The 144,179-nt window shown below is 42.5% G+C and overlaps 1 protein-coding gene and 1 long non-coding RNA gene across 2 annotated transcripts; one reads left to right on the forward strand and one right to left on the reverse strand.

Annotated features, from left to right (window-relative positions):
• The first annotated feature begins 21,103 nt into the window (after positions 1–21,103).
• Positions 21,104–30,709, forward strand: LOC141129800 (uncharacterized). Its single transcript, XR_012241871.1, has 3 exons — positions 21,104–21,911; positions 29,147–29,289; positions 29,370–30,709. It is a non-coding gene; the product is annotated as an uncharacterized lncRNA (long non-coding RNA).
• A 23,429-nt stretch (positions 30,710–54,138) lies between these two features.
• SHISA2 (shisa family member 2) lies at positions 54,139–114,538 on the reverse strand. Its single transcript, XM_073613414.1, has 2 exons — positions 113,890–114,538; positions 54,139–62,101 (listed from the first exon to the last, which is right to left on the reverse strand). The coding sequence occupies exons 1-2, from the start codon at positions 114,191–114,193 to the stop codon at positions 61,545–61,547; spliced, it is 861 nt and encodes a 286-aa protein (XP_073469515.1). The 5' UTR covers positions 114,194–114,538; the 3' UTR covers positions 54,139–61,544.
• Positions 114,539–144,179: the final 29,641 nt, after the last annotated feature.

Below are 144,179 nucleotides of genomic sequence, written 5' to 3' on the forward strand. Positions count from 1 at the left end.
TGAACCCTACGGGCTAAGACTGGGATGCCATTAAAGTTCATGAGCGTGCAAAGGCAGGCGTCCCAATACTTTTGGTAATATAGTATATATACTAGGGAGAGCAGTGGTCTTCGGCCTTCAGAGACAGTAGTGCTAATGATTGGCTGGGATGAACCAGCAAAGCTGCAAAGCGTCCTTTTGAACATTTTTAGAATGTTACCAACAACAAAAAAATCTTTGAACATTGATAGCAGTCACAGATACATAAAACACATTATATTACAGATCTGGAATTGTATCATGAAAAAAATGTAACGCATTCAGCTCTGTCTAGACAGTATGGCAGGTCTTGCTGGAAATGTAATGCCCTCGTGCCCTTTGGCCCTGGTTACAGTAGCTAGCATGGTATGTATTCTGTTCTGTGAATTGTTCACTACAAATTAACTAGCAGGCCTTTTCACCCCAGCAACAATTTGTCGCTTAACAAAACTTGACTTGTCTCTCCAGCAGCTAAGCGGTCATCTGGTCCTTATACAGACGTTTGCAGCAAAAAGATTCAACAAATAACTGTTTGCAGCATAAATAAAATGTATTTTCCTGTTATCCAACATGTTCCCACCGATTTCTCATAACTACTTGGCACAGTTTCAAGCTATGACCTAAAATCGTATAGCGTGACAATGCTTGGCCATATTGAAAAGAACAGTTTAAAAGGGTCCTGACTTTTTTATATATACAAAAGACAGAAAACGCATACAACTCTGCATTGGAACAGTACATTACAAATACTGGAATATAAAATATGGAATAAAAAAAAAAAAAGAAAAATACTTGAAAAATAAAATGCACAAATCTAATTGGAACACACGTCTTCACACTAAATAAAAGTCATAGCTATCAATGTAAAGAGCTCTATGAATGGAGGAGGCAAAGTTTTCTTTTATTGGCCCATCCTTCATTCTTATACAGCTTCTGTGAATGGAGGAGGGTGGCGGGAAGGGTGGACCTATTCGGCACCCTATGATAGGTCCAGCAACCGTATTAAATCCTGCAGGACTGGAAGAACTCTGCTGTAAGGGTGTGGTGGAGGGATAGAAGATGGAACATTTCAACTAGGACAGCCGCCCACCATCACAAGGGACACTTCCCATTAGATATAAGTAATGTACCTTGTGCTGATTTTTTGGAAAAACATCTTTTAACTAAACTTAAATATAAACCTCCTTGCAAAAATGGTCACACTCCTGCTAATATTTTAAATTTTTTGATGCCTAGGACTGCTAGAGACCTCATTAACCTTTTTCCATCCAGCCTATTGTAAAATGATGGCTGGGTGGGAGCACTGTTGTTCTGGGAGCCGGCGTGATCTGTCACCCCCCCCCCCCCCCCCCCCCCCCGTGGACACGGCCGATGACAGATCACTGTACCGGGCCGCTGCTGGTACCATGTGATCGTTGTTGCCAATCACAGCAGAACACATGAGAGTTGAACACAATGAAAGGCTTTGTTATATGCCTTTCATTGTGTACTATTGTGATTAACTCTGCAATCAGTCACAGTCATCACATGGTACAGACAGGACCAATCACAACCCATCTGTACCATATGAATAGCTGTGGCTAATAACAATAGTAAACACTGAATGAGTGGGTTTTCAGTCGGAAAAAATGGTTGCTTACAACTGTAAAATGCGCAGTTATAAGCAATCATAGTGTGCAAAAAAAAGAAAAATTCTCATCACTTCCTCAGAGTAGTACAGTGTTACTGGGGTAACACTATATTGCTCTGATCACTGTATGTAAAAAAAAAGGAATAAAATGTAATAAAAAATAAAATAATATCCAAAAAATTTAAATTTTTTCTACATACTGTCACCAGCCAGTGTCCCTATGATATTGCTGTAATCACCGCCACACCATACGATATTGCTGTAAAGCACTAGTGACAGTATGTAAAAAAGTACAAAAACATTTTTTTTAACCACTTGCCGACAAGGAGCAGTCATTATACTGTGGCAGGTGGTTTAGTTCCCACGAATCGCTGTACCGGTACGTTGGCTCCTTTAAAAGCTATAGTGGGCGCACGTGCGCCCGCTGCACGACGGGGAAGCTAATGCACGTGGCCGGTGGCTGCAATGTCCGCCGGCCATCCGTGATCGCTCCACAGAGAGCCATAACGGGGATCTGTCAATGTAAACAAACAGATCCCCGTTCTGACAGGGAAGTACAGAGTGATTGTTCCTAGTGATTAGGAACAGCGATCTCTCTGTACTCCCAGTCAGTTCCCTCCCCCCACAGTTAGAAATACCTTCTAGGAAACACATATAACCCCTTGATCACCAATAGTGTTAACCCCTTCCCTGCCAGTGTCATTTATACAGTAATCGGTGCATATTTATAGCACTGATCGCTGTATAAATGTCACTGGTCCCAAAAAAGTGTCAAAAGTGTCCAAACTGTCCACCGCAATGTCGCAGTCCTGCTAAAAAAAACGCTGATCACCGCCATTACTAGTAAAAAAAAAATTATAATAGTAAATTATAAATTATAATAATAATAAATGCCATAAATCTATCACCCAATTTTGTAGACGCTATAACTTTTACGCAAACCAATCAATATATGCTTATTGCGATTTTTTTTTTTTACCAAAAATATGTAGAAGAATACATATTGGCCTAAACTGATTTTTTTTTTTTTTTGGGAAAGAGATCAAAATGGGAAAGAGCGTTTCTACTTTCACATTTACTTGACAAATTATCTAGATCAAATAGGCATCAGGAAAGGAATTACAAAATTTTATCGAGATGATATAGATGTCCGGTAGATATGCCTAAAATAAATAGGGAAAATGAAGAGGTATGTTGGAGATGTCTAAATGCAGGAGGTACAACGTCACATATATGGTATTATTGCCTGGGGGTCCAGACATTTTGGTCAAAAATCTATAATATATATTATGCTATTACAAAAGTAAATGCACAACCAGATATATTAGTCTCAGTTTTGTCGATGATCCCCGGATCTATGAAGGCTAAGAAAAGATGTCTTAGGACACAAAAAATTGCCATGCCTCTTACTAAATACCTTGGACTGTCTACTTTCCAAAAATGGGTTATTTGGGGGATGTCTGTACTGTCCTAGCATTTTTGTGCCTAAAGAAATGAGATAGGCATTCAGTACATCAGGATTGATTTTTAGATATAAATACCATAGTTTGTGGATGGAATAACTTTCCTACAAACTAAAGAATATACACTGATTTGGGTCATTTTCACCAAAGAAATGTAGCAGTATACCATTTGGCCTAAATTTATCAAGAAAGATTTTTTGATCTTTTTTTGTTTATTTTGCAAAACAGCAGTGATTAAATACCATTGAAAGAAAGCTCTATTTGTGTGAAAAAAAATGATAAAAATTTCATATGGGTACAGCGTTGCATGACCGTGCAATTGTCATTCAAAGTGCAACAGCGCTGAAAGCTGAGAATTGGCCTGGGCAGGAAGGGGGTAAAAGTGCCCAGTAGGCAAGTGCTTAAAGCTTACCAAATGTGTAAGTTGTAAGCATGAAAAAACCTCTGGAACTTGAGTTATTGTGGGGAACACTAGGCTGTTAGCTGAAAAGAATTATATCAACCAGCCCAATTGTCATTCAAACTGTGACAGCGCTGAAAGCTGAAAATTGGCCTGGGCAGGAAGGAGGTGAAAGTGTCCGGTATTGAAGTGGTTAACAGTTGTTTCTGGGATTGTAGGTTTTTTTTTTAATCACATTGGGATTATGTTATGTGCAGATAATGTGCCACAGAGTTTCCTTCTAACGTCTTTTATATTTTGGTTTAGTGACCTTTTAACTTTCAAATTTGGTTCCAGAAAACAATGATATCTGGGATCTGATTAGTAATAATGGGCAGAGTGTTTTGCTTTTCCTTCTCTGTATATTTTATACATGAAATCATGAACAGTTACCAGAAGCACAAGAAACTAAATAGGAAAATGAATTTTGTGAAATAACACTGAATCTGTTTTTTTGAAATGAACACCAGCAGGCTGACAGTGTGATACGGATCTGTGTTTGGAGAGGTCAAATATTCAGTAGTTTGAGTGACGGGATGTTCTCAGGGGCCGCCTCATCAGCAAGCACATTCATGTGCCCAGTGCCTTTCTAGCACTGCCTACATATTGTCTTAGACATTGGCATTTTAATCTGGATATGCAGAACAAGACATGCTGTGGGGAGATGTTTAATTGGCTCCCAGCAGAGCCCAGGCTGCTTCAATTGCTTGTTTTTTCCCCTCTTAAATTGGTGCCATTTTCACATCATATTCATGCCCTCTGGTAGTTTAAATACAAAACTACATTGCATTTTTTTTGTCTCTCACAAAGTAATTAGGAACGAAGGTCACACTGTCCTATTTTTGTTAGAAATGGTTCATTTTCTAGCCCGATGTGCACAATCGATTGACATTTCTGGGTTTTAGCTTTTCTTTTCTTACTCAGAACTTTTTTTGGCGGATTTGTCAGTCATGTGGATCAGTACTGCATAATAAAGCCACAGTGCCAGCTGTAAAAGGTGGTGTACACAAATACAGAGGGACCTGGTCAATGAGGGATATCATGGAATAAGGAATCATTTATGACTATGGAAGCTTCCACTGGGACCAATCCACAAGCTATGAATATACCTGTATTTTGTTGCAGCAACTATAGGAAAACTAATACTGGCTGTGTGTGAGCACAATGGAATCTTGAAAGTGGGATCAGGACAAAAATTAACAGAAAATAATGATAGGGCTGTGTGATTTTCCATTATTATTGAAGAGAAATCATAGACTTGTATATGGACAGCTCATCAAAACATCCTCCCAAAACCAGGAGCTAATGGACACTAGTGGCGGCTGGTGCTCAAAATTGAAAAAAACATCAACTGCAGCCTCACTGTGCCATCAATTGCAGCCACTGTTAGGTTCAACTTTTAAACAAGTTGCTTAAGTTTATATTGCTTTGCTTCTATAAGAATAATGACACGGAGTCAGGTATGTCTGTATCACAGTTCTGAGCAAAAAAAAGGACTGCTCCCTTTACTTCTTTTATAGGCAGTTCCAAAAGCAGTAATCTTATCGGCATTACCAAATGAGGTTAAGGTACAAAGAGTTTCTCATCAGCGAACATGTAATGATTATTCAGCAGTTCCAAATTCCATCTAGATACAGATTGATAGAACAATTGATACGTACACAGGTAAGAAAGGAGCACAAACAATTTAAATAGAACAATTGATACCTACACAGGTAAGAAAAAACAGAAACAATTAAAGTGGAACTCTAAGTCATTATTTCAACCCTATCAATTTCCCCCTTTGACATCATCCTCTCCTTCCCCCTGGGTCCTCATGAATAAGTTCTAGTCAGTTTTTCCCCAGAGTCCTTTCCCTGACCGCGAGTTGTCAGAGGGGTAGAACCCATCCCCCTAGGTATTACCAACATCTTAAAATTCAAGAAGAGGAGTTTTATAGGAGTAGGGTGATGTCAATACACATTTATCAGTATACCCTGTCTATTCTCCTAATTTTCCTATTTATTTTCCTCTATACACATATATTCGTGATTGTAAGTGATATTAATATTAGAATAATAATTACCATTGGACTTAACAACCAGTGAAAGGTATTGGTTGCTGTAGAAGACATTCCACTAAATATATCCCACCAATGTGGTGCAGTATCCTGTTGTATCTGTGAGGAAAGATGTACTAGTTTACCTTTGTCAATAATAATTTGCTACTTTAGGATCATCTATAGCCCATTCGAAAGTTGTTGTTTCCTCTACTTCAAGTACATTAATACCAGGAGTCCATGCATATATTTGTAAAACAACAATCTTCAACAAAAAATCTGTAAGTAGATATTTCATCGTGTTGTTTTCTCGGGTTGTTTCTTGCAATGTGATGCGTGTATCCAGGTAGGTTTTCCTTCCAGCTTTACTGAGGTGGCTGTGGTCAAGAGTACTTGGTAAGGACCTTCAAACCTGGGTTCCAATGTCTTTCTGGTGTGTTTCTTCACATATACATAATCCCCTGGTAGCAGAGTATGTGTACCTGTTATTGAATTAGGGTCTGGAAGAGAAGAATACACACTTTTGTGGATCTTAGTTAGACGTTGTTGTAATTGTATCACATATGTAGTCAAACTATCACATTGCAATTGCATACTCTGTGGAAAGTATAAACCCAATCTAGGTGCATTCCCAAAAAGTATCTCATATGGGGATAATCCTGTCTTTCCTGTTGGAGTGTACCTTATAGAGAACAAAGCCAAAGGCAGGCATTCTGGCCAAGGCTTGTTTAACTCTTGCATGGCTTTTTGTATTTTTAACTTTATTGTCCCATTTACTCTCTCCACTGATCCTGAACTCTGTGGGTGGTAAGGGGTGTGAAAACTTTGTTGAACCCCTAACATGGTCATCACATTCTGCATGATTTCTCCTGTAAAGTGTGTCCCCCTATCTGATTCTATGGTTTCAGGAAGACCAAACCTAGGTATTAACTCAGTGATCAGTTTCTTAGCTGTGGCTTTAGCTGTAGCCGATTTTACTGGATAACTTTCGGGCCAACCTGAGAATAAATCGATACACACGAGGACAAATTCAAAAGGGCCGCTCTTAGGCATTTGTATGTAATCAATTTGCAGTCTCTGGAAGGGGTATTGGGCCCGGACCTGGTGTTTTCGTGGGGTTTTTACTCTCTGTCCTGGGTTATTCAGGAGACAGATTTGGCAGGCTGCACAGTAGTTTCTTGCAGTGCTACTGAATCCAGGGGCGAGCCATCCTTGGTTCACAATCCTATACATGGAATTGGAACTGACGTGTGTGGGTAGGTGAACTGCCGCTGCCATTTCTGGGTACAGAGAGGCAGGCAGGCATATTTTGCCTCCTTCCCTCCATACATTGTCAAGGTCTGGTGCTGCTCCCATCCTGACCCACTTATCTTTCTCGCTCTCCCCTGCTTGCTCCTGTAATTTACTCAGCTGCTGCCATGTTGGTTCTGGGATACTCACCTCTACCGCTGCTAAGGTCTCAGGGCTTCCTTCCCCTAGAGCTGCCTGTTTTGCAGTCAAATCTGCAAATGCATTTCCTTTTGCCTCAATTGTTTTTGCGCTCGTGTGTGCCGCTATCTTCATAATGGCTACTCGTTTAACCTTTTGAAGATTGTTCAGGACTCTCTTAATCCCTTCTCCATGTTTTACAGGTGTACCTGCTGCTGTCAGATAACCTCTAGCCCTCCATATGTGGCCATAATCGTGCGCTACACCATAAGCGTAGGCAGAGTCAGTGTAAATATTCCCTTCTCGTTCTTTTAAGTATTCTAGGGCTTGTTCTAAAGCTTTTAATTCTGCTTCCTGTGCTGACATGTGGGCTGGTAAGGCCTGTGCTTCAATCACCTGTGTATCAGTCACTACGGCATAACCTGTGTGATATTTACCCTTGTCATCAGCAAACCTACTGCCATCTATGTACAAAGTGTGCTCAGCATTTAAAATTGGTGTATCTGTAACGTGTGGGAATCCCATTGTCTCCTGTTCCATGAGCTGAAAACAATCGTGCTCATCTACTTGTTTAAACAAAAGAGTGTCAGGTACCTCATTTCCTTTCTCACTAGTACTATTATTCCCCCTTGCCAAATCTGGTGACTGAAGAGGCAAAAAGGTGGCCAAATTTAAGGTTGTACAGCGCTGAAAAGTAACATTTGGAGGTAAGAGTAAAGTACACTGTAATCTTAATTGCCTAGCCATTGAAATGTGTTTGGGCTGTACCTGAGACAAGATTGCATGTATGTCATGTGTGGTATGCACTACGACTGGATTGTCTAGAACAATCTCTGATGACTTATCTATGATAATTGACACTGCAGCTACCGCCCGTACACAGGACGGTGAACCTCTAGATACTGGATCTAATGCTGCTGAAAAGTAAGCGACTGGTCTTTGTTTTACATGTGCCTGTGTCAGAACACCTGTGGCGTGTCCAGTGATCTCAGCAATGTACAGATTAAATATCTTGGTGTAATCTGGTATACCAATAGCCGGGGCAGAAATCAACAACTTTTTCAAAGTGATAAACGACTCATAAGCTACTTCTGTAAGCACATACGGTACAATTTTCAAACAATCGTATAATGGCTGCATCAAAGCGCTAGCATGTGGTATCCACTGTCTACAATATGACACGATACCTAAAAACATACGCAATTGTTTGAAATTCCGTGGGGGTAACATTCCCTTTATCACTTGAACCCTCTCCTCAGTGAGATGTCTCGTACCCTGTGATATACAATGTCCCAAAAAGATAACTTTTTCCTTGCTGTCCCAAAAAGATAACTGTTTCACACTTGCAACTTTTTCTTATTAACCTTGCAACCTTTTTCTGCCAAAAATCGCAACAAATTAAGGGTGGTGTGCAGGCTTTCAGTCTCTCACTTATCTGTGGAATTAATCCTTCCATAAACTGTCTATTGAAGGCTCAGATCGTGACTGGCAGCTCTAAATCCATTCCCTCATCTGCCATCATACTTTCTATAGATAAGTAAAAGTCTGATACAGTCTGTCCTGGCATTTGTTTCATGGGTGATATTGACCCCCCCTCTTGTTGTTTTGCCTGACAAAAAGCTTCTAATCTAGCAATAAAAGGGGCCCTTGAGTCTATGTGTCTGACGTGTGTCCTGTCTCTAAATTGCCATCCCCCTCAGCTTGGTCTGCAGGTCGGTCATAAACTGGTTAAACAGGGTCAGAGTCATTTTATGTCTGCATAGATCCTCCCCATCCTGCCAGGTCGCTTCATGTGTATTCATTAACTGTGTCACAAATCTACAAAAAGCAGCTGGCTTTGCTACCGGGTCTGGGGCGCTCTGTATTAATGCCATAAGGGTGTCTGCCGACCATGGTGCCCAAGTCCTTATTTGCATTCTACGAGTGACAGTAGGCGGGGCATTTGGATGGGCTGCTTGTCCAAATTCTGGATTGTTTACCTGAACAATGCGTGTATCAGTGCGTACGGGAGCTACAGTTTCTGGATGAGGTTTTTGTGCCCCACAATGCACACATTCTACTGCCCATTCTGGGTTTTGTGCTCCACAATCCTGACAAACCCATCCTCTCCCCTCAAGTACCGGATATATCTTGTGTGGTTTGCGTTCTACGTCAGTGTATGGGGGTGGGATGGCTGAGCTGGGAGCCTCGACATTTTTTGTTCTTCTATTTTTCATATCCCAACCATCACAATCAGGATTATACTTCCACCCCTCTTCTTTCGCTCTATTTGAGACCTTAATTAAGCATTGAACCTGACGCATCCATTGCTTCTCTAACACCTCTCCTTGTCTGTCTCTTTTTATTTCACTCCATACATCCGGGTCTAAGCCCGCTGCTCCTTTCACCTTAAATTTACGAAGGACATCCTTTAAGTCCTGTGCTTCGGTTTTCCCATAAATGTTCTTAATTATCTGTGGCACCGTATAGTGCGCCACAATTCCCTGACGGGGTTTTGTGTTCCTCTGGCCCATTCTAACAGTCCTGCCTAGGTAGCGTGTGGGACACTTAGTGTACAATATAATGCGGCTACAACATATACAAGAATGAATAATTACTTTATATGCTAGCCCAATAGCAAACCAGCTAAGTTACACTAGTTCCTCGTTGCCTTCCTCCTAGGGTGCTAGAATTCTAGAAACCTCTCCGGAATGAGATTTCTGAAACCGAATTACTTTATATGCTAGCCCAATAATAAATAATTACTTTATATGCTAGCCCAATAACAAACCAGAATGCGGCTACAACATATACAAAAATGCGGCTACAACATATACAAGCATTCCTTTAAGTGGCCAGGTATCCGACTAGATCTCGGGACTTTGTTGAGACCTTATTCCCTCCCCGTATCTGGGAATCCCTCTCATACACTCTTATCCCTGCTTTATGGAGCAGACAGGGCTTATACTCTCAACCCGTCTATGGTTTATGAGTTAGATGTGAGGTTAAGCATAAGCGTCAGACCCCCAAGCTCACAAGCCCTCAGGTTCCCAATCGTGTGAGGTAAGGCGCATTCCGTTGCTTAGTTCGGCAATCCCCTTCTAACTCATACCATCCTTGACAAGGCTCATTCACTTTCTCAACAAGACAGACAAGACAAACACAGATAACAAAACAAACAAATAATTCCAGCAATATAAACTAAAATATCCAGTAATTCTAGACTCACCACTACAGAGGCTGGTGTTTTAAAACCAGGAGAACCGTAACTGACAGAACGGATAGGCACAAATCAGGGGAGCACAGAATATAAGAAAAATAAAGCTTTTTCTTACCTGCGCAGGTTTTTTTTTTTGATCTGTGGTTCCCGGAATGCCTGTCTTTTTGTTCCGTCAGCCGCGTTCGTCCACCTCTTGTAGTATCATCGGTGAGTCCCTGTTTCGGGCGCCAAAATGTTAGGTTCAACTTTTAAACAAGTTGCTTAAGTTTATATTGCTTTGCCAAATTATTGCTTCTATAAGAATAATGACACGGAGTCAGGTATGTCTGTATCACAGTTCTGAGCAAAAAAAAAGGACTGCTCCCTTTACTTCTTTTATAGGCAGTTCCAAAAGCAGTAATCTTATCGGCATTACCAAATGAGGTTAAGGTACAAAGAGTTTCTCATCAGCGAACATGTAATGATTATTCAGCAGTTCCAAATTCCATCTAGATACAGATTGATAGAACAATTGATACGTACACAGGTAAGAAAGGAGCACAAACAATTTAAATAGAACAATTGATACGTACACAGGTAAGAAAAAACAGAAACAATTAAAGTGGAACTCTAAGTCATTATTTCAACCCTATCACCACTGTGCCCATAAAATGCAGCCACTGTGCCACATAAAATGCAGCCACCATGCCCATCAAATGCAGCCACTGTGCCCATCATATGCAGCCTTTATGCCCATCATATGCAGCCTGTGCCCATCATACAGCCTCTGCGCCCATCATATGCAGCCTCTGTGCCCATAATATGCAGCCTCTGTGCCCATCATATGCAGCCTCTGTGCCCATCATATGCAGCCTGTGCCCATCATATGCAGCCTCTGTGCCCATCATATGCAGTCACTGTGACCCCCCCACTCGCCGTCATCAATTGCAGCTTCACTGTGCCATCAATTGCAGCCACTGTGCCCATAAAATGCAGCCACTGTGCCCCAAAAATGCAGCCTCTGTGCCCATCATATACAGCCTGTGCCCATCATACAGCCTCTGTGCCCATCATATGCAGCCTGTGTCCATCATATGCAGCGAGCTGTGGGACATGCAGCGGGTCAGGCGATGGCTCCTGCATCCTCCATGCTTCTCAGTCCTCCCGCATGTCTCTTCTTCCGTTCCGTTAGGTGTCCAATCAGAGCACCTGTGCCTTCAGCCAATCAGGTTATGGGTATTAGATCCACGCCTCCTGATTGGCTGAGAGGCAGTTCAGTATTAATTTGCTTTAATTTGCTTTTCTAACATACCTGGGTGGACTGCGAGCGCAATGCTTTGCACTCCAAGTCCACCTTTTTTGAAGCCTATTAGAGCCTGTGGCTCTAATCAGGCGCTACTAAAAAAACAGCCCCGCCGCTGGAATTCAGGTGCCCAGCATCTGAAAAGGGGCCGACACCTGAATAGGGGGTGGCTACAGCGGCTATGGATAGATTCCATTCTACACAAAGAGGGGTGGTGTGACAGAGGGGGCGGTGCCCTGCGCCCTTAATGGATGCACCGCCACTGATGGACACCCAGTATTAACATGCGAACATAACATGCATTAAAAGGACAACTTCATTTTTAGTAAGTTATCATTTATAGCCCATCTGCTGGTAAAACATGTACCCCCTTCCACCCCCTCTCAGGTATTCTGGTGTTTCCTTTCAATATGAACTTGCTTACTCTCTTAAGTCTGCCATTCATATACCTTGTTGGCATCATTTCCAGGTGCTGGGGACCAGTAATTCAGCTCCACAGATGTGCCCATGCCAGCCAGGCCAGGCAGGTCCTCTCATGCTGACGTCATCAATACAGTCTATCTTCTTGATCCTGAGAGGACCTTGATGCTGGATCGCCAAAAGAAAGAAAACATTTTATTATCACTGCAAGCGTGGTAGGAGGAGAGGTGTGGGGCAGCCTAGAGAGAAGCTTTCAATTTTCCCACAACTCCCCGAGTGACAGCCACCTAGAAAATACTTACAGTTATCCCCACTCCCACATTCTTCACTGGAGGACCCTGCCCAGTGCTGCCCAGCCTTTGCAGAAACAAGTCTTTGTTAGATGTGGAAATACAGGGCAATTTAGGTAACAGCGATCACAGGTCAATTAGTTTCAGTATAAATCACACAAATAGGAAACATGAAGGGAACACAAAGACACTGAATTTCAAAAGAGCCAACTTCCCTAAACTATAAACCTTGCTAAAAGGCATAAATTGGGATAAAATATTAGGAACAAAGAATATGGAGGAGAGATGGGTTTGCTTTAAGAGCATATTAAATAAGGGCATTAGCCAATGTATCCCATTGGGTAATAAATTTAAAAGAGCGAACAAAAATCCTGGATGGCTTAACTCCAATGTAAAAATGCATATAAAAGCAAAGGAGAAGGCCTTCAAAAAATACAAGGTTGAGGGATCATCCTCAGCATTCAGACTTTATAAAGAATGCAATAAGAAATGTAAGGGTGCAATTAGGACGGCTAAGATAGAACATGAAAGACACATAGCGGAGGAGAGCAAAAAAAATCCCAAGAAATTCTTTAAGTATGTACAGTAAACAGTAAAAAAGGGAGGACAGACCATATTGGCCCCATAAAGAATGAGGAAGGACATCTGGTTACAAAGGATGGGGAGATGGCAAAGGTATTGAATTTATTCTTCTCCTCAGTCTTCACGAGTGAATCGGGGGGCTTCAGTAACCAAAACTGCAGTGTTTATCCTCATGACACAACACAGGAAGCACCTCCATGGTTAACAGAGGACGGAATTAAAATTAGACTTGAGAAACTTAACATTAATAAATCACCGGGACCAGATGGCTTGCATCCGAGGGTACTTAGGGAACTCAGTCAGGTGATTGCCAGACCGTTGTTCCTAATTTTTACAGACAGTCTATTGACTGGAATGGTACCAGCTGATTGGAGAAAAGCCAATGTAGCACCAATATTTAAAAAGGGCCCAAAAAACATCCCTGGGAATTACAGACCAGTTAGCCTAACATCAATAGTATGTAAACTCTTGGAGGGGATGATAAGGGACTATATACAAGATTTTAGTAATAAGAACGATATCATTAGCAGTAATCAGCATGGATTCATGAAGAATCGTTCTTGGCAAACCAATCTATTAACCTTCTATGAGGAGGTGAGTTGCCATCTAGATAAAGGAAGGCCCGTAGACGTGGTGTATCTGGATTTTGCAAAAGCATTTGACACAGTTCCCCATAAACGTTTACTGTACAAAATAAGGTCCGTTGGCATGGACCATAGGGTGAGTACATGGATTGAAAACTGGCTACAAGGGCGTGTTCAGAGGGTGGTGATAAATGGGGAGTACTCAGAATGGTCAGGGGTGGGTAGTGGGGTTCCCCAGGGTTCTGTGCTGGGACCAATCCTATTTAATTTGTTTATAAACGACCTGGAAGATGGGATAAACAGTTCAATCTCTGTATTTGCAGACGATACTAAGCTAAGCAGGGCAATAACTTCTCCGCAGGATGTGGAAACCTTGCAAAAAGACCTGAACAAATTAATGTGGTGGGGACTACATGGCAAATGAGGTTCAATGTAGAAAAATGTAAAATAATGCATTTGGGTGGCAAAAATATGAATGCAATCTATACACTGGGGGGAGAACCTCTGGGGGAATCTAGGATGGAAAAGGACCTGGGGGTCCTAGTAGATGATAGGCTCAGCAATGGCATGCAATGCCAAGCTGCTGCTAATAAAGCAAACAGAATATTGGCATGCATTAAAAGGGGGATCAACTCCAGAGATAAAACAATAATTCTCCCGCTCTACAAGACTCTGGTCCGGCCGCACCTGGAGTATGCTATCCAGTTCTGGGCACCAGTCCTCAGGAGGGATGTACTGGAAATGGAGCGAGTACAAAGAAGGGCAACAAAGCTAATAAAGGGTCTGGAGGATCTTAGTTATGAGGAAAGGTTGCGAGCGCTGAACTTATTCTCTCTGGAGAAGAGACGCTTGAGAGGGGATATGATTTCAATTTACAAATACTGTACTGGTGACCCCACAATAGGGATAAAACTTTTTCGCAGAAGAGAGTTTAACAAGACTCGTGGCCACTCATTACAATTAGAAGAAAAGAGGTTTAACCTTAAACTACGTAGAGGGTTCTTTACTGTAAGAGCGGCAAGGATGTGGAATTCCCTTCCACAGACGGTGGTCTCAGCGGGGAGCATTGATAGCTTCAAGAAACTATTAGATAATCACCTGAATGACCGCAACATACAGGGATATACAATGTAATACTGACACATAATCACACACATAGGTTGGACTTGATGGACTTGAGTCTTTTTTCAACCTCACCTACTATGTATGTAACTATGTCATGCCCAGTGTCTATGTCACATGTGTGCCGCTCAGCCCTCTATGCTATGGCTGGTCAGTACCGATCACTAGGGATGGGAGAACGGTTCGGGCCGAGCATAAGTTCGGGCCGAACTTTGGTTGTTCGGATGTTCTGCGAACACCAAACAATATGCGGTGTTCGGGGCAAATTTGAAAGCCGCCGGAACACTGTTAAAGTCTACAGGCTTATATGCAAGTTATTGTTATAAAAAGTGTTTGGGGACCCGGGTACTGCCTCAGGGGACATGTACCAATGGGAAATATTTTTTTAAAAACTGTAGTTTTTTTGAGAGCAGTGATTTTTTTAATGCTTAAAGTGAAACAATAAAAATGAAATATTCCTTTAAATATCGTGCTGGGGGGTGTCTATAGTATGCTTGTAGAGTGGCACATTTTTCCCGTGTTTAGAACAGTACCACAGCAAAATGACATTTCTAAAGGAAAAATTGTCATTTAAAACTGATCGCGGCTTTAATGAATTGTCGGGTCTCGGCAATATAGATAAAAATCATTGAAAAAAAGAGCATGGGATCCCCCCCCCAGTCCATTACCAGGCCCTTTGGGTCTGGTATGAATATTAAGGGGAACCCCGAACCAGAATTAAAAAAAAAAATTGCATGGGGGTCCCCCTAAAATCCATACCAGGCCCTTCAGGTCTGGTATGGATTTTAAGGGGAACCCTGTGTCAAAATTTTTAAAAAATGGCGTAGGGGTCCCCCTCAAAATCTATACCAGACCCTTATCCAAGCACGCAACCTGGCAGGCCGCAGGAAAAGAGGGGGGACGAGAGAGCGCCCCCCCCTGAACTGTACCAGGCCACATGCCCTCAACATAGGGAGGGTGCTTTGGGGTAGCCCCCAAAGCACCTTGTCGCCATGTTGATGGGGACAAGGGCCTAATCCCCACAACCCTTGCCTGGTGGTTGTGGGGGTATGCTAGCGGGGGGGGACCCCCAGATCCAGGCCTCCCCCCTGTGTGAAATGGTAATGGGGTACAAATGTACCCCTACCATTTCACAAAATAAAGTGTCAAAATGGTAAAAAAGACAATAGTCGGTTTTTGACAATCCCTTTATTAATAATGTCTTCTTCTTTCCCCTGATTCTTCCTCCATCTTCTTCTGGTCTTCCTTCGGTTTTCTCCTTCTCCCTCCATCTTCTTCTTCCGCCGCTTCTTGCTCCATCTTCCTCCGGTCTTCTGCTTCTTCCTCCGGTCTTCTCCGTCTTCCTCTGGCTTCTTCTTCCCCGCTTCCTCCTCCGGACGATCCGCCTCAATGGGAGGCTCCCGCAGTGTGACGCTTCTGTGCTTGTGACAGTTCTTATATAACTGAGGGTGGGGCCATCCGTTGACCCCGCCCCCCTCTGACGCCACAGGGACTTCCCTCTGGCTTTCCCGTGGCGTCAGAGGGGGGTGGGGTCGCCCATTTACGTAAACATAGGGAACTTTTTTTATATGTGAATAAACTTAATTTGTTTATATAAAGTGTTTTTTTATGACTTCTGGCACCGCTATAATACCACAAAATACCCTGTTGTTCCATATACATGGACACTACCTTTGCAAATATGCTGGGGCAGCACATAGCCTGAGTTAGGGTTAGGGAATTAGGAAAGATTTATGTCTCTGAATGTTGGACTTTGTAATGCCTTTTACACTTTTTCAAGTAAAGTTTTGTTCCCATCTGAAGTTATTCAAAGGGGTATAATGCATGTAACTGACACCATTGCATGTTACAGGTCACTGAGGTACTTGGGGTATAACTTTGCTTCTGAGGAATGGTAGTGGAAAATGCTGGGCAGGTGGATGTGGACAAGGCTCAGCATGTCCCTCCTAAATGCAAGTTACGGAGAAGGTGTACATTGTCACAGGGACCTCAGAGTTGACTGGAGAACAGTTGTAGTGCAAGTGTACACATTGTACATTCATCTTTAATTGTAGAGGCCTGCCTTGGGGTTGAGTATTCCCCTATGGTGGTCTCAGCCTTGTCCCAGGGCATTGATGAAAACCGCACGGTACCACATGTATAGTAAAGTAAACCTGTCACAGGGGCCTAGCGTAGCCCAGAAGAACCCACGCTGGAGAAGGCCTCTCATGTGACCCTTGCTTGGCACCCAACAAGGAGGGAAACATGGAGGATGTGTTGACCACCCTTTCACCCTGACCAGCCCACATGGGTATGTATGCATGGGAGGTAGGAACCTTAGATTGTAAGCTTCTGGAGGGCAGGGGCTGACGTAAATGTACAATATACTGTATGTAAAGTGCTGCATAAATTGTCACGCTATATAAATACCTGTAGAAGAGACATTTGCATGTAGTAAAATACTGATGGATAGTTAGAATATCCATTTTAAACACAAACATCAGTTTGTTTTGCTTTTTAATGCAGATAAATCACAGACTTCTTTCCCATTGGTTGGATATGCCCATCTTATATTATTTTATTTATTTATTCTTTTATATGGAGTTTTCTGCTTCCAACCTTACAAAGAACAATGTCAGTGATCTAAGTCACCTCTGTATTAGTGTGTATTTCTGGATGTCTTTCCCTTCCCATCCATAACATGTAATCTGTCTTTTCCCGAGTCCCTGTACAGCCTCAAAGTCCTTATCTCTTTGTTTAGTTGTTCTTTTGTCAGGCTAATCCAGGCCATTCTGTCTACTCCTGTTATCTGGCTGGCTTTTCTATCTAATAGTTTGTTTTTCCTTTAATTCCCAAATCTTCCCAACCTCCATTTTTTAATTGTGTTCTTATCCCGGTTTTATGAATGGCTCAGTCTAGAAAAGGAAGTTACCTGAGGACAGACTTCAAACAAAATTTACTTAGGCAACCTAATACAACAATGTGGTGCTGAATAGGTAAATACAGAGAAATCAGAGAAGGGGCATGTGCTCGGGTTTGGTTTACATTTGATGACATTGTAAAAAACTCTTTTCAAGCAATTGTTTTAGAACTGTCAGTCTTCTTTCTCTATTCAACCAACTCTATGTCATGGCCTTCCGCATATAATATGACTGTTTCATCCTTAAGTTTAAAGTGACACTGTACTGTGGTTTTAAAAAAAAAATCTATTCATGTAATATCTTTAACTCAAAAAGGACCAACAATTTTTCTCGGTCCTTTTTCTCCTCCAAGACAGATAAGAATTACATCTCTTTTACTGCATACATCATACTGTACATTTACATACTTGCAATTTGCTCCCCCATTTTTTTGATCTATTGCTGGCCTGCTATAGCCACCGGCAGGGATCTAACTAAAAAACCCAATAGGCTGCTTGTACTGAAGTGGATCGATAGATCCACTTCAGTACAACCAGCTTGCCTATTGATGGATCAAAATTTGTGCAGTTCCTGCTAAAATGGTTGAATTTCCATCTGCCTATGGCCGGCTTAATTTTCACCAGTGCTGCTACAACAGGGCCTGACTGCTCTGTCTTGATCAAAGACTCACTGAGCAGAATTATATATCCTTTGGCACAGAAGATAGTTTACATATGCGTATTTTGAATATGCATTAAACTGCTTGCCTAGAGTTTTAGTGACACTAAATTATATCCTTATTCTCCCAAAAAAATTCATACTACTACAGAGACTACTTAAAGTGATTGTAAAGCCACTGTGTTCTCCTCATAGAAACCCCTAGTGTTCAATAAGGTTATGTGCCCAGTGTCTGTGTTTAAAAAAAAATAATGCTTTATTTCAGAGCGCTGCTCGGGGCACACCTGGCTGCCCACCGCACAGAGGAGGATGGAGGAGACAGCAGATGATGGAGGCACGTAAACTGAACACGGTGTCAGGGTTCAGCAGCCATGATAAACCGTGGTCAGTTTACTAGTGGGAGGGCAGAACCAGGCAAGATCAGCAAGGTATTTTAGATGATACAAAGGGCCAAATTATACAGCACAAGCACTGGGCTGTTATTCATGCTTTAAAGCAGGGGTAGGCAACCTCAACACGCCAGCAAATCGCCAGCACACTGCAAATCCCATCTTGCCTCTGCCTCTAGGAGTCATGCCTGTGATTGTCAGGGTCTTGCAATGTCTCATGGGACTTGTAGTTTCGAAACAGCTGGAGGCCCGATATTGCCTACCCCTGCTTTAAAGCAACAGGATCCATTTTTTTGTTATTTTTTTTTTTTTTAGGGTAACGACCACTTTAATGGCTGTGTAATCTATTTTTCATGAAAATACAGGTACTCCTCACTCACCAGGTTCCATTCCAGCTACCAGGTCGAATTGTTCGTTGAACGAGAAGTAATCAATATTTTAAGCATTCTTAACTACTACACTGTACTGTATTCTAAAAAAAGGTCTAAAGACAAAACTCCAACTCCAATAACGTGGTTTTACTTTGCATAAGTACAGAAAAATAAACAATACATACAAAAATATAAACAATAAAAATACTGTACTGTACAGGATACAATGATGTACAGTGCCCAAAAAGTAAACGTATACAGTAGACATTTAGAGTAACATTTTAGTCATCAAATCCTTCAAAGAGTGAAAGTGCTTCAGAGTCATCAGTGTCATCATTAAAATTACCAGCAGGGTCATCAGTGTCATCATTGGAGTTACCAGCAGGGTCCACAGTGTCATCATTGGAGTTACCAGCAGGGTCCACAGTGTCATCATTGGAGTTACCAGCAGGGTCATCAGGAGTTGTAGATGAGGGAGAAGATGACAAGGAAATGATAGAACTGGTAGGGGTAGCTTGCAAGAAGAATTCTATTAAGGTTCTTTGTAATTTTCTTTTTTCTCATCATAAATTTCACAATAACATTGCATAAGTTCCTTCATCTGGCGTTCAACTTTAGAGAATCTTTCAACATTGGGGTCCATACTCTCTAATTGTAATAAAGCTGCAGTCACTTTTGAGAACATGCCAGCTAACACCCTGACTGTGAACTTCTTTTGTACTTCTTCCATTGTTTCCTCCTTTTCTTCCTCTTCCTGTTCTAAGTGCTGCTGTGCTTCCAACTCTGTTAAATCTTCATTACTTAGCTCTTACTCAACAAATTCCACTAATTATTTAATATATGTCACTTCAACATCTAAGTCAAGCATCTTAGCAAGTTGCACATGTTTTTGATTTATAACTTCAACATTTGTTTCATCAAACCCTTCGCTATTGTTCACAAAACATTTCAAGCATTTTTTCCATATACCCTCCATACACTTTCCTGTTACTCCCTCCCAAGCTGATGCATTGATTTTTATGCAGTGTAAAATGTTGTAAGCTTTCCAAAAATCACGAAGGGTAACTTCATCATTTTCAGTTGCTGCGACAGCTTTGGTGCTTTGGTGTGCAAATAGTAGGCCTTGAATGTTGCTACTGATCCATGGGTTATAGGATAGCAGTTGTGTTTTTAGGCAGATACACTACCTTTAAGTCTGGGTGTAGGTCATCAAGATGCTGGGGATGGCCTGGGGCATTATCAAGCAGAAGGATAATTTTAAAGGGAACACCCTTTTGCTGACAATAATGCTTGACCGAGGGTATGAAACAATTGATGAACCAGTCATCAAATAAAGCTTGAGTCATCCATGCTTTTTTATTTGCACAATAATAAACTGGCAGTGTGTGTTAACTAACCTGCTTCAATGCACATGGGTTCTGTGAATGATAGATGCAAGAGGCTTTAACTTGAACCCAGCAACATTTCCTCCCAACAACAACGTGACCCTGTCTTTAAAAGCCTTAAAACCGGCATTGTTTTATCTTCTTTGTGTATGTAGAACCTTTTGGGCATTTTTTCAAAAAAGTCCAGTTTCATTGACATTAAATATCTGCTCTGGACAGTAGCCACCTTTTTCTGTGCTTTTATCCCATTCAACCACAAATTTTTCAGCTGCTTCCACATCTGCACTTGCAGCTTTCTCATACTCCAAATATGGAGGTTGAATCTCCCACAAAACCTTTGAAAACATCTATGGCGCATGCTGTAAATGTTTCAGTCGATTCTCCTTTGTGCACTTTCAAATTCTCAAAAATACCGCATGCTTTGATTTGAATCAATAAAAAACTAATTGGCATTCTTTTTCTATTTGGTCGTCAATCCATAACGCCAGCAATTTCTCCATTTCATGAATGAGGCCTTTCCGCTGCCTAGTTATTATGGCTTGATATCCTGTCGTTGCTTTTACTGCCTCTCTCATTCTATCCTTATCATTTAGGATTGTTGAAATGGTAGAATGTGCAAGTTCTAATTCACTTGCTATTTCTTTAACTTTCTTGCCAGCCTTATAGTCCTTAAAGTGTTTGTTAAGTCAAATATGTAAAGCACTGCCAGACCCTCTATTAGAACCTGGCATAGCACACTGCAATAGTCTTTTATAAAAACGAGCATTGTAAATACTGATTTAGAACGATGTTCAGGCCAGTCACATGACTCGTGGCCACTGTATACATCCGATGGATGGCTTCTGCAGGAGGGGCCGAGATCTTCCTCTGACGTCAGCTGGGGAGATCACATGGCCACTCAGCCTCTCCTGCAGTAGCCCTGGAAACCGACTGAGAGTCAGGTGACCGGCCTGAAGATCGCACTAAATCAGTATTTACAATGCTTGTTTTTATAAAAGACTAATGCGGTGTGCTATGCCAGGATATAATAGAGGGGCTGGCAGTGAGCATTTAAAATTTTTAATTTTACTAATATCGGCTGGGAAGGTGGAGACAGAGACACACAGACACCAGCTGACAGGCAGGAAGGAGGGGGTGAGGGGGAGAGAGGAGAGCAGAGAGCACAACTGCATATGACACAGGGACGCAAACTGATCAGCCGTGGTTATCGTGGTCAGTACAGAGAGGGGACACAGGAAGTGGCAGGTTCAGGGAGGTTTTTTAGTTTAGATGGGGGCAGATTACACAGCACAAGCACTGTGCTGTTTAATCTGCTTTAAGGGACCAGGAAATCTATTTCTTTTTTTTGGTTTAACAAACACTTTAATGATCTTCATTTCATATCTATAGCTTTTCTTTTTTTCTGAGCACTTTCTGCAGCTGCAAGCACGCTTTTTTTTTTTTTTTTGACACGGTGTGAGCAATACCTGTACAGTACGAGCACACATTGCATTACTGTACATAAAGACATAAAACAATAAAGTATAAAACATAAGACATAAAACAGTACAGTATAAAGAACGCTGGAACGGGCATTTAGGAGAACCGAGTACAGTAAAGTACATACCTGTAAAACAACAGGCCAGGAGTGAGAACGAGGCTGATGCAGAGTGATGACATAACGTCCTGCACGGGTTGGGAGAGCTGGTCGTAAGTCCGAGTACTCGTTAAACAGGTAAGTCATTAAACGAGGAGTATCTGTATTACTTACTATGTTTTTCTACCTCCTTGTAACGTCCTTTGTGAGCTCCTGGACCTCTAACCAACCCCCCACCCCCACCCCACACACACGCTCACTCTTTCGTTTGTTTGGAACTAACAGTGCACATGTTCTATGCACACCAACAATCCATAAAGCTGGCCATACATGGGTCAGTTGCATAGGTGTGCGCAGCCTATTGCATTAGGGTGTGCACCCCAAAGCTCCAACACATATGCCTTTACCGGCCTCTTCCCCACTCTCCATCTTGAAACAATGGGAGGAAGGGGGAGCCAGGGAGCACACAGGGGGACCCGGGCAACAGAAGGAAGAGGAACAGGGAAAGGAGGGATGGCGGGGGGTGGCATATATTGGTACAGATCCCTCCTGTATTTTCCTCCTGTGGCAGCTGAATGTTGATGAGAGGGAGAGGAGGAGAAGCCTACTTTCAGCTACTGCAGGAGGAAAATACAGATCGGTTCCACTAAACTCCACCCCAGCCACCTCTCCTGTCCAGGTTCTGAGGGTCAGCAAGGAAGAATTGTGGTTTACCTGTAACCTGCCAGTCATTGGCGGTTGCCAACCACAGGATTAGGGTGTGCCCAGGCACACCTGGCACACCCCTTGCTCACGCCTATGGTCAGTTGTTTTCAATCAATTAGCAATCCCTCCCGCTGTGTCAATGTATTTTGACAGAGGGTACACTCCCCGCCATCAGAACACACAGATCAGCTCTGCAGTCTATTGCCTGCAGCGCTAAACAAGCGGAAATTTACAGGACGGTAGAACAGAAGTCAATTGGTGGATTGATTTCTGTTCAAACAGACTGGCCACTAATGAATCAGAATGTGTCTGGTCCCTGCCGAGCTGGCAGAATTTTGATCCATGTATGGCAAACTTTAGTCATAAGTCCCTAGTCTATCTTAGAAATGAGAGAGAACAAACGTAGCCACCTAGGAAGTCGGATCACAGCAGCAAAAAAAAGGAATCTGGGGATTTTGGAGGAGGTGGAGAGCAATTAACATATTTTTTGGAGTTAAGAATACAACCTAAATAGATTTTTTTTTTTTAAACTGGCGTTCAGTGTGGCTTTAACTATAGTCAAGAAGAATTATGGAAACATGTATAGTTTGTAAAAAGAGTGTATCACTATTTTATGGATGATCTCTCTTTACAGATTTTTTTCATAAACTTTCTTTAAAAATTCCACCGTCTTGAACATAAAGCAAAGAGATAGAAAACATTATCCTGGCCAAAACATCACTCACGCTAATACCCCTCTTCTACATACATGCTGATATATGATAAAAGCTGGAACCTTTCCCAATCTTTATGGTTACTAAATGTATTTGCATGGTGACTCTCTGTCTTAGGAATCTCTGATGAAGCCTCTCTTGTCTGTCTGCTCTGAAATGCCCTTCTTTGATTATTAGGCTGAGCTCACAATGGACGACATAGATGGTTATATTGTGCAAAAGGCAAAACATTTTTAAAAGTACCCTCGGTTAATCAAGAAAAACACCCTGTTTAGTCTTTCTCTCCTTATCTCTACATATACTGAATATAGGTGAACTGTATGGACTATGCTGTACTCGCTGTTGTGCAGTTATCTTCCAATGCCTACAAAAGTGCTCATATAAAAACACCATTCAAAAAAGGTTTATTTAAAGGCAGCAAAGGCAGCACAAAATCTTTCATGCAAATAAATTCTTCAATAGCTACAAAGGATATAAATTCAAAACATCACATGGATTTGCACACTCAGTTATTATCTTGTAAAAGTAGCAGTGACATTATCACTGTACATAGCCCCTGCAGAGAACAGAGATGTGGGAGGAGCCCAGAAGGCCCCACCCACTACAGTCTGCCTGTCTGTAGAAAACTAAAGGAGGGGGCGGAGACAAGACCAGTCACCCAGCACAAAGAGGGAGAGCAGCAGTGACTGGTCCTTATTACAGGAAGCTCCTGCATCAAGGGAAAGTTTCACAATAGATTACTGTACAGATCTGGAAGAAATACACAAAGCACACCAAGATTCGAGAAAAAATACACATGACTCCTTAGACAATATTTGTTTATCCCAGAATTCAGCTTTAACCACTTCAATATGCATTCAGTGCATTTATACACCCTTCCTGCCCAGACCAATTTTCAGCTTTCAGCGCTCTCACACTTTGAATGATAATTACTCATTCATGCTACATTGTATCCAAACAAAATTTTTATCATTGTGTTCTCACAAACAGAGCTTTCTTTTGGTGGTATTTAATCACCGTTGGGTTTTTTTATTTTTTGCAATGTAAGCAATAAAAAGAGAGAACATTCTGAAAAAAAAACTTTTTTTTAGTTTCTATCTAAAAATGTTGCAAAGAAATCATTTTCTTCATACAGTTGGGCAAAAATTTATACTGCTACATATCTTTAGTAAAAATAACCCAAATTAGTGTATATTATTTGGTTTCTGTGAAAGTTATAGAGTCTACAAGCTATGGTGCAAATCATTGAAAATTGATCACATCTGATCACATCTGATGTACTGACGGCCTATCTCATTTCTTGAGACCCTAACAAGCCAGGAAAGTACAAATACCCCCCAAATGACCCCTTTTTGGAAAGTAGACATTCCAAGGTATTTAGTAAGAGACATGGTGAATTTTTTGAAGTTGTAATTTTTTCCCACAATTCTTGGGAAAATGAAGAATTTTTTTTTTGTATAAAATTGTCATAATAACAAGTTAGTTCTCTCACACAGCACATGCATACTTACAATGACACACCAAAATACATTCTGCTGTTCCTCCTGAGTGTAGCGATACCACATGTGTTAGACTTTTACACAGCCTGGCCACATACAGAGGCCCAACATGCAAGTAGCACCTCCAGGCTTTCTAGGAGCAGAAATTACACATCTCATTTGATGACAATCTATCACACTTTTGAAGGCCCTGGAGCACCAGGACAATTGACAACTTCTAACACACAGCATGTACATAGCAAAAATGACACCCAAAAATACATTCTGCTATGCCTCCTGAGTATAGTGATACCACATGTGTAAGACTTTTACATAGCCTGGCCACATACAGAGGCCGAAAATTGAAGTAGCACCTTCAGGTGTTCTACAACAATAAATTACCCATCTCATTTCTCAACCACCTATTACACTTTTGAAGACCCTGGAGCACCAGAACAATTGAAACGCCCACAAAATGACCCCATTTTGGAAAGCTAACACCCCAACGTATAATCTATGAGGTATAATGGGTCTTTTGAACGGTTCATTTTTTTCCAGAAGTTTTTGGAAAATGTGGAAAAAAAATGAAAACGCATTTTTTTTTACACAAAGTTGTCCATTTATAAGATACTTCTAACACACAGCATGTACGAAGCAAAAATGACACCCCAAAATACATTCTGCTACTCCTCCTGAGTATGGCGATACCAGATGTGTGAGACTTTTACATAGCCTGGCCATATACAGAGGCCCAACATTGAAGTAGCACCTTCAGGTGTTCTACAAGAATAAATTACACATCTCATTTCTCAAACACCTATTACACTTTTGAAGACCCTAGAGCACCAGGACAATGGAAACACCCACAAAATGACCCCATTTTGGAAAGCTAACACCCCAACATATAATCTATGAGACATAATGAGTCTTTTGAACGGTTTATTTTTTTCCAGAAGTTTTTGGAAAATGTGGAAAAAAAATGAAAACGCATTTTTTTTACACAAAGTTGTCCATTTATAAGATATTTCTAACACATAGCATGTTCATAGCAAAAATGAAACCCCAGGCTGGTGGTGTAATGGTGTGGGGGATATTTTCTTGGCACACTTTGGGCCCCTTAGTACCAATTAAGCATTGATTAAACACCACGGCCTGCCTGAGTATTGTTGCTGACCATGCCCATCCCTTTATGACTACAATGTACCCATCTTCTGATGGTTACTTCCAGCAGGATAATAATGCACCATGTCACAAAGCTCAAATCATCTCACCACTGGTTTCTTGAACATGACAATGAGGTCACTGTACTCCAATGGCCTCCACAGTCACCATATCTCAATCCAATAGAGCACCTTTGGGATGTGGAGGAATGGGAGATTCGCATCATGGATGTGTAGCCAATAAATCTGCAACTGCGTGATGCTATCATGTCAATATGGACCAAAATCTCTGAGGAATGTTTCCAACATGTTGTTGAATCTATGGTATGAAGAATTAAAGGAGTTCTGAAGGCAAAAGGGGGTCAAACCCAGTACTAGCAAGGTGTACACAATAAAGTGGCCGTTGAGTGTATTTTCTATGTTAAAAGAGAAGCTTGGTATTTTTTTTTTTTTTAGACTATGTGGATGCAGCATCGTTCCAGATGCTGCATCTATCCCCAATTAGCTCTAAGACTGAAAACTGAGCACTCTAATGGGCCGTACACATGATCAGATTTTCCGATGGCAAATGTTCGATGTGAGCATGTTTTCGGAAATTCCGACTGTGTGTATGCTCTATCGGACATTTGCTGACGGAATTTCGGACAACAACTGTTTGAGAGCAGGTTCTCAAATTTTCCGCCAAAAAACGTTGTTGTCGGAAATTCCGAGCATGTGTACACAAGTCCGAGGCACAAAATTCCACGCATGCTCTGAATCAAGCACAAGACGGAAGCGCTCGGTCTGGTAAAACTACCATTCGTAATGGAGATAGCACATTCGTCATGCTGCAAATTTTGAAATATTTCAATGCAGCGCATTCTCTTCTTCTTTAAAATGCTAGAATAATGAAATTGCTTTGCTGCTGATATTCACACACAGTTCTGACAAACTGATTTCTTTATTATTTCTCGTGATCTCCTGAATATTTTTTTTTTTTTCGCCAGATCTCCAGAATAATGTTTTTATTTTATTTTTTAGAATGATCTACTTTTTTTTATCAAGATCTCCTGATTTTGTTTTTTTTTTTTTTTCTAGTGATCTCCATAATATTTTTTGTCGTTTTGTGTGTCAAGTTACCAAAACACCATTATTATCTTGTATTTTTTAACCTCAAAGAGGTTGGTTGGTGTTGGTGTCCCTTGTTAATTTGACATTGTATTTTTGAAATGTACCTACCTACTCACAAACAAACTGTCCTTTTTGAAGTAAAACATATAACCAAGGATTTGTAAAAAAAAAATTATTAGGGGTCATAACAAAATAAAGAAGAAGGCAACACTGGATAAACTGTTGAAATTGGCAAAGCCTTTGTACCCCAGGGCAGACATTAATTATTTGACAGGCCAAATTGGTAACCTGAGGAGTCCATTTAATAGGGAGCACAATGCGGTCCAGGACTCCGAGAGATCGGGAGCAGCAGCAGATGACATATATGTCCCTAGGCTGTGGTCTTACCACAGCCTGCGTCTTTTGCCAGACCAGACCGAACCCAGGCCATCGCTCTCAAGACTTCCTTGTATGCTTCCTTCCAGGCTGTGGCTGTGGTGTTGGAGTTGTGGCAGGAGGTGGAGGAAGAGTATGGTCCAACTCACATACGTAACTTTTCTTGGTGAGTTCGCCCCTCATCCCCTTATTTAGGACCTGAAATATGAGCTCCTCACTGATGAGGCATTGGCCCACCTCCATTTCCTGCATCTTACTGGCCGTCATACACGCAAAGGCCTCACTGGACATTAGAGGTGTTTGTGAGGACCGCAGTAGCCTGCTGAATCAAACCAAGCGCTGACTCCTCCACGTTCCTCCCCTTCCTGGGCCTTTTTGTTGGAAGGTGGAGGGGAGGAACCTGGGATTCGGTCAGGCTACTGGGCATGGCATGACACTTTCCCTGGCCACCTCCTGGCTGCCACTTTCCCTGGCCACCTCCAGGCTGCCACTTTCCCTGGCCACCTCCTGGCTGCCACTTTCCCCCGCCACCTCTTGGTTGAGACTTTCCACAGCCTCCTCCTGGCTGAGACTTTCCTGTGCAAGAAAATGGGACATAGTTTTAGTTTTTTGGTCATCAATCACACACAATTTAGAGCTCATCACTGTTGCAAATTGAATGTTAACAAATAGAAAAGACTATCCTTCTGACCCCAGCATTTTTCATTCTTGTCCCAATCATTTTTTAATACTACTGTCTATTGATACTGTATGTAAACCACTTTGTTAAATCAGAAATTAGTGCTCAATAATAACATCTAGTTAACATAATTAATTTTTGGTCAAGAAATATGTTGAACAATGCTATACCTGACTCAAGCTGGGCTCCTCCACATCTTCCTGGGTGGAAGGCCCAGGTTGGACTTTGGAAGCCTCAGCTGAGGTGGAAGGAAGAGTATAAGGAAGGGTTGATAGTGATTGCCTGATTTCAGTCTGGTCTGACAAAAACCGCAGTCTGTCGTAGTACCAGAGCCTGGGGACATAAACGTCATCTGCTGCTGCTCCTGATCTCATGGAATCCTGGACTCTCTTGTGCTCCCTATTATACGTGCTCCTCAGGCCACCAATTTTGCACTTCAAATACAGTAGGTGATGTCTGCCGTGGGAATCACCGGCTTCACCAATTCCAACAGTTGATCAAGCGCTGCCTTCCTCTTTAGTTTGTTATTATAAAATGGGTGTTTCACTTGCCACAGACAGGGCAGCTCCCTGTACTTATCAATGAAGTTGGGGAGGAAGTCATGATCATGAATTAATCCATATTCTCTGCAAGACACAACACAAGGCAAACCCTAATGTCAGTCTAAACTCTCCTAATCTTGTCCCAATATAGGCCTCAATCTATAAGCAGTATAGGCCACTGATGCCCCAAGTTAAAATGGTACCTTCGTTTGCATGATCGGCGCTTACTAACTCCATCCTCCACTCACAGATCGTACGTATGACGCATGCTTTATATACACTGCACATGCGTGAAACTCTGCCCCTGACCTTCTTTCTAGTATATTCCCCACCCCTTCTCTTTCGGCGCAGTGGGAGAGCACATGGCGGAAAGACACGCAGGTGCTCCAGTGGATACTAGGGGTGTATCCAGGTGTGAAACTTTACCAAAAAAGGTAAGGATTACAGCTTTAGGAAAGGGAAAAAAATGGGAAAGGGAAAAAAATCATGTCTCCAACTTGGAACTCAGCCAAAACAGACAAATGTACGACACTTCCAAGCAATGTTTCATATTCCTATTTCTTGCCTCAAATAGCTGTGTGCTAAGTATACCTTTTTTTATATTCACATAGAGAAAAGATTATCTGAGGACACCAAGGGACATCTGAGGACACCAAGAACACCACACCTCCTAAAGAAGGGGAAATCCCCACACCACAACCTGAGGATGTAGATTCCGAGGTACATGAATTGGGTGAAATGGTAACCACAACAGGTGAGTGTCTGAGACCACAGCTTCAGGTAATAGATGGATGCCTGCATATTTATAATACATGGTGTTTTTTTTTATTTTAGGTGATGTGGATGTTGTGGAAGAAGAAACTAATTTTACCAGTGCAAGTGCACAGATCCTCATTGGGGAGATCATGGTGTGCAATCGGGATTTAGAGAAGATAAAGGAAAACATCAATGATGTTCAACAAAAAATGAAGAACATCATTGATGTTTTAGGCAGAATCTAAAACACACAAAAATTTACCGTTTTGTCCTGGAAATTGTTCTTTTAAATCAAGTTTTAAAGTAATTTGAAAGCCAAATTTTGAAGATGCACACAGTGTGTCAACATGTGCTATCTGCCATCACGGGATATCAATGTACGCGTTTTGTGGGTGCAACCCCTTCCTCACAACTCAAGTATGTGAGAAGAAGGGGTTGCACCCCCGAAACACGTCCATTGATCCCCCATGATAGGAGCTTGCATATGTTGACATTAGGCTTGGAATCAGGAGTGAAATCCACATTTGACTCCCAATTTGTGTGCATCTTCAAAATGTGGCTTTTACAGGGGTGACATTACCCCATCTGATGAAGGCAAGATCAACACAGTTTAGACATACTAATGTCTGATATTGCCTTCACTTTTTCAAAGTTGAACTTTGTAAGTTCCTGAGTTGTGTATGTTTTTATGGTTTGAAACATGTCTCTTTAACCAAAAAAAGGATATTTCTACTGTCAAACCTAAAAATGTTATACACCAAAGATGTTGCTTTGTTCAAAAACCCTTTTCTAACACACATGTGAATGTGCACGGAGTAAAATGTTTTATACTCAACAATGTGTGGCTTCTTCTTTCAATGCTCAATACCAGTTTTTGGAGTAAGTTGGTGTTTACAGTGCCAATGGGGGTGATTTACTTGCAGTGCACTTGTAGTGCAAAGTGGATTTTCCTTTAGTAAATAACCCCCACAGTGCTCTAAAATTTGCCACAATCACGCCATTTCAGGGAATCAAAACAATTAATTCATAGTGGTGAAAAGGATGATTATTTTTATCATTAATGCATTACATACATTAACAACAAAAACAAAGTGTGTGTGTAGCAGACCCACAACATAATAATTAGCTGAAGAAGAGATTGTCACCAAATAAATTACGTTTGCACTATTAAAGTAAATGGCCAAAAACAAAAGCCAATTGGAGAACCTAGGAGACAGCTAAAAGAAACACAAATGAGTAAGTAAATCAAATGAAATATTAGTTCAGTTTATAATAAAAAAAAAATAAAAAAATGTTTCACACATTCGCTGGCAGATTAATGGCCCCCCTACCCACAAAGTACTCAAGATAATTTTGTCTCACTTCGCGGGCTCTTTGGGAAGTGGCAAGCCAGGACGGCCAGTTTCAAGTGCCGTCAAATTACTATTTGGTAATCCAGCCTCAGCCCCAACTGAGACCACATAGTTTATAGCATTTTTGCGGAGAAAATGTGTAGACTGCAGCAGGCAAGCACAATATGGTTCAGTTTATATTTCACCATGTGGATTGGTGTCAGAAATAGGCGGAAACTGGCTGGCCATTATTCCGAAAGCATTCTCCACCACTCTTCTGGCTCTGGCCAGCCGGTAGTTAAAAACCCTCTGGTCCGGAGTGAGGGTCTCCATCGGAAATGGCCTCATGAGATGGTCACCTAGCCCAAACGCTTCATCAGCGATGAACACAAACAGGCGGCAAGCCCAAGCCACCATTCTGGAGCCGTCTGGGCGATGACTCCACCATCCGTCATCTGTCCATTGTTCCCCACGTCCACATACAAAAACTCGTATGTCGCCGACAACACTGCCAACAACACAATACTATTAAACCCCTTATAATTATAATAGTATGACCCCGAGTTGGGGGGTGGGGCGATGCAGACGTATTTCCCATCGATTGACCCTCCGCAGTTTGGGAAGTCCCACTGCTGAGCAAACTGGGATGCCACAGTCTGCCATTCCTGTGGGTTTGAAGGAAACTGTGGAGTCAAACAAGCAAAAAAAAAAATAGTAAAGTACTTTTGCACATAAACATTGCAAGCAGATTAGACACAAACATTCTTGGCCAACATAAGTATAACATTTATTGAAATTAGTATTTTAACACAAAAGTATAAGGTCCACTTATCAGGTTCCTCACCCCCTCTGATGGCCCATTGTAAAAAGTTTATGGTGGGGGGGGGGATGTTTTGGACAGGTAACCCTCTGTACTTCATTGCGAGCTGAATGCATAAATAATGTGTTTTACTTTGGTCAGACCCTCCTTACTTACACTATTGGCAGCCCACTGGACAGGTAAGAAGTGTCATATTCCAAAAATATCAATACACACTGTACAAATTGAAGCACATTTAACATTCTGCAATTACCTATCAAGATAATAGGAGAATAAAACTTTCAACAGTACAATTTGAAAGTATTCAGGCAGGCCCTTGCACTACATGCTTTGGTGAATTCATCCATAAATCTGACCACAAAAGAGGTAGGTATAGTGTGCATGGGTTTGGCAAAGTCAGCAGATTGGTATCAGCTGACTTAGCGGTTGAAGGGGGGGGGGGGGTTCCAAAGAGTTTTGTCCCCCCCCCAAAAAAACCTCTTGCACTCTGCCTGAATTTAAGGACAAAAATAACATTTGTACACATTTTAGGGGGTGTTTAGGGTAAGCACTACAATGGAGCTGACAAAATACATTGTTAATGACTAGGCTAGGTGTGTATGGGCCCAGGATAGCATGTCAGGGAGGTAAGTGAAGGCAAATATGCATGAAGGACAAAAAAGGAGCATTAAAAGCTTCCAGCATGCATGAGGACAAAGAGGACATTCACAGCATATTACAATCATGGTAATTAGGGAATGATGAAATAAATACAATACATTAGCAAACATTAAATACATAGAAAGTGATGTTAAAGGATAAAACTTACTCTAATATAGTCCTTCTGCAGGACCTCTATGATGGCAGAACAGGTCTCTGGAATAATGATTCCCAGAGCCTGGGGGGAGATGCCTGTTGAGAACTTGATGTCCTGCAGACTTCTCCCCATTGCCAAGTACCGCAAGGTGGCGACGAGCCTCTGCTCGGGAGTGATGGCTTGCCACATGCAGGTGTCCTGCTTGGTAATATAAGGGGACAGCAAAGCCAACATACGGTGAAAAACGGGGTCCGTCATCCAGAGATAATTCCTGAAATCATCAGGATTATTCTCACGGATCTGCGGCAACAAAGGCATGTGCGAGAATTGGTCACGCTGGAGCAACCAATTCTTCGTCCATGAACTCCTACTCACCCTGGAGTATGGACTGGGCTTGGGTCAAAGTAAGAACCCCAACACCAAGCCCCCGCACAGCACGAACTCTACGACGAGTACGTACCCGCAACATGGCTAGAAAATGGTCGGCTGGTCAGAACGATCTAACAGAACGCACTGAGAATCAGAAAAAGCCTGATAAGAACAATCTGAAAATCAGAAATGAGCGGACAAGAACGCACTGAAAAACAGATATGAACTGACAACACGCACTGAAAAACAGATACGAAACCACAAGCACAAACTGAAGAGCAGTAACGAACTGAAAAGCACAAGGCTGAAAAGCGCGAATCGTCTCTCACCAAACTTCTACTAACACGAGATTAGCAGAAAGAGCCCAAAGGGTGGCGCACTTGGTATTGAACTTCCTTTTTCTAGTGCCGTCGTACGTGTTGTACGTCAGCGCGTTCTTGCCGATCAGAGTTTCCAAAAACATTTGTGTGACCGTGTGTATGCAAGACAAGTTTGAGCCAACATCCGTTGGAAAAAAATCCACGGTTTTGTTGTCGGAATGTCCGAGTGTGTACATAGCATAAGACCACTCAGCTTTCAGATGCTTGGAGAGTTCTAGCTCTGACTCATAGGAGGTGTATTGGAGCAGTGAAGAGATACCACTGGTTTCACCCAGAGAGCAAGAATCATTCTCAACAGCATGCTGACAGGGGACAGCCTTTTCTGTTTAGACTGTGACTGCTTTGTAAAAAAAAAAGAACTACAAGACATTGTACGCATTTTGTTTGGATGCACATGGAATTTAGCTGATTTAAAATGAAAGTTCATTTGGGCTTTAATGATAAATGATAATTAAAAAAAAAAAATTATATACACTGAGCAAAATTATAAACGCAACACAAATCTGTCTAAATCTGTGTTATTGAACACTTCTCCTTTGCCGAGGTAATCTATCCACCTCACAGGTGTGACATATCAAGATGCTGATTAGACAGCATTATTATTGCACAGGTGTGCCTTAGGCTGGCCACAATAAAAGGCCACTCTAAAATGTGCAGTTTTATCACACAGCACAATGCCACAGATGTCGCAATTTTTGAGGGAGTGTGCAATTGGCATGCTGACTGCAGGAATGCCCACCAGAGCTGTTACCCGTGAATTGAATGTTCATTTCTCTACCATAAGCCGTCTCCAAAGGCGTTTCAGAGAATTTGGCAGTAGATCCAACCGGTCTCAGACCACCTGTAACCACACCAGCCCAGGACCTCCACATCCAGCATCTTCACCTCCAAGATCGTCTGAGACCAGCCACCTGGACAGCTGCTACAACATTCGGTTTGCATAACCAAAGAATTTCTGTACAAACTGTCAGAAACCATCTCAGGGAAGCTCATCTACATGCTTGTTGTCCTCATTGGGGTCTCCACCTGACTGCAGTTCGTCATCGTAACCGACTTGAGTGGGTAAATGCCCACATTCGATGGCATCTGGCACTTTGGAGAGGTGTTCTCTTCACGGATGAATCACTGTACAAGGCAGATGGCAGACAGCGTGTATGGCGTCGTGTGGGTGAGCGGTTTTCTGATGTCAACGTTGTAGATCAAGTGGCCCGTTGTGGCGGTGGGGTTATGGTATGGGCAGGCATATGCTATGAACAACGAACACAGATGCATTTTATTGATGGCATTTTGAATACACAGAGATATCGTGAGCAGATCCTGAGGCCAATTGTTGTGCCATTTATCCACGACCATCACCTCATGTTGCAGCATGATAATGCACGGCCCCATGTTGCAAGGATCTGAAATACAATCCCTGGAAGCTGAAAACATCCCAGTTCTTGCATGGCCAGCATACTCACCGGACATGTCACTCATTGAGCATGTTTGGGATGCTCTGGATCGGCGTATACGACAGCGTGTTCCAGTTCCTGCCAATATCCAGCAACTTTGCACAGCCATTAAAGAGGAATGGGCCAACATTCCACGGGCCACAATCAACAACCTGATCAACTCTATGTGAAGGAGATGTGCTGCACTGCGTGAGGCAAATGGTAGTCACACTAGATACTGACTGGTTTTCGGACCCTCCCAACCCCCCCAATACAGTAAAACTGCACATTTTATTGTGGCCAGCCTAAGGCACACCTGTGCAATAATCATGCTGTCTAATCAGTATCTCGATATGCCACACCTGTGAGGTGGATGGATTATCTCGGCAAAGGAGAAGTGCTCACTAACACAAATCTAGATAGATTTGTGAACAATATTTGAGAGAAATAGGCCTTTTGTGTACAATAGAAAAAGTTATAGATATTTGCGTTCAGCTCATCATAAATAGGGGCAAACACAAAAGTGTTGCTTTTATAATTTTGCTCAGTATAGTTACTATATATTGTGCCATGTCAGAAATGTGAAATTCCTGCAGAAGGAACCACCTTTAAAGTGATACTAAAATCTTGGGTTTTTTTTGTTTAAATATTATTATTATTATTATTATTATTATTATACAATATTTATATAGCGCCAACAGTTTACGTAGCGCTTTACAACTTGAGGGTAGACAGTACAAATACAATACAATTTGATACAGTAGGAATCAGAGGGCCCTGCTCACTTAGAGCTTACAATCTAAGAGGGAAGGTTAAGAGATACAAGAGGTAATAGCTGTGGGTGATGTGCTGATTGAGAAGATAAATGTACAGTTGTTAGGTGGGGGCCAGATAGGCTTCTCTGAAGAGATGAGTTTTCAGGGATCGTCTGAAAGTGGATAAGGTAGGAGAAAATCGGACGGATTGGGGAAGAGCATTCCAGAGGATGGGGGAGGCTCTGGAGAAGTCCTGAAGGCGAGCATGGGATGAGGTGACAAGGGAGTTTGAGAGCAGGAGGTCTTGGGAGGAGCGAAGAGAACGATTAGGTTGGTATTTTGTGACTAGGTTAGAGATGTAGCTAGGGGCCAGGTTGTGGATGGCTTTGTAAGTTATAGTTAGTATCTTGAATTTAATTCGGTGACTGAGTGGCAGCCAATGGAGGGATTGGCAGAGGGGTGTAGCAGACGCTGAGCGGTTTGTGTGGTGGATGAGCCTGGCCGCAGCGTTCATGATGGACTGAAGTGGGGATAGCCTATTTAGAGGTAAACCAATGAGGAGGGAGTTGCAGTAGTCAAGGCGGGAGATGACCAGGGAGTGGATTAGAAGCTTTGTGGTGTCATTGGTTAGGAAGGGGCGTATCTTGGAGATGTTGCGAAGACAGAGGCGGCAAGCTTTGGATAGTGATAGAATGTGGGGTCGAAAGGTTAGTTCAGAGTCCAGGATTACACATAGGACCTTGGTGTGGGGAGATGGGTTGATAGTTGAGCCGTTGATCTTGACAGGGAGATCAGGGGAAGTGGCACCTGAGGGAGGAAATATCATGAGCTCGGTTTTGGATAGGTTGAGTTTGAGAAAGTGATGTGACATCCAGGCTGATATGTCTGCTAATAAGTTGGTAATGCGTGAGGAGACAGATGGAGAGAGCTGGGGGGTGGAGAGATAGATTTGGGTGTCATCAGCGTAGAGATGATATTTAAAGCCGTGGGAGGCAATCAATTGACCCAGGGAGGTGGTGTAGATTGAGAAAAGGAGAGGTCCGAGAACAGAACCTTGGGGGACCCCGACGGAAAAAGGAAGAGGAGAAGAGGAAGTAGAGTTGTAAGTGACACTGAAGGAGCGGTGGGATAGGTAGGATGAGAACCAGCGAAGAGTACAGTCACGGAGACCAAAGGAGTGGAGTTTTTTGAGGAGGAGGGGGTGGTCCACTGTGTCAAAGGCAGCAGAGAGGTCCAGGAGAAGTAGTACAGAATAGTGTCCATTGGCTTTAGCCATTAGTAGGTCATTTGAGAGTTTAAGGAGAGCAGTTTCCGTGGAGTGTTGAGGGCGAAAACCGGACTGAAGGGGATCAAGAAGTTTATTCATGGTCAGATGGTCGCTTAATCGGTTGTAGACCAGTCTTTCAAGAAGTTTGGAGGAGAAGGAGAGTAAGGAGATGGGACGTAAGTTGTTGAGATTGGTGGGATCTAGTGAGGGCTTTTTTAGTATGGGGGTGACTAGCGCATGTTTTAGAGAGTTTGGGAAGATGCCACAAGAGAGGGAGAGGTTGAAAATGTGAACAAACATGTTATACTTTCCTGCTCTGTGTAATGGTTTTGCACAGAGCAGCCCAGATCCTCCTCTTCTTGGGTCCCTCACCGACACTCCTGGCCCCTAACTCTTGTTGAGCGCCCCCACAGCCAGCAGTTTGCTATGCCGAGCCGCTGCTCTGTGTGTCCATTCATACACGCAGACATGGCTCGGTCCCGCCCCCTCTCTCTCCTCCTTGGCTCACTGACTTTGATTGACAGCAGCGGGAGCCAATGGCTCAGCCAATCAGGAGGGACAGTCCTGGACAGCTGAGTCTCTTATCATTGCTGGATTGGGACGGGGCTCAGGTAAATATAAGAGCCCTTGCACACTGGGGCGGTTTGCAGGCGCTATTGCGCTAATAATAGCGCCTGCAAACCGCCCCGAAAGTGCCGCTGCTTTCATTCCAGTGTGAAAGCCCCGAGGGTTTGCACACTGGAGCGATGCGCTGGCAGGACGGTAAAAAAAGTCCTGCCAGCAGCATCTTCGGAGCGGTGTGTATACCGCTCCTTTACCGCTCCTGCCCATTGAAATCAATGGGACGGCGCGGCTATACCGCCGGCAAAGCGCCTCTGCAGAGGCGCTTTGCGGTGGTATTTAACCCTTTCTCGGCCGCTAGCCGCCCCAGTGTGCAAGGGCTCTTAGGTGGGCAGAAGGGGCTGCTGCACACTGAAGGTTTTTATCTTAATGCATTTGGGATAACACCTTTTTTAAATGCATTTAATGTTGCCATTAACATAGTATAACTTTAAAAAATGGTTAAAATTGCTTTTCACCTTTTTTATGTGCTGTTTTCTTGCTTAAAAATCTTTACATGCCCTCCCTGCTTTGTAATGTTTAGGAGAGGGCTGTGGAGTAATGTTTACCACAGGGGCGGACTGGTAACTCATGGGGCCCTCGGACAATAGGAGATTATGGGGCCCCCGGGCAATAGGAGATTATGGGGCCCCCAGGCAATCAGAGATTATGGGGCCACACAGTATACACACACACAGTATACAATCACACAGTATACACATACATGTACACACAGTATACACAGACAGATGTAAAAAAAAACACAGATTTATACATACTGTCCCTGGTTTTACTGAGGCTGGCAACTCCGATGGGGCCCCCTAGTGGCCCAGGGCCCTCGGGCAGTGCCCGAGTGGCTCAATGGTCAGTCCGCCCCTGGTTTACCATAATTAACCCTGTCTGTACTGTGTTTGCAGTTTTTCATTATCAGCTGCAAACTATATTTAAACACTGTCTGCTCTAAAGGCTTAAACATTTAGAAACTGCCCTCCTGCATTGTATATTAATGGGGGATAGCTCAGTCTCTGTGGGGACAAAGACACTGTGGGGTTGATTTACTAAAACTGGAGAGTGCAAAATCTGGTGCAGCTCTGAATGGTAGTCAATAAGGTAGTCAATAATCTTCAACTTCAATTGAGCTTTGACAAAAAAAAAACCTGGAAGCTGATTGGATTCTATGCAAAGCTGCACAACATTTTGTACTCTCCAGTTTTAGTAAATCAACCCATGTGAGACTGTCCAGAAATTCTTAGAATCAGCCATGACACCCTCTCCTTGGAAACATCTAAAAGGTAAGAAATAAAAAAAAAACATTTTTAGGTATGCTATGGATGAATGTGAATGGGAACGCATGTTTTTTTTTTTTTTTCAAATTTGACTGCAAAAGTGGAAATACGCTTTAAGTAAAATACCTGACATTAAACACATTAAACTGCACAAACCTGTATCCAACAATAAAGCAGAGTCTTGGTAACAAACACGGCACTACCTAACGTGTCTCACACATATGGAGGGACAGTTAAGTACAGATACATCTCCCGCACACAGACATATTCTGTTCAGATTCATGAACTTGCCCAGTTTTCTGTCTGCTGGAAGGGCAGCCAGAATAAACAGGCTTCCCGGTGAGCTCACTCGGATTGATGGGTTTATACTGAATATGTGTTCTCTCTCTTCCTCTGTGACACCGAGATTTATGGCCTTAAAGGTAGACGAGTCAACATTGATTTTCAGCAGACACTCCGAACATTGCTTATTTCTTCTCGCCTGGCTGCAGCTGCATGCTGAGAAATAAGCGGGTGGAATAGAAGTGGAGGAAGTTATTGTATTATTGTTTATAGATATAATGAGCTCTACAGTGCCCAGGGGTAACACAAATAAGTGGCTGCGCACTATTAAAGAAGGAAAAAAAAATTTTCAGTAAGGGCAATTTGAGCTCTAATGGTAAAGTTTACCCAAAGCAATTCTAATTTATATTTAGAATTTTTACAGCATTGGTGTTTGTTATGTTGATAACTACACCAATCAGCCATAATTTTTATGATCACCCACTTAATATTGAGTAGGCCCCCCTTTTGCTGCCAAAACAGCCCTGACCCGTCGAGGTATGGACATCACTAGACCTCTCAAGGTATGCTGTGCTATCTGGCATTAAGCCGTCACAGCAGATTCTGTAAGTTGCGATGTGGAGCCTTCATATATCAGAATTGTTTTTCCAGCACATCCTACAGATGCTTGATTGAATTGAGATCTGGAGAATGTGGAGTTTGTTGTTGTGTTCCTCAAATCATTCTTGAACCATTATTGGTGCCAGTGGAAGGAATAGTGCCCCAATGTTGGTGTCGATGGGAGGAATGGTGCCCCACCATTGGTATCATTGGATAGAACAGTGCCCCAAGGCCCAGATAAATGCAAGCAAAGCCTGTATCCAGCCCTCAGACTGCAGTTTGAAGACCACTGCTTTAAGGTAATAATTAAAATATACGTAAACCCAATAACTAACATTTCTTATAGGATTTGAATAAAATTTTTAATATTTTATAGTATACATAAAGGAAAAAAGTTTTTTTTTTTAGAGTTTTGGATGGAGTGGAGAGGCACTAGAACACCTATTAGGTTTTTATTACTTGCCAATGTCTTTTTTTAATGCTAATCATAACTAGGGATGGGCTGTCTGTTCAGGTCGAACATGAGTTCGACTCGAACATTGGCTGTTTGCCCTTTCGCCAAATAGCGAACAATTTGGGGTGTTTGCGGCAAATTCGAAAGCCGCAGAACACCCTTTAAAAGTCTATGGGAGAAATCAAAAGTGCTAATTTTAAAGGTTAATATGCAAGTTATTGTCATAAAAAGTGTTTGGGGACCTGAGTCCTGCCCCAGTGGACATGTATCAATGCAAAAAAAGTTTTAAAAACTGACGTTTTTTCGGGAGCAGTGATTTTAATAATAATAATAATTTTTAATAATAAATTTCGTACTTGGGGGGTGTCTATAGTATGCCTGTAAAGTGGAGCATGTTTCCCATGTTTACAACAGTCCGAGAGCAAAATGACATTTCTAAAGGAAAAAAAAAGTAATTTAAAAGTACTAGCGTTAGCGCTGGCTGCTATAATGAATTGTGTACTCATAAAAGTCATTGAAAAAAATGTGAATGTCCGGATAGAGCATTGGGGATATCAGATATCATGATATCCCCAATGCTCTATCCGGACATTCACATGTTTGCAGCGCCAATTGAGGATTGATCGCCTTTTACTTACATTGTGTATACACCAAAGTGGCACACCCACAGGTGTCCCTTCTTCTTAACTGGAACTAATATTTATATATGAATTAAGGTGCCGCCCGTCCCTCTCCTCAGCCTCCCTCTATGTTTGGGATTTCCCGTCGTGTGACCCCTCGTAAGGCGCGCATGAGCGGTAGGCTCACCTCTTGCTGACCGTGCCGACCATTGAGAGACGTTGAGACCGTGTAAGGGATTTCTTTTCATACAGAGACCACCGAATATGGCCTAACACACCGTGATTGTTTACAAAATCCTCTGAAGAAGACCTGTTGGGGTCGAAACGCGTCAGTATTCAAATACAAGATTTATGTATCACCTCTCACCATGGTGTTTGATTATGGTGTATTATTATTGTATACCGTCATGTTAGTGACGTTGTTTTTACTTATCATATATGTACCAAAGCTCATGTTTTGACTATATATATTTTAGGCAGCAACTTTTTGATACCTTGTTACAAACAAAAATAAAGAATTTCAATTACACAATTTTTTGATATACATTTTTATCTTTTGCTGCCTAGAAAACCCCCCATGCAGGACAATCTTCTTTTTTGATATTCTCATACGGGGTGTGCAGCCATTTTTGTCTTCTCTCCTATGAGTGTCTTCCATTTAATTTCTATTAAAAATCCATACCAGACCCTTATCCGAGCATGCAACCTGGCAGGCCGCAGGAAAAGAGGGGGAAGAAGAAGCCGGAGGAAGATGCGGATGAGAAGACTGAAGGAAGAAGCAGAGGATCGGAGGAAGAAGAGGAAGAAGCAGAGGAAGAAGCGGGGGAAGAGCAAGATGGAGGAAGAAAACTGAATGAAGACCAGAAGAAGATGGAAGAAGAAGCGGGAAAAGAAGAAGACATTAATAAAGGAATTGCCAAAAACCGTCTCTTGTCTTTTTTTTAATTTTTGACACTTTTTTTGTGAAATGGTACCCCATTACCATTTCACATAGGGGGGGTGGGATCTGGGGGTCCCCTTGTTAAAGGGAGCTTCCAGATTCCAATAAGTCCCCCACCTACATACCCCCACAACCACCGGGCAAGGGTTGTGGGAATGAGGCCCTTGTCCCCATCAACATGGGGACATCCTCCCCATGTTGAGGGCATGTGGCCTGGTACGATTCAGGAGGGTGGGCGCTCTCCCGCCCCCCCTCTTTTCCTGTGGCCTGCCAGGTTGCGTGCTCGGATAAGGGTCTGGTATGGATTTTTAGGGGGACCCCATGCCATTTATGTTTTTTTTTAATTTTGGCGTGGGGTTCCCCTTAAAATTTATACCAGACCTGAAGGGTCTGGTATGGATTTTGAGGGGGACCCCCACGCAATTTTTTTTTTAAATTTTAGCGCGGGGTTCCCCTTAATATCCATACCAGACCTGAAGGGCCTGGTATGGAATTTGGGGGGACCCCATGCATTTTTTTTATATTTTGGTTCGGGGTTCCCCTTAATATTCATACCAGACCCAATGGGCCTGGTAATGCACTGTGGGGGAATCCCAGGCCGTTTTTTTCAATGACTTTTATGAGTATTGCAGAGACCTGACAATTCATTATAGCAGTCAGCGCTACCACTAGTACTTTTAAATGACTTTTTTTTCCTTTAGAAATGTGATTTTGCTCTCGGACTGGACACGGAAAACAAGCGCCACTTTACAGGCATACTATAGACCACCGCCAGGTATGAAATTTAAAGGAATATTTCACTTTTATTGTTTCACTTAAAGCATTATTAAAATCATTACTCCCGAAAAAACTGCCGTTTTTTAAACTTTTTTTTACATTGATACATGTCCCCTGGGGCAGGATCCGGGTACCCAAACACTTTTTATGACAATGACTTGCATATTAACCCTTAAAATTAGCACTTTTGATTATTCATGTTCATGTCCCATAGACTTTAACGGTGTTCGCATGTTCAAACTAATTTTTTGCCTGTTCGCATGTTCTGCTGCGAACCGAACCGGTGGGGTGTTCGGCCCATCCCTAATCATAACCTTTGAGAAGATGACTGCCACTATGTTTTCTTGTTCCTCCCGACTTCCTATCCTCTCCTTCTCTTTACCACATTTCTACCTTCTTCTTCTTTCCCTGGTTTTTCCCCTCACTCTTGCCTCTCCCTGTCCTTTTATATCAGGGGTCTCCAAACGGTGGCCCAAGGACCAGATATGGCCTTGTGCTAGCCTTTATCTGGCTCTTGAAGCACTATTCCTCCCACTGATATGAGGCACTATTCCTCTCACTGACACCAACAATGAGGCACATCTTCCACCGATACCAATGACGGAATACTATTCCTGCTACTAATAGGCCCGCTACTCCTCCACCTATTGACCACCACCAACCCTGAGGCTATGATTATTTTCACTGATGCTGGGCATGCTGGGTGACATTTTCTGCCCCTGCTGACCACAATTCAGCCCTCCTGAAGTCTGAAAGACAATAAACTGGCCCTTTGTTTGAAAAGTTGGAGACCCCTGTTCTATATCTCGTTACTTTTTAACAATCGCAATATGTTTATTACTACGATTGTAAAACTGAAAAACTGAATATAGACATATTTGAACTAACTAATGTGTTGTCTTACAAATACACATACTGATGCCAGCTTGAATACATACCCTGTTTCCCCTAAAATAAGACCTAGCGTGATTGTCGGCGATGGCTTCAATATAAGCCCTACCCCCCAAATAAGCCCTAGTTAAAGTCCTTGTAGGTCTTATTTTAAGGGTAGGGCTTATTTTCGGGGAAACAGGGTAGGGCTTATTTGGAGGGTAGGGCTTATATTGCAGCCATCACCGACAATAACGCTAGGTCTTATTTTAGGGGAAACAGGGTATCAGTTCATCTCCTAGTAAAGTTTTAGGTTGTAAAAATAACATTTCCGTTCCATTCAAAAAGGAGGAGAACACAGAATTTCATACAGAGAGGTCCACTGGTGGGAATTTAAACTAATGGTCAATGTGTGCCAAGCACAAAGAGCCAAAACTTTAGCCATGGTGCTGTAAATATCTCTTTAGGTCATCCTATAGGTTTGTTACTTCCAACATCCCAACCATAACTGGGTCATCCATAAGGCAACCTATATCCCATGAATGTCCTAGAATCCCAGCTACAACTTTCATGCTCCTGCAGTAAACCAGGGGGATAGTGCAATTGGTCAAAGATGTGCACCCACTTGTGACTTCACAAGGATTCACAAGGATGCTTTTGTAGGCAATATCTGATGGAGCAGCAATGCCATTACAGACAATGCAAGAGTGGCTTCACTGTGTGTATTGCCATTCTTTGATGAAGAAATGGGAGGTCCAAAGCTGCTACCTTCGTTAGGGCTCTGATTCCAACTCCTCCTCACTGGTAGTTATGCCAACCGGTTTAATCCCTTGTTTGCTAGTATTTTTTCATAGTAATACATATTATGAACCTAGCATGACCCGGATGATGTTACTTCAAAGCATAACGTCAACCCAGCTGTGTCAAATCCATGTAAGACCAAGGTCCCAAATGGAAGATCTCTCTGTGAAGGTGATGCATGATAGGACACTATTGAGTAAAGCAAAACTGAGAAGTCCCATTATCTCCACAAAGGGAAGGCAAGCATTACAGAATCAGTAAAAACTGGCTAGCCAGGATGTTTTATTGCAAAGAATGTATTCCTATAGACATTAGCAATGGCTGGTATTGCTTTATAAACTTTGTTACAGCTGGAAACCAGAACCCTTCACAAACTGCGTTGAGCTAAATATTCTTATTATAAAACCCACATTATAGAACATTGCCACATGTAGTTACTCAGCTGTCCAACTTGTCAATATTTGTACAAAATCTGAAGCATCCACCATGGTTCAGTCTCTCTCCCTCTGCTCTCACCGTCTGCCTGGATTTCTCATCACAGAGACTCTTCTACAGTTTATGGGTGTGTTAAAAGATGGGTGCTGATTTAAAAGAATGTTCTATGGTGTGGCATCATTCCTATACTGCACATAATGAGACATACAAAATTACACACATGCAAAGTGAATTTTAAACTCCCTATAGGTTTGATAAAAAAACAAAGAGCTAATGTGTAAATTACAGTAACGTTTATCAACAACACAGAATTTATCTTTTAGTGTTCTGGTTACAATTATTATTATTATACAGGATTTATATAGCATCAACAGTTTGCGTAGCACTTTACAAAATAGAGGCAGACAGTACAATTACAATACAATTCAACACAGGGGGAATCAGAGGGCCCTGCTCATTACAAAATAAGGGGGGGGGGGGGGTCAAGTGATACAAAATTTAATAACTGTGGGGGTTGAGCTGATAGAGAAAGTAAAAGTACCATTGTTAGGTGGAGACGGGATAGGCTTCTCTTAAGAGAAGGGTTTACAGGGATCACCTAAAAGTGGACAGAGTAGGAGACAGTCAGACAGATTGGGGTATGGATTTCCAGAGAATGGGAATGGTTTGGGAGAAGTCCTGAAGGCAAGCATGGGAGGAGGTGACATAGAAAATAGAGAGCAGGTGGTCTTGGGAGGAATGAAGAGAATGGTTTAATTGGTATTTTGAGACAAGGTTAGTGATGTAGCTGGGGGTCAAGTTGTGGATGGCTTTGTAAGTTATTTTTAGTATTTTGAATTTTATTTCTTTGGGTGAGCAGAAGCCAATGGAGGGATTGGCAGAGAGGAGTAGAAAACACTGAATGGCTGGTAAGGTGAATGAGCCTGGTAGCAGCATTCATGATGAACTGAATGGGGGATAGCTCATTTAAATGTAAGCCAATGAGTAGGGAGTTATAGTAGTCAAGGTGAGAAATAACCAGGGAGTGAATTAGAAGCTTTTTGGTGTCATTGGTTAAGAAGGGGCAAATGTTGCGGAGGTTGAGGTGGCAAGATTTGGCACTGCATGGTGGACGGTGAATCTGGCAGAGGTTGGAGAGTTGTGTAGTGTATTGCCAGCCTCACTCTACTTTTTGAAAAAAAAAAAAAAAGAGAGATCTGTACTAGCTATGGTTGCGGAATCTGCACCAGTGTTTTCAACCTTGGAGCTTAAGAGATCTTCTGTACAATGATCCACTGATGGGAAAAGGAGATATGTTATCTTCATTAATCTGAAGGTTTGCTTACATTTGAAATTTGGTGAATTTAATATCCTATGGGAGCGGTGTTGCACGAGTTGTGGTGATGGGAGGATCATTTTACAACCTTGGTTTCCTGGATGACTTGCCATACTTTTTATCACTCACCTTTCCTGGTTTTGATTCTAAGGACATTGTGGCTGTTACAAAGAGTCTATACCCAAGGACATTATTGAACTGTATTTAATTTTAGCGCTGCTAATGCGGGTATTTCCTTTGGAAGTTCTAGCATCTTTATTATAACGTTTATTTGATAGCAGCAGCTATTGAGTCTTTTACCTTTTTTGAGTTATCTATGAACGCTGAGGAAAAGAGGATATGTGTGTTTGTTTACGGTTCACTTTCTTATACTTATAAAGATTTGGACAGTGAATCAATGTGAGGCTGAAAGCAGAGTTCAGGGTCCAGGATACCACATAGCACCCTGGCATGCGGGCATGGACTGATAGTTGTGCCATCAAGCTTGATAGAGAAGTCAGGGGAGGGGGCATATATAGGAGACAATATTATGAGCTTGGTTTTAAATAATTGGAGTTTGAGGAAGTGGTCTGACATCCAGACTGATATGCCTGTCAGTAAATTAGTAAAACATGTGGAGACTGATGGTATAAGATGAGGAGTAGAAAGATAAATGTGGGTGTCAGCAGCATTGAAATGGTATTAAAAGCCATTGGGAGTCTATCAGCTGAGCCAGGGAGGACGTGTAGATTGTGAATAGGAGCATTCCAAGAACAGAACCTAGGGGGACCCAGATGGAGAAAGGAAGAGGAGAGGAGGAGGAAGAATTGTTCGTGACTCTGAAAGTGCGGTGGAATAAGAAGGATGATAACCAATGAGGAGTACAGTCATAGAGTAGGAAGGTCAAAGAGTAAAACTGCAAAAAAGTGACCATTAGTTTTAGTCGCTGGAAGGGCAAAATTCAGACTAAAGGGAATCAAGAAGGTTATTCTCAGTGAGGTGGTAGACCAGGTATTTAATAAGTTTGGAGGTAAAGGGGAGAAATTTGATGGGTCATAGGTTGTTAAGATTTTTGGCATCCGGCATTTTAAGAATGGGGGTGACCAGTGCATGTTTTAGAGAATTGGAAAAGATGATGAGAGATGAGAGGTTCAAGTTGTGAGTTATTCAGTGTAGGATAAAGCCAGAGGGCGACCATAGTATTTGTGAGGAAACAGGGTCCAGGGGACAGGTGGTTAGGTGAGCATTAGAAAAAGGTTTAACGACCTCGTCTATAGTAGCAGAGATAAATGAGGGAGATATTGTGGAGTCACTATATACTAATATCAAACAAACTGATGCAGTGGCAGTAGTGGCATAGGCATTTAAAAATAATTCTGAGTTCAAATTAAAACAGAGAAAATTCATTTTGGAAGGATAAGAATGGCCATGGGAAACAACTACTTTTGGTATAAACATGAATATTACAAACAAGTAAAAGGGGTGGGAATGGGAAATAAATAAGCTCCAAATGTAGCCAATATATTCCTTAACAAATGGGAAAAAGAGTAAAACTTTGTTAAAAGCTGGCCACAGATGTCGCTATTCAAAAGATTTATAGATGACATCTTAATAGTATGGAAAGAGGACCAGGAGGAACTAAGAGAGTTCATTAAACATTTAGGGGCTAACAAATACGGAATAAAATTTACAGTTAATGCACATGAACAAACTATCAATTCCTTGATCTAGAGATTTTAAAAAATGGGAGGCACTTAAACACCAGGACACACTTTAAGGACACCAACAGAAATGGATACATTTCTTACAGTAGCTGCCACCATCCACAATGGAAGAAAGCCATACCAAGGGGGCAATTCATCAGAATAAGGCGTAATTGTAACCGTATTGAGGATTATCGCACACAAACAGATATACTAATAGAAAGATTTGTTGACAACGGATATAGGAGGGAGGAGGTGGAGCATACCAGAAATAAGATAGGACTCCTAGATAGGGATGACATGCTTAAGGAAAAATTAAGAAGTGCACAAGACCTTTTATTACAGGATTCAATATGAAATATAAAACACTGGAGGGAATTATAAAAAAGAACTGGCCAATTATATGTGGAGACCCACATTTAGGAAAGATTCTACCTTTCAAAACAAAATGTATCTACACAAGAGCTAGGAGAATCAGGGATGGCATTGTTAAAAATGTACCAGACCCACCCAAAAAGATGGTCACATTCTTTGATCAAAAAGTTTTTTTCAGATGTGGTAAATGCAAGCCCTGCAGAACAACTAAAAAAGGAGTCCCGCAACAAAGGACCAATCTGACAATACAATGCAAAAATATAAAATAAATAAACTTATCACACGCTGCAGCACACATGTAACCTACATACTGAAGTGCAGTTGTGGCCTCCAGTATGTGGGAAGAACAACAAGAAAGCTCTCCGTTAGAGTAGGGGAACACATAACAAATATCAAGAAAGGGTTCAAACATCACAGTGTTTCTAACCACTTTAGAATAAAACATAATAAAGACCCCCAACATCTCAAATTCTATGCCATTGACAGAATAGAACCACATTGGATAAATAATAACTTGAGAAGGAAGGTTTCACGTAATGAAACTTATTGGATATTTAAATTGAATTCTATGAAACCGAATGGGTTAAACGTAGAATTAGATGTAAACTGTTTAATTGAAGATTTTTAATAGGTTGAAGTAGATTATTCCCACTTTATTCCTATTTTTATTTTATTTTATTTTTAACTTTATGTTTATTCTTATTTCTATTTTTATTTTTATTTTTATTTTTTATTTTTATTTTATTATTTTTTCAATTTTTTTCTCTTTTTTTCTATTTTTATTTTTATTATTTTCATTTTCATTTTATTTTCATTTTTATTCTTATTTATTTATTTTTATCATTATTTTGTTTTCCATACAAATTTTAAACAAGTATGTTTTTCTATCTATCAAATGCAATATATATATATATATATATATATATATATATATATATATATTTTTTTTTATAGTGCATATACATCTATATTGGTATTTTTTTAACTGATTTCATAACGTGTAGAATTGCAATGATGAGATAACCGTCTATCCAGGAGTTCCAGTAGAGCCTGTTTAGAACTAATATACAATAACATTTCAGGTTTGACCACTTCAATTAAACAAAACACTTAGGATAGAAAGGAAAACTGATACCAGCAAGTAAATTGACGGAAAACACACTTCCAGTAAACAAAATGGTGCAAGATACAATTCCGGTCCGCAATATAGCTGATTGGTCAAATAATTAGCAAGTAAGGGTAAAAAAAAAACATTAGCAAGATGGCAAAACCAGCTTTCTGATGACGCATTATTTAAGCAAAACACGTTGAGGCTGGTTGTGCGATACTGACGTCATTTCCTGCCGAATGTACGGCACTGAAAAGGAGGCCTGAACCACACGCCGCCTCCTAGTAGGATACAGCCATTATAGGCAAACACTGGAAGGCTGGAGAGACAGTGCCAGTCTAAGGCACACATACATGTGAGTGCAATCTTTTATATGACCTTTTTAACTATTAAAGTATGGAATGTTGCGCAATGATGGCCCTTTTTTTCTTTTGAGAAGTGTATTAATTGGAGGATCATAAGAAAATAATCTGGGATCTGGTGGAGACATATCTACTTACCTATATGGAGGATTAAAGAAAGGCAATACACAGGCTTTTTATAACTGCTTTTTGGTAAGCACATAAATTGGAAGGCGGTGGTCAATCACAACACGATTGGTTTGGAAATCACCATTTGTTCAGCATGGTGGATCAACTTATTTGGACTTTATTGTTTTGTTCATATTTTTATATATGTTTGTTTGTATCAGGGGATTTCCCACGTTCAGCACGGTAGATCAACTTATTTGGACTTTATAGTTTGTTTCATATTATTTTATATATGTTTGATTGTATCAGGGGATTTCCCACATTTGTATACTAAGATTTTGATGGATAATCATCTGCACATTAATACATTGTTTGATATATGCATTTAAAGGGCTAGCGCAGCTACACAAAAGGGTTTTTTTTGCAGAAATTGAGTGTACCTGTGGACATGATGTGTTAGGTGGGGGAGATATCTGTACAGATGAGATCTCATCATAAATTGTATCAATCTTATTTTTTAAGTGATTGGCAATCTCCTAGGCAGTGAGTGAGTTAGTGGGTGGAGTCAGTGGAGGACGAAGTAGAGAGTTATAGGTAGAAAAGTGTTGAGAGGGACTGAATGAGAGGATTTTATTGAGAGCTACAAAAACAAGGTCTGCTTGGTAATGTGTAGGCAGAAATGTTATTTTTGGAGGACCGATTTATATTGGCTGATATAAAGAGCATAGGTATGTTTTTTGAGACTTTTAGTTTTGTCTTTTTGCCAAGGTTGTAGCGGCCAGGGCCTGATTCTGTGTACATGTGTGTTAATAAGGGGGGCAAGTGTGTCCAGGGAGGAAAGATAAACTGTTGTAGACACAAGGTTGGGGCAGGACAGGGATGAGATATTGTCATAGAGGTGGTCAATAGCAGAATAGAGAAGAGAAGGGGTAGAGTGGTGAAGGGTATGGGTAACTGTTAGGCGGTTGGAAGGAGAGGAGGTGGAAGACAAGGAGAGAGTGTAAACTTATAAGGTGGTGATCAGAGAGAGGAAAAACATTGTTGGAGAGGTTGCATGGAGTTCATAGGTAGGAAAATAGGAGAATACAATGTCAAGGGTGTTGCTAAAAGAGTGAGTAGAAGCATGTATCCATTGCTTGAGGTCAAAGGAGGAGATTAAACTGAGTAGTTTAGGAGTAGCAGGAGTTTTTGTTTCAGGGCTGCGGAAATTAACGATTAATTCCTCGATTAATCATTAAGTTTTTTGAACGATCAAAATTCTTTTGATCGGTACTCACCTCTCCGCCGGCAAGACAAAGGTATAATGAGCTAGTATTCATGGTTGGTAGTATGTACAGTATTTTTCAATTCTATATCCCAAACACTGGATTCTAACATGAACCCTTCAGTAAACTGTAAGCGTAGCAAGATATTTGGTAACATGTGTGACTTTTTCAGACAATAGAATATTATAATTACATTAAAATATCTGGAATATTTTAGTTCCCAAGCTATAGCTATAACCAAGTCAACAGTTATAATAGCTTGTAATTCCTTCCATTTTGCAAAATGTGGGATTTATATAGACTTGGAAGAAGTGTGTTTGCAAAAAAGAAAACACAGAGATATAAGGGGATTGAAATGAAATATGTACGGTATTTGTCCCATATCTTAAAGTGAACCTGTGTTTTTCTCATGCAGAGAAAAGCAGCAGGTTTAGTTTAAAGGGTAACTCTACTTTTGTGGGAAAAAAATAGCAAATAAAAAGAAATAAAATAGCATATACTGTATAATTGCAACACAGTAATAGTGTAACTGAATGTTATTCCAAATTTAATTTCCTTTTCAAATCTGTAAAATGCAATATAGCAACCTGGGGGTGTTCTGTACACAGAAATGTAATTTCCTGCTTGTGTGATTGGTTAATGGTTTACTGATTTTCCCAGAAGTCTACACTAAGACACAATCAGATTATTCCCCTGGAGCAAAACTATCATTTTTGGTGAGCTACTCTCAAAGGGATACAGACCCTGCATCTTTCCTCATTACAGCCCTGCAAGTGCAAGTTTTTTGGGGTTACTCTTTAATGATAGCCGAAACAATTATGCACAGAACTGAGGACTCTCTCCCCATGTGGTAGCATTGGGTGTCTAAGCAGCCAATCAGCAAGCACTAACACTGCCATGTGGGAGAAAGGGAATTTTTTTTTGCTTCCATGGGCCTGTTCATAAAATGTTTGAGGGTATTTTTGAACAATTCATGAATAAGAAATAAAGAGTGTACACTATTAAAGTTTAGCTGCAGAAGGTAAATATTACCTATTCCGAAATCCACAAAAGAAAGACAACATAGAGAATAGGTTTGGCAGGGAAAAGAGAGGCTTCAAAGGTGAGTATAAACATCCTCGGCCAAGAAAGCCCCATTGAACTTTGCAACATTTACATTTTTGGCATCCCAAAATATTTGATGAAGACTGTTTGTGCCAAAGAGCTCCATTACCAATGTAAAAATAGCAGAAGAGAAAATGGACATCCTGGCAAGTTCCATTATTTATCTGAACATTGTTACATAACTAACTTAGTAGTTTAAATTGAGCCATGGGTAAAATACAAGCTTTTACCTGCAGTCCGGAAAGAACCAGATGTACCAATTGAAAAGTAAAAAGGCAACTTAAGTGCTTTTCGAAGTGTCAACACTGCCAGGCCAGAGGAGGTGATTTCTGGAATTAAAAATCAGCAAACACATCAACGGCTCTTTTAATATTATATGTTGGAGGTAATGTGTATTCAAAACCCCACAACAAAAATGTAATATATCGCAGGTTACCAATCTTAAGATCTGGTGGCTGCATTCATTTTTTTTCCCAGGCTTTGTTTCCTTTATTTTCATTTGGTCATCCAGCCAGTAACATACCTCTTTTCCTAGTTTAATCTTACTATCCTGTATAAATGGAGAAGCAGTGCTATCAACCTAGGACCAGTGGCGTCTCAAGCTTTCATATTTAAGGGGGGGGGGGGGGGCACATAGGGGGACAGGGACAGAAGTAGGGGGCAACTATAAAATGCAATTTTACATATATATATATATATATATATATATATATATGTATATATATATATATATATATATATATATATATATATATATATATATATATATATATATATCCTGGGGCCCTTTACTACGATCCCACAATGGCCCTTTCACATGTTCTGCAGTGAGCTCCCTTCCTACTGTATTGGGCCCCCTCCCCCAGGGTGGCAGAAAACAAGAGATATATGTCACCAGCATACCAAGAAAATATAAGGGTCCAAAGCAGTGGGAGAACTATCAGGGTTGCGAAGGTTGTCTTGCCTCCGGGCCCTGGTGTTCTGCCACTGTGGGGTTCCCCAGCCTCCTCTTGCTGTCCTGCTCCTGCTATTGACTGCTCTGGTCTGGCATCTCTTGGAATTTACAGGCTGGTTCTCCTGTCCTAAGGATGGGAGAAATCAGTCTGTTTTTTCAGTAACTGAGAGTCCTGGTGGAGTCCTTCCTGCAACTCGCTCTTCTCCCTGCCAATGAGGATGTAGGGGAAGGAGCAGATCGGGGGGGCCGTGGTTGTGTGAGCGCTCGCATTATGCAGTCTCAGCAAGCAGAGGGAGGGGGAGGAATCACCCACAGGAGCTGACTGGAGACGCTCTCCCTCTTAGACATTGCCTTTTTGTAAAAAAAAAAAAATTTTTTTTTTTAATTGGAGGGGCACATGGTGGGGCACAGCATAATGTTGGGGGGTCAAGGCCCCCTCTGCCCCCCTAGGGACGCCATTGCTTAGGACCACAAGTGATTTTAGGACTACAGAACACCTCCCCTCCTCTCATTTCCAATATATATAGTTGGCCTGCATGCAGAATGCATTATTTGTTTACATATCAGGAAAAACAGTGCAGCACACATACAGCTCAGTACACCGTCCATATATGTCAGTAAATGCCTGAGAACTTGTGAATGTGTGAGGAGCAATGCCTCATGGGACATGTAGTTTTGGGCAGGAAATGTGTGGCTCTAAAGGCAGAAGTTTTTTTTACTTTGCTATAGGGGCACTCTATACTATATAAGAAAAAGGAATGCTCCTGCGCTTAAGAAATAACTGTGTAGCTGGTTAAAATCATGAGTCTTTGCTAGTCAAACCACCACGTCAGCTGTGCTGTCCACAGGTCAGGGGAAACCCAAAAAGAAACTCTAAAAGAAAAAAAGAACAGAGGGTACACCAGCCTAGCGCATTACCTTTGCGACACTTTAATATTGCAAGAAGTTAAATACATACTCACAAACGAGTGATAAAATCAAGCAAATGTTCCACCCAGCAAGATCTGCTAGCCAGTAACAGTTGTGGGATGTAGAGTCCAAAGAAAGCTGATGTGTTTCGAGGGGTGTCCCCTCTTCTACAGAGCTCAGAGAATTTTTTTTGAAGGAAAACATGGTTTTTGTATGGCCAGCATAAGTAACAGCAGGTGCAGGGAGCTTTTATCAAGCCACGTGCCTATGACAAGGGAGTCTGTCATACATAATATATTACAGTTCTGTCTGAAAATCTGCAAAATAGTCTTTATTTTTTTTTCTTTAAATAAAAAATTAGATCTCTGAGTCTGATGATATTTACCAAAATTCAACCTCTAATAGTATATACAGTATATCTCTTCTGTCTGTTATTCTCAGAGTGGATTAGAGATTTTGCTCCCTAACCATATAGTTGGTTATTTATATTTACCACTGCATAGAGATATTTAAGAATAAATTGCCTTTTATTTTAAACTTTACATATTAACTAAATTATACATGACACTTTTGTTAAGGTTATTATCCGATTAAGCGATTAATCGAAACAATAATCGGCCAACTAATTGATTATGAAAATATTAGTTAGTTGCAGCCCTAGTTTTATCAAATGGGTTACCTTCCAATAATGCCTAACACAGATATGAGAATTTAAATCTGACCATTTTTTTTACTAACTTTTAGGAATAGGAGGGTGACGTGTTTAGTAGGACTTCCCAATCTCTCCACAAAATTTGAGATTACCTCATTATCCTAACACTAGGTACCACAGTACATAGTGCTTATGTACGGTGTTATTATTTTGTTACACTGTAAAGTTAAGACTCAAAAAAAAAAAATATATATATATATATATATATATATATATATATATATATATATATATATAAAATATAAAACATAATAAAAATGTAATAATATTAGATTCCTCTCTGTCACTGGTTAAGAAAAATTGAGTATATTTACAGTAAAAAAAAATTATCAAAATATATTTTAAATAATCAGAAATCAAAGTACATAAATCACACCATATAACATTTATTAAAAAAAGAAACACTTTCTAAGTGCCCTTTTCAGAAGAATTATGGCAAAACATGTCTTTTTTTTCTTTTACATTATTATACAATACACACAGAAATTGTGCAAAACACCACATCTCAAATTTAATTGTTTTTAAAACTTATTTTCACCCAAAACATGGAAAATAACTTTTACAAATTTAATTTATGTTCATTTTTTACAGTATACAATATACAAATGATTGCTCTCTGAATTTGCCTTATCAGAGCTGATCTATAGCAGGTAAATGCAGTGGGTGCGTTGTGTGACAATAAAAAGAAAAAATGGGTGTTTCAAAATGTATCCCGGTTAACAAAAATAGGCAGGAATATACAAATCTAAAGTTATAGTTTTTGATGTCAAAGTTGTAACATTGAGCTCTTGTATGCGAAAAGCAATGTGTGCAACACTGTAACCCAAAGCAAAGCAATCAACAAGTATTTTTTTATTATTTTGCCTGCGTGAGAGGCAAAGGTGACTTGACTGCTGTAATTCTTACACATCATCATTGGCCTGTGTGCTATCCTAATAAATAAAGCTGAAAACATGGGCTATAAAACCTGGAACTATGAAAGGACAATGAAATCCACATGTCATACAGCTAAAGAGGCATGTAGGTAAAATGATATATTACACTTTATTCTGTATTTAAACTGCACCTTTAGTTATTGAAATGCTCAGCACAGAAAACACATACTAAGGATGAAAAATAATAGTTGAAGCTGCTAAACATCTGTGTTACCTAGGTGAGCGTTAACACCGCTGATGGTGATTTGTTTCTCTCTAGTTCAGAGCAATACAGAATGCATGTGCTTCCTTAGGTCAGCTTCACAAAGTGGATCGGATAGAGGGGTCTGCTTGGTGAAATCACACGCTAGACAATCCATGTTCCCAAGCAGTAAATGGAACCCATTGTAAATGTTCCATGGCTGCACAAACATTAACACCAACAGTAATGATGACAAAGGGCCTGGATTCATCTTGCTGCAATATCACATAAGGAGTGCTAAATAGTGCTAGAGGCATGCTAAAATGACATTCAATAATACTGCATGAAAGGCCACTTTAGCATGCCTTAAGGACATTTTAAGGTGCATTAAATAATGTTGCAGTGCAATGAATCTGGGCCAGTTATGAGACATTACAGGTCACTGCAATACTTTGTTAAAAACTTTGGATTAAGCTGCTTTTTTGTCTCATTGCCCACCTTAGATGGCTTCTGCAGTCCACATAGACATCCATTCTCATTTGATGTCTGTGTGCGTCTATGTGTCACTTAAGCAGAGAAGAGATATAATAGTGGCATTAGTAGACATCCAACCTATGTCCAAATTCTATGAACAGAATAATCTAGGGTGTTCTATAAAAAACGGAGAAAATGAAAAGCAGATACTAAAAATTCAACTGTCCCTGTGTTAAGCAGAAACTGGACAAGAGGACCTGGCTGGTTGTAGGGAACTGACAGAACATTTGCTTGTAGAATGGCCTCATCTTTTTTTTTTTTAATAATTTGGGAATTGATTTGTCCATGTCTCATATATAGGCCTTATTCACAAGGTTGTAAACATTTTACTGATGTTATTATGTTATTACACATGTGTTTTCTAGCAGAAAAGTTCATGCGTAATGATCACTAAAACACTTGCGTATAGATGCGTAAAGACACATATGTATACATAATTAGCTTTTATGATATATTATTTCCTCCTTGCTTAGACTTAATTCATGCTCTAAATTCATGTATATGTGAGTTCAGACATGTAGCGTATAAACTACGTGTTCTAAGACACGGATTTTTGTATTCCTTGTTATGGATGTGAAAGCAACTCATGTTTACGCACCTGTGTGAATGGCTTTATTGTAAACAATGGGGCTACGTTCAGATCTGTAATCAAAAAGCACCTGTATATGCGTTTTTTTATGACCGTGTAAATGAAGCCTAAAGCCCTGTGTCGGGAGACATTGGCCGGTTAAAAAAAAAAATGGCTGATATTCGGCCTATGTGTATGTCACCCTGTTTGGTTGGCTGGCTTCTGTCGGACAAGCATGCTGGGAAAACCAGCAGCCGAATGACTCCCCAATCAGCACTCTTAGCCAATGGCGGAGAACGCAGAGTGAAGTGTTCTAGCGGGGGGCCGTCCCACTGTCAGAACACAATAGCTCAGAGGGTGGGGGAGATTGCTGTACTGACTTTGGATAGTTAGTACAGCCACTCTGACCGGAGCTGACATTTTTTTTTGTTCAACACTGATGGACAAGATGTTTTTAAATACTTCTATCATATAAACCTCTTCTTGGCAGCTGCTTTAGTTGCAATACTTTGGGATTGATTTTCTACAATATAGGCTGTTCACTTAGATAACTTAGTTTAGTAAATAAGGTTAAGCTGACTTTTATAATCAAAATGTGTGTAAGAAAAAATCCCTTTTTTTTTTTTTTTTTAAGTACACATGACTGTGTACAGCTGTCAGTACAAGTGAGTGGCAATGCTTTTGGAAACATGGATGGCTTCTGCATGCATGTACAGTGTATTTTCCCAATGGCACCCGTAGCTCCCCAGGTGGGGATCTTAAACTTAGGAGCTCCCAGCTAACAAATGTCCTTGTGTCCAAGGTGTTAACGTACCTGCATTATGTTGCTTGTAAATGTACAATATATTAAGGAAGCACAAATGAATGGGCTGCCAGTGCACCACACTGCCCAAAAACAGAAAAATGCTATTTTTTCCAAGTGCATCAGTGCGTTATCAGGTGTTATAACGAGCTTCTGAGGTGCATTGAGGTACCATTGAATATAAATGGCACCAAAACAAACTAACGTGTATTAAGTGAGTTGCTGCACACGCAGTGCAACCCACAGGTGTGAGTGGGCCTATAGTATATAAAGCCCAGTAATTCAGATGTGCAACTTGTCATGAACTGCTGAATGTGGGAACAAAAAATATCGAACAGGAGAAGAAAAAAAAAAAAAGGTAATTCCTGTATATTTGGGCCAACAAGCAGTTTTACTACGACTGTCACAGCATGGGTAATATAACATGCTGAATGCAAATGATAAAGAGACAAGCTGCATGGAAATGAGGTAGTCATCAACAAGGGGTTAATCTTGGGCTGCTAAGGGCAGGGGAGAAATACATGAAGTTGAAGACCCAATCTGTTTTTAAACATAACCAAATGCACCTGGAGGCATCAAGGTTGATGTCAGATGTACTACACGGTGCATAATATGTCTATACTTTACCGTATCAACTCAGCAGGGGAATCAATGAGAATTTCCCTATTGCATGAGCAACATTTTTTTAAATAATATAGTGTTTTTGGATTTGTATCATAATTTAATCTTAAATTTCTATGCCAAGAAGATGGTGAGTATGTACTAAAGCCTAAATTCATGTATTATTTCAGACCTGAGACAATACATAGTTACATAGTAGATAAGGTTGAATAAAGACAATAGTCCATCCAGTTCAACCTGTGTAGGTGTATGTGTGTCAGTGTCTATAATTATTTCCCATATCCCTGTACGTTGTGCTCTTTAAAGCGGAGTTCCACCCAAAAATGGAACTTCCGCTTTAAGTGCTGGTGACCCCCTGACATGCCACATTTGGCATGTCATTTTTTGGGGGGGAGAGCGGGTACCCTGTTTTTACAGGCACCCAGCTCCCACTTCCTCCCCTGGTGCACCGGCATCGGAAGGAAGATCACCTCTCCCTCCCTGCAATCTTCTGGGACACGTCACAGGTCCCAGAAGATTGCCCGGCCATTCACAGTGCACGCCCAGTTGTGAAGACACAGCTGGGCGCCCACAGTTAGAATGCCGGCACCTCGGAGAGGAGGGGGAGAGGAGCGGGGCTTCGTGCACACGCATCGCTGGACCGTGGGACAGGTGAGTGTCTGATTATTAAAAGTCAACAGTCACTTTTTGTAGCTGCTGACTTTTAAATGGGTGGAACTCCGCTTTAAGATGCACATCCAAGAGTCTTTTAAAAATCTCCATACTCCCCGCTGCTGCCAATTTTGGAAGAGCGTTCCACATCCTTATTACCCTGACAGTGAAATATGTGTTATTTACTTTGGTCATATAATATATGTCTTGTTTTAATGACACTTTTTTTCAACTGTATTTACAATTTTACTATGTTATGAAATAAAACTTTTAAAAATTTTATTAGATTTATTCAGTAAGGTATAAGGTATCAGAAATGATGGAGGGTAGCTTGCTGCACTTGCACATTTTCAGCAAACCTGTTTACATTTTTGCCTATGTATTTTAAACTTTTTACTAATTTTGTAAAAAAATTAGCATTTTACTTTTTTGTTATATGTGTTGGTATCACAACTGAGAGCTTTAGTTATAAACTTGAAAAAAAAAAACCTGTAGTATTAAAAAATATATATTTTACATAGTGGTGACAATGTGGCTGCTTTCTGCACCATTTAACTATAAAACAATAATATTACAATGCACATATTTTCACTCAATCCATCAGCTACATTCATCTTCTGTAGAAATCCTGAGGCTTTCAAGAGCACATGTCACTTACACATAGTGGCGGCAACCATTTTTTGTGCTAAACCAATACTCATGAATAAACAGCATATCAATACATGGAGCCAGTGACACCTCTGAAGAACGAAAATGTGTATAACTAACAGAGCACCTCAGTTATGTGGCTGGTTACCAGTTTTGGATTTTTATATTCACTGGTTTTATCCTTGTCTGCAAACCCAATTTAAAACCCAACAGATCAAGCTCCACCCACCTCCACACAAAGCACACCCCGCTGTAACATTATTCCCCAGTTTAAGGCAAAGCCTCACCCTTTGTCCTAGGAACATAAGGTTATCATTGGGTTTCCTTGGCTGTTGGTCATTATGGGCACTTGTTCCAATGGAACACAAACAGTTAATACCGTGAATTATTCTTTTAGCCCATAAAATGAATGTCTCCATTGTGCATAAATAACCATGAACTTTAAAAGGAGAACTCCAGAGCCCTAAAAAAATGCATGATAATGACAAATCCACCAGAATTCTCACTTTTATTTAATTGCTTCAGCCCAAACACAATGCCCAGTGAAGGCATCACACTACCCTCATGGCTTACCCATCCAACAGAATAAATGGGAGGATTTCAGCTGCAACTGAATGACACTAATGCTGGCTATGTACGCATAGATTCCTTTCTCGTTCTGCCCACGGACTTACCAAGAGAAATTTAATAGATTCTTCCATCCAAGTGGTTGTATGAATTGTGGCTGCTGGCTATTGTATTCAAGCAGCCATGACACCCATGGCAGCTTGAACACCTGAAAAGTGACTTCTCTGATTTTTCTTTCGAAATTTGCCAAGCCAACAGGGCCACCCACAGCTCATTGGCGGGAACTGGCTGAAATTAGTGCCATGTATGGTCAGCTTTAGTGAACCATGTGATATACAGAGTCTACGAGCATCCGCTAGTTTGATAAACAATGTTACTGATGTAGCAGAAGACATGCTCACAAAGCAGCTAATTGTAAATCAGCACAATGACTGTGAACCTTTCAATAAAATTAATCGATATTACAATAAAAACAAATATCAAGCACAGCTCAATTAACATATTCATTATTCTATAACAACGAAGCTGGCAAATGTTGGTCTTCTCCTCTTTTAAAGAAAGAAAAAAAAATAACCGCTACAGCTGACCTCCTTTTTAGAAAAGCTAGTTGCCTGGCTGTTATGGTGACCTCCTGGATCCAGTTACTCTGAGTCACCGACTAGAAGGCACATACAGATTAGGAAAGTCAGACTGAAGTTAAAACTCCTTATCTGCATACTTTTTACAGGTAAATGAGTCAAAACCCTTATACACACGGGCCAAATGTCGGGCGACATTGGCTGGTTCAGTAATTAATAATTGGTCGACATTCGGCCCACGTGTATGGCAGCTGGTCTGACAGAAGCCAGACGTTCAGCCGGCTTCTGTCGGACAAGCATGCTGGAAAACCAGCAGCCAACTGGCTCCTGATCAGCGCTCTCAGCCAATGGCTAAGAACGCTGACCAGAGTGTTCTGGCAGGGCCGTCCCCCTGTCAGAACACAATAGCACAGCAGGGGATATCCCTGTACTAACATCAGATTGTTAATTAGGCCTACATAAAGCTTTAAGTCTAAAGCCTGTGTGATTGCACTGTGTTTATGTCTGATTGTCTGCATGATTGTCTATGATAAATATACATTGTTTGCACCATAATTAATACACATTAAAAAATACAACCTGCTATAGCAGAAAATAATAAGGGTGTGCTCAATAAAGGAGTAATTTTTACACTGGCCCATCGCTTCCAGTTAGTTTTGGAGGAAACTTTTTGGGAAGTACTATTGTCTTGATCTATTGGACTGGTGTTTGAACACCACAATCCTGTCTGCATGGGGTGTGTATTTTCTCCCCATGTTTGCATGGATTTCTGCTAGTGCTTCTGTCACCACCCCACCCCACCCCAAAATATGTTTTTCTGTGGCTCGTCAAACTACCGCTAGGCTGCATGCATATGATTTCCCATATGCTGCTCAGGTGGTTGAAATCAACACTGTTTTACTGAACCAGACCAAAAATTACTTCTTTGGTAAATCACATCCTTAACCAGGTTTTGGCTGAACCTGGATTTCCAAGTCCAGAAAAACGTGGATTAAAGGGAGTCTTTTACAAAAAACAATACTTATGTGGGAACCCTGAGATGAAAGCTACTTTTTTTATTAACTGCTGTATTCTATATTACTTCCAGGACTATATATTCATTCGCATTGAATAGGTCCAGATTCATTCCACTGGAGTTAGTGTATGTGAGAATGCTTTCATCAGGGGCTTTCCACACAGGTATCCTCATTTGTGACAGATTCCCTTTAATGGCTCAGGCATGTTAATTAAAAATATATTCCCACTTCAACCTGGAAAAAAAAGGTCTATGCACATTCGTAAAAACTTTTTGTCGCTTTTTGTTTCACCATGCATTTTACAATAAAGCTATTTGAAGTCTCTTTTCATTCCAACAGTCTTTGTGTTCCTGTAAAATGCACCGTTTCCTGTGGTTCTCATTTAGCCACCAAGCAGAGACCCTGATAAAGTCTTCATTTTTAGTCCATTAAATAAGACTCAGCTTAAACAGTCACTGCTGGGTACATCATCTGTTCTGGATTGGTGTGAGGAGGGTATGGTGACTGCATTGGTCTGTAGCCACCTTGAAGTCCATCCATAAAAGGTGGAACGGGAGTCATGGGGACAGAGTCATGAGGTACAGCGTAGCCAACAAACTGGGGGTGAAGATATTGGCCTTGGTGAGGGACAAGCTGTGTGGCTTGTTGACAGTTCAACACTGAGTAGTTGGTGGGCATATTTACATAGACGTTATTCATGGCTCCTTCTGGCAAGCAGCAGTTGGTTTGTGATCTAGTGGGAGGTGCCCTGGCACCAGAGTTGGCACTGGAGCTAGAACTGGTGGCTGTACTGGACTGGCGGGAAGAAGAGCCACGTGAAGTGCTGGCACTGGAAATCATCGGGATTGTCTCCATGAGCCGATTCCCACCTGGCGCTCGGCTTTGCTGGGGCTCCTGCTTCGGCCGCAGACAGCGGCAACAACACACGGCTACTAGAGACCCCAGTATGATGAAGGCAACAAAGACGGATCCGACAATTAGAAATGGTACGTAGATGGGCACTGCAAGAATGAAAAAAAAATCCAGAGTTATTACTGGGTAATCATGTTGAGTTTACCAGCCAATCATTGAGATGCTATAGATTACTATGCGCTGTACTTTTATTACTGTATAATGTCCAACTTGACATAAAAACACACACATATTGGTATCCACTTCCAAAATAAATAATGAATAGAACGGTTGCACACCAGAGTAAATAACACTTTTCAATAAGTAGTACTGTGTGCTAAATATGTCACAATATAAGACTCGGTATCAGATTTCGTACTAGATATTAAAGTGCAACGCCAAGTTTTCTAAAAATAAAAAAATAATAAAATTTAGTAGCTTAGCATGTTAAAAAATAAATAGCTCTTGGTTACACCATAGTTACATAGTAAGTGAGGTCGAAAAAAGACACAAGTCCATCAAGTCCAACCTATGTGTGCGATTATATGTCAGTATTACATTGTATAACCCTCTATGTTGCGGTCATTCTGGTGCTTATCTAATAGTTTCTTGAAACTATCAATGCCCCCACTGAGACCACCGCCTGTGGAAGAGAATTCCACATCCTTACAGTAAATAACCCTCTATGTAGTTTAAGGTTAAACCTCTTTTCTTCTAATTTTAATAAATGGCCACGAGTCTTGTTAAACTCCCTTCCGCAAAAAAGTTTTATCCCTATTGTGGGGTCACCAGTACGGTATTTGTATATTGAAATCATATCCTCTCTCAAGCGTCTCACCACTCAACCTAATTCCAGTGCTGTCCCCTGAATACACAAGTCCCCCTGATCCAGCATGACTTTGTCATCCAGCCGACTTCCGGTGAATCCTGGGGGGTGTCAACATACATGGGATCACAGGACTCTGGAACAGCATGGTGCTCACATGTCATCAAACGAATGCCACGCAATCTAGGAGGACGGTCCTCCCACTATAATTGCTGGAGGGGAATAGGAAAGCCCCTGTAAAGTCACCAAACTGGCCAGAAGGCTGTACCAAAGGGAGCTCGGTAATGGCAGCCTTCTTATTTCTCTTGGTACAGGTTGGGTTAATCCAACCTGTGACTTAAAGCGGGGGTCCACCTATCTATCGTTTTTTTTTTTTTGAGTTCATTCACAAACTTTTCTTCTCAGCATTACATACTCACATATTGTGTGTAATATGTCCGCCCGTGTCAGATTTCGTCGGAAAGAATTTATTTATTTATTTTATTTATTTCAGGTACTTATATAGCGCTGTCAATTTACGCAGCGATTTACATATACATTGTACATTCACATCAGTCCCTACCCTCAAGGAGCTTACAATCTAAGGTCCCTAACTCACATTCATACATACTAGGGACAATTTAGACAGGATCCAATTAACCTACCAGCATGTCTTTGGAGTGTGGGAGGAAACCGGAGTACCCGGAGGAAACCCACGCAGGCACAGGGAGAACATGCAAACTCCAAGCAGGTAGTGTTGTGGTTGGGATTCGAACCAGTGACCCTTCTTACTGCTAGGCGAGAGTGCTACCACTACACCACTGTAAAGAATAACTTATATTATTCACTGCAGGCGGTTTCCATCTTCATTGTGGGCATTTGAAGCCCACAAGCATTTATTTCCTGGATGTGGTGAATGCTGTGCTCCCAGCATTCACCGCTCATTCCCGCACATGCTCAGTGGCATCCTGGGAAGCCTGAGACTAGCTCCTAGGAGTCTGGGAGAGGCTAGAAACACGCCTACTCCCACGGGAGGAGAACCAGGAAGTGCAAAGAAGAATAGAAAAATAAAAGGTAATTACGGCAATTTCAATTTTTTTAAATGGCATGTCAGCATCTAGGCAAGGAAGAGAATACATACAGATATTGTTCAAAATTTGGGTGGAACTCCGCTTTAAGACATAATAGAACAATTACATTTCAGTAACATATGTGCATTGCTGCTCTATGGTGCCATTTTTTCTTTGCTGTAGAGAAGCAGCCATAACCTCACTTGTGCTTAGCTAATTGAGAAAGCTCCAATTGCAAATCCCAAAATGAAAGCAACATGCCCAAACACAGGCCGTAATTAGAACAGGGGATTGTACGTTCTGGACAGGTGGAAACCGAAGCAATTTTTTCATTAGTACACGGCAGTTCATGTGACACAGGAAAGGCAATGAATCAAATAACAGGAAAACAATCTTAATGATAACAAGAATGTTTCCACTCCTATTTCAACGTGTGAATGATAATTGTGAAGTCTGGGCAGTCTGTACTGATGTGTCCCTATTGTACAGAGCAGGATTGCCTGTTTTTGAAGCTTAACCCTGACTGACAGCAATAGGATTTATCCAGGGAAATCAGGCCTGAGCGCCATACTGCATATGGAATACGACACCCCATACTGATATTTAATACCACATCCAATATCTGGAATCCCACTAATGCTCAATTTGGCTAGCATGTATAATACAAGGATTACATACACAGTATTCCATCCGTTTTGTTTCATAAGAATTACACATGCACTACAATGTATGTCTGAGTTAATATATTCTATGTATAATGACATCTGGCTTCATGTGAAAGTCCATAAAAAAAACTGTCTGTATTGCTTTTGTTAACTAATGAGATATTCCCTTTCATTTTCTCTCCTGTTCTACTAGAGAAAAATCTGATTGGCTCTAACAGGTAACATAAGCATATCTTCTTTAGGATACTTTTATTAACTTTCAAATTTTATTAAGTTGTATTGAGGGAAATGTCCAAAAATCTTGCAGCCTAAAGGCTGGGCAGTTGTACACCTACTGAAAATTATTAATTTTCCTAAATATTTACCCAACTGAAGAGAAAAAAAAAACAAAAAAACTTGAATTTACTTGTTGCATATATTTTGTACAATGTAATTATATATGCACTATATACATAAAACTACAAACTGCCTTGTTTTCAGCCTGTATACATCCCTATCCCTGTCCCTACTATGTCATAATTACAGATGAGCAAAACATTAAGCAAAGTAATTTTGTGTGCGGGTATGACACACACAGTCTCCAACACACTGGGGGTTATTTACGAAAGGCAAATCCACTTTGCACTACAAGTGCAAACTACAAGTGCAAAGTGCACTTGAAATTGCACTGAAAGTGCACTTGGAAGTGCAGTCGCTGTAAATCTGAGGGGTAGATTTGAAATAAGGTTTAGCTGTGCTGATTTTATTATCCAATCATGTGCAAGCTAAAATGCTGTTTTCTTATTTTCCTTGCATGTCCCCCTCTACAGCGAATGAACTTCCAGGTGCACTTTCAGTGCACTTTCAAGTGCAATTTGCACTTGTAGTTTGCACTTGTAGTGCAAAGTGGTTTTGCCTTTAGTAAATAACCCCCTATACAGCTTCTGTTGGTAATTTAACCTACTAAGTACCTTTATGTAAAAAAAAACAAAAAAACAACCTACCATATACAGTATCTCAAAAAAGTGAGCACACCCCTCACATTTTTGTAAATATTTTATTATATCTTTTCATGTGACAACACTGAAGAAATGATACTTTGCTATAATGTACAGTAGTGAGTGTACAGCTTGTATAACAGTGTAAATCTTCTTATAGCCTAGGCCATCTTTATGTAGTAATAATTCTTTTTTTCAGATCCTCAGAGTTCTTTGCCATGAGGTGCCATGTTGAACTTCCAGTGACCAGTATGAGAGAGTGAGAGCGATCACACCAAATTTAACACACCTGCTCCCCATTCACCTGAGACCTTGTAACACTAACGAGTCACATGACATCGGGGAGGGAAAATGGCTAATGGGGCCCAATTTGGACATTTTCACTTAGGGGTGTACATTTGTTGCCAGCGGTTTAGACAGTAATGACTGTGTGTTGAGTTATTTTGAGGGGACAGCAAATTTACACTGTTATATAAGCTGTACACTCACTACTTTACATTGTAGCAAAGTGTTATTTCTTCAGTGTTGTCACATGAAAAGATATAATAAAATATTTACAAAAATGTAAGGGGTGTACTCACTTTCGTGAGATACTGTATTTTAATATTTCTAACATCATTCCTAAGCCCTGTACACACGAGCCGAATGACGCACGGCATTGGCCGGTTCAATAGAAACTGGCCGACACTCGGCCCGTGTGTACTGCAGCCGCTCTGACAGAAGCCGGCCGTTAGGCATGACCGAAAAAGGTCTGCCAACCGGCTCCCTGTCAGGGCTCTCAGCGGTTCAGCCTGCTGGGTTAAAGGAAAAAAAAAACTAGCAGTGTTTACTAGGCTTAACTGTCTATAACATGAACTGTAATGTATTGCGTTCAGTTATCCATGCATTGAAAACATAATAGCTGTTTCGTGGTCGATACACTTGGCGATCTGATAGAATGATCAAACTTGCAATTCAATTTTTTATCAAAAAACATTGTCAAAAATAATCGAAGACATACAATGTTGATTTTATATGGCCTCAAAGAAAACCAAAATTGTCTTGATTGAAGCCAGAGGAAAAACCTGGATTGTTGACTCAATCATCACTGCTCACTGAATCCTTCAAGTTACAAAGTGATCCAGCATGCAATACAGATAAAAAACACTTACATCCTCAGACCTGTCCTCAGAGGGGCTGCCACTAGACAACTAGATATATTCTCAAGAACCAAACCAGGGAGACATCAACCTGTTCTCAAATGTGCCACTAAAGTGCCAAATCCTGCCTCTATACACAACCACAGCAGCTCATACGTGGTTAATTAACTTTCTACTCTTCTCTATAAAAAAAGTGAAGGATCTGGTGCCACAGAAGGTTTTCCAATAAGGTAGAAAATGTATCGCCCACTATAGAGATAAGAAATAATCCACCAATAGGAAACAGCAATCAAATCACTTGTGATCATCGGGTCATTTATGAGCAACCTATAGGTGAAAGGATAGTCCAATAAAAACACTGCAGCTCTGGGAGGAAATCCAGAAGGCATGAACTGTTAACAAGGAAGCAGGTGAGGCTACAGACCCATCTGCAGAGAATATCTTCTGGCCAGCTAGCAGTTTTCCCCAAAAACTTGGAATGGGCACAGATGGCCATGTTTGTAATCTGTCTACATGGTCATCTTATCTGTGGAACTGTAAACAAAACTGGGTATGAAGAGGTGAGCAACAGTAGTCTAGATTGTATTTCACAAAATGTAACAGCCACTTCTGCCATTGTCCTGCCCAAGTATCACCTGCAATCTAACCATAAAAACAATCCTTGGCAGAGGCTTCATAGCCATGGGAACCGAAACCTATGGGTACTTGTACATAAATCAAAACATTATATCGTCAGCACACCATTGATCTTCAAAATCGTATCCAAAAAAGAGCAACCACATGACAGCATGTGAGAGAAGTCCTACAAGGCCCCAAAACACCACAATTTGTTGATGTGATGTGAACACCACTTTTATATATATTTTTGTGTGCCATTTTGAAGATCCACGGTGTGCTGGTGATATAGGTTTTGTCTTGTTTTGATATCAGTTTGCAGTGGGTTGTTACTACAGCATCCACTTGCTTCAAGCAATTCTGGGAATGTGTGCGATGGGAATATTCTATTTGGTTGTCCATGAACACAAACAACTGTTATTAAGTCCCTGAGCTGGAGAACTAATGACACATTTTATACACATAGAATATCATTTCAGTGTTTGATCATTGATAATGGAACAGTCTGATGCCCTTTTATACAGATACTGTCATTAATGCCGCTTGAATCTATGTAAAGTTACATAGTTAGTCATCCAGTCTTATATACACAATCCTATACCCACAGCTGATCCAGAGAAAGGCAAAAAAAACCCAGCAAAAAAAAAAACCCAGCAAAGCATGATCCAATTTGCTCCACCAGGGAAAAAAATTCCTTCCTGATCCCCCGAGAAGCAACCAGATATTCCCTGGATCAACTTTACCTTTAAATGTTAGTATCCAGTTATATTATGTACATTTAGGAACAAATCCAGGCCTTTCCCTCATTACAGATCTATTTCTCTTTCATTTACAAAATTTCCTGCATCAGAATAAACATCACAAGGTTTCTTGCCTGGAAATCCTGCCAGTAACATTACTTCCTTCTTCAGCTGGCCATTGGGCTGCCATCAGGTTTGTAGGAGGCATGTGAAGACCTAGCAGACTGTCCAACAGCTGACCTCAGAAGTGTGCATGGCAGGCTAACAATGCTAAGCCACTGCCTTGCAATTAACAGCAGAGTTGTTAAGTCTTCCTTGGGTACTTCTGAAACCGCAGATAAATTGTTGTCACTGGTAGGATCTCCTGGCAGTCATAATTGATGCTGACATACATCAGCAAACTGAATTCTGATTGACTATGCTCTTATGAATTAAGAACTCTGATTACAGACACTAGTTTAAAAAAGGCACTGCTGTCACCTCTGCCTCGATTCCCCTGTCAATTGAAGTACGCAAAGTATCGTAGGCTATACGAACTCTTTTCACCCTCCAGATGTTTTACGCTAAAAAACTGATTATCCTATCATAGAAGAGTTCTACTGCCCCAACTTTGGCATCCTGGAAATCTCTGGTTAACAAGGCAGTACCTTTTTATAAAGACACTTACCCGAGTAGAGGGGCTTTGGCCAAATTTGACAAGGTTTGGGGGGGGGTTGGATGGCATCTGTGGACACGGTTTTAGATTAAATTAAAAATAGATACAGTTAATGGTCCTTGGTATGGGATAGAAAGACAGGAGGAGGGTGTTTCTGGGGTTATGGGTGATTACTGACTGAACTCATGTTAAAGACAGGTTTTATTTGGTTTTTAAATTCTCTTGATGGGGCGGGTGACCGAAATGCTGGCATTATCCTGTATGGTTGACCAAGGTGTCATCGAGCTAGTTGACTTTATACTGAGGTTTAAAGAATGTACATATCTGTCTCCGCAAGTGCTGTATCATTTTTGCTTTTATTTCTATTTTTTGTGTGTTTTGTTGTTGTAAACTGATTAATTTTTTTTACTGTGACTGGTTGTTGGTTTCCGCAACATGCGGTTTGATGTTGTATGTATTTACTATAAAACTCAATAAAGAGTAATTTACAAAAAAAAAAAAGGCATTGTTCTCTTCAAAATGGTCTCTGCAAACAGAACAGTCAAGCATTTGCATAATTAACAACATAGCTGGTGATGGCGCCTTACATGTGAGATTGGAATTATTGTAGCTGCCCCTTTAGACAAGTGAAATAATCACTCCTGCAAACACATGAACTATAAGTAAAGGTGTTGGCGCTAACAATCATCAAAAATAAAGTGAATCAAATATATTAGCATATGCTATACATAATATACATGTAAAGCCTCATGTACACCGCTGCTGGTAAACAGATGTTTAGGAGCAGTTGGGCAATTTTTTCAGCTGCCCCTGAACTCTCATCTATGTTATCTTATCAGTACATGTACACAGGGTCATTTATAGTAGTTTCTAGGCAGTTGAGTTTAGAAGCATTTTTTGGAAAGCAAAAAAAACGCATTCAGGGCGAATGTTCAGAGGCATTTGAAACGCCTGTATAAGCTTGTAAACGTGTGTTAACGCGGTAATTCGCATTTAGCCGCATTTCGTTTACAGGCATTATTAATTTTTGACTATTTAAAAAAAAAAAAAACACTCTAAAACGCGGCTAAACGCGGTATGTAAACGTGGCAAAACGGACGGTTTTAAATGTCAGTTACTATCTGTCAAGTTAAATCGTTCAGGTGAGCTGGTAAAAACGTCCCGTGTACACAAAGCCTAAAATGCAAACTGAGAAGTCCAATGTGACAATACCCAACACCAAATACAAAACTTTTTTAAAACATAGAATAAAAGTGCTTCTAAATGGACGTGTCTTCAAAACCGCTTCACCACAAGTGCTCATGAGGTAGATGGCAACTCACCAAAGGTGTTTCACCTCTTTTTACAGTAGGTCAAAATGCACTTTTGGAAAAAGCTGATGGATTCCTGGGTTTGCACCACTCCACTCTCAGGCCTCATGCACACTGGCGTTTAAAATAACGTTATAAAAACGGCAGTAGTTTTGCAGTGAGTTTCTCAACGTTTTTTACAATAGCATTTTTTAGCGTTAGCTTTTTTTAGCTTTTTTTAGCTTTTTTTTTTTTCCTCAATGGATCAAAAACACCCAAAAAACGCTGGTGAGCAGCTTTTCTGAGAGTTTATCAGCGTTTTTTGACAATAGAGTTTTTATACAGCTGAAAAACTCCTCTCAGAACCCACTAGTTTGGGGATTTTTTTAAAGCCAAAAAACGCCCCAGCCAAAAACTGCTGATAACAGCTTATGTGTGCATGGACACATAAAATAACATGATGGGGAGTTTATTGACTATAGAAAAAAATGTCTGAAGCCAAAAACCGCTGCTGTAAAAACGTCCAAAAACGTCCAGTGTGCATGAGGCCTCAAACTCCCTCCGGACAAGGCTGGGGATATGGGAACAGACTCCACCAGGGACACAAAGAAGAGCTTTATGGTGTAGTATGGTGAAATCAACATTTCCACTCCTAGTGCCTGCAAGATGCCCAAAAGAATGATTGTGTTTGCAAAAATGCCTTTATTTAGTCACCAAGCACTGTCATGTATCTTATAGCATATACCTGTACAGAGACAAGAAGTGTGTCACCAGTCATCGTTACATGCCCTACACGCCTACTGCAGATACAAAATAGGTGATTTTCAGTATTGGCTGAAATTATTCTCTGAGTCACTGTAGCCAGACCATTCATTTCAGCAAAAACTCTTCCTATAAGATATTTTCCTGTAAAAGCTTCCTAGGTGTAGATATCCAAAAGCCCCGAGACTGCTGCCGGGGGCCATCATCTTAAATGTGATGTCAGCAACCCCCACAGACTCACAGCTGTCACTCAAGTGACAAGGTATAATATTCCCCTTTGCCCACTGTAGCTATATACAATTTTATGTAAGGAGGAGGTTCCATGGAAGGGGTAAAGGAGCTGGGCCAGCACAGAGAGTAATAAGACAATCCCAGGAGAGGAAAAGACTATGATGTGCAAGGAGAGGGGAGGGGCTGTGGTAGGGATTTGACTCTTCCAATTTTCTTGCAAGTCAAAAGGCACATTACAAGAGAATAAAAATAATCCATTGAAAAGTTAAGCATCTAAAATTCTTGATTTTGCAGTGCTTTACCTGTAGTTTGTAAAATTGGTGACTGGTCTCTTGCTAGTTTTGACACAACATCCTCTCTAACCACAGCTGTATTAAAATTATTACCCAAAAGCCACTGTAACATAATGGTCACTAGGTCTCATAATCAACTGTCTCTTATTGTTCAGTAGTGAGTGAAATAATCTATTACAAAGGAGTTTTCATCTTCAAGTTGTTAAAGTGGATCTTTATTTAAAAAAAAAAAGTGGTCCAATTGCCCCATGTCACATTAACCCCTTCCGTTCCAACCCCGGCATCCCTTTAGAGTCTTTATGCCCATAGTGGGGGTTGGACTGCCCAAACACATGACCACTGTGATTGGCTGTCACAGTGCTGGAGGGAAGACCTGTGACAACTGGGATCCCTATGCTGCAACCATATCCCAAGGTGGCAACAGTGCTGGAGGGAAAACCTGGTTCTGTGTAATCAGGGGGCCAGCTGAAAGAACCAGAAAGAGACAGCCAGCTCCCAATGATGTAGAAACGACAATGGCAGTGAAAACTCAGGCGTGTGGCAGCAAGATGGGGGAGTTTAGAAGAAGAATGCTGGATTCGCAGGGTAGAATTCGTCTTTACTCCCTTTCAGTAAAATAAGTCATTAGAAATATATACCAGACCGGTAACAAGTCAAAAGAGATGCTAAATTCCAAAAAAACGGCACTTCTTATGACGCTCTGAGAGGTGAGACGAATATTAAATGTGGCTTTTGTACAACTATTTAGGTGTGAGAAGCATTCTTTCCTCTTCAAAGTGTTTTGGATGAAGTTTACTATGAGCAGGTGTCCATCAAATCACTCACCAAGAGGTCCCCGCAGAGAGCAGAAATGTTTGAACACTCGGCACAACTGCTGTAACTTCCCGAACATTTGTTAAAATGTGTGACACAATGGCAGTGAATGTGGGTGGTGGTGGTGGGGAGTTTACAACCTTTTTAGGGCTTTTCACATTAGTTGCACGGTCATATATTTTGCTGTATTTTCCAGCATAGTCAAACTGAATGGGGCATATTCACATCTGCACACTCCCTGGAATAAAAAGAAAATGTTTTCTGCAACAAAACCTTACCTCTATTAACCATATACCACCCATCTACCACAGCTTTCATTCAGTGCTGCACCCAGAAACATCAGTGCAGCACTGGATGAAAGATGCAAGGGTCTGTCAGAAGTCCAGAAACTCATTGACCTTATATACACACACACTAATTACAAGCAAACAGATCACAGGTGAGGAAGGTTACCTTTAATAGCCATTCAAACTCCTTTGTGTCAACTTGTGTGTATGTTATCAGGCCAAAATCACCAGGGTATGTAAACTTTTGATCAGGGTCATTTGGGTAGTTTCTGTTGTGACTATGATTTAAAAAGAGTAAACGCAGTTGATTGATAATAAATGGCTTCAGCCAAACACTAACCATGAGTGAAAGAAAAGATTTTGTGTTATCATTCATATTCTCTAAAAAATGGCCAAGAAATCATAAATTCTGCCAGGGTAAACTTATGAGCACAACTGTATATGATTTCAGTTAATTCTTGTCCTGAGGTTCAGGCTCATGTCTCAAAGAAAGTATAAAAAGCATACATACTCACAGGATAAAAGTGTGTATGTTAATGACTGAACAATATACTGACATATAATCACACACATAGTTTGGACTTGATGGACTTGTGTCTTTTTTCGACCTCACCTACTATGTAACTATGTAACAAAGGAGACTTTTTGGAGCAGGAAAGTTTTTCTAATGTCAGACACAGCTTGAATTTTGGCCAATTTTTCCTGAGTTGGCCGAAATTCGAGCTAATGGTGGCCCTGTCGGCACCACTGGGCTAGATGAGCTTTGGCTTGAAAAATTGAAGTAGCTAGGTGGAAAATTGTTGGCTGAGATATGACTTCATCCAGTTGGCAGGGGAGATTCCTCCGTCCTTGATGTTTAGCAAGAATGGAGAAACAGTTCGATTTCTTTTGTTCAGCTTGGGGGGGCTGAATGAGGGAAATCGATGTGTATATGGCGAGCCTTACCCCTGACAGTCATAGCCCATCTATGGCCAGCTGACCATACTGATTAGCTACTGGGGTTGCAGTTCTCATTGTCCGCTTTTAACATATTCACTCCTGTGCAGGTTACCTAGTTTTACAACAATGAATTTGCCGTGTAAAACTAGGTTATTGATGGGTTTTATAGATAACTATCTATTAGTGTCTGTGTAAATTCGAAGAACGTCCTGTTTGAAACCAAGATTCTGAAGAGTCAGCAGGCGGCTGACTGCACATAAAAAGGCCACTCTCATTACTGTGATAATCCCCTGTGCTTCTCCATGTCTGCATCCCCCTTCATCACCTCAGAGGTTAGACCAAAGAAAGAAATGCTCAAATTGCCGGCTGCCAGTCTGATAATTGGTGTGTGCTGCTGTGCTTTAAGGATAATGCTGTCAGGTTCCAAGCACTTCATCAAACATTCCTTAAATTCTCCAATTTGTAGTGTTGATTTTTCTAAAAACCCAGTACAGACAGGGCTGGTACACACATTGGGCCTCACTGGTGATTAACCTTTTCATTGTTATTGCTGGAAAAGTACAGCCATACCTGCCTATAACTACACCATATCACTCTAAGATCAGATTGAAGGACATCTTTAGCACAAGGTGTGTAGTCAAAGGACACGGTTTTCTTCATACTAGTGTCCGAAAAAAAGCAATATGACCATTTAGAGCAGTGGTCTCCAAACTGTGGCCCGGGGCCTTTGCTTGCCTTTATCCGGCCCTTTAGGCACTATTTCTCCTTCTGACACCAACAATGGGGGCATAATTCTTGCCACTGACACAAACAATGAAGCACTATTTCTCCCACTGATACCAATAATGGGCACCCTTCCACCCAACTGACATCAATGATGGGGCACTATCTCTCCCACTGACACCACTGATGGGACACTATTCCTCCCACCGATACCAATGATGGAGCACCATTTCTTCCACGGATACCAATGATGGGGCACTATTTCTACCACTCATACCAATGATGGGCACTATTCCTCCCACGTACACCAACAATGGAACACTAATACCCCACCAATAACAATGATGGGGGCACCCTTCTAACAAATAATTAAAAATAAATAAAACACCAGGTTGGGTACCGTAGGATCACGAGTGCTTGATCAATGCGCTGCCCAGCACTAATAGGTATGCCGACCCACCGATTTAGGTGGCGCCTATCCCGTCAACTCCTGAACATGAAGGAGAAGATACCCAGAGGAGTTTAAAAGGGAGGAGGAGAATAAAGGCAAACAGTGGTCTTACCTATAATTATGAACTTTATTTTATATCAAAAATTGGACAGATACAGTAATGCAGACTGCGCAATACAGGTTAAAACATAGGACAACGTTGCCGTAAAAAGCACACACCCAGGTTCACATGCAGATCACAATCGTGAATTATAATGAAGTGCAGGCAATACTGTTGGGTAGATATAGATAAGTGTGTGGGGGTTCAGTTCTAGTGACATAGCATGAAATCTCAGTGTTGTTAGCCTAGATATGGCTGTACAGATACACTGTGGACGTTTGCTCTCAAATAGATATCTGAGATCCACCCCTCAAATTTACTCACCCTTCTGCCCACTGACACCAACAATGGGGTGTTAATCCTCCCACTAAAGATGGGGCAATGTTTACTCCCACTGGCCACAGTCCGGCCCCCCTAAAGTCTGAAGGACAATAAACTGGCCCCTTCTTTAGAAAGTTTGGAGACCCCTGTTTTAGAGGTTGAATGAATGGTTAAGTGCACATTGGCAGGCAGTGTATGTCAGGGCAAACAAAATAAATAAAAAATACATCTCTGCAATACATGCACATTTCTCTATGTTTTATTCCTTTAAAAACACTGCAAGAACATAAACATATCTGTTGATCTATTAGAAATGAGTGTTCTCCTTTAACCTTAGAACATAGTGCTTTTGCTGTCCTGAAATCCTAAGCAGTGTTGTCAGTCTTGCCTGCTGGACTACAGAACTTTACCTATCCCTGCCCCTCTCTGTCCTACATTAATTTCTTTCCCAGCAAAACAATGCTACTGCCTTGACTCCCATGTGCCTGCTCACATACTGAACATAGGAAAAGGGCTCTTGGAAGATGTAGTTCTGGGGAACATGCTTATGTCAATATGAATTGGCTTCCCCTGCAAGACTTTTATATGCTTGGTGGTGATGTCACAAATGATTGGACATGATTCTATCTCCTTGAAACACTTTACTTGAAGCCTCATCAACAATATCAACAATGTGTGATACACGCTCAACGGGATTCCTAGCTGTGTACATTGACTGGTGGAGAGGATAGAGGTAGTGTGGCAGAGTGGCCTATATTCCACCTGTAGGTGGGGCCAGCTGTTTGGTACCCAAAGTGGAGTAAATGCACACGGAGGCCAAGGAGTACAGCACAATGTATTAACGAAAAGGGGGTTATTTACGAAAGGCAAATCCACTTTGCACTGAAAGTGCACTTGGAAGTGCAGTCGCTCTAAATCTAAGGGGTAGATCTGAAATGAGTGGACGCTCTGCTGATTTTATCATCCAATCATGTGCAAGCTAAAATGCTGTTTTTTATTTTCCTTTCCTTTTCCCCCTCGGATCTACAGTGACTTTACTTCCAAGTGCACTTGCAGTGCAAAGTGGATTTTCCTTTATTAAATAACCCCCAATGTTCCAACAAGTTGGCAATAGGGCCTAAGTAACACGGCCAAATCCAGCACAGCAGTACTTTACGGAAGGACTTGCAAAACACGGTCTCGATATTACAGAAGACACTCTAAGGAGACTTACAATGCCTGGCAGCAGGAATGAAGGAAGTGAATAATAGGTGGTGTGGTAGCAGAAGCAACTGAAAGGCAGACGGGGTTCCTGGCTGGTGGCTCAAATATGTGGTCCCTACTTTGTCCATCCTCAACTGAAACCTCTCCATGTGCTAGTCACACTGTCCCTTCACCAGCGGGTTACTGTTCCTGACCTAGCCACTTCACAAAGGCTCACCAACTGCAGGGGGACAGTGCTATTCATTAGCACTGCCCTCAATAAATATGGCCGCAGAGTTCATTCAGTGCAGCAGCATCCAATCGAACTGTGCCCCCCCCAGATGATAATACAAACTATTAAAGTTGTGAATGGGTGCTGGAAAAATAATAGCAAGCCAAAATTGAATGAAACATAAAGTCCATAAATAAATGTGATTGTCCCACAACACAGGAAATGGGGGTACTCCAGGGGATGGTGGTATTCCGATGGTTGTCAGAAGTCACCTTGCATATAAACCGACCTCTCAGCAGGACAAGCCAATATAGCAGAATATAACAGGGAGACTCTTACCAGATCCCGTGGATTCCCATGTCAGCAACAGGGAATCGCATGCGCAGTGTGTCACCAAGGACGTGGACTGGACGGTCTGGACGCTCTGATCCTCTGGGTTGCGGTCTGCGTGGATGTTGAAGACCCCTAGGTCGGGCCCATACGCCACTCTCCATGTTGCCCACTTGTTTTTATTTACCGTGATCATGTTTTTATGTATATACGGTTGTTTTTTTCAAATAAAAATGCCCTTTTTATCTGCATTATGTGGAGGCACATCTTTTTTCCTCTTCCCATCCATGAAATGAGGTTTAGTGCCTTCAACTGTTCCACCAACATCTTTTTGGTCCTCCTGATCCACCCTTTGGCCGTCCATTGTGAGGATTCATCTCGTTGTCCCTGGAGATCCACGCAGACCGCAACCCAGAGGATCGGAGCGTCCAGACCGTCCAGTCCACGTCCTTGGTGACACACTGCGCATGCGATTCCCTGTCGCTGACATGGGAATCCATGGGATCTGGTAAGTCTCCCTGTTATATTCTGCTATATTGGCTTGTCCTGCTGAGAGGTCGGTTTATATGCAAGGTGACTTCTGACAACCATCGGAATACCACCATCCCCTGGAGTACCCCCATTTCCTGTGTTGTGGGACATTCACATTTATTTATGGACTTTATGTTTCATTCACATTTGGCTTGCTATTATTTTTCCAGCACCCATTCACAACTTTAATAGTTTGTATTATTTATTTTCACTCATGCGTTGCATTTTTTCATATGTTAGTTCATTGTTTTTGTCAGACTGTATGCAGCAGCTCCCGTTAGTTACACCAGTTAGCGCGGTGTTTCTCATTTATCTAGGCCCCCCCAGATGATGCCTATGGAGGTCTCAGAGGAACAAAAGCACACAGCCAAGATTATTAGAGAACATGCTGTGCAGTAAGCATATACTAAGAATAATAATGAAAGTTACTTTCATTAAAATAACTTTTATCACACAGTTCACAATCAGGTTACAACTGTAAAATAACAGCAGGAATCTGATTAATGGCTTTGAGCAGTGGCGGCCCATCCATACGGGGTACAGGGGCGCCACCCCCCTAATCTGTGCGCCTGGCTCCTAATCTACATGCAGGGCGCCAGACGCATGGATTGCAATGGGGTTTTTTTTTTTCGAAGCACATGATTAGAGCACTGCACCCGAGCTCATCCACTTGTGTGACAATAGCGAAAGTAATATTCGCCCCTCTCCTGCTTGCCTGGAGGGGCAGAGCAGAGAGCAGTGACTGATAGATCAGTGGTCATGTGATCGCTCAGTTCTCTGTCTTAGAGCCTGCAGGGGACATTTGTCAAATCATCATATGTACGGATGAGAATAATCTGCTAATGTATGCACAGCTTTAAGTCCAGTTCCTGCTCTAGTCCCTGTTATAATATACTAAGTAATCTGTATGGGTTGTTTGGACACCTGAACTTAAAAATTTAATAAGGCAATCTACGACGACTTTACCTCCGCGACTACGGGACACAAAAAAAAAGGCTATTCTGTTCCTGGGCACCCTGGTTGAAAAAGGCTGCTCGAACAGATTAAATGATAAGTGACCAACTAGTAGAAAAGACAAATTCTGCCCATATTAGATATCAACTCAAGCAAAGGCTATTATCATTTTAACATGGTTCGTGCTACTGTCAGCGTTAGTATTTTTAGTAGGTGTGACCTTGGCCTAAATCTACAATGAGTGGATGGTCTTATCACGACAGCTCCAGTGGTCCCTATACTACCAATATCCATAATTTTTACCATCTCATTGGGCTGTGCAAAGAACTTTGTAAACAAAGCTAAAGTATAATCAAATGTAAAACCAGTGCTATTCATTAGCACTGCCCTCAATAAATATGGCCGCAGAGTTCATTCAGTGCAGCAGCATCCAATCGAACTGTGCCCCCCCCCAGATGATAATACAAACTATTAAAGTTGTGAATGGGTGCTGGAAAAATAATAGCAAGCCAAAATTGAATGAAACATAAAGTCCATAAATAAATGTGATTGTCCCACAACACAGGAAATGGGGGTACTCCAGGGGATGGTGGTATTCCGATGGTTGTAAGAAGTCACCTTGCATATAAACCGACCTCTCAGCAGGACAAGCCAATATAGCAGAATATAACAGGGAGACTCTTACCAGATCCCGTGGATTCCCATGTCAGCAACAGGGAATCGCATGCGCAGTGTGTCACCAAGGACGTGGACTGGACGGTCTGGACGCTCTGATCCTCTGGGTTGCGGTCTGCGTGGATGTTGAAGACCCCTAGGTCGAAACACGTCGGGCCCATACGCCACTCTCCATGTTGCCCACTTGTTTTTATTTACCGTGATCATGTTTTTATGTATATACGGTTGTTTTTTTCAAATAAAAATGCCCTTTTTATCTGCATTATGTGGAGGCACATCTTTTTTCTCTTCCCATCCATGAAATGAGGTTTAGTGCCTTCAACTGTTCCACCAACATCTTTTTGGTCCTCCTGATCCACGCTTTGGCCGTCCATTGTGAGGATTCATCTCGTTGTCCCTGGAGATCCACGCAGACCGCAACCCAGAGGATCGGAGCGTCCAGACCGTCCAGTCCACGTCCTTGGTGACACACTGCGCATGCGATTCCCTGTCGCTGACATGGGAATCCACGGGATCTGGTAAGAGTCTCCCTGTTATATTCTGCTATATTGGCTTGTCCTGCTGAGAGGTCGGTTTATATGCAAGGTGACTTCTGACAACCATCGGAATACCACCATTCCCTGGAGTACCCCCATTTCCTGTGTTGTGGGACATTCACATTTATTTATGGACTTTATGTTTCATTCACATTTGGCTTGCTATTATTTTTCCAGCACCCATTCACAACTTTAATAGTTTGTATTATTTATTTTCACTCATGCGCTGCATTTTTTCATATGTTAGTTCATTGTTTTTGTCAGACTGTATGCAGCAGCTCCCGTTAGTTACACCAGTTAGCGCGGTGTTTCTCATTTATCTAGGCCCCCCCAGATGATGCCTATGGAGGTCTCAGAGGAACAAAAGCACACAGCCAAGATTATTAGAGAACATGCTGTGCAGTAAGCATATACTAAGAATAATAATGAAAGTTACTTTCATTAAAATAACTTTTATCACACAGTTCACAATCAGGTTACAACTGTAAAATAACAGCAGGAATCTGATTAATGGCTTTGAGCAGTGGCGGCCCATCCATACGGGGTACAGGGGCGCCACCCCCCTAATCTGTGCGCCTGGCTCCTAATCTACATGCAGGGCGCCAGACGCATGGATTGCAATGGGGTTTTTTTTTTCGAAGCACATGATTAGAGCACTGCACCCGAGCTCATCCACTTGTGTGACAATAGCGAAAGTAATATTCGCCCCTCTCCTGCTTGCCTGGAGGGGCAGAGCAGAGAGCAGTGACTGATAGATCAGTGGTCATGTGATCGCTCAGTTCTCTGTCTTAGAGCCTGCAGGGGACATTTGTCAAATCATCATATGTACGGATGAGAATAATCTGCTAATGTATGCACAGCTTTAAGTCCAGTTCCTGCTCTAGTCCCTGTTATAATATACTAAGTAATCTGTATGGGTTGTTTGGACACCTGAACTTAAAAAAGTTAATAAGGCAATCTACGACGACTTTACCTCCGCGACTACGGGACACAAAAAAAAAGGCTATTCTGTTCCTGGGCACCCTGGTTGAAAAAGGCTGCTCGAACAGATTAAATGATAAGTGACCAACTAGTAGAAAAGACAAATTCTGCCCATATTAGATATCAACTCAAGCAAAGGCTATTATCATTTTAACATGGTTCGTGCTACTGTCAGCGTTAGTATTTTTAGTAGGTGTGACCTTGGCCTAAATCTACAATGAGTGGATGGTCTTATCACGACAGCTCCAGTGGTCCCTATACTACCAATATCCATAATTTTTACCATCTCATTGGGCTGTGCAAAGAACTTTGTAAACAAAGCTAAAGTATAATCAAATGTAAAACCAATGTGTTAGAAATTGAAAAGCTTACCCTTCTCTATAAGCTGTTTTCCAAGAAATTACTAGAACAAGCTTGTCTTGCATGCCCTGTACAAGTACAATGATAGGACATTCTACAAAACAAATGGTCAACTCAGAAAATTGAGCCTTGTTCTACAACCTTATTACATGCAGGGCTGGTGCTACCACTAGGCAAACTAGGCAGCCGCCTAGGGCGCACTGCTGCCTAGGGCGCCCGGGCGCTGGTTTCCTTACTCTCTGTCTCCGCACTATGCAAGTTTTCTGTGCTGTATTATAAATACCTCTGTAACAATGTTATAACCTCTAGGAGGGATCCAGGGAATGCCTCTGCTGCATGTAACTCAGGCAGCCGCTCCGCTCTGTAGTGCCATTACAGAGGAGCAGCACTGACATGTCCCAGCGGAACAGAGGCAAACAACCCCTGCATGCCTCTGTGATCAGTGACCTGTCTGTCTCTGGTCAATCAAGTGACCCCCCTCCTGCACTGGTATAGGGTGTCTGTCCATACATTGGCTCATATGGATGGGTGATGTAATGCTGCCAGGGCCTATTCTTTAACTATGGAGGCCTCCTCCTCCTCCAGAAACAGGACGACCTTCCCAGCTGTCATCTGTGCCCAGCTGCTGAGGAGTGGAGGCCTCCACACAGAAGCACACAATGCATGCCTTACAGCAGGGGTCCCCAACTGCTGGCGCCCTCTGATGTGGCCTGCTACCCCCTGCTCTGGGATGGTGGGTCAGCAAGCGCAGATCGCGGGTTCCCCACCCACAATCCCAGAGCATCAGTGTGAAGAACGGAGTCGGCACTAGAGGAAGCAGAGCCGATGTTTCCTGTATAGCACCGCCTCCTGTCACATGAGCAGGACAAAGGGAGTGGAGTCATGGGGCAGTTCCGGGGGGGGGACAAAATGAGGTTTCTCTTAGGGTGTCGAAAATCCTTGCACCAGCCCTGATTACAGGATTAGGCATGTGCTGTCTTTAGTTGATGGAATGTTTTACACAAACTGCAACGAGAGTCACCAAGGAATTGTAAAAACAGATCAAAGTCTATGGTGACCAGGCACAGATGCCCAAGTACTAACTGCCATTCAGTCTGCATTACTTGTTAATGACATCACAAATCTGCTGTCACCCACACACTACCACTCATTTCCCATTTCTCCCTGGGAGAAGCTTGCAATTGATATTGTGGCTTCACAGAGGCACATGAGGACTGCCGATTTGCTATAACATTAAAGTGGAAGAAAAGCCTAACACTAACTATTGTTAACAATGTTCCCTATCCCTTTTCCTGCCTATCCTGTATACCCTGTGTAGAAAAAAAACCCAAAACAACGGAATACAGGCAGTCTCGGGGTTACAAACAAGATCGGATCTGTAGGTTTGTTCTTAAGTTGAATCTGTTTGTAAGTCGGAACAGGTACATTTATTTTTTAAGTGTAGCTTCAGCCAAAAGAACTATTTTTAAACTTTTTGGATAACACAGGGAAGGGTTATCACCCCTGTGACATTTGTTTTGCTGTCTGTGCCCCTGTTCAGAGTATTTCACCTCACTTTCTGTCCCAATGACAATTGGATTTTGAGAATTTTGGGTTGTTGTGGAAACAAGGATTGGTGATAAAGCTTCAGTGAAGACACCTTTATCCCATAATAACTCTTACAGGAGTGAATTTCCCTTTCTAGGGGCAGATTTCCTCTTACTTCCTGTTGTCTCCCTCCGTAAGTAGGAGCCGTATAACTAGGGGACCGCCTGTATTTACTTTTTTTTTATAATCTGGTCCAGTCTGGTCACATATTCCCACAGCTCCGGCTCCCCTTGGTAAGGGAGCGCTCAACAATGGCTGGGAATTTTAAGGAGCTGTGACTTCACCCATAGGCTTCCATGGCCCAGCTGTTGTTGACGCTCCCCCTTCTCCACTGCAGCAGCCACTTCCTGACACAGGGGATTAAAAGGTAACATTTCTTTCCACAGTCTTCAGCAGGGAAGGGAAGGTGACCCAAAAGAAAGTAGTGTCTGACTATGAAGCTCAATTTGTTTCATCTGAGTTTGAATCCTTCCTGAGAAAATGTAGAACAGTGCATAATGCCGCGTACACACGGTCGGACTTTTCGTCTACAAAAGTCCAACGGACGCCGACGGACTAATGCTGGCTGGTAATCCGATCGTGTGTGGGCTTCTCCGGACTTTCAGCAGACTTTTTCAGCCTCAAATCCGACGGACTTTAGATTTGAAACATGCTTCAAATCTTTACGTCGTAACTACGACGGACCCCGAAATCCGCTCGTCTGTGTGCTAGTCCGACGGACAAAAACCCATGCTAGGGCAGCTATTGGCTACTGGCTATGAACTTCCTTATTTTAGTCCGGTGTACGTCATCACGTACGAATCCGTCGGACTTTTGTGTGGTCGTGTGTAGGCAAGTCCGTTCGTTAGAAAGTCTGCTGCAAGTCCGCCGAAAGTCCGCCGGAAGTCTGTCGGACAGGCTGTCGGACTTTTGTAGACGAAAAGTCCGACCGTGTGTACGCGGCATAAGAATTCCTTGTTTTTTTTATCCCCAAACAAATGGAGAGATCAAACAGAAGCCTTAAAGCAATAGTAAATTGTGTAAAAGAAAAAAGAAAACAAAAATGACAAAATGGTACCCTAAGCAGGTTCATGTCAATGTTCTATGCACACGGATCCCTACAGCGGCACACCGTCACCACTGACAGCCAATCCATCTTCACCAGCTCTTCCTTCCAGGCTCTGGCCATTTGAAAGGCTGAGCTGCAATGACATTGCTCCTGCGAGTGGGAGTCAAGGACATGGCATGTTAGGAATGTTAGGAGAAGTTTACTGTACCTACAGGTAAGCCTTATTAGGGAGTTTAATTCCACTTTAAAGAAGCTCTTCAGACTGCAAATCTTACAGGGAAATCTTTTATAAAAAAACTGAAAGTTTTTATTAGAGTTCTTACAAGTCTACAGAGTGACTAGATATACAGCTACACAAGTACCACCAGCTTACCTATAACATGGCAGACAAATGCAGGCTAAACTACACGTTGTAGCAGGGTGGATGTAAATCATAATGTACACTACAAACTGTATGATTAAATCGGCTCTGATATCGCTGTTTTACTAACCTGACAGCTTATTTTTCTACATAGGAAACCTTCATTTTGTTTGCAATTATTAAATATTCTAACTACCAGCAAGAATAAGTCCTTACATTTAAAGAGCACCTGTCATTTCAGTTCCATCATGGCAGCGTCTGTTAGTGGGCATCCACTCACCTGCTGCTGCCATGTCCCTCACCTTGTTGTGTCACTGCCGCATCACCAGCCGTCCCATTAAAGTGAATGGGACTGTTGGTGAGTCAACAGCGGGTCAGAGGTGGAGCCACTGCGGGACAGAGATGACAGTCGCTCTTTAAAAATTATGATTTAAATCAAGCCTTTTTACTAGTGATATAAATCATGATTTAAATCGACTTGGTTTAAATCAAATGCACCCTGCGTTGTAGACATACAACTCCCAAAAAAGTCCAGTGCCTCTGAAATCATCAGATGTTTTTTTCCCTGCATTTAGAGGCAGGGACATTTAAAGGTAGAAACGTTAAAAACGTCCAGTGTGCATGAGGCCTAAGATGCAAAGTACGTTTTTGTAATTTTATTCTTTGCATTGTTTTCTGTGTTTTTCCATGCTGAGATTCATACCTCTGGCCTGTAGATGTCACGGTATTAGAGGTGTAAAATTTTGGGAAATTTTGAAGCCACGGGAAAAAAATCTTTTTTTTTGTTTTTTTTTTTAGAAAAAAAAGGAAATTTTTGGAAAATATTTTTAAAGATTTAGTGTGGAGTAGTTTATTTTTACAAATTGAAAGTTGTTTTGTTACACTAGGAATGTAAAATGCAGTGTATATAAAAGTAGAATTTTTCATTACATTATGGAAAAACAAGGACTGTAATGCTGCGTACACACAATCGGACATTCCGACAACAAAATCCTTGATTTATTTCCGACGGATGTTGGCTCAAACTTGTCTTGCATACACACAGTCACACAAATGTTGTCAGAAATTCCGATCGCCAAGAATGCGGTGACATACAACACGTATGACGAGCCAAGAAAAATTCAGTTTTTGCTGCTCTTCTGCTTGATTCTGAGCATGCGTGGAATTTTGTGTGTCGGAATTGTGCACACACCATCGAAATTTAGGACAACGGATTTTGTTTTCGGAAAATTTGAGATCCAAATGTCCGATGGAGCCTACACACGGTCGGAATTTCCGACAACAAGCTCACATCAAACATTTGTTGTCGGAAATTCCGACCGTGTGTACACGGCATATATGTTAAAGTGATATGAAAGTCTTGTTTTTATTTCTTTAAAAATAATACTGCTCTGTGCTGCAGTGGTTTTGCACAGAGCAGCCCAGATTCTCCTCTTCTCGGGTCCCTCTTTGGCGCTCCTGGTCCCTCCCTCCTGTTGAGTGCTCCCACAGCAAGCAGCTTGCTATGGGGGCACCCGAGCCATGGCTCTGTGTCCGTGGTTTGGCCCACTGGCTAACTGGTCTCACCTCATTGGCTAACTGACTATGATTGACAGCAGCGGCGACCAATCAGGAGGGAGAGTCCCAGACGGCCAAGGCGCTCGTGCACATCGATTGATCAAGATGGGGCCCAGGTAAGTATTAGGGGGGCTGCTGCACACAGAAGGTTTTTTTTTTATCTCAATGAATAGAATGCATTAAGATAAAAAACCTTCTGCCTTTACAACCACTTTAAGAACATTTCACCCATACATGAGAATGGGTAACCACCCCCCTTTCCCTCATAATAATTTAAAAGCTGCCAATATGCATTTTCAATTATTAACAATGTTGATCCAAAAGCCTATATTGCTCTTGCAAGAGCTTGATCAATTTGCTCCTGATTGTCAGGTGTGATGTTATCTATAAATAAAGGGATTGTGTATTTTTGGGAGACAGTGGTTTGTAACAATTCCCTACTTAAAGAGGAACTGCAGTCTGCTCACATACTTTGTAATAAAAACATCTTTGCCATTCTGAAACTTCCCTCCGACCACTTTGCATATTATTTTATATATACTGTGATTCTGTACTTGCCAAACATGCTGCAGAAATCTCCCTCCACTAAGTCTGGCTGCAGCCATTTTAACTGTGGGAAGCTGAAGCTGCTGCCTGTTAACTTCCTGGATTTTCACAGACACACAGAGGCACACCTCCAGCTCTGCAGCTCTCATTGGCCCTCTTATGACTTATCCCCCTCCTTCCTGGCAAACTCTCACAAGAGAAAGAGAAGCAGAGCTGTGCATGATGTCACAAGCCCTTGCAGTGAGATGGTGGTGTGCCAGTTAGGCACTGTGACTCACAGGTTTCGTAGTTGACTCTGCTGAGCCTGGAGGAATGAACAGCTGCCTCTAATCCTGGAGCTCCTAGGGGCAGGTGGTGATCCAAATAGATGCAGAATCAATGGACAGAGCCGGCAATGACCGTCGCACCCGCAAATGACAGCTGCCATCAGGGAGCCAGAAGCGGGCAGAAGCATTCCACTATGGAGACAGTACTGCGTGGGCAACCAATGAGGACGTTCATCGATCCGGGAAGTATCTATTTCGTTATCGGATCATTTAGGCGAGTAGTACCGATACTCGCTCAAATGCCTGGTATCGGCATCGATGTATCCCTACTTGTAGCATTTGGAAAAGAATATTTCTTCTCACAAAATTTGCAAATTGCAGCTTTTCTCTCAGCAGAAATTGCAGTGTGGAAATGTTTCCAAACTTTAGATGTTGATCTCACCATTTTACCGAGAGGAGGAAAAGACAAAACAATTTACTGACCAGACTATAGGTAAGCCTTATGCTGTGATGGTGGAGAACATTAATAGAAACCATTTAAAGGTTAAAAATATAACTAATTTATCAGACAAATTTATCCTCTTACCTGTCAATTAAGGCCTAAGAGGACAGAAACTATCCTCTACGGTAGGGGTCGTCAACCCCCGGATCGCGGCCCACTACCGGGCCTTGGCCTTTCTGCAAGCCAGGCCGTGGGTGCGGGCGGCTGGCATGAGACACCTGGGCGGGCGGCATGAAAGAGCTGGGTGGAGGGAAGAAGTGAGCGGGCAGGCAAGCAGAGATGACATCATCTCTCTCCGCCCCCCACATCACCGCTCTAACTCCCTCACAGCGGGTGTTCTGTCAGCTTCAGTGTCGGAGGTTATGCGGGGAGCAGAGAAGAAATTACATCATCTCTCACTGCCCAACCCGCATCACTGCTCTCCCTCCTTTATTCAGAACCCACCACTGCACAGAGGCCTGCCTCTGTGCTAAATAGACCAGTGCTGCCACCAGTGCAGTGGTGGCAGGCAGCGTGGCAAGTGACATTCCGCATCTGGAGAGAGGCAATGTGGCAGGTGACGTGGCAAGTGACAATCCACATATGGTGGCAGGCAGTGTGGCAAGTGACATTCCGCATCTGGTGACAGGCAACATGGCAGGTGGCGTGACAAGTGACATTTTGCATCTGGTGACAGGCAACGTGGCAGGTGGCGTGGAAAGTGACATTCCACATCTGGTGATAGGCAACGTGGCAGGTGACATTCCACATCTGGTGACAGGCTACATGGCAGGCAGTGTGGCAGGAGACAATCCGCATCTGGTGGCAGGCAGCATGGCAAGTGACAATCCACATCTGGTGGCAGGCAGCATGGCAAGTGACAATCCACATCTGGTGGCAGGCAGCATGGCAAGTGACAATCCACATCTGGTGGCAGGCAGCATGGCAAGTAACAATCCACATCTGATGGCAGGCAGCGTGGCAAGTGACATTCCGCATCTGGTGACAGGCAACGTGGCAGGTGACACGGCAAGTCAATCCACATCTGGTGGCAGGCAGCGTGGCAAGTGACATTCCGCATCTGGTGGCAGGCAGCGTGGCAAGTGACATTCTGCATCTGGTGGCAGGCGGTAGTGGCAAGTGACACGCTCAGGGCCACTGATTCTGCATTATGGTGAGTTGAACCATTTCATTTATTGCTACAATGTAATAATAGAAATAATGCGCTTCAATCACCCCGACACCATATCAAGCATGGTGCCGTGATGATTGAAGCGCTAACACCACCCATTGCGTAAAATCAAAATCATTTACCCCCGGCGTGAATACCCGGTCCTTGGCACAATTTTCTTCCACGCAGCCGGTCCCCGGTGTCAAAAAGGTTGAGGACCGCTGATCTACGGTATCCCAATAATCACACAGCTGTAGCAACTGTTGGAGGTACAAAATGGAGCCCACAAGCAAACCAGACTGAAGCCTTTCCCATGCAGTGCCCCCCTAGTGGCGGAAATGCATATTTCTCTTGCTTGATAACTGCATTGAGAAGTACAATGTTACTTTAACTGTATTCCAAGATTTTCTTGTTTTCAGCTGAGAGAACTTGCAATAGTTTAAGATTTACATAAAGTCCCAAAAATCATTAATTAAGGTCTTCATGTTATATAGTTTGAATACCATGTCATAGATATATTATTTATCATTTTAAAAGAACATATTCCACATTTCTTTCGTTTTTTTCCCAAATTGTCTGGAAAAGACAGTTTGAAAAACAAAAATGGGAAAAAAGCAGTTTTTCCCCAATTTTCCTGTTTTTTTTCCAGGCCTTCCCATCTTTACACTGTTTACGGTTCTTACATGTTTAAGACTTTATATACTCTGTACAAGTTAAGCCTAGTACACGCTATCATTTATTTTTTCAGTTCAACCCAGCAGGCTAAACTAAAAAAACTGAGGAGCTCACTGTACTAACTATCCGTTGTTAGTACAGCAATGTCCTCGCTGAGCTATTGTGTTCTGAAAGGAGGACTGGCCAGCCAGAACATAACAATCAGCACTCACAGCCATTGGCTGCCAGCACTGATCGATTGCTGGTTTTCCAGCATACTCGTTCGGCCAGCTTCTGTTAAACAGGCTGGTGTACACACGGGCGAAAGGTTGGCCAGATTCTGTTGAACCGGGTGATACCAGCCGATATTCACTCTGTGTGTACCAGGCTTTTGTTCTGATATAATCTGTAGCCTGCACATGTATTATGGATACCTGAACATGTTAGTAAAGCATTCTATAACTACTACTCTGCCCCCGAGACCACAGGACACATTACCCTCTGGTTAAAAAAGTGACACTAAACTCTGGGTAAAATAAATAAATATATATATATATATATATATATATATATATATATATATATATATATATATATATATATATATATATATATAAACATACACAGTATCTCACAAAAGTGAGTACACCCCTCACATTTCTTTAAATATTTTATTATGTCTTTTCATGTGACAACACTGAAGAAATGACATTTTGCTATAATGTAAAGTAGTGAGTGTACAGCTTGTATAACAGTGTAAATTTGCTGTCCCCTCAAAATAACTCAACACACAGCCATTAATGTCTAAACCGCTGGCAACAAAAGTGAGTACACCCCTAAGTGAAAATGTCCAAATTGGGCCCAAAGTGTCAATATTTTGTGTGGCCACCATTATTTTCCAGCACTGCCTTAACCCTCTTGGGCATGGAGCTCACCAGAGCTTCACAGGTTGCCACTGGAGTCCTCTTCTACTCCTCTATGATGACACCACGGAAATGGTGGATGTTAGAGACTTTGCGCTCCTCCACTTTCCATTTGAGGATGCCCCACAGATGCTCAATAGGGTTTAGGTCTGGAGACATTCTTGGCCAGCCCATCACCTTTACCCCCAGCTTCTTTAGCAAGGCAGTGGTAGTCTTGGAGGTGTGTTTTGGGTTGTTATCATGTTGGATTACTGCCCTGTGGCCCAGTCTCTGAAGGGAGGGGATCATGCTCTGCTTCAGTATGTCACAGTACATTTTGGCATTCATGGTTCCCTCAATGAACTGTAGCCGGCAGCACTCATGCAGCCCCAGACCATGACACTCCCACCACCATGCTTGACTGTAGGCAAGACACTCTTGTCTTTGTACTCCTCACCTGGTTGCTGCCACACACGCTTGACACCATCTGAACCAAAAAAAGTTTATCTTGGTCTCATCAGACCACAGGACATGGTTCCAGTAATCCATGTCCTTAGTCTTCTTGTCTTTAGCAAACTGTTTGCAGACTTTCTTGTGCATCATCTTTAGAAGAAGCTTCCTTCTGGGACGACAGCCATGCAGACCAATTTGATGCAGTGTGTGGCGTATGGTCTGAGCATTGACAGGCTGACCCCCCACCCCTTCAACCTCTGCAGCAATGCTGGCAGCACTCATACGTCTTTTTCCCAAAGACAACCTCTGGATATGACGTTGAGCACGTGCACTCAACTTCTTTGGTCGACCATGGTGAGGCCTGTTCTGAGTGGAACCTGTCCTGTTATACTGCAGTATAGTCTTAGCCATCGTACTGCAGCTCAGTTTCAGGGTCTTGGCAATCTTCTTATAGCCTAGGCCATCTTTATGTAGAACAATTCTTTTTTTCAGATACTCAGAGAGTTCTTTGCCATGAGGTGCCATGTTGAACTTCCAGTGACCAGTATGAGAGAGTGAGAGCGACAACACCAAATTTAACACACCTGCCCCCTATTCACACCTGAGACCTTGTAACACTAATGAGTCACATGACACCGGGGAGGGAAAATGGCTAATTGGGCCCAATTTGGACATTTTCACTTAGGTGTGTACTCACTTTTGTTGCCAGTGGTTTAGACATTAATGGCTGTGTGCTGAGTTGTTTTGAAGGGACAGCAAATTTACACTATTATACAAGCTGTACACTCTCTACATTGTAGCAAAGTGTCATTTTTTCAGTGTTGTCACATGAAAAGGTACAATAAAATATTTACAAAAAATGTGAGGGGTGTAGTTACTTTTGTGAGATACTGTATATATATATATATATATATATATATATATATATATATATATATATATATATATATATATATATGTATATATATATATTTTTTTTTTTTTCCAAGTAGATTTATATTTAGTCAAAAATACCTTCTATTGCTCTCAACCTTTTTTTGCTGCTGCAAACAGACTTCCTGTTGGAGGGTGGCCACATTCATTCTCAAAAGTCCCACTGTTTGTAGGAATGTAGCCATCCACTCTTTCTTGGTCCTGAGATGCACTATGGGATATGTAGTATGCACAAAGGAGTGCAGAGGACCACAATTAACATGCGCTGCTCAATCTAGTTGGAAGGAAGGGGGGGAAGCATTGAGGTTTGGGAGCTCACAGAGGACAGTAGTAGGAGACAGAAAAATACAAAAAGGAGTGAATTTAATGAAAAATAGATTACAGGACCATTAGGAAGAGGATGTGTATGGATTATTTTTGGAGACTAACACACTATAAGAAAATTGGGCAAATAATTATGCTGTTTTTCTCGATATTTCTGATCATGTGCAGTCTTTCGTATCGTTCTGTTCACGTAAGAAAATTTTTTGGGAGTTTGTCCCTTCAGAAATTTTTGTTTGGAAAGTCTGAATCGGATGCAGAAAGTTGTGTATGCACTATGCAAAAATCAAACGATTGTTCCTCGTAAGGAATTTTTCTTCCGATATTCTCATAGCATGTACCCAGCTTAAGGATGCTGTTTAGTGGCAGTTTAAAGTAGCTAAAAGTGATGTCATCAGATCAACTTACAGCCTACACATAGGATGCCTGAGACCATTTTAAACTTAGACCACACCAACAATTTTGGTCAGCAAACCCAGTTAGAAGCACCAGCCCAGAAATAGAAGCCTAGATCTGAACGAATGACTGTCATTCTTATTTTCACAAAGGCTAAGAGGTCAGCAGACAGGGACAACACCCAGATTCCACCGCTCAAGTGCCATCTCAATACTTAGCATTCTGGACTAAGACAGAAAATACAAATTTACATGGTGAATGTTAGCTGTGTATCAATATGGTTGACACATTGACCTTCTTAGCGTCCTCAGAAGAATGAAAGAGCCTGATATAATAAGGCGTGGACAAGCGTGGACACATGAAAGAAGTATCCTAGAACACTTCTCTCATGTCTGTGCCACTGTATGGCTCTTCTATAGCAGATGTAGTTTAGTTCGACAACCAATACCAAATTTAATAGTGAGTGACATTTACAGTATGTGTTAAGTGGATGCAAAGCTTCACTTGTGTTGTGACTGGAGGAACCATGAAGAAGAAGTTTATCAGCCCTCATACCTGACCACACATGGGAGAATGATAGTTCACAGGAACAGGATGATGATCATAGACAATCCCGCCACCTTTTGTGCCCATGCGTTGTTAAATGGTGATATTTGGATTGGCTGAGCCTCTGAGTTTAGAAAAATTATTATAAACCGTTGGATTAATGAATCATGACAGCTGTTGGTGTCATTGGGCACATTAAAGAAATTAGATTGTCACCTGACTTAAGCTGGCCAGGCACTGATAGAAATTCAGCTGGTTCAGCAGGGAGTGCTCGAATTTCGATCAGCGAATGACTCTCCATTGATTGACTTCTGTTGATGGAAAATGTTGCAGCCACAGATCAGTATATTCTGACATCTGACATGGGTTATGACTAAGGCCTTATAGGCTGAAACGTGTCAACTGTTCTCGTTTACGTTTGGTCACTGTGGTTTGACAATAAATAGAACATATTTTAAGAGCAATCAGCGGAGTGCGGATCATCTTTTCCTCATTTCTCTACTCAGCCAGCGACTGGATCGAGCACCCGGGAGCTCTGCTTTCTATGTGATGTATGGGTAGTAGCACTGACTTTTTTATTTATATTCTGACATCTGCAGGCACTATTGTTAGACTACATTGTACCAGTGGGGGAGATCTTTCTATCCACCTTGTCTGTGTGGATGGAGGAATCTGTAAGGCCCCTTTCACACTGCAGCGCCGCTAAAACAGCACTAAAGCGGTGGTTGTTTTTGGGGTGCTTTGGCGGCATTTTAGTGGCAATTTGGCGCCGGTTTTCGGGCGATAGCGGGGTGGTTTTTTTAAGGTCACGTGACAACGTAACCTTAAATAAACACAAAAGAAACCCGTTTTGCGGCACTTCTGAAGTGCTTTTTAGGCGCTTTGGAAGCGCTGCCCATTTATTGCAATGGGCAGGGACGTTTTGGGAGCGCTATATACAGCGCTCCCAACACGCCCCAAAGATGCTGCTTGGTAGGACTTTTTATAATGCCCCACAATCGCACTGCCCCAGTGTGAAAAGACCCATTGCAATGAATAGGAAGCGCTTTTCAGAGGCTATTTCTAGCATAAAGAAATAATCGCCTGAAAACCTCCTCAGTGTGAAAATAGTCTTAGTAAACTGTGTATTGCCATCTCAAATCTATGGTTACCTTTGGATGTCAGTAGTCATGTTGACGCATCGTAAAGCTGAAGAAAAAATCCACCTATAATGATAGCAGTATGTAGGTTGCCATTGCTGACCACCTTTCTAGTTTTCCAGACCTCTATTTTTAATATTTTATGAGACACTGACCAGAACAAGAACGAAGCCACTGAAGTAGGAGAAAAAAAAGATGTCCTACCTAACTGTTCCAGATCAGTAACCTAGTGGTAAAATCTTCAGACTGACATAACAGCCAGGCAGCTAGCATTTTTAAAAGGAGACTTCAGCAATAGCAGCTTATGTATTTTCTCAGTATAGCTTTATTTTAACAGAAAAGAAAACTTAGGTATGCAAGACGTTATTAGGAGGAAAGTCATCCGTTTTGTTTTCTTTATCACTTTGGTTATTGATTCATTAGTTCAACACATTAGTTGCCAGGCTACCAAATATCTGCTTTTAGGGAAAATCCCACGATTACACCAAACTTCTGGCATGGTTCCAGAGAGTCTGCTGTCTAAGACAGATAAGAGCCACCAATGTCTATTTAATTTTTCTGATAGCAACTAATGAGTTCTCTACTGTGATGTCCTAATGTTTTCCACTGATATGGCAAGACTAGTGCTGATGACATACCATACAGTTTATTGATCTTTCACTGACATCATATACTAGGGTTAGATGTAAGCCTAAGGCAGGCCATAGACCGTGCAAATTTCTTTCCTGCAACCACAGGCTGCAGAAAAGAAATTTGCACAATTCCCCCATCAAACAGTCAGTGCTGACAGGGGAATTCCTCTTGCCAAGACAATGTATTCTCCCGGCGGGGAGGGTCTTCATCCCTTCCAGGAGAAGACAGTGATTATTGCTAGTGGCTATAGCAGCTACTGGCGATAATCACAAGTAAATTCAACAGGCTGGTTGTTCCCAAGTTGATCGATCGATCAACTTGGTACATTCAGCCTGCCCATACACAGTTCAAATCTCGGCCTGTTCCAGCACCTTGTCAATGGATGTGTGTTTTGCAGTGCGCCACTACCATGTATTACACCGCATTACAAAAAATAATATATGTACCTTTCCTGGTGCCTTTGGCAGCCTATCTAAAACAATGGGCTATCTATATATAACACACGTTAACAAGTGCAGTTATGCAAACCCAGGCTGATGGTTAAACAGGTAAAAAAAAAAAAGACATTCATCTAAATTTATAAACATTTTATACAGTATATAGTTGCTAATATAAACCTTTCTGTAATCTGATGCTTATGTCAAAATATTTTTTTTTCTGTGACAGATTTAAAGCGTCTGCTTTCTGCAAATATTATTTTACTCATTCGGTATCTGTGTTATGGTAGCTTAGTGGTTAGCACTGTGGCCTTGCAGCTCCAAGGTTCATTTCCCAGCAGGGCTCTGTCCATATTGGGATTTTCAGTGGATTTTCTCCCACAGCTCAAAAGCTAAATTTGATTTACAGTAAAATAAGCTTTCCCAAAATGTGTTTGTCAGTGTTATAAATACATGTAGAAAATCAACTGCACGACCTGCGAATAATAAGACAGTGAACACAGTAATGGTGTACAGCCGTGCCCAAAAGTTTTGAGAAATATTAATTTTCACAGAGTCTGCTGCTTCAGTTTTTATGATGGCAATTAGCATATACTCCAGAATGTTATGAAGAGTGATGAGATGAATTGCAATTAATTGCAAAGTCCCTCTTTGCCATGAAAATGAACTCAATCCCATAAAAAACATCTCCACTGCATTTGTGAAGAAGTCTTCAGGGCTCCCAAGAAAGTCCAGCAAGTGCCAGGACCGTCTCCTACAGTTGATTCAGCTGCAGGATTGGGGCACCACCAGTGCAGAGCTTGCTCAGGAATGGCAGCAGGGTGGTGTGAGTACATCTGCACGCCCAGTGAGGAGAAGACTTTTGGAGGATGGCCTGGTGTCAAGAAAGGCAGCAAAGAAGCCGCTTCTCTCCAGGAAAAACATCAGGGACAGACTGATATTCTGCAAAAGGTACAGGGATGGACTGCCGTTTTCTCTGATGAATCCCCTTTCCAATTGTTTGGGGCATCCGGAAAAAACCTTGTCCAGAGAAGAAAAGGTGTGAGCTACCCTCAGTCCTGTGTCATGTCAACAGTAAAGCATCCTGAGACCATTCATGTGTGGGGTTGTTACTCAGTAAAGGGAGTGTGCTCACTCACAATTTTGCCATGAATAAAGAATGGTACAAAAACATCCTCCAAGAGCAACTTCTCCTAACCATCCAAGAACAGTTTTGTGAGGAACAATGCCTTTTCCAGCATGGTGGCGCACCTTGCCATAAGGCAAAAGTGATCACTAAGTGGCTTGGGGAACAAAACATCAACATTTTGGGTCGATGGCCAGGAAACTCCCTAGACCATAATCCCATTGAGAACTTGTGGTCAATCCTCAAGAGGCGGGTAAATAAAAAAAAACCCACAAATTTTGACAAACTCTAAGCATTGATTATGCAAGAACGGGCTGTCATCAGTCAAGATGTGGCCCAGAAGTTCATTGACAGCATGCCAGGGCAAATTGCAGAGGTCTTGATTAAGATGGGTCAATACTGCAAATAATGACTCTTTACATAAACTTAATGTCATTGTCAATAAAAGCCTTTGACACTTCATAAATGTTTGTAATTATACTTCAGTATACCATAGTAACATCTGACAAAAAGATCTAAAAACAATGAAGTAGCAGACTTTGTGAAAATTAATACTTGTGTCATTCTCAAAACATTTGGCCATGGCTGTACAATGGTCAGAATCAATGAAAAATTATGGAGGATCCTTTGCTAGGAACACTGATGCACTCTTTACTAGAATGCAGAGTTAGCATGGAGGCTGAGTTTACACTATTGTGCAGCGGTAACGTACTATTAGCGCACAACACACAAATGCATGTTGCTGACAACCAATCACAACTCACCCCTAAAGCTGAACTCCAGGCCTTATGTGACTGACAGCTATGGCTACAGTGGAATTCCAGGCTAGCTCTAAATCCCAAAGCCTAAAACTGCTCCCACCAGCTTCTAAATCCTATTTTAACTACCCTGTATAAGGAAGATGTATATACTTACCTATTCTCAGGGCACTCTGGTCCAGTCCAGTGATCTACCTAGCAGCTGGCTTCAGGGAAGAGGAGAGAGCGCTGACAATGGATGGAATGCCTGGGCAGTGATGTCACCTTGTTGGCCATCCTTCCTTTCCCCTGAAGCTGACCGTTGGAAGCCAATTACGTGACTGGACCAGAGCTCTCTGAGAATAGGTAAGTATAAGAATATATATTCCTTCTTCAGGGTAGTTAGAATAGAAAGAAGTTAGAAGGGGGGGAAGTAGTTTTAAGCTTAGTTAAAGCCTGGACTTACACTTTAAAAGTAACTACAATAACGGATAGATAACTACTTTGAATTTGAACTTTGCTGTGGCTATTCGTGTTAGGACAAAGTTGAGGAATATATAAAAATAACCCACCTCCTCTTTCCCCTCCATACACTCAGCTATTTTAGCCCCCCGGTCCCCCATTTACTTACGTCCTCCAATGGTTGCAACCTCTTGCATGGTCTACAGCCTGGCTGGTACCAATCCAGTGTCTGGCTGCCCATATACCTGCACACTATCATCCCAAACGGCTCTTTTAGGACAGGTGACTGGAAGCAGATTAAACATATGGCTGAGCCACAGTTTTACACATTTACCTGTCACAAACATCTGCTGATTGGATGGTGTATGGATGTGTGCCCTAAAGCTGACCTCCAGACGAAATGGAACAGGTTTGTCTACAATAGCCATCTTGTGGCTTACCATAAACATGGTCTGCTTTCACCTACAGTGCCTCCTGTAACACAGGTAAGCAGGCAATATTAACACCAAGTTGGGCAACAGAAGAAACCCTTAAAGAAGGGCCCATTTACACCATATGCATTGACCAGCATTGCCCAACACAGTCGCAACGTACAGACAAGGCAATTTGCCATGTGTCCTATTGTTTCAGTTCACACTAATGCCCTACAAAACAGCAGGACAGGTTGCAGGTTGCATTTTTACTTGAAGATGCACATTATGACGCATTACACATCACAACCTGCTACGGTGTATACAGTTGAATTAAATGTCATTTTGTGACTTTGTGTTATAAAGTTAAAAAAAAATTATCGCACCGCACCTACACAAGGTACATGTTACAGGGAGTATAAACCATGCCTGCTGATGTGTACCATGTGAGTGACAGCAGCTTGGGAGGTTGACAAAGAGAAGAAAATTCCCCCATCACCAACAAGAAAGTGGCATACACAGGACCCTCTGCCCAGTACTAAGGACTAGGTTTTGGCAGAGGGAGGATTTAATGATGGATCCCACCAAGGGCTGAATAGAAAAAATAAGCGGATTCCTCCAGCCATACATAAGGTGGATGGAGGAATCCCTCTGCAGGATCAGTTTATTCTGACAGCAGGACTCCGCAGAATGTCACGATCACCACACACTAGAGGGGTAACATTTCTGGAAATTTTGAAGCCATGGGGAAAATACGTTTTTTCCCTGTTTTTTGTTCCAGAAAAGAATTGAAATATTCAGAAAAAAAAATTCAGTGTGTACTTTTACAAATTTTTTTGTTTGTTGTTTTGTTACACTGGTAAGGTGAACAGCAGTGTAAATAAAAGTATTATGGTTGAAATAAAAGTACACTAAATAATCTAAACTGGAGCCTTTCCCCTGCAGTGCCCCCTAGTGGCAAAAATGCATATCGCTCTTGTTTGAGAACTGCATGAAGAAGTACAGTGTTACTTGAATTGTATTCCAGGATTTGCTTGTCTTCAACTGAGGGAACTTGCATTAATTTAAGACTTTACATAAAGTATCAGAAATCTTTCATTAAGGTCTTCGTGTTATGTAGTTCATATTCTATGCAAATGTTGGCTACTTCCTGATGAACAGACTGCAAATTGCTACATGAGTGGCCTTGTCACCACCCTCCCACACAACAACCTTTAACTGAGATTTCAAAAAAGCAGGGCAGTTAATCGCTGTCTGAACAGTGGCTGCAATCAAACAGATGTAGTCGCTGTTTGGGTATTCTAAAAGCTGCTGGTACTGGCTGTCAGAATACTGCATAGATTCCCTTATCTGTGCTGTATAATGTGAATGGGGGAATCTGTTAGACTGAATAAAAATAATATGTGTGTGTGTACACCCCAGCATTACTTAAAGTGGAACTAAATCCGTCAATTTGTCAAAACTATTACATGCAAGACATGCTTTTGAATAATAACAATTGCTTGTCAATTAGCTGGTGTCATAACTGATCACATGTGCAGCACCATGGCAACTGCAGATCAGAGGCCAAGATGGCAGAGCACTGTAAAGGATATGAGGGTTCGGTTCCACTTTAAGTCATTTATTCTGGAACTTCATGGAACATTCTTACAAGGCACAGGATGGTGGATAACGTACCAAATAAAATGAAGTAAGCAGACCCTGACAAACGATCAGAACTATAAATTGATTTTGGAAAGTGTATGGAAGGGTGATTACAGGAACAAAAATGTGAGTTTTTCTTCAAAGGAGCATGCACATCTAATCCCCTTGGTCTGTACCCTAATAAAAGTTTAAAAGTCCAAGTCTTGCTCAGTGTTCAATATCCGATTCCCCCTAATTTCCATAGCACAGTATTTTGGCAGGTTTTCCATCTAATAACAGCACAAATCCTTCCTCCAGGCTCCTATAAGATCAATATGCAGGTTTACTCTAGATTGTGGTCACCTGGGTGCTCCTACATCTGGAAGGGAATGGGGTGAGCTGATGGAAACACTCCGTTATAGGGAGAAGGGAACGTTGGGTCCCGCTATGTCACTGGATGTGACTTGGCTGGGGTTGCAGACGGTCGTTCTGAACTATTTGCTTTGGGAAAGGTGTTAGGAGCATGTTGTTTTGGAACTTTTTCCTGGCTGGATGTCCTCAGCACAGAACACAACAGTTGGGGCGTCTGCTCTGGCAGTAAATAGGTGTGATTTCTTCCTACTGCAGGGGTGGCTATGCCAAATATTTCCATTCATTGCTGGAATATCAGCAGCCAGTTCAGTCCCTCCTCAGATGGTGGAATGAGCTGATCTCCTGCCTGCTGATTATCTGATTGTTATCTGTTAACCCTTCACAGCCTGGGGTCATTGTACCGGAATATATAGTGTAGTCACTATGGCGTATGATAGTAAAGCAGCTAGCAAAGTACAGCTAGCATAAAGTGTTGTGTGCTTATTGTTTATTTAAGATATTTGTCTTTTAAATTAATGTTTGCAAACCTTGTGTGTGTAGAGGATGTCAATGCCAGCACATTATTAATGTCTTCCCTATTACTTTGTATGATCACTCAGTCATAGGCTCATTAAGATCTATGCGTGTCCATAGAGGCACATTAATTTTTGCATTAGGTTCATTGAAATGCACCAATGTGTGTTTTCTTTATACAGTCAGGTCCATAAATACTGGGACATTGACACAATTCTAATCTTTTTGGCTCTATACACCACCACAATGGATCTGCAATGAAACAAACAAGATGTTCTTTAACTGCAGACTTTCAGCTTTAATTTGAGGGTATTTACATCCAAATCAGGTGAACGGTGTAGGAATTACAACAGTTTGTATATGTGCCTCCCACTTTTTAAGGGACCAAAAGTAATGGGACAGATTAACAATCATCCATCAAACTTTCACTTTTTAATACTTGGTTGCAAATCCTTTGCAGTCAATTACAGCCTGAAATACGCATAGACATCACCAGACGCTGGGTTTCATCCCTGGTGATGCTCTGCCAGGCCTCTACTGCAACTGTCTAGAGTTCCTGCTTGTTCTTGGGGCATTTTCCCTTCAGTTTTGTCTTCAGCAAGTGAAATGCATGCTCAATCGGATTCAGGTCAGGTGATTGACTTGGCCATTGCATAACATTCCACTTCTTTCCCTTAAAAAACTCTTTGGTTGCTTTCGCAGTATGCTTCCGGGTCATTGTCCATCTGCACTGTGAAGCTCCGTCCAATGAGTTCTGAAGCATTTTGTTGAATATGAGCAGATATTACCTGAAACACTTCAGAATTCATCCTGCTGCTTTTGTCAGCGGTCATATCATCAATAAATACAAGAGAACCAGTTCCATTGGCAGCCATACATGCCCACGCCATGACACTACCACCACCATGCTTCACTGATGAGGTGGTATGCTTTGGATCATGAGCAGTTCCTTTTCTTCTCCATACTCTTCTCTTCCCATCACTGTGGTACAAGTTGATCTTGGTCTCATCTGTCCATAGGATGTTGTTCCAGAACTGTGAAGGCTTTTTTAGATGTTGTTTGGCAAACTCTAATCTGGCCTTCCTGTTTTTGAGGCTCACCAATGGTTTACATCTTGTGGTGAACCCTCTGTATTCACTCTGGTGAAGTCTTCTCTTGATTGTTGACTTTGTCACACATACACCTACCTCCTGGAGAGTGTTCTTGATCTGGCCAACTGTTGTGAAGGGTGTTTTCTTCACCAGGGAAAGAATTCTTCGGTCATCCACCACAGTTGTTTTCCGTGGTCTTCCGGGTCTTTTGGTGTTGCTGAGCTCACCGATGCGTTTTTTCTTTTTAAGGATGTTCCAAACAGTTGATTTGGCCACACCTAATGTTTTTACTATCTCTCTGATGGGTTTGTTCAGCCTAATGAAGGCTTGCTTCACTGATAGTGACAGCTCTTTGGATCTCATATTGAGAGTTGATAGCAACAGATTCCGAATGCAAATATCACACTTGAAATGAACTCTGGACCTTTTATCTGCTCCTTGTAAATGGGATAATGAGGGAATAACACACACCTGGCCATGGAACAGCTGAGCAACCAATTGTCCCATTACTTTTGGTCCCTTAAAAAAGTGGGAGGCACATATACAAACTGTTGTAATTCCTACACTGTTTGCCTGATTTGGATGTAAGTACCCTCAAATTAAAGCTGAAAATCTGCAGTTAAAGCACATCTTGTTCATTTCATTTCAAATCCATTGTGGTGGTGTATAGAGCCAAAAAAGATTAGAATTGTGTTGATGTCCCAATATTTATGGACCTGACTGTACGTTGACATGCACTTTGACATGTGTTGATGTAAGTTTCCAATGCGTTTAAGGTGTTTGTAAAGGATTTTTTTTTTCAATAAACAATATACTCACCTATATTTTTTTTTCAGTTCATTTTCAGTTCAGTTCAAACACAACCGTGTAAATGGACCCTCGGGGAGGGGTCTTTCATTAAACCCAATCACTAAAATTTTATATAAGCTTTAACATGGTAATGTCATTTTAAAAGTTATTTTTAATATATTTGTAAATCTGCAGCTAAATTAATACTTAGGGATCCTGCCATGAAAGCCCTTGTGCAGGCACTTCTTGTTGTCGGGTGACAATGCTCAATTTCTGCTTCCCAATTGTGCTCCTACGTTGTCACCCTGACACACAGGCCTCTGATGGAGGCTGAAAGTGGCAGTTTCAACACACATTGCCATTGCAATTTTCTGACATAAGAAAGAGGGATACCTTTTAACACCAAGTATATACACAATACCTCCGTGAGGTGGCATAGACTAAATGGTACCTGGTTTGGGGGCCCCGCCTGGCCGGGGGGCCCCGCCGCCGTTCTTGGCCTCCACCTTTCTCTCTTCTTGTCTCTACTTCCTTTTCCACCCTTGTTCCTATCTTGTATACCCTTTTTTCTTCTGTCCCTTACTGTTCCTTTCCCCACACCTCTCCCCTCTTTTTAGTTTCGCTTTATCCCCCCTTTATAATTCTCCAGCTATGGGAAGGTTTAGTCAGATATGTTGTATATCATGGTCTGCATCACATTTTGTTAGTATCCCACGGTTGGACTCCGCTGGCTGTCTAGCGAGTTTCATCCCTGGCCAGTGGAAAATATTCTATTCACCGTTTGGTTATGATAGTTATACGATCTAAACGCTTAAAAGGGATATTCTCAGGAAACTTCTCTGGTGGGACACTCAGTTATTGTGTGTGATTCTTCTTTATGTCCCATATATGTTTACCTAGATCGTGTAACCTAGAGAAATATTACTATACACTTTTGTATTGGCAACTGACTTTGTCGATGATGTATCTCAATCCTTGTTTTATTATATACAGATCACATCCCCTGTTACATTGCCCATTAAAAAATGAATATGTAAAACATAATTGTTTTAACCAGCTTGTGTTTTTTTCCCACTGCTTCTATACAAGCTTTTCAATATGCAATAAAAGAGAGATTGGACAAAAGGTTTAGTGCAATATAACACTTTTGGCTGTTAAATTGTAAAATTGTACAGCGGTCTATAAATCAGATAAAAGAAAGGACAACTGAGGAGGAAAGACAGCGGGATTTGGTTCCAAACAGGGACAGTCCCTCTAAATAACAGACATGAGGGAACTATACTGTTCGCAGTGACAGATTAAATACAACACTGTGGAGCAGTGGCGGCTGGTGCTCCATATTTTGAAGGGGACCGCAAACAAACAACCAGACTGACTAAAAGGGTGAGCGGGGGTGTCACTGAGTCGATCGGCGAACAAAGCCCCCCCGTCGCTCGCTCGCCCACCCGTCCACCAGCACCACACTTACCCCATCCAGGTAGCGGGCAGCTTCGCCGGCTTACCTCTGCGTCTCCTTCATGGGTGCTTCCTCCCTGCTTCAGCTCCTGGCCAATACGATTGCTTCTCCTCTCAACCACTCTGGTCTTAAGACCCGCTTCCTGATTGACTGGGAGGAGAAGCAGGAAGACAATAGCAAATATTAATTTTCTTTGGTCGCACAACTGGGTGGGCTTACCCAGGGTGAGCATGCCCAGTCGCGCCTTCTTCTTGAAGAAGGCACAACTGAGCATGTTCCAAAACATGTCCCGCCCACTCTGACATCACTTCCGGTTGCCTGGATTCCATGCTGGTCCTGACAGCACAGCTCTCCATCTTGGATCGGAGACACAGTGTTTACCACCGCTGGTCAGCTGGAACTTCCACCTGCAGCTGTCTTTACTTCCAGGAGGCATCCCGCTGGATGTTATGGATTCATTGACATGCCTGTATTTCACTTCCATCTTGTCAGTGTTTTTAACCCTTCTTTGTCATTAAAGTGTTTTATTACTGCACTTAGAAGCGCCTTCTTCTCTGCTTTGTTTTTCCTATACAGTGTGCTTCCCTCTTCTGAAGTGCTGCTGTGGTGCATTAATCACATTTCAGGAGCCAGTCATGTACTGTTTGTTAAAGTCTCCTTGTTATCCAGAGCGTCCTATTCTCCACACTCATTGAAGCTCCACCTTCTGACAAATAAGGCTGTGCAATTACTGTAAACGAAAGGACCACCATCACAAAAAAAAATAAAAATACGGTTGCTATCACTGCTCAGGCCCCCTGGGAGGATTAAAGTTGATCCTCACACCTGTCACTGTCACTTTTGCTGATCAGCTTGGTCTGCATATATATTTTGCTAAAAGTATAAAAGTTTTGTGAAATGAAAAGGGGAATTCATATACAGTATTCAATACCATAATTGCACGTATTAACTGCATACGGTTATCAGAATACAAGAATTTACATGGTAGTGGTCCTCTTCACAAAGCAGGCCTATGGGTGAGGTCGGGCATGATCAAAAACAACAAAATCTCTACCCGTCAGTGCTTAAAGTGAACCTGTCAGGACAGAGATTTGGGCACTGTCATTAGTTTAAAAACTCCAGATTTGGGTGCTTCCAGACTTCACTGACAGAGCTTGCACCATTAAAAACCCTGGGAATAGGAATTCCGATATTTCTACCCATGCCTTCACATCAGTTATAGAGCACTGAATTAGGGAGGCATACAAAACACAGCAAACTGGAATCAGTGTAGCATGGAATGCAGAAGATGGTTTGCACAAAAAAATTAGGGTGATAAGTACTTTGAGCAGGGCAGAAGTGATAAGGCTTTAGTGCAGACAGCAAGGGGAGAACCACTGGAAAATATTTTGGACACTTGGCTGGCCATACATTATACAATTTTCTTATTCAATTTCCTTTAGATTTACCTTCAACTCAGGGGCAGATCCAGGGGAGGGGGCAACGGGGCAATTGCCCCCCCCCCCCCCCCGGAATGTGGGTGAGTGAGTGGGCAGACGACTCCGCGGTTGAGAGAGCGGGCGGGTGGCTCGGTTGGTGAGCGTGCGGGAGGCTCCGCGGGTGCGTGAGAGCGGGCGAGCAGCTGGGTGGCTGGACAATCAGGGAGCCGGCGGGCGGGGGAGTAGAGAGATGACATCATCTCTCACAGCCGGTGCCCGCCCTGCATCCCTGCAATTCCGCCCTCACTGTGCAGGCAGCCGCGGGCAGCAGAGAGATTACATCATCTCTATGCTGCCTGACTGGTAATCTGCTGCCTTACCCTGGGACGCAGCAAGACACCACCTTAGAGAGAAACAGCAAGAGACCACCTTAGAGAGACACAGCATGACACCACCTTAGAGAGACACAGCATGACACCACCTTAGAGAGACACAGCATGACCACCTTAGAGAGACACAGCATGACACCACCTTAGAGAGACACAGCAAGAGACCACATTAGAGAGACACAGCATGACACCACCTTAGAGAGACACAGCATGACACCACCTTAGAGAAACACAGCATGACACCACCTTAGAGAGACACAGCAAGACACCACCTTAGAGAGACACAGCAAGACACCACCTTATTGAGACACAGCATGACACCACCTTAGAGAGACACAGCAAGACACCACCTTAGAGAGACACAGCATGACACCACCTTAGAGAGACACAGCAAGAGACCACATTAGCAGGAAAGTGACACAGCAAGTGACAATTGTAGCAGGCAAGTGACAATCTGCAACGTGTGACAGGCGACGTGGCAAGTGACAATCCGCAACCTGATGACAGGCGACGTGGCAAGTGACAATCTGCATCTGGTGGCAGGCGATGGTGGCAAGTGACGGTGGCAACTGACACACTCAGGGCTCCCACTGATTATGCATTATGGTGAGTTGAACGATTTCATTTTATATTACAATGTAATAATAGAAATAATGTGCGTCAATCATCCTGACACCATAACAACCATGGTGCCGTGATGATTGAAGCGCCAACACCAGCCATTTCCCCGATAAATTGCCCCCAAAAAAACATATTTTCTGGCAGTGCCCCTCCCAAGACTAGACTCTGGATCCGCCCCTGCTTCAACTATGCAGTGCAAGGGCCTGCCTGATTGTATACAAAAAGAGTTTAGGCCTGACCTCATATTATATGGTTTTGGTAAATCTAAAGGAAAATTGTCCAAGAAAATTGTTTAATGTATGGCCAGCCTAATTGGTCATACACACAGATTTCTTCAATTCAGCCGGCAAATCGAATAGATTCTTCCATCCATGCCAAATAGCGTGGACAGAGGAATCTCCACTGCTTGCTATTGTAAGGAGCTTTGACACCCATGGCTTGAGTATGTACCAAAACATTGACTGCATCTGATAGGAGGAGATCACTTTTCAGGCCAGGTGGTGCCAACAGATCCACTCACAGCTCAAATTTCAGCCTATTCAGTAGGAGACAGAGAATATTTGAGCAATGAATGGCCAGCTTAAGTCTCGTTTTTTTTTTCTTTAAAAATAACAAACATGTTATACTTACCTGCTCTGTGAAATGGTTTTGCACAGTGCAGCCTGGATCTTCCTTTTCAGTTCATTTTCAGTTCAGTTCAAACACAACAGTGTAAATGGACCCTCGGGGAGGGGTCTTTCATTAAATCACTAAGGGAAGATGTGTGGTGGAGAAGTGAACATTGGTGAGGGCACAATGTGCGGTGGAGATGTGAACATTGGTGAGGGCAAAATGTGCGGTGGAGACGTGAACATTGGTGAGGGCACAATGTCTGGTGAAGTGAGCATTGTGAGGGTACAATGTGCGGTGGAGATGTGAACATTGGTGATGTGCAGTAGAGACGTGAACATTGGTGAGGGCACAATTTGTGGTGGAGACGTGAACTGGCAAGAGGTGAATGTCTTTGCTCGGGGTCTGGGCATGGCAGACTGAACAAGGTGTGTGCTGGAACCCTGCAGTATAAAACTCTAGAAGTGGTCAGATCTGTGAGGTGATGCATGCACTTTTCTGCTACCCCTGGTGATAGAATCCTCTAGAAGAGGAACAGGAAGCTGCAACCGTTCTCTATAATGCACAGGAAGGAATGAGACTCACATGTACTTCGAATACTTACAAGGAATAGGATGTAGCTTGGAGGGTAAAACCTACATTTGTAGACTGACAACCCAGCAAGTGGAGCAGACCTTAGGCTGTTTTCAAATAACTTCAACATTCCCAAACTTTTTTTTTTTTTTTTGCTTAGACCTTCCTTTTTAAGTGCAGCTTTGTCAAGCCCTAATGAAAGGGGTCCCTTGGAACCCTGGAAATGCATTGGCTGTTCTTCAACAATTACCGTGATGAGTATCGATATCTTGACAACAAATAAATATCTTGGCGCTCGCTTTTTATACAAACTTTGAGATATTTCCATATAAAGATCTTGGTTTAAAAATAACAATGCTTCAATTTGCTTTAGGATTTGACCATGGGCTGCTTATTTTATAATTATATATTAGCCATCGTGTTTTATTACTGGGATATAAAATAAGATTATAAAAATAAAAACATTACATTAGCTACTTCTAAATATAATTATAATAGTATGATACTAATTAAATACTCTCATACTGCTACATTGATAACACTATTTATGGTAAAGACAAGAATGGTAAAAAATATATATATATATAATCAAAAAAATAAATATGTTAAGGTCATACACCACTAACTTTATGTCCATATCCAATATCCTGAAGGGTTAAAATTCACTAATTCACATGTAATATAAATCAGATAAAATAGTCATAAATTAGTATAATTGTCTCATTAGCAATGAAAAAACGAGGTAACTGTAACAAGAGACTCAGCATAGTGAATATTATAAACACATCATGGTCTACAAAGGTGACATCACCCTAAAATAAACTTCTCACACACGGAAATATACATCTCATATACTGGAATACATATACCCTCAAATTAACTTCTCATAACCCTAAATACACATATATAACCCCAATTTAAAAAAAGTTGGGACGCTGTGTAAAATTTACATAAAAACAGAATGCAATGATTTGCAAATGTCATAAACCCATATTTTATTCACAATAGAAAACAAAAAACATAATCAAAGATTGAAGATGTACTATTTTCAGAAAAAATAAGGTCATTTTGAAATTGATGGCAGCAACACATCTCAAAAAAGTTGGGACAGGGCAACAAAAAGGTGGAAAAGTGGTGCTAACAGGGAAAAGCTGGAAGAACATTTTGCAATGAATTAGGTTGATTGTCAACAGGTCAGTAACATGATTTGGTATGAAAAGAGTATCTTAGAGAGTCAAAGTGTCCCAGAAGTAAAGATGGGCAGAAGTTCACCAAACTGTGAAAAGCTGCGTTTAAAATTTTAGAACAGTGCAAGGGACAAGGTCGAAACACCATATTGGATGCACATGATCTTCTGGCCCTCAGATGGCACTGCATTAAAAACAGGCATGATTCTGTGATGGGCATTACTGCACGGGCTCAGGAATACTTCCAAAACCACTGTCTGTAAACAGTTCACTGTGCCATACAAAAATGCAAGATAAAGCCCTATCATGCAAAGAAGAAGCCGTATCTGAATATGATCCAGAAACACTGCCGTCTTCCCTCGGCCAAAGCTCATTTAAAATGGTCTGTTGCTAAGTGGGAATATGTTCTGTGGTCAGACGAATCAAAATTCAACATTCTTTTTGACAACCAAAAAGGAGAGGGACCTTCTGCATTCTTATCCGCACTCAGTTCAAAAGCCTGCATCTCTGATGGTATGGGGGTGCATTAGTGTATATGGAATGGGCACCTTGCTCATCTGGAAAGGCACCATGAATGCTGAAAGATATATCCAGGTTTTAGAGCAGCTTATGCTCAGGCAAGAATGGGACAATATTATTCCTCTCCCAAAACTCAAGCAACTGGTCTCCTCAGTTCCCAGACATTTACAGACTGTTGTTATAAGAAGAACAGATGCTACACCGTGATAAACATGACCCTGTAACAACTTTTTTGGAATCAGGGTTGTACTTTTCCAGCTTTTTGTTGCCCTTTCCTAACTTTTTTTGAGACATGTTACTGCCATCAATTTCAAAATGACCTTATTTTTTTTCTTAAAATGGTACATTTTCCCAGTTTAAACATTTGTTATGTGTTCTATTTTCTATTGTGAATACAATATGGTTTATGAGATTTGCAAATCATGCACTGTGTTTTTATGTAGATTTTACACAGCATCCCAACTTTTTTTAAATTAGGGATTGTACCCTGATATAAACTACACTAGAATAAGCATCTCATACACTGGGGTAAAAAAAAAAAATTCTCCTACCCTGGAGTAAACTTCTGTTACACTGAAATAAACATCCCATGCAGTACTCTAGATGGGGCCATCTGGAGAATGCAGACAGTAGTGGCGTGGTAATCTAATACTGATGTACTGGCAGTGTTTGGCAAGCAACTAGCTAGTCCCACGTGGAGGCAGGCCACGTACCCAGATAGGTTTTGCCAGCCTACTCTGGATTTCTCAAAGGGGTGTTTGTCATATGTAATCATCAGACCCCCCTAAAATGAATTCTGGGACCTGATGGTCCTTGTGGGTGTTACACCAATAATACAGACTACCGTCAAGAACGTGGTGACGTACAACACTATGATGAGCCGAGAAAATGAAGTGCAATGCTTCCGAGCATGCGTTGAATTGTTTCCGAGCATCCGTGATTTTTTGTGCGTCCGAATTGCATACAGACTAATGCATTTTCGGATAGGAACTTTTTCCGACTGAAAAATAGAGAGCATGCTCTCAATCTTTTGCTGGCTGGAATTCCCCCAGCAAAAGACCAATGGAGCATACACACGGTCACATTTTCCGACAAAAAGCTCTCATCGGAGTTTTGCTGGCGGCATTTCCGATCATGTGTACTCGGCATCAGAGTATAGCACCAGAAATGCAGCAGCATATAAAAGTTCCAATACAGAAGAATAAGCCTATATATTTAAAAGGATTCTTCACTTTTTTTACACGTTGACGATTTCAAACCTTCTCTGCTCTAAAAAAAATACAAAAAAAAAAAAAAAAAGTTTTGGCTTTACTTTAATGGGCATAGACAATTCATTTTACAATTTAACTGCGCGCTTGAGTTAAACTGATGTGCCCCAAGGTATATCTGTTCAACACTTCCCACTGCAAAGGGGTACATAATACGCTATCATAAAACACCCATCTAGAGTTTTCTGGGCCATGAGTGTGCACCTGGCTGTGAAATCAGACACTGCCCCAATAACAGAGGAGACAGGAAGACCTGATATCTTAATTTACAAGTGGTTTTATATGCTGAGTGCTACAAGCAAGGTGCTGGATTACTATATAGAGCAATCATGTGCTTAAAGAGGACCTCCACCCTAATTTTGCAAATTCCCTAACATTTTTCACACAATCTTTTGACAGAATTGCATTTAAATACCTTTTCTGAGCCCCTCTACTTCCATACTGAAATTGAAATTGATGCCGCTAGTACCAACAAAATACCATATCATTTCTTAAAAAAGGGATTTCTTAAAACAAATCCCCTTTTAAGAAATGATATGACATTTCGAATAAAGCTATGTAATTATTTTATAATTATCTGGTCAAGTGGTCATTTAACCCTAGAAGATACATGATGGCCTCAAACCATGTTGTATTTGTATTTTTGTCCTTTAAGGGATGGGATCTTCTAAGGGTCTTAATCCATACACACGCTATCCCCACACATAAACACTTAGAGATGAATGTCATATATCCTGGAAGTCTTCATGCAGCTCTGAGAATGTGGAGTGCGCACATGCTGTCAATCCTGCACATGTGCACCCAGCACTCTATGGGCAAGATTATATTATTAATGCCAACACCATGGCAAGGTGTAAACAAAATGACTCTCTGGCTAGAGCATTGAGTGAGCACATGCCATCAATCCTGCACATGTGCACCCAGCACTCTATGGGCGAGATTATATTATTACTGCAGATACCATGGCAAGGTGTAAACAATATGACTCTCTGGCTAGAGCACTCAGTGTGCATGTGCCGTCAATCCTGCACATGCGCACCCAGTGCGATATTATAATAATAGTGCCGACACCATGGCAAGGTGTAAACAATATGACTCTCTGCCTAGAGCGCCAAGTGGGCACATGCCATCAAACCTGCACATGCGCACCCAGCGATATATGGGCAGGATTATATTCTTGCTGCAGATACCATGGCAAGGTATAAACAATATGACTCCCTGGCTAGAGCGCTGAGTGTGCATGTGCTGTAAATCCTGCACATGTGCACCCAGCGCTATATGGGCAAGATTATATTATTATTGCAGATACCATGGCAAGGTGTAAACAATATGACACTCTGGCTAGAGCGCCGAGTGTGCACGTGCCGTCAATCCTGCACATGTGCACCCAGCGCTTTATGGGTCAGATTATATTATTACTGTAGATACCATGGCAAGGTGTAAGCAATACGACTCCCTGGCTGGAACCCTGAGTGCACATGCATGCGATCATCTTGGTGGGGCAGCAAAAAATGCCACAAAATAAAGGGACAAATAATGCTTGTTTGTCCTATTTTTTTGCTGTGGCTTGTATCTGTTGGACTTTTTACAAATAAAGGCTATATTCCGGAGTGCGGCTGTCCAGAACTTCCTTTTTGCCTCATGTTGCTATATGCTTAGCCGGCACCTGGTGTTCCAGTTCTGAGGAGAGATCTATATCCACATTTTCACCTGGAGCGGTGATCCCCGTCCCTGCTCTAATGCAAATGGCCTCAGGATATGACCAGGGAATAAAGTATCCACAATAACGGTAGACTGCATTACAGAGTGAATGTCTATTTTTACATTGACATTCTTAATGGTGCCTCTATTTTACTTTTCACAATTTGGATGAAGTTCCTATTTTCTTATTTTGCTGTCCTGTGTGACATTTTTTTTTTCTTTTAGTCCAACAAAATGTTTTATTAAAGAAAATCTAATTGATAGAAAGGGCTTGTAACTGTGAACATATCCAGAAATCACTAAAGAGAAAAATTGTATGTGTGTGCCAGGGCTGTCAGTGTCCAGATGACTGTCATTAATAATATGGATTCAGTCCCCATGCAGCAATGGTGAATGATCGCTTACAGAGCTGAGCAGAAGAACTCTTGCAGCTTTCTATCAACATGTCAGAGAATAGAATGGAGAGGAATGATGATCTGCACTTCTGTTTACTTGGTGATGACAACATAAGTTTAAAAGGAAAATAAAAATCTATTTCTGACTTTTTCTGATCTACAAACACAGCGATCTTCTCAGGTGTAACAGATCATCCTAAAGCAGTATGGGGGTCATCCACCATCAGGTCCCATCTACATCCCCCCTCCCTGCCTTGTGTCTGGGAACCCTCTTCATGTACTTTGTATATATTCTGGATTCCATATATCAAATGCTGAATGTCAATGTGACTATATATGTTCTATTTACTGAAGGCAATGCTGATATGAAATATCCCACCTTTATTTGTATTTATTACATGCCCATCACTTAATAATGTGCTAGTCCTGAACTTCTTTGGCTTAAAGATCTGCTAAACCTAACAGCTGATTATCATTCAAGAAGGGGGGGACTAGAGTGGTAAATATAAATATTGAAAATAAATATTGACCACAAATGCTGCATTTATTTTAAAAACAGTAAATCTTACGTTTATTTTAAGCAGTAGCAAAACATATACAAAATAAATGGATTTCAATGAGCCCTGTGTAAACCATTGCAGTGCTTCCATGTGCGATTAAAGAAAATAAAGTAACAGCATTTTTAATTTTTTTTTTGCACCGGATCACACTGCAAATACCTGCAACTCGGTACAAGAAAATATATATAAATAATGCAAGAAAAAACACACCACGTGCGCATTACCAACAAGTGTGTGGTGTGCTTTAGGTGCGTTGCCTTTTTCATAAGTTTTAGTTGCTGAATGCTATACAACATGCGTTTTAATTTACGTGCATAAAAGATGCAGTAAGCAGGATTTTTTTTTCTTTTTTTTACACATCACACCAAAAGCTCTTGAAAAAAAAAAAAGGTGCGGATGGGGTTTTAAACAAGCCCTTAGCCTAGGTGCACCCCTAACATCACACATTTCTATGCATTTCTGTGCTACACACATAGGGGGCAGCTTATCTGTTTCAATAGGCTGCCATGTGCACAAAAAACACGCCAAAATAGCTTGTGTACCTTTTTGGGTGTTGGTGAGCTTCACACGTTTTTTTTTTTTTCCTAACTGTGCAGGAAAAGGCGCATCTGTGTGCTGCTTTTGGGGTGCCATTAATAATCTATTGCACTGCAAGTGCTTTGAGCATTTTTGGGGCATTCCAAAAATGTGTGCAAATGCGCACTTTTGCTTGTGTTCACGGAACGTTTAGGTATGAATGCAGCTTTGGACACAGACCATGTGGACCTGGAGAAGAGTCTCCCAGACAGAAAATTATACATTGTAATTTTGCCTACTACACACAATGTCCCTGGAGATGAAGATACAGAGCTCCTGATCCTTCATATCAGTGGTGTATGGAATTACACTCTGAGCCGACAATTATGGAATAAATTGTTTCAGAATATGACAATTAAGGCTGATTCAAAAAGTGAGCAGAGCTCTTCTTTCATGTCTCCATCAAATGAAACGTGACATTTAATTGGTGGCCATTGGCAATAGCTGCAGTTGTCTTGGCTCTGCAGCTCAGACACTCATTCCAGTCCCCTGATACCCCTAGACTTGGCCTCCAATACCTCTAGATTTGCCCACTGATATCCCCTGATTTGCCCCTTAATACTCCTACACTTGGCCCCTGATACCCCCCAGACTAGTCACCTGATATACCTAGAATATCCCTAGATTTGCTCCCTGATACCCCCCCGGACTTGTCTCCAAATATCCCCTAGACTGCCCCCTGATACCCCCAGATTTTCCCCTTAATAACCCTACACCTGGCTCCTGATACCCCCCAGACTTGTCACTTGATATACCTAGAATATCCCTAGATTTGTTCCCTGATACCCACCGGACTTGTCTCCAAATATCCCCTAGATTGCCCCCTAATACCCCCAGACTTGACTTCTATCCCTAGATTGCCTCCAGATACCCCCAGACTTGTCCCCTAATATCCCCTAAACCTGGCCCTTGATCCTTGCAGACTTGCCCCCAAATATCCCCTAGACTTGGCCCCTGATACCCCCCAAATGTGCAACCTAATAATTCCTAGACCTGACCCCTAATACCCCCAGACCAGGCTTGCCAACTGTCAGTAAATTTACGGACAATGTATAAAAGTCAGTGATTGTTACAACTGTCTGTAAATATCAGGGGCTGATAATTTGTCATGCTGTGTTGACTTTTTAGGTGTAAACCAGGCAAATGACTTAATACTGGTATTGTCAGTGTTCACATATTGTTTTTAAATATCAATTCTCCTAGTTTTATAAGGAGTTCTGTCATTTTTCAGTGAGTCAGAAAAAAATGTGCTCCGTCAGTAAAAAATGATGTGACCTGTTGGCAACCCTGCCCCAGACTTGTCTTCTAAAATCCCTAGACCTGGCTAATATCCCCAGAACTGGCCACTGGTCCCCTTCCTTCTCATGCCAGTGCCCCCCATCCACCCTCCGGTGCCCCTGGCAGAGCGGTGCCTACCTGCAGCGGAGTCCGGGCTCTCCTTGTCGGACCTGCCGTTGTCTGGCGCCCCCTGCTGCCTGTCATTGTTACACACCCCCTGATCCAACCGGGCTTCCGCGCTGGAGCAGCAGTAGCGCAGTACACAGGTCCCGCAGCAGATGGTGGCGTCCTCCCCATCGAACCTCTCCGGACATTGATAGCCGTCCCTCCATACATCCTGAGCGTCCGTCCAACCGTGACAATACTCCCCATTCCCCCGGGCCGCCGCCAGTAGGAAGGAAGCCGCGACCAGAAGTGCCAGGGGGGAGCCGTCCATCCACATGACTGACCCCCCGAGACTCGCTCCTACCACTGGTAATCCCTCTGTGCCTATCCGGTGCCCACCATAGAGATCAATGCTGGAGGGGCAAAGGGGCGCACATGGTCCGGGATGGAGGAGAGCTATGTCCCCCCCGCCACCATCCTCTTCATGGAGCTCCAGCCGGGGAGAGGAGCGTAAAGTCCGCCGAGAGGAGCGTAAAGTCCGCCGAGAGGAGCGTAAAGTCCGGGGAGAAGAGCAAAGTCCGCGGAGAAGAGCAAAGTCCGCGGAGCACACTGACAGATGGAGAGCAAAGTGACCGGCTGGAGGGAGGAGGAGAGGAGTACAGAGATCCCTGTCACCCCCAGCACCTCCCTCCTCCTCCATCCATCCCTCCTCCTCCTCCTACATACTCCTCCGACACTACCACACCACAGCTACTGGGGGCACCACAAGTCCCAGCATGTGTCATCAGCTGTTCACCCCTTGTATGGTGATGGGGTGATAATGTCCTTCCAGCGAAGGTCTGACACCCAGGTTTGTGCTGTACCTCACATCCCCATACTGTATACACTGTGCCCTCTATTTATTCCAACACAAAATCTACAATCCACATACGTTTATACATCAGGTGTCCCCATAAGAGAGTCCCCATCAGATTGTCCCCTTATATCAGGTGTCCCCATCAGAGAGTCCCTTTGCATCAGGTGACCCTATCACAGTGCCCCCTTACATCAGGTGTACCCATCAGAGTGCCTCTTATATCAGGTGTCCTGAGTGCCATCTTATACCAGGTGTCCTCTTGTATTAAGTGACCCCATCAGATACCCCTTTTGCATCAGGTGTCCCCTTCACAGAGCCCCCTTACATCAGGTGTCCCCATCAGGGAACTCCCTTACATCAGGTGTCCCCATCAAAGAGCCCCCTTACATCAGGTGTCCCCATCACAGAGCCCCCTTACATCAGGTGTCACCATCAGAGAACCCCCTTACATCAGGTGTCATCATCAGAGAACCCCCTTAAATCAGGTGTCATCATCAGAGAACCCCCTTACACCAGGTGTCCCTATCACAGAGCCCCCTTACATCAGGTGTCCCCATCAGAGAACCTCCTTACATCAGGTGTCCCCATCACAGAGCCCCCTTACATCAGGTGTCCCCATCAGAGAACCCCCTTACATCAGGTGTCATCATCACAGAACCCCCTTAAATCATGTGTCATCATCAGAGAACCCCCTTACACCAGGTGTCCCTATCACAGAGCCCCCTTACATCAGGTGTCCCCATCAGAGAACCCCCTTACATCTGGTGTCCCCATCACAGAGCCCTCTTACATCTGGTGTCCCCATCAGATAACCCCCTTACATCTGGTGTCCCCATCACAGAGCCCCCTTACATCAGGTGTCCCCATCACAGAGCCCCCTTACATCAGCTGTCCTCATCAGAGAACCCCCTTACATCAGGTGCCCCCATCCCAAAGCCCCCTTACATCAGGTGTCCCCATAATAGAACCCCCTTACATCAGGTGTCCCCATTACAAAGCCCCCTTACATCAGTTGTCCCCATCACAGAGCCCTCTTACATGCGCTGCCCCCATGAGAGAACCCCCTTACATCAGCTGTCCCCATCAGAGAACCCCCTTACATCAGGTGTCACCATCAGAGAACCCCCTTAAATCAGGTGTCATCATCAGAGAACCCCCTTACACCAGGTGTCCCTATCACAGAGCCCCCTTACATCAGGTGTCCCCATCACAGAGCCCCCTTACATCAGGTGTCCCCATCAGAGAACCCCCTTACATCTGGTGTCCCCATCACAGAGCCCTCTTACATCTGGTGTCCCCATCAGATAACCCCCTTACATCTGGTGTCCCCATCATAGAGCCCCCTTACATCAGGTGTCCCCATCACAGAGCCCCCTTACATCAGCTGTCCTCATCAGAGAACCCTCTTACATCAGGTGTCCCCATCCCAAAGCCCACTTACATCAGGGGTCCCCATCACAGAGCCCCCTTACATCAGGTGTCCCCATAATAGAACCCCCTTACATCAGGTGTCCCCATCACAGAGCCCCCTTACATGCGCTGTCCCCATGAGAGAACCCCCTTACATCAGCTGTCCCCATCAGAGAACCCCCTTACATCAGGTGTCCCCATCAGAGAACCCCCTTACATCAGCTGTCCCCATCAGAGAACCCCCTTACATGTGCTGTTCCCATCAGAGAACCCCCTTACATGCGCTGTCCCCATGAGAGAACCCCCTTACATCAGCTGTCCCCATCAGAGAACCCCCTTACATCAGGTGTCCCCATCAGAGAACCCCCTTACATCAGGTGTCCCCATCAGAGAACCCCCTTACATCAGGTGTCCCCATCACAGAGCCCCCTTACATCAGGTGTCCCCATCAGAGAACCCCCTTACATCAGGTGTCCCCATCACAGAGCCCCCTTACATCAGCTGTCCCCATCAGAGAACCCCCTTACATCAGGTGTCCCCATCAGAGAACCCCCTTACATCAGGTGTCCCCATCAGAGAACCCCCTTACATCAGGTGTCCCCATCAGAGAACCCCCTTACATCAGGTGTCCCCATCACAGAGCCCCCTTACATCAGCTGTCCCCATCAGAGAACCCCCTTACATCAGGTGTCCCCATCAGAGAACCCCCTTACATCAGGTGTCCCCATCAGAGAACCCCCTTACATCAGGTGTCCCCATCAGAGAACCCCCTTACATCAGGTGTCCCCATCACAGAGCCCCCTTACATCAGCTGTCCCCATCAGAGAACCCCCTTACATGAAGTGTCATAGTTACATAGTTACATAGTAGGTGAGGTTGAAAAAAGACACAAGTCCATCAAGTCCAACCTATGTGTGTGATTATGTGTCAGTATTACAAAGTCATTGTTTGTTAAGACATGGACAGTCCTAACAACCAATCACTGCAAAGGAGGTGGAAACCTGCACCAGGGATGCTCTGGTTGACAGTCCAAATAGAACTGTCACTTGGTCAGGTGTGGACTTTTCTCCACTATTTCTAGTGCTGCCTGCTCTCAGCTTTATACACACAGACCTCTTGTGTTTAGCTTTTCTACATCCAGGAGAAGATCTCTGGGACATATAACTCTCCTGCTGCCAGATCACTTTTTCCTGCATTTAAATATTCCTTTTTGGCTTGGTTACACCAGAAGCAATCGGGTGTATTTTAAAGCCAATCACATGCACAGTGATCAATGTTTTCTAGTCACCTTCATTCACACATTGCATTCGATACATTAAAGCAGCATGCATTTATACACGCTGGAATGTGCAGAAACACAACAGAACGCACAGAAATGCAGGAAACAAACAAAACTAAACGTCCCTGAGTGTTTATCCTGCAAGCCGTGTGCTGTGTTTGTTTTCCCCCATGGCAGCACCTTGTGAACAGCCATTATTCTGGGCTATTAGTAGTTTTAGCAAGTAATTACCATTAGCAGCTGCATGTGTGCTGGGGGTAATGCTGGGGGGCAGAGGCTGGCTGCCCCTGGGGAGGAGTGTCACCAGACTAGCACAATGTAGTGTGTGGCTGATGGAGAATGTGCTATGAGATGGAATGCTGACGGCTATTCCTTGCTCAGGGACCTTTCTGCAGCAGATCACAATTTTTGTTTTTAATCTTGCAAATATATTTGTGTTAACCTCTTCTGCTCTGGAATATTTACCCCCCTTCACAACCAAGCCATTTTTTTGCGATAAAGCACTGCATTAGTTTATCTGATAATTGCGCTGTTGTGCAACGCTGTACATAAATAAAATTGATGTTCTTTTATTTGCACAAATAGAGCTTTCTTTTGGTGGTATTTGATCACCTCTGCGTTTTTTTGCGCTATACACAAAAAAAGACAGACAATTTTGAAAAAAAAAAAAAACAATATTTTTTTACTTTCTGCTATAAAACACATCCAATACATTTTTTTTTAATCTCATTTCTTCTTCAATTTAGGCCAATATGTATTCTGCTACATATTTTTGGTAGCAAAAATCCCAATTAGTGTATATTGATTGGTTTGCGCAAAAGTTATAGTGTCTACAAAGTATGGGATATTTTTATGGCATTTTAATTTTTTTTTTCTTTAACTAGTAATGGCAGCGATCAGCGACTTATAGCGGGACTGCGACTTTGCGGCAGACAAATTGGACACAAAGTGACACTTTTAACACTTTTTTGGGGACCAGTGACACTAATACAGTGATGAGTTATAAATAATATGCACTGTCACTGTACTAATGACACTGGGAGAGAAGGGGTTAACATCAGGGACAATCAAAGGGTTAAATGTGTTCCCTGGGAGTGCTTTCTAACTGTGGGGGCGGGGTGCTTGTACTGTAAGAAGACAGAGATCCATGTTCCTGCTTAGCAGAAACACAAGAACTCTGTCTTCTCCTGTCACAGAACGGCGATCTGCCTTGTTTACATAGGCATATCGCCATTCTGTCTGCCTTGGGAACGATCAGTGGATCCGGGAGGACATCGGGTTCGCCAGGCCCACTGATTGGTTTCTGCTGTGTCCAATCACAGCAGAAGCTAGTCGCTGTGCGCTCCCCAGACCCAGGAAACAAAATCACAAACAGGCAGGTGATTTCGCACTGAAGGGCTGCCCTGCCGCAGTATAGCATGGGGTGCTCCAGAAGCAGTTAAAGGGAAACAGTCTATAAAATTGATACATGGACTGCATCACTCAGGCATTTCACAAGTATGTTTTTGACCTGTGATTAGACAAATCAAAAACTGACTGCCATGTAGCCCTTTGGGCAGGCCAATGTAAGTGGATGTGCGTCCAAGTTCATTCAGGTACAAATAATTCGTTTGCATCCAGGTGTTTACTGGCTACTGCTATTCAACAGAGGAATACCCAGTGGAATCAATAACCAATCTCTGTACTATTGTGTATCTGTACCCTTGGACTGGTTACTCAATGTGGATCCCCTCCACCTCTCCATACTTGATTAAATACCAGGTTACAATTTAGTCAGTCTATTCCATCACTAGTAGTTCCTGTGGGATTAGCAAACAGTTTCAGCTAACTACCCCTTATCCAATTTATCTAAGGAAACTAAGTGACAGGATGAACAATTTTTCCTTATGGTGCTTGTCACCGGGATCTGAAGTCTAATTTAATCAATATAACTGCACTTTAGTTAGTAACTTGCTTGGGATATTGGTGTGTGTATGTTGTTAGCGTGACGCAGCTGTCTAATTTTAACATGATTCTGGTGTTGATGATGGGTATCAGATTTTGGCTTTTTTGTAGTCTTTGTAATAAAATGATCCCTTATTAAGCAGCTTGGTCCGCCCGTGTCTCTTTTCAGTGGGTTCTTCCCCAATGTATTATCTTTTTTAATGCTAACTATAACCACCCTCTTCACCCCCCTCCTCCATTTAAAGAAGTTGTACTATAGCTTCCATGAATGAAAAGCAATCCATGAATGTGGGGTGGTCAGATCAGAGTAAGGTCCATCACCTCTATTCATAGGTCAATTTTTATTATTGGAAGCTATAGTACATAATTAGAGGAGGAAGGACGGAAATGGCAAGCATAGTTGGCACTCTTGAAGGGTGCTTGTCGTAGGTCCTTGGGCTCTGGTATGGGGGCAAAGAACAGAAGACTTCAGCTGTAACATCTGGCACCAGCACAAGGGATATTTCAGGTTAAATATAAGTACCATCCCCGTGATGATTTCTTGTAAAAAAAGGTCTTACCTAAACTTAGGCTTTAGGCCTCATGCACACAGGACAGAGGCATAACTAGAACCTTCAGGGCCCCGGTGCAAGAAACCGTGATGGGCCCCCCTGCCACCCCTTCTATCCGAGCCCCAGGCTTCCAATTTTGGGCAAGTGTCCATGGACATCCTCCCAGAACCCTGCTTCCGGCGTGTTCCCTGGGATGTGCATCCAGCGCAATCACAGCGGCCCTTTACCATGTGATCAGCTGACCATATGTAAACAGACTTGCCGGTTATCTGCAGCCCTTTCCTCCCACTTTGTGTCTGTGTGAGGAAAGAACTGCCGTTAACTGTCAAGAATGTCAGTAAATTGATTACACTGATAATCAGTGCCCCAATCATCAGTGCCACCTATCAGTGCTCATCAATGCCACCTACTAAGTGCCCATCAATGCTGCCTATCAGTGCCCATTAATTTCACCTGCAAGTGTTACCTATCGGTGCTCATCATTGCCGCCTATTAGTGCCCATCAATTCTGCCTATCAGCACCACCTATCAGTGCTCATCAATGCCGCCTAACAGCGTCTATCAGTGCCACCTATCAGTGCTCTTCAATGCTGCCCATCAGTGCCATCTATCAGTGCTCATCAATACTGCCTATTAGCATCTATCAGTGCTCATCAATGCTGCCTATCATTGCTCATCAGTGCCATCTATCAGTGCTCATCAATGCCACCTATCAGTGCCACCTATCAGTGCTTAATGCCCATCAGTGCTGCTTATCTGTGCTAATCAATGCTGCCTATCAGTGCTCATCAATGCTGCCTATCAATGCCACCTATCAGTGGTTACCAATGCTGCCTATGAGTTCTGCCTATCAGTGCTCATCAATGCCACTTATCAGAGCTCATCAATGCTGCCTGAGTTCTGCCGATCAGTGTTCAACAGTGCAGTCTATGAGTTCAGCCTATCAGAGCTCATCAATGCCCCACAGTGCCACCTATCAGTGCACATCAATGCCACGTATCAGTGCTCATTAGTGTAGCCTATCAGTGCACATTAGTGCCTCCTATCAGTGCTGCCTATCAGTGCCCATCAATGCAGCCTATCTTTTCCCATTAGTGCCTCCTAACAGTGCCCATCAATGCCTCCTATCAGTGCCTCCAGGGCCGTCTTTAAGGCAGGACAAAAGGGGCAGCTGCCCTGGACCCCATCATTGTTGTGGAGCCCAAAGCAGTTGTCTCATACTTGCTAACTAGCCCAGTTTAATTTCCCTTGTCTCTTGAAGTTTTAGTCCCGTACTGTGTCCCAATATCTCAGTGTGAAGTTCTGTTACTAATGCTGCCCAGCTCTGCCCTATTGCCATGTACAGATGACTTACCTACAGGCCCTGTGTTTACATGTAAATGGCGGCGGCATTAATATGTAAATAGCCATGGATCGGCAGCATTGATATGTTAATAATGTTGACACATTGGTGTCAGTGTAGAAATCCCTCTTTATATTGGTGGGTGGCGTAAAATCACGATTACAATCAATTACAGGGTGATCAGGGCAAATTCCTCCTCACATTGGTGGTCATTGTAAATTCCCCATTACATTGGTGGTCAGTGTGGAATCCTCCACCATATACTTGCCAAAGATTTCCAGCTTTGCTCTACATGATTCAGAATTTGGCATAGTGTACTGCCTCCTAACTAATACCATCCCCCCATAACTGCCACTGATCAACCCCCCCCCCCCCCCGGCATTGCCACTGATACCAGGAGTACTAGTGTTCCTAGGCGTTTTCTGTCTATTGACGGGTCCCCTCACCTCCCCAGTCCATGGTGTGCAGACAGTAAGGAGATAATGTGCTGTAATCTTTAGCTACCAATCAGTGAGCAGTAATAATGTGCACTAACCCCTTGCAATCAATCACTGAGCGGTAAGGATATGCAGTAACCTCTAGCAACCAATCAGTGAGCAGTAATAATGTGCAGTAACCTCTAGCAACCAATTAGTGAGTGGTAAGGATATCCAGTAACCTCTAGTAACCAGTGAGTGGTATTGATGTACAGTACTGCAATCTCTTTAGCAACCAATCAACAAGCAAAAGTCCTGTGCTGTAACCCCTAGCAAATAATCAGTGAGACATAAAATGTGCTGTATCCTCTAGCAGCCAATCAGTGAGCGGTAATGATACACTGTTACTTCTGGCAACCAATCGCAATCGCTGCCTGATCTGATTCAGTAAACTGATTTTGAGTCTAGCTACTATTTATTGTATGTCTCAGAGCAGGTGGAGGGGGAAATGACATGGAGGGGGCCCAAGAAAATGTTTGCCCGGGGTCCAATCAATATTAAAGTTGGCCCTGAGTGCCTCCTATGAGTGCCCATCAATGCCTCCTATCAGTACCCATCAGTGCCTCCTATCAGAGCTTATTAATGCCTCCTATAAGTACTCATCAGTGTCGTCTGCCTTCTCAGCACGGCTCTGAGCTGACAATGTCTATCTCATGGAACAGCACAGAGCCGACATTGACAGTTCTATCTCCCCCTCCGTCCTCTCTCGCACAGGATGAGAGAGGACACAGCCAATCTGCTACCTTATCTCCCCCTCCCCTGTGTGTGCTCCGCAGGCAGTCAAGTGCGAAGCTAACAAGCTCACATTTCCCGCAGAGCACACACAGGAGGGGGGAGGGGGGAGAAGGGAGCAAATCGGCTGTGTCCTGTCTCATCCCGTGCGAGAGAGGATGGTGGGGGAGATAGAACTGTCAATGTCGGCTCTCTGTTCTGTTCCATGAGATAGACGCTGTCAGCTCAGAGCCATGCGACTAGCAACACTGCTTGGTCCCCCGACAGTGGCGGAATGCCAGGGCCCCGTCGCAAGTGCGACTGTTGCAACCCTGGTAATTCTGCCACTGACACAGGATGTTTTTACAGCTGCTGTTAGGGGCGTCTGACATTTTTTTTTTACTGCCTCTAAATGCCCCTCCATGTTAGCCTATGTGTCCATGTACACATAAACTTTCAGAGGCGTTTAGGGGCAGTAGAAAAAAACAACAGCCTGTGTGTCCAGGAGCAGAGGCTGTTGAGTTGTAAAAACGCAAAATGCCAAAAAACGCTGCTAAACGCAGCTAAACGCTGTAACAAGCGATTAGCCACATTTGCTGTTTTTACATTATAGGGAGTGTTTTTACTGAAAAAACACAAAAAAACGCTAACGCCGAAAAACGCCCATATACGCTATTCAAAAATGCAGCTAATAGCGTGTTTTTAACGCTGCTTTTACCTGGCAGCAGCGCTGGCGTTTTTAAATCTCCTGTGTGCAGGAGGCCTTAACTGTAACCTGTACTGAACACAGAGTGTGAGAAAGAGGCTCGGGCGGCCTTGAAATGCATAGCTCCGCCCCCCCTGACATCCCAATGACATCAAATCCGGTCTCTGTCAGCTTGTTGGTTTCCACTTCCTCATCTAAGCTGTCATCCAGCCTGTTGTAGTAAGAGGCTCCCCATCCCGGATGCATGCGCTGACAGCTCACGGATTACATACAAAAAGTGCCATTTCTTCTTCCCATGTTACATAGTAGGTGAGGTTGAAAAAAGACACAAGTCCAACCTATGTGTGTGATTATATGTCAGTATTACATTGTATTTCCCTGTATGTTGCGGTCGTTCAGGTGCTTATCTAATAGTTTTTTTAAACTATCAATGCCCGCCGCTGAGACCACCGCCTGTGGAAGGGAATTCCACATCCTTGCCGCTCTTACAGTAAAGAACCCTCTACGCAGTTTAAGGTTAAATCTCTTTTCTTCTAATTTTAATGAGTGGCCACTTGTCTTATTTTATCTCTGTTGTGGGGTCACCAGTATGCAGTATGGTATTTGTAAATTTAAATCATATCCCATCTCAAGAATCTCCTCTCCAAAGAGAATAAGTTCAGTGCTCGCAACCTTTCTTCATAACTAATATCCTCCAGTTCCTTTATTAGCTTTGTTGCCCTTCTCTGTACTCGCTCCATTTCCAGTACATCCTTCCTGAGGACTGGTGTCCAGAACTGGACAGCATACTCTAGGTGCAGCCGGACCAGAGTCTTGTGTAGTGGGAGAATTATCATTTTATCTGTGGATTTGATCCCCTTTTTAATGCATTCCAATATTCTGTTTGCTTTGTTAGCAGCAGTTTTGGCATTGCATGCCATTGCTGAGCCTATCATCTACTAGGACCCCTGGGTCCTTTTCCATCCTAGATTCCCCAAGGGGTTTTTCCACCCAAATACATTATTTTACATTTTTCCACATTAAACCTCATTTGCCATGTAGTTGCCCACCCTATTAATTGGATCAGATCTTCTTGCAAGGGTTCCACATCCTGCAGAGAAGTTATTTCCCTGCTTAGCTTAGTATCGTCCCCAAATACAGAGATTGAACTGTTTACCCCATCCACTGGATAGTTTATGAACAATTTAAATAGGATTGGTCCCAGTACAGAACCCTGGGGGACCCCACTTCCCACCCCTGACCATTCCGAGTACTCTCCATTTATCACCACCCTCTGAACTCGGCCTTGTAGCCAGTTTTCAATCCATGTACTCACCCTATGGTCCATGCCAACGGACCTTACTTTGTACAGTAAATGTTTATGTGGAACTGTGTCAAATGCTTTTGCAAAATCCAGATACACCACGTCTACGAGCCTTCCTTTATCTAGATGGCAACTCACCTCCTCATAGAAGGTTAATAGATTGGTTTGGCAAGAACGACTCTTCATGAATCCATAGTGATTACTGCTAATGATACAGTTTTCATTACTAAAATCTTGTATATAGTCCCTTATCATTCCCTCCAAGAGCTTGCATACTATTATGTTAGGCTAACTGGTCTGTAATTCCCAGAGATGTATTTTGGGCCCTTTTTTAAAATATTGGTGCTACATTGGCTTTTCTCCAATCAGCTGGTACCATTCCAGTCAGTAGACTGTCAGTAAAAATTAGGAACAATGGTCTGACAATTACTTGACTGAGTTTTCTAAGGACCCTCGGGTGCAAGCCATCTGGTCCCGGTGAGTTATTAATGGTAAGTTTTCCAAGTCTTTTTCCAAGTCCAAGTCTATTTCTAATTCTGTGAGTTGCCAGTTTACTAGTATTTCTAAGTACAATTAGCGCTGCACTTGGTGCCCCCCCCCATGTGTTCTTTTGGTCCTGCAGGTGTATCCATCCACCCAGTACTCCTATCCTGGTCTGTGGTTCCCTGTTGTTGAGAGACTGTCCATCAGAAACCCTTACTATGTGATAAGCTTGATTTTAACTGTCACAATGTGAGTTGCCATTTGTCTTTTCACCACAATAAATCTGCTAATATACTGTATTAGTGGCGGGCCGTCCATTAGGGGCGCCGCCCCCCCCTAATTCTCGTGCCCGGCCCCTAACCCCCCATGCAGGGCGCCAGAAGCATGGATTCCAATGTGGAACTGCTACCCGAGCCCACCCACTTGTGTGACATTAGCAAATTAATATTCGCTAATGTCTTCCTGCTTCTCCTCCCGGCCAATCAGGAAGCTGGTATTAAGACCTGATTGGCCGGGAATCTAGGACTCCTGGCCAATCGGGTCTCAGGACCTGCCTCCTGTTCAGCCTGGAGGAGAAGCAACAGCCCCAGTAGCAATAGTCTTTTCCAGGAGCCCTACCCCGGATTCAGCATTGTACCACTACCTTCTCCCTGCTCCTCTCCCACAGCATAAGGTAAAGCCATGGATCGGGCGGGGGGGGGGGGGGGGTAGTGCGAACAGGTCGCCGATTATCGAGTGCAACTGCCGCTGCTGTTCTTCTTATCTGTTTGCCTGGAGATAGTTCTGTCTCTTCAGAGGTGCTGCATCTGGTGCATTGAGATAAGCGTAAAGTTCCCCTGAATGCTCTAGTTGAACTTTTTGCTGTTGTGCAGACATTTAAGGACACACAACATTTATTGCACCATATACCCCATTACTACTGAAAAAGTTTAGAACCCTCCAGCTGGGCAGTAAGGTGGTTTGGTGGTAAGTAATCAGCACCGTGGCTTTATTGTGTTTACAGAACCGACTTTCCCACTGAGGTCTATGGCTGCCTAGAGTTTATGTGAGTTTTCTCTGGTGGTTTCAGTTTCCTCCCAAAAATATACCAGTAGACTAACTGAAAGGCAGTGTGTGAGATATCACACCTTTCCTGGGCTCTGACTGGTTTATTACCAAAACACCCCTTCACTGCCACAGTATCAACTCAGTCTGATGGTTCTGCTGGTTCTCATGAAGATGGGAACCTCTATCATTCTCCTCGGTTTAAAGGAAATGTTTTATATGAAACATGGAGGCTGCCATTGATGATGACTTATGCAAAAGCTTGGATGCCATGCTGCCCATCTCACTTTGAGCTACTAACTCAAAAACAGTATACAAATAAGGATTTTACACTTTATTCTGCCCTCTTCCTAAAATGTTTTCATGTTGCAGATTAGTCACCCAAAAAATATTGAAGTCAGAGGGTCAGCATAAGAGCCAGGCAACTAGAATGTGCAGAAGTGTGTCAAGTTGCTTATGGTAGTAGCAGAGGGACAAACCACTGCAAGAAACCATTTCAAGTTGGATTACACGACCAAGCACCACTATAGAAGGCAAGATATGTTACTTACCTAGATTCCACCATTATGAGGCTGTGCAGTCAAAGATTTCATCTACCAGTTGGTGTTCATGTGTACTTTATTTAAACTCCATATTGTTTAGCATCAGTGCTTATCTGTGGTCAGAAGTAAATTGTAATAGGGTAACATGAAGGTAATAAGAAGATGATGATAAAGGTTTTGAATGATCTCTTTCTGTAACCTTCTGTTGTGGGCCCCTTTGGGCATAAGTATGTACTTACTCCTCCTTTATTTAATAAAATATTTGTGGTAAAAAAGGAGATGTTTCTCTGTAGATCATTTTTGCACTTGGTTGACGCAATTGTTGCCATACTCACTTGACCTTTCACATTAGCAAGCAGTATTCCCGTAATCAGCCTTAGCAGTTCTAGGAAGGTTTTGTGTTTTTTATTGTATTGTTCTTAGGCCGGGGGGGGGGGACATGTAGGTTCCCCCCCAGATTCGGTGGAAGGGGAATCCCTCCCACCGAGCCATTGTATTTTCTCAGCCGGTGGGGGGGGGGGCTTTGGGTGAAGCTGTGCCCACTGAAAGACAGTGATTATTGCATGCAAAATCCAGCATGCCGGTTGTACCCAAGTTTAACGATCAATCAACTTGTAAAATTCAGAGTTATTGGCAAAAATTGGCATGATTGTTTGGGTTGCAAAAAATGTATTGTGTGTATTTTTTGGTACAAAATTATAGTACAAGTGGATTTTTGTCACCCATTTTTTTTGGCAATGGGGTCAATTCAAATACCACATACATTTTTGAGTTAAAATATCTAAAAAGTAGTCAATTTGCTTTGTCATTTATCGAATGTGTTAAATATTGTGTTAAATATATGTTTTGCGATATCAGTTAAATTTAGCGTTATTTTTGGCATTGTTTTTTCAGAATTTTTAATTTTTTTTTTTCACAAACAGAAGAAAATAATTCTGTAAATGAATGCACACTGAAATATTATAAAACTGTGAAAACATTCTAGTGTGCATTCATTCACAGAACCATCTCCCTCTGGTGAAATGTTACAATGTATTTTTATTCTTGAGCTCAGGGCAATACATTTCCACACTGATGCGTTGTATACTTTTATCATACTGGCCACTGTAGAGTTCCCTCATTGTTATTTTGTACTGTGCTAAAATACAGACGGCCCAATGACAGGTGATAAATAACAAATGTGTGTGTTCCTTAGTGAATTAACTTATTTGAGTTATCAAAATTTTTTTGCGGCATTTACCTCACATTTAATATTTTTCTTTGATGAATTGACTCTTTTATTATCTCATGCAAAATTTCTGAAAAATTAGTCTTGTGACCTTCATATCACATGTGGAATCCTTTAGGCTGGGTTCACACCTATGCGAATTGGATGTGGGTTTCCCCGAATCCAATTAGCATAGCAGGGGATTGTGACCGGCTCTCTATGGAGCGGGTTCACACATCTCCACAGCGGCTCCAGTGCGAATTGCACAGGAGACCTGTGTGTCTTTTGGTCCGTTTCAGGTCCGAATTTAGACAAAAATTTGGGCTGAAATTGGACCTGCAACGGTGAATGGAGATGCACCGGACCCCTGCTGGGAGCCACTACGTGTTCTAGTGTGAACCCAGCCTGAGTGAATTGATCCCAATGACACTTATAGCACATGCAGCATTCGCACATGAACAACTAATACTTACCCCTAACCTTAATCCAACATCTTTCAAGAAACCAATCAGCTGGCAGTTAATAGAACAAGCCGAAGTTAGAAGCTGATTGGCTACTGTGAACAGCTGCACCAGTGACTAATATAAAAAAACAACATGCATACTGGTCACTGACAGCATTCTCAATCCGGGTCTTTAACGCAGGGCAAATGGGGCACCTGCCCAGGGCCCAATCTTTGTTGGGGGGCCCAAAGCATTGATCCAGCGCTACCCGCGAATTGGGGCCCTGATGACGGCTTTGCAGAGCGCACAGAGGGCAGAGGAGGCTGTATTCCCTAGCTAGCCAGCAGAGAGGGGGCAGGGCCGGCAGCTCCACTGATGCTCTGACCCCGCCCCATGCAGCCTGTATGCTCTGAACAAAGCTGTAGTGAGAGCATTGATCGGAATGGGAGCGTCAGTGGAGCTCCCGGCTCTGCCCCTCTATACTGGCTGGGGAATACGGAGGTCCGGGGGCGGGGCCAGGAGCTCTACTGATGCTCTAACCCCGCCCCATGTCTGTATGCTCAGGGGGAAGCAGTTGTAGTGAGAGCAGAGAGTGGAAGCCCTGCCCCCAGACCTCTGGCTGTATGCAGTTTGCTCGGATGGCCAGGTATGTCCTTACACCCATAAAATGCCTGATTGCTGAAACTCTGATCTGTGTTATTCAACTGTAAAGCTGTGCACTGCTGAAAGTTGTCTGACCATCTCTTGTATAATGTCTGCAGTCTCAGATTGTCTCCTATATAATGTCCGCAGTCTCTGATTGTCTCCAGTAGGATGTTCACAGTCTCTGATTGTCTCCTGTATAATGTCTGCAGTCTCTGATTGTCTCCTGTAAAATGTCCACAGTCTCTGATTGTCTCCTGTAAAATGTCCGCAGTCTCTGATTGTCACCTGTAGCATGTCCACAGTCTCTGATTGTCACCTGTAGCATGTCCACAGTCTCTGATTGTCACCTGTAGCATGTCCACAGTCTCTGATTGTCACCTGTAGCATGTCCACAGTCTCTGATTGCCATCTGTAGCATGTTCGCAGTCTCTGATTGTCACCTGTAGTATGTTCGCAGTCTCTGATTGTCATCTGTAGTATGTCCGCAGTCTCTGATTGTCTCATGTAGCATGTCCACAGTCTCTTATTGTCTCCTGTAGCATGTCTGCAGTCTCTGATGCTCTCCTGTAGCATGTCTGCAGTCTCTGATTCTCTCCTGCAGTATATTTGCAGTCTCTCACCCTTTCCAGTAGTATGTGTATTAATGTGCTGCTTTACTAGCTCAATTTTTTGCTCCAGTGCTCAATGAGTGGTAATGATGTGCATTAACCTGTAGCAACCAATCAGTGAACAGTAGTAATCTGCTGTAATCTCTAGCAACCAATCAGTGAGTGGTAATGATGTGCTGTAATCCCTAGTAACCAATAAGTGAGTGCTAATAATGTGCAGTAACCTCTAGCAACCAATCGGCAAGCAGAAATTATGTGTTGTAACCTTTAGCAGCCAGCCAGTGAGCGGTAAGGAAAGCCTGTAACCTCTGACAACCAATTGCAATCGCTGTGTGATCTGCTGCAGTAAACCGATTTTGAGTCCACCTGCTATTTTTTGTATGTCTCAGAATGAAGGGGGGGGGCAAGAAAATGTTTCAATCACATCCCAGCTCATGCTTTTCGTGAAAGTTATATCACATTCTAATTCAATCTGACATTAATGACAAGAGATGAGTGACACTGCATGCAAATACCTTTTGTTCCTGGAAATATGTAGCACATATATATCTTAGAAAGCACCGCATGGACTTTCACAGTCTTTGTCCAGCAAGTGACAACAGCTGACAGCTTTACCTTGCATGGTATGTAAAAACACATTGACTGTGAGTCCACTGTGGGATCTTATTCCAGATGGGAAAGCACTCACAACAAATGGCTCACACAAACCAGCCAATGGCCGCGCTATTTCTGCACACAGGAAGTGATACAGTTGCAGACAGATAAATATAACTGCGAGAGGTAATACGACTAGACAAGATGACATATGGAAGCAACCACAGATTATACACCATCACACTATTAATCCAGTATTTGATATGTTCACTCCGCATTCAGGGCATTCCATTTCTAGGAAAGAGACCACGATGATGTTTATGGTTTCAGAAAATCAAAATTCAAGAAGCAGTTTCTTAAGCCATACTGTGGCCAGAATATTTCTAGGTCTGCTGGGTTTATTCTTTGGTATAATTGCTAATGGTTCAGACCACCAAACACTATTTCGGTTTTGGGTAGATGCTGGTTGATTCAATCCCTCAGTGATAAGTACTCCACCTGGGAGTTCTTGGCTCCATTCAGTAAATGAGCCTCGTTTCTCATGCAGAAGATAGGGGAGTGTATTTCTGCTGGAATGCAAATACTATAAAATAAATCAAATGTTAGTGGAGAGAGTGGGTCAGCCATGGGGAGGGTGCAGCATGTGGGTGGAGCTGAGAACACAGATGCAGGAATATCATTGCTGAAGGTTCTCAGAGATACACTAATATTGGGACGCCTGCCTTTACATGCACATAAACTTTATTGGCATCCCAGTCTTCGTCCGTAGGGTTCAATATTGAGTTAGCCCATCCTTTGCAGCTATAACAGCTTCAACTCTTCTGGGAAGGCTGTCCACAAGGTTTAGGAGTGTGTCTATGGGAATGTTTGACCATTCTTCCAGAAGCACATTTGTGAGGTCAAGCACTGTTGTGGAGGAGAAGGCCTGGCTCATAGTCTCCGCTCTAATTCATCCCAAAGGTGTTATATCGGTTAGAGGTCAGGACTCTGTGCAGGCCAGTCAAGTTCCTCCACTCCAAACTTGCTCATCCATGTCTTTATGGACCTTGCTTTGCACACTGGTCCAAATCATTTGGCGGAGGGGGGATTATGGTGTGGGGTTGCTTTTTAGGGGTTGGGCTTGGCCCCTTAATTCCAGTTAAGGGAACTCTTAACGTGTCAGTATACCAAGGCATTTTGAACAATTTCATGCTCCCAACTTTGTGGGAACAGTTTGGGGATGGCCTCTTCCTGTTCCAATATGACTGCGCGGTCCATAAAGACATGGATGAGCGAGTTTAGGGTGGAGGAATTTGACTGGCCTGCACAGAGTCCTGTCCTCAACCTGATAGAACACTTTTGGGATTAATTAGCGTGGAGACTGCAAAACCAGGCCTTCTCATCCAACATCAGTACCTGGCTGGTGTGGCTGTTTCAAGATGCACAATAAGGAGGCACTTGAAGAAAGATGGGCTGCTTGGTCGAGTCGCCAGAAGAAAGCCATTACTGTGCAAATGCCACAAAGTATCCCACTTACAATACGCCAAACAGCACAAGCCTCAAACTTTTGGCACAAAGTCATTTGGAGAGATAAGACCAAATTTGAGCTTTTTGGCCACGACCATAAACGCTACATCTGGAGAGGAGTCGTTAAGGCCTATGATAAAAGGTACACCATTGCTACTGTGAAACACAGAGGTTTATCGCTGATGTTTTGGGGATGTGTGAGCTACAAAGGCACAGGAAATTTGGTCAAAATTGATGGCAAGATGAATGCAGTATGTTATCAAAAAATACTGGAGGAACATTTGCATTCATTAGCCAGGAAGCTGCACATGGGACGTACTTGGATATTCCAACATGACAATGATCCAAAACACAAGGCCAAGTCGACCTGTCATTGGCTACAGCAGAATAAAGTGAAGGTTCTGGAGTGGGCACCCCAGTCTCCTGACCTCAATATCATTGAGTCACTCTGGGGAGATCTCAAACGTGCAGTTCATGCAAGACAGCCCAAGAATTTACAGGAACTGAAGGGCTCTTTGCCAAGAGGAATGGGCAGCTTTACCATCTGAGAAGATAAAGAGCCTCATCCACAAATACCACAAAAGATTTCAAGCTGTCATTGAAGGGGGCAATACATGGTATTAAGAACTGGGGTATGTAAACTCTTGATCAGGGTCATTTGGGTAGTTTCTGTTATCATTATGATTTAAAAAGAGTAAACATAGTTGATTGATAATAAATGGCTTCAGCCAAACACTAACCATGAGATAAGAAAAAAGTTTTTGTATTATTCATATTTTATGAAAAATGGGCAAGAAATCAAAAATTCTGCCAGGATATGTAAACTTATGAGCACAACTGTAAATGGATCTAGAGCAGGGATCTCCGAACTACGGCTCTCCAGCTGTTGCAGAACTACATGTCCCATGAGGCATTGTAAAACTCTGACATTCACAGACATGACTAGGCATGATGGGAATTGTAGTTCCTGAACAACTGGAGGGCCATAGGTTGGAGACTCCTGATCTAGAGTGACACCCTACCTGCCAGTGCAATCTTGAAATATTCTACTTACAGTAATTAGTTTGCCCATAATAGTTTCATATAACAGAACTGGTTGCAGATAAGTGTAAATCTTTATCTTCTATTCTAGACATTAGCTCTAGGTGTTTAGATAAAGAGTGGGCAGGCTACCCCTTTCAGCCTTGGGGTGCTTTATGTGGCAAATTTGTCTGATCTTGTTAATGTGAAACTAACCCTGGTGCCAAGGTTGGAAACCATAGCTGGTGATTGCTGCTTCACCTTTAGCAACCCTTGTTCCCTTCAAGCAAGCAGGTCTACTGGTACTTGGATGGCACAAGGGACCAAGTGTAGCTTACAGGAAAGAGTGCTCAGTCGTCAGGAGGATCTGGCATAAGGCTGAGTATCTGTATGGAAGTCCAGAGGCAATGGTGGTCATGGTAGGTGGTAGATGCTTAACATTGTCCAGAGGCATGGACCGAGGCCAGGGCAGCCAGCAAGCACAGTTATCTAGAAACTATCTGAGGACAGGGCAGGCAGCAGAGAAGGGTTATTCAAGAACGGTCTGAGGTCAAAAGGAAGATAGCAATCCAAACGAGTGGTCTGTATTCCAGGCTAAGAGGTCAGTAACAGATTAATCCAAATGGCAGGGCAAGCCTGACATACTAGACAAGGGTCAGGAGCTAGGTAGCAAAATGCTACCTCATGCGCCTAGTAGTTAGCAAGATACTAACCATTTAGTTGGGGTAGGAGGGAGCAGCACAGGACAATTTTACTAGGGTGGCAGAATTATAGATCTGGCTTTGATGGGGTCTGTATTTAAAGTGATTGTAAAGGCTCCTCTTTTATTTTTGAAATAACAAACATGTTATACTTACCTCCTCTGTGCAAGGTTTTTGCACAAAGCGGCCCCTGATGCTCCTTTTCTGGGTTCCCTGGTGGCGCTCCTGGCTCCTCCTCCTCATAGAGTGCCCCCACGGAGAGCCGCTTTCCATGATGGCACTCGTGTGGGCGGGCTCCCAAATCCTTTTGCTGCGTCCATTGACACAGACAGCAGGACTCGGCCCGGTCCCTGGCTCCCGTGTCACTGGATTTGATTGACAGCAGCGTGAGCCAATGGCTCCTGCTGCTATCAATCTATCAAATGAAGACCCGAGACAGCGGCTGGAGCTGCTCTGCTCGTCCTCCACGCTGGAATCATCAGGCTCAGCTAAGAAAAAGAGGGGCTCTGGGGGGCTGCTGCACCACAGAGGGTTTTTCACCTTAATGCATAGAATGCATAAACCCTGAGGGTTTACAACTCCTTTAAGGAAACAAATATAATCTAGGGTTATCATGCATGACAATGGATTCCCAGAGCACTGTGAGAGACAGCACAGCAGAAATGGCACCCTTTCTGTCTAGCCCATTCTAAATTTGAAATTTTGAATTGAGAATTTCTGTGCTGGGGTCCCAGTTTTGAATACAAATGATCTGGGTTTTTTCAGTTGCTAGTGATTGAGATTTTATCTAATCTGATAACTTTGAGGGAAAGGCCACTTATCAGCTTGCATTGCCCTTGTACTGGCCGATGTTGTAATTGCTCCTGTGCATGAATATAAATGAAAATGATGGAAACTATATAAATGTATAGTCAACCACTGTTTTACAGAACTGTGTTAACTAATGTGCAGGTAAATCCTGAATATATTAAAAGTATCCTGAAAGTAAGATGCATTAACCAATTCAGCTCCAGGAGGTTCACCCCCCTTCCTGACCAGGCCATTTTTTGTGATACTGCACTGCATGCTTTAACTGACAATTGCACAGTCGTGCAACACTGTTACCCAAATAAAATTGATGTCCTTTTTTTCCCACAAATAGAGCTTTCTTGTGGTGGTATTTATTATATGAATATAGGGGTGGGTGGCGCAGTCCATCACCTGAAGTGTGCTCCTCCGCAATGGGTCACTCTTTGCAGGTGAGTGTAATAAAGTGAAAAGACATTGCCGTCATCTGAAGGGTAATCCTCCACAGTGAATCACTCTTTAAAGAATAAGTAGTGAGTGCTAAATAGTGTGGTTAATCTCAAAATAAAATAAATATCATGACGGGTGTTCTCACCCTGTGTTTAAGGCAAGTTTGTACAAATAAAGACCTACAAATATAGCCCTAATAATTGCAAACTGGTGTATCAGCCTGCAATGTGAAAGTGAATGTGCTTAGTGTAAGGCCTCATTCACACAAGGCGGACTCCGCTTCCACGGAGCCCGCTTCGGTCCGCCGGCTCAGCGGGAGATCTCTCCGTTGATCTCCGCTGAGCCCGCGGATGACAGGTCCCTCTCTGCTCACTGAGCCGGGAGGGGCTTGTCAGGCGCCGCTGCCGCCTATGGAGGGATCGGATGAAAACGGACAGCATGTCTGTTTTCGTCAGATCTCACCGGATCCGATAGCGACGGATCCCGATGTAGGGCCATCCGTCTACTTTTAGCGGATCGGACGGGGTCGGATGTCAGCGGACATGTCTCCACTGACATCCGTCGCTCCATAGGCTAACATGGAGCGCCCGTTCAGGTCCGCCGTCAAAACTGACAGGCGGACCTAAACGGTCCGATCATGTGAAAGGGGCCTTATAATAATTGTTCTCACCCAATCAGCAATTCATCTCAACAGTTATATCATAAACGTGCAGCATGAGTAGATTATTTCCAAATCATTAATAAACAAAAACAAGTGCATTAACACATTCTATTAAAAAGAGTTTTTCAGTGAAAATAAATAAATAAATATATATATATATATATATATATATATATATATATATATATATATATATATTAGCAATAACTCACGGTGGAGCTGCTGGTTTAAGCGGGTCTGTTACCTTCACTTTGCTTCCCTCCGTTTCACCGCCACCGGGTCTATGGGTTCAGTTGAGCTTACTGCTGGACGACATACGCACCAACACTGGAGTACGTTTTCAATGCTTTATTAAACAGTCAAACTTCAGGAAGTAGCAGGAAAGAGGCGGAAAAGGAAACTTTCAGGAGAAACTCAAATATCTTCTTTAAATATCTTAGCAACAAATGTCCCGATAGATTTCAGATAACTGGATGAAATGCGCTCCCCTTGTGGGACACACTCTTTGCTCGTCTGGATAGACCTCTCTCACCGGTCTAGTAGCCAGTACGCAGCACTAATCTAAAGTCTCTGCCACAGACTTACCCGGGGGGGATCCTCTGGCACAGGATGTATCAGATCTTCTGCAGTGAACAGTCAGTCACAGTGCAGAACCGGCAACACTATGCTGAATAATTACTTCTTTTGGGATACGTCCTGCAACCGAGTCACCAGGCCCCTCTATAGACCAGCATGCTGCGTGATCTCTCCAAGACGGGTCCTCCCCTGGGATCTCCTTGGCTGTCCAGCTTTGTCACACAGGACCGACAGCTCAGGACCATTCCTCGGCCGCGGTGGTAGGCTCCAGACAAGCCTCTGGACCCACCCCTGTGCCGCAGCATCGTGGGCCTCCTGATCGGAGGACCACGAGGTAGCTCCTTAACGCATACCTGTCGGCCAGGAGGGCCAGCAAGTGGCTGTAAAACGACCCTAAAACATGGCGTCTGTCCCATAAATACTCCCTTCTCAGAATGCAACTCGGAGGACCACCTCCACCGAGCTTGCCTCCGAGACAGAGGAGCATCTATACACTTCGACACATTGCCTTTCCAACAGCGGTACCAGCGACACCCACCTGTCAGCACGGAAGCACACGCAACGTCAGCCAAGGTGGAACAGAGGCGAATTTTTAATCTTCCTAACACACAATTTACTAAATTTACCTAATCTGCAGTAGATTGTAAATCTATAAGCGCTACATACTCCCCCCACTACAATAGACGTTGTCCCCAAAGTCTGTCCTTAACGCAGTAACAGTAACTCTCAAGCCTGAGAGTAGCAATTGAGTTTCTCATAACTTTAGATAGGCAAGGAGAAAAAATAAAAGGACAGTTTAAAGACATTATAACACTTATATCTATAAAACATTATGTTCACAGCCGCAAACAAAACCACAATATACATTTTTTCCTCACTAACTAACTAGCTGAAAAGCCTCCCAGCTCTGCATATGATCCGATGATCCCTGAAAAAGAAACATATTTAAACACGCATATATACACTTCACAGCACCAGGAGCAAAGCCTCATTTAAAATGAGACTCTCTTCCTATGATCCATACCAATATATATATATAATCTTTAGGAGTCCATCCCTGCATAAGAACTTTTCTTATCAAAGAAATCCGGCTATCAAACAGAAGTCCTTGGACTTAACACAGAACAGGATCTGCAAATCTTGACCACGCAGATCTCTTTTGCCCTGTCACTATCTAACTAACTTCAAGGTATTAGTGTCCACAATTACCAGTAGAACCAAGGATCTGGTAGAGTCACATATTTTCCTTCTTTATCTACAGTGGTGATAAAATACACAGCATTGTCCTTTCCCGGTCTGCAGATCACCACTTTATCAGCATAGATATGCCGACCATAGTTCCAATGAACAAAGCATCCGTTAAAACGTTCATCCATCCGGACAGAACATCCAGTCTTTCTAAAGGGCTTAGGCACAGATAAGTAGTCCCAAACAGCTTCACTGTACCAAATTTTTCGATTAGCTTCAATCTCCCGCATGACATCCTGGGGCACATAAGGAAATTCTAATCCATACTCTGCGGCCACACGCTTGTTTAACATCCTTTGCAAGTGAGCAAGTTTTGGCAAAGATCTGTCTTTTCCTATACCAGGCGGTACACAGGAGTCTAATGACTTTTTCACCATAGACCCAGCCGGTGTCTGTAGTGATTCAATAACTTTTGACAAAGTCCCAGCAATAGCGCTGTGCGTCTTCCCAGAACTCATGGCAGTCCATTCAGGAAGGGTCATTGTGGAGGCAACATCTTCGCCTTGTGACCACAATAGCTCTTGCGACATGGTTTTGAACAAGTCATCATCCCAGGAAAGATCCGACATGGATTCTATTTCCGAGTCTCACAATTCTTCTGCTGGCAAATACTTATTTACAGTCCCCAACAATGGCTTACCCATTCCAGACGTAGGCTCTGGTAGCTCCGGCTCAGGTAACCTCTGGGGTAGGCCTCGACCACGGCCACGAGAAGCTTTCACATAGCCCACCTTCTTCTGAGTAGGCACTACAGGAACAGGTGTAGTGGACTCAGAAATCACAGTAATGTCTCCTGATGAGATGGCAGCAGCAGTGTCTCTCTCCGAAACATTATCGACAGCAACAGGCAAAGTGGCGGCCCGTCGCTCTTTTTCTATAGCGGTAGCAGCTTCCACTGTAGCGATACCTGTCACCCAGTCCATCCGATAGGCACGGGGTGGCATAGTAGGTGGCTCCACTGCAAACAAATACTCTCCACACTGCGGACATCGGCCGAATGGACGAAGATGCACGGCCAATCCTCCACATCGATGGCAGGTCATGCCCAGTCCCTGAACATCTCCCGAGGTATACAGGACAAACTTCCCCTGCGGTTTCATTCGAACTCCAGTATCCGTAAGCAGAGTTCCAGATTGCACAGTATTCATCACGGTGCTTGCCGGGAACACTCTGGGTCCCATAACCGATTGCAACGCCGGAAAAAACATGGCCACACTTTGATCTTTTCAGCACGATCACGAGGCTTCTCTTCTCCTCTGGCGCGAAGCACACTACACGCGTCCCACGCGGTAGCAAATAGGGTAACTCCTCCCACTTGTTCTTTCAGTCACGTAGCTCCTGGGCCTCTTCTGGCGCCCAGCGTCTATGCACCAAAAACAAAGTCCCGTAGTTTAACCTTTCCTCTTCCTGTAAAGATTTTTTTTTTTTAAGTCCAGCTCTCTCTGTAAACTCCCGGTAAAACACTCCACTGGGTTGCAATAATTGTCGGTCAACAAATCCCGGACAACGCAATCACATGTAGCAATAACTCACGGTGGAGCTGCTGCTTTAAGCGTGTCTGTTACCTTCACTTTGCTTCCCTCCCTTTCACCGGCACCGGGTCTAGGGGTTCCGTTGTGGTTACTGCTGGACGACACATGCACCAACACTGGAGTACGTTTTCAATGCTTTATTAAACAGTCAAACTTCAGGAAGTAGCAGGAAAGAGGTGGAAAAGGAAACTTTCAGGAGAAACGCAAATATCTTCTTCTAATATATTAGCAACAAATGTCCCGATAGATTTCAGATAACTGGATGGAATGCGTTCCCCTCATGGGACACACACTTTGCTCATCTGGATAGGCCTCTCTCACCGGTCTAGCAGCCAGTACACAGCACAAATCTAAAGTCACTGCCACAGACTTACCCGGGGGGGGGTAAATCTGCACGATCCTCTGCCACAGGATGTATCAGATCTTCTGCAGTGAACAGTCAGTCACAGTGCCTGAACCTTTAAGCCGAACCGGCGACACTATGCTGGATAATTACTTCTTTTGGGATACGTCCTGTAACCGAGTCACCAGGCCCCCCTATAGACCAGCACGCTGCGTGATCTCTCCAAGACGGGTCCTCCCCTGGGATCTCCTCGGCTGTCCAGCTTCGTCGCACAGGACCGACAGCTCAGGACCATTCCTCGGCCGCGGTGGTAGGCTCCAGACAAGCCTCTGGACCCACCCCTGCGCCGCAGCATCGTGGGCCTCCCGATCGGAGGACCACGAGGTAGCTCCTTAATGCATACCTGTCGGCCAGGAGGGCCAGGAGGGCCTCTGTCCCATAAATACCCCCTTCCCAGAATGCAACTCGGAGGACCACCTCCACCGAGCTTGCCTCCGAGACAGAGGAGCATCTATACACTTCGACACGTTGCCTTTCGAAAACTGACTAGTGGTAACAGCAACACCCTCTGGTCAGCATGGAAGCACACACAACGTCAGCCAAGCTGGAACAGAGGCGAACTTTTAACCTTTCTAACACACAATTTACTAAATTTACCTAATCTGCGGTAGATTGTAAATCTACCAGCGCTACAATATATATATATATATATATATATATATATATATATATATATATATATATATATATATATTTTAAAAATTAATTATAAGTTCAGTCTTTTAGTAATGCAAAAAATGACAAGGTTTCAAGTGACTTTGTGCTTGTACAAAAGTGACTCGTGCCTATGCAGCAAATTAGGTGACTTCCGTGCTCCCCTTCAGTTCCCCACTCACCAGATCCCTGCACCCCTACAGGAGTAAATTGCATGCGGTGATTGTAGTAGCAGTCCTCAGGGCAATCACCTCCTCCTTAGCTCAGCACGTAACGGAGTATCCAGATCCTTGAACCTCTCCGGGGGGTAAGCCGTTCCCAATAGATTAAATTGTAGTAGTTATCTCCTCCGTGGTAAACTACAGGTTACCCTCTTGGACCAAAGAGATGGGTACTCGTAGTGTAAATCCGGATGGTTTTATTAAAAAACTTAAAGTTTAAAAAACCACTTAACACATTCAAGTGTGTAAGCTAGCATAGCTTGGTTGCAGTACAGGAGCTTCGAACCGGCGTGCGTTCCACTGACCGAAGCTCCGCAACCGGAAATGACGTGAGTGCGTACCAAGCTCCGACTTACGCTTTTCGTCATAGAACGTCGTCAGATATTAACAAGTAAAACTCAAAAAAGTCTAAAAATTCAAAATCATTCTAAAATCACGATGTACCCAAATTGTAAGGAAAGATTGTTATTACTGATGGCCTATTGTTATAATTCTATGCTCATTAGCCTTATCAGACAGCTGAGTGGCACATATCCTGCATTTATTGTTAATACACAGACATTGTCAGGCAAGGCCAACAATATGCTAATGACCTACATAGAGGGAAAATTACAACTCTTTCAGAGGGAAAAAGGACATGTGTGTGTATATACATGTATCTCATTGATTAATGGCTCTATTATTATTACTATATATGTAGCACCCCTCGTAGATGTTAGAATGGTGCGTGTTTCAAATATAAGTACACAACAACCAGTCCCCCCACTAGTGTTTTGACTAGATGCTCTAATCTAATTCTCCAATCTCCTCATACACATCTATTTATCATTTATAGAGTATGATTCATAGTTATATAAAATAGGCTCTGTCATATCCATTTGTTTCTTCTAAAGAAAAAATAATAATAGTGCTGGTTAGGGACTATTGTAGGATTCATATTTAGAGTTTGGATATAAAACAATTCAGGCCTATGTCAAGGTTGAGGCCCCCAGGCGCCAGACACCCCAATCTATTTATCCACTTAGTCTCATTCTGTGAACCCCCTCTATTACCCCCTCTCCAGTGGCCATTGATTTGATCTATTCCATAGAATATCAATCCTGTGGGGTCCCTGTGATGTACTTCCTTGAAAGGCTGTGTTTTGGGAACCCCTTCCTTATGTTGTTAATATGTTCCCTAATTCTCACACATAGGGGCCGAGTAGTCCTACCTACATATTGAAGGTGACACGGACATTGGATGACATAGGTGACATGGGTGCTGTTGCATGTAATCAACTCCCTTATTTGGTATTCCTTGTTGAAGACTCTAGATTTAAATGACTCTCTTTTCTGCAGTTGCATCTTGCTCACTCTACATGGAAGGCATTTTTGGCATCCGTAGAATCCCTTCATTTCTGAGAATATTTTGACAGGTTTTGGGGGATCGATCACATTATTGGCTAGATGGTTTCTAAGTGTGGGAGCTGTTCGATACACAAACCTGGGTTTCTTTGGTAGAATTTTAGATAGAACCCTATCTTCTTTCAGGATGGGCCAGTATTTTCTAATGATGTGTTCTATAGATTGGTATTATGTATTAAACCCAGTAAGCCACATCGGTATGGTTTCCTACTTTCTTATCTTTTTTGATCAGTAGTGTACTTCTGTCCACTTTCTTTATTTTGGATTTCAGCTTAACTAGGTTCTTTTCTAGATACCTTTTTTTCTGAAATCTTTTAATGAGAATGTTGGCTTGTGTTTCAAAGTCTTCTACCGTCCCACAGTTCCTTCGAAGTCTCAACAGTTGGCCTTTGGGGTTGTTCCCCTTCTACTTGGGGTGGTTGCAACTTGAAGATGGTATATATCCATTGCGATCTGTTGTTTTGAAAAATGTCTTTGTATACAGCTCATCCCCTTTCTTAAAAATCTGTAAGTCTAGGTAATCAATCTGTTGGTAGTCCCATTTCCCAGTGAAAGAGATCCCATACTTGTTATGGTTAATTCCCCTGAGGAACTCCTCAAACGACTCCACTTTTCCTTCCCATAAGATGGATTACTTGGGATATTTTCCTGTCATAGATGTATTTTTCTTCCCACATATTCATAAAAGGATTGGCTACACTGGGGGCATAACGTGACCCCATGGTCACACCTTTAGTCTGAATGTAATAATTTCTCCTATACCAGAAATAGTTACTTTCCATGGCTAATTGGAGACCTTCAAGGATGAAACCTATTTGTTCTTGTCTCAATTTTGTGTTTTCATGTAATGCCTTCTCTACATCTTCTAAGCCATCTTTTTGTACAATGCTGGTATATAGTGAGCTGACGTCTATTGTGGCAAGTAAGCAGTTCTCAGTACCTTTGATATTTTGTAGTTTTGTTATTAATTGTTTGCTATCTCTGAGGTACAATTTCCCTTTTAGTACCAATGGTTTTAGGAATTGATCAAGGTATTCCCCTAACTGGGAGAAGAGTGAGTTAATTTTGCTAATAATCAGCCTTCCTGGTGGCTTGTCTACCCTCTTATGGCTTTTCGGCATGTAATATATTACAGGGCTCTTCGTGGATTCTGATAGTAAGTAGTCTTGCTTAGTAGTCCTTTATCCTTCCCCTTTTTTATATATGCTTTCAACTTCTTTTTTGTAGCGTAATTTAGGGTTCCCTTTTCGTTTCTTATACGTGTTCTCCACTTTGAGTAGATTCTCCATTTCTTCTTCATAGTCTTTTTTATTTAATGTGACTAATCCCCCGCCCTTTGTCGGCCGGGCGTATCACCGCTTCCTTCTTTTTCCCTATTTCTTTAATGGTTTTCAAAATATTCATGTTTTTAGATCCCCTCCTTTCCAGTTTCTTCAGATCATCTTCTACCATCTTTTTAAAAGGCTCTAAGACATTGACTCCCAGGGGTCTTGGGGTTGAAAATAGATTTATTCCTAAACGTAGTTTGAACAAATCTTGAGTCTTCCTGTACTTTTGTGTCTCCATGCAATGCAAAACGTTTCTTCAGGTTCAATTTTCTCATGAATTTCTGAAGGTCGATGTGCGCTTCCAATTTATCTAATGTTTTGGCAGGTGCAAATTTCAAGCCCAGATCCAGAACTTGAATTTCTTCGTCTGTGAAGTGTGCATTACTCAGATTATATATTCCCTTTCCTACTTTCCTAATATTCTCATCTCCTTTTTCTTCTTCCCTCCTCTCTTTCCTCTTGTCTGTTTCCTCTTTCCATATTTCTTTTTGTTTGTCCCATCTCTCTTTCTTGATTGTTGATCCATCCATTTCTCATATCTGTCTCTTGTCTCTGATAAGGTGAATGTCTGTGGTATCCTAAGGGTCCTTGGTCTCTCTCCGTATTCCTGGAACGTTCTTCCCATCTCTGAGCACCTCCTCTGTTCCCATAGGGTCCTGTATGGGATGCGCGCATTCCATCTTCCTGGAGGTCTTCCTCGTTGTCTTCCCGGGTGAAAATCCCTTTCTTCCCTAAATTCTCTCCTCTCTCCTCTGTTCTCTGTTGGAAGTTGCGATAGGGGGTGTGCTGACCCCCCTCCCCAGGGGGGAGAAACAATTATTTGTAGGGATGTTACATCTTGCAATGGTTGGTGTCCCAGGATAGGTAGTTTCAAATTGAATGTATCTCTTCATATCAGGTCTACCCAGCTGGTAATTTGATGGTCTAGGCTTCTTGCTGTCAGAATACAATGTGCTTCCGAAAGAAGGGGGTCAGCCAGCTTTACTCCAGCACTTATCTTGAGATGCAAGCTAGCCCAGTGCAGCTCAACCTTTATTCAGTCAAGGCCCCCATTAAAATTCTGCACAATCTTGAGGCACCCTGTTCTAAAATAAAAAAAAAATGAAACTAATAGTTTTGCATATTGCAGCAACATACACACATGTAGAACACCCAACATTAGAGGTGATTTATTTTTATAAAGCAAACACACCTTTGCACATTGGTAGTGACTAGTATTCCAATGTTTCTCTTCTCCCTCAGTGCCGAGTCACACAGGGGCAACACGACTTCAGCACGACTTTGCAAGGCGTCTTCAACGCGACTTCAACACGACTTTGGGTGACTTACAACACGACTTCGAGTTGCCCCCAGGACAGGCGACTTTGCCTGTGGCCAAACAGAGCTAATCAGCTCTTGTGACATACAGTACCTGCCCATGAGAATGTGTTTCCAGCGCGATCCCATCGCGCTGGTTCTCGGCAACAGGGTACTGTACATCTGGCGCTCGCTGCAATAGGAAAAACACATTTTCCTATTGCAGCGAGCGCGAGAGGGAATTCCCCTCCAGGAACATACCAGGCCCTTAGGTCTGGTATGGATGTTAAGGGGAACCCCTTACGCCGAAGGAACGGCGTGGGGGTCCCCCCCAAAATCCATACCAGACCCTTATCCGAGCACACAGCCCAGCTGGTCAGGAAAGGGGGTGGGG

Source organism: Aquarana catesbeiana, linkage group LG02 (assembly GCF_042186555.1).
Source record: "Aquarana catesbeiana isolate 2022-GZ linkage group LG02, ASM4218655v1, whole genome shotgun sequence".
NCBI lineage: Eukaryota > Metazoa > Chordata > Amphibia > Anura > Ranidae > Aquarana > Aquarana catesbeiana.

What these genes read in the sequence shown, in the direction of transcription:
- SHISA2 (XM_073613414.1), bottom strand. Translation starts at nt 114,193, where the DNA reads ATGTGGATGGACGGCTCCCCCCTGGCACTTCTGGTCGCGGCTTCCTTC. An exon ending in GAGCCCGGACTCCGCTGCAG is followed by an intron (nt 62,102 to 113,889) that starts GTAGGCACCGCT and finishes TCATTCTTGCAG; the next exon opens with TGCCCATCTACGTACCATTT.